Here is a 131617-nt window from a genome sequence, read left to right as displayed (position 1 = left end):
TCATGTGAATAGCATTATAATAGACACAGAATACTATAATATGTCATTGGTGCCTTTGTGAGGTCAGGTTTGTTGAGATAATGTTAAAGAAAATCTAATTTTGTATTAAAAATAAGTTTATTGGGTAGCCTTCTGGTTTCATCATATCATAAACTGTCCTTTGAATAGCTTACTGTCCTGTCTGAGTTGTATTACTGGTCTCACTCCAATGTGATCAATGCAAAACCTTTCAGTTTTCAACTGCCTGGTTGTCTTGTCTTATTTATAGTCATGTTGAGTCAATAAAAATGTCCTTTGTCAGGCAGATGGTAGGGTGAGGGATTGAAGACTTAAGAGAGGAATGAAATAGAGCAGGTTCTCAAATCATATCCATTTGCATATACATTTGGTCACTTTACTGGCTCAGCGTACTGGTACTCTGTATTTGATTTATTTCATAAACCAATAGTGCTCTTTCAGCACAGCATTCCAATAAATCTGTAAAGTGACATTTGAAATGGATTACTCCATAAAACCTTTTAAGGATTTTGTTGCATGGAGTGATATGGGTTGTATGGGCTGTGATACTGAGGAAAATGAATATGATTTTTCTACAACTGTGAGTCAGCACAAACACATCCTGCAAAGTATATATGAAAGACCGACATAAAGCGTCTCCAAATCAATCTAAATGTTCAGCATTCTGATATCAGCAGACAGCCTGTCAATACCGCACCACCTCCGTTTCTCTGTCTGGGTTTGCTTCAAGTCCACCACTTTGAACACAAACAATATAAGATATTCAGCTGTTGTCTGGTATGCAGTGGGAATAACAACACTGACCTTGATTTAAAGTCTGTTATAAAATATATTATATTTCATCCTGTCATAAGATTAAGGACAAAACAATAAATTGACGTGTAAAATGCACAATCACTCAAGCTGAGCCAGGTGGATTTTTCAACAGCACCTACTTGGCAGACTCCAAAACAACACTTTTAGAGTGATCAGTTTGTATGCATCAAAGTCAAGAGCATGTATTGGGTAGCAACAAATGTTTGCAATCAGGGGTATGGGATGTGGGGGGCGGGGGTAACTGTTGGGGAGTAATTGTTTGCAGAGTTATTCTAAACAAGAAAGTAATCTCAAGTTTGTCGTATAAATTCTAAGATTTGTTGTAGGATAGTGGCTTGTTAATGGGAACTCTATACAAATTAGCTCATCAGCTCAGAGCAGTGCATGGTGGAGAAGCAGCTGTTTAATGTGGAGGGAATTTCCCAATTGATTAACCTAATTTGGGAAAATGAAATTGAGTCAAAAGATTGAAATAGAAATGAAACGATCTTAATGCAACCAGAGGAACTTTCATGGCTGACCTAGAGAACAGACACTTTATTTCATTGTATCATCGTCCTAGCTGTTGACAATTAAAATGGTCAAGGAGATACAGCAGTAAGCATCTTACATGTCAGCTGTACCTGTGTGACATAACCCTGGCTACAGCCAAGGGCTGCTGTAGGGATTAAAGATGTGGATTAGTAGTGTCCTCATTAAAAGACTTGCTGTCTCTTTTAATGTGTGTAAACATTAAAAGATGTTTGGAATCACATGCTTTGCGATTTAAAATGGAGCAAAAAAGGCTGTCCAGATGAGATTAACTTGATGTGTGTTTTTGAAGTCAGTGACAGTATATTGCAGGGATTCTTCTTATTCTCTGTGCATCTTGTGGCAACTTGAACTAACTAAATAAATAACTTAAGGCATTGTAGCTAAGGACAGGTCATTTTGTTGCCTACCAGTAGACCATGTACCAGCTCAACATTCTTAAACCCCATGTTTGAATCATGTTTAGAACCTGTTTGAATCCCAAAACACTCATAGACTAAAGAACTGCTTGAGGGGGCTGAACTTGGCTAAATTAATGAGATTCATGGATCTGTTTTCCAAGAGAGGAGAGAAATGCCAGTAACACAAAGCATCAAGTGAATATCCAGCACTGTCTACTGCAATTTCACATTTTCTCTGCTCAGTCTCCATTGTCTATCCAATTGTACTCCAGGAAGCAATAGGCATTAATTTCTTCAACTGTAGCCTTTAGACCACATCTGATTTCATGAGGCCATGGCTCTAAAGCAGACTTGGATTCAAAAACCAGCAATAACAAATGCAGTACATCTTTTCTGTAACTTTTTTTCGTCTTTATTTATCGCCCAAACCACATACTGTAGCGAAAGTGAGTGTCACGATCGTCATTATGAATGGACCAAGGTGCAGCATTGTAGGCGTACATTTTCCTTTATTAAATGAACACTGAACAAAAACAACAAAATACCAAATGAAACGTGAAGCTAATAATAGTGCTGACATGCAACTATCCATAGACAAGATCCCACAAAGCACAAAGGGGAAATGGCTGCCTAAATATGATCCCCAATCAGAGACAACAATAAACAGCTGCCTCTGATTGGGAACCATAGCAGGCCAACATCGACATATAAAACGCCTAGATGAACCACCCTAAATCACACACACACACACACACACACACACACACACACACACACACACACACACACACACACACACACACACACACACACACACACACACACACACACACACACACACACACACACTGTTTTAAAAAATAGTCAATTTCTCAGAGACCATATTATTCTACAGTGTTGGATGTCCTCAGTGTTGGTTGTCCATTGTAATCCTTGATTGCATCCTTGATTGCACACAGTTATTTACTGTGGTACAAAGCCAATGGTTTACACCTGAGGGAAAAAGCAAGATATCTGTCAGCAGGACAAAAGAGCTATTCCTTCCTGTCGATTCTTACATGAAAGCACTTTATCTTCACCCAAAGCAAATGTGTGTGTGTAGAACCAATGACAAATTACTGAATCCAATGCTTTACAGATCCAGTGGTAACAGTGTTGTGTTCAACACTTATCTGTGTATTGCAGTCTGACTATAACTCTAATTTCATATGGGTCTGGTCTTGTTTGTCGTTGATAGGGATGACAGGAATTGATGATAGTGACAGTTTGCGCTATAAATATAATTAGAGTTTGTACTCCAGGGAGCAACAATTCCACAGATGATGCAATCTCTATTGCACTCTACACTGCCCCATCCCACCTATGTAAGAATGCTATTCATTGACTACAGCTCAGCGTTCAACACCATAGTGCCCTCAAAGCTCATCACTAAGCTAAGGACCCTGGGACTGAACACCTCCCTCTGCAACTGGATCCTGGACATCCTGACGGGCCGCCCCCAGGTGGTAAGGGTAATAACTCTACCTACATGTACATATTACCTCAATTACCTCGACATATTGACTCTGTACCGGTACCCCCGTATATAGCCCTGCTATTGTTATTTTACTGCTGCTCTTTAATTATTTGTTATTCTTATCTCTTTTTAGGTATTTGCTTAGAACTGCATTGTTGGTTAAGGGCTTGTCGTGTCTTGAACGATAATTCATGTGAAGACTGTTATATTATCAAATCAATTCTCTATGTGTAATTATTACGTGATTAAACTAATCATGTAAACATGAATTAACTAGGAAGTTAGGGCACCACGGGAAAATGTTGTTTAAAGAGTTACGATTTCCCGAATTTAACTCCCGTCAGATATTTTCATATCTTATCGATTACAGTCACTTATTAATATATTACCTCATCAGTCATATTCTGAATGTCGCAAACTCTTGGATGTCTGCACGAACCCTAGCATAAATTATGAATCAACAGCATACTAATTGGCTTAATTATTTATTTACTAACTAACTAAATAATCACACAGAAGTACATAAACACACAGAGGATAGGCTATGCATTGGTTACTATCATGATACAATAAAAAGTCCCTAGTGGACTAAACCGATATAACAGCTTGTTATATCAAATGAAAAGGGAGGGGCAGGTAAGAAAGAGCGGGAGAAAATACAAAGGACTCCACTATCGTACACACAGCTGATAACTAGGTTCATGGAAATGCTAATACTTTGCACATGAACAGCTGCTCATTTGAAAAGAAATAGCAAATCATATTTATTGGTCACATACACATGGTTAGCAGATGTTAATGTGAGTGTAACGTAGTGCTTCTAGTTCCAACAGTGCAGTAATATCTAACAAATAATATAACAATTCCCAACAACTACCTAATACACACACATCTAACAAGTAACCTAACAATCTATGCTACCTATGCTGTTTCCTCAAGTCCACAATCATCTCCTTTGTTTTGTTGATGTTGAGTGAGAGGTTGTTTTCCTGACACAGTAATCTATACAATATATACATGTGATATGAGTGATGTAAGATATGTAGACATTATTAAAGTGGCATTATTTAAAGTGGCATTGTTTAAAGTGACTAGTGATCCATTTATTAAAGTGTCCAGTGATCGGGACTCAATGTGGGCAGCAGCCTCTCTGAGTTAGTGATTGCTGTTTAGCAGTCTGATGGCCTTGAGATAGAAGCTGTTTCTCATTCTCTCGGTCCCAGCTTTGTTGCACCTGTACTGACCTCGCCTTCTGGAAGATAGCGGTGTGAACAGCTGGTGGCTCGGGTGGTTGTTGTCCTTGATGATCTTTGTGACCTTCCTGTTACATCAGGTGCTGTAGGTGTCATGGAGGGCAGGTAGTTTGCCCCCGGTGATGCGTTGTGCAGACCGCACCACCCTCTGGAGAGCCTTGAAGTTAAGGGCGGTGCAGTTGCTGTGCCATGCTGTGATACAGCCCGACAGGATTCTCTCGATTGTGCATCTGTAAAAGTTTGTCAGGGTTTTGGGTGACAAGCCAAATTTCTTCAGCCTCCTGAGGTTGAAGAGGCGCTGTTGCACCTTCTTCACCACACTGTCTGTGTGGGTGGACCATTTCAGTCTGTCTGTGATGTGTACGCCCAGGAACTTAAGACTTTCCACCTTCTCCACTGCTGACCCTTCGATGTGGATAGTGGGGTGCTCCCTCTGCTGTTTCCTCAAGTCCACGATCATCTCCTTTGTTTTGTTGATGTTGAGTGAGAGGTTGTTTTCCTGACACCACACTCCAAATGCCCTCACCTCCTCCCTGTAGGCTGTCTCAATGTTGTTGGTGATCAAGCCCACTACTGTTGTGTTGTCCGCAAACTTGATGATTGAGTATGAGGTGTGCATGGCCATGCATTCATGGGTGAACAGGGAGTACAGGAGAGGGCTAAGCACACACCCTTGTGGGGCCCCAGGGTTGAGGGTCAGTGAAGTGGAGATGTTGTCTCCTAGCTTCACCACCTGAGGGCAGCCTGTCAGGAACCAATTGCACAGGGAGGGGTTGAGACCCAGAGCATCCAGCTTGATGATGAGCTTGGAGGGTACTATGGTGTTGAATGCTGAGCTGTAGTCAATGAACAACATTCTTACATAGGTATTCTTTTTGTCCAGATGGGATAGGGCAGTGAGCAGTGCAATGGCGATTGCGTCATATGTGGATCTTTTGGGGCGATATGCAAACTGAAGTGGGTCTAGGGTGGCCGGTAAGGTGGCGGTGATATGCTCCTTGACTAGCCTCTCAAAACACTTCATGATGACAGAAATGAATGCTACGGGGCGGTAGTCATTTAGTTCAGTTATCTTTGCCTCCTTCGGTACAGGAACAATGGTAGCCATCTTGAAACTTCTGGGGACAACAGACTGGGATGGGGAGCGATTAAATATGTCCGTAAACACACCAGCCAGCTGGTCTGTGCATGCTCTGAGGATGCGGCTAGGGATGCCGTCTGGGCCAGCAGCCTTGCGAGTGTTAACATGTTTAAATGATTTACTCACATCAGCCACTGAGAAGGAAAGGGGGCGCAGACTTTGTTAGCAAGCCGCGACGGTGGCACTGTATTATCCTCAAAGCGGGCATAGAAGGTGTTTAGTTTGTCTGGAAGCGTGACGTCAGTATCTGTGATGTGGCTGTTTTGTTTTTGTAGTCTGTGATTTCCTGTAGACCCTGCCACATACGTCTCGTGTCTGAGCTGTTGAATTGCGATACCACCTTGTCACTGTACCGGCATTTCGCTTGCCTTGCGGAGGGAATAACTACACTGTTTATATTCAGCCATATCACCAGACCTCTTTCCATAGTTAAATGCAGTGGATCGCGCTTTCAGTTTTTCGCGAATGCCGCCATCCATCCACGGTTGCTGGTTAGGGTAGGTTTTAATAGTCACAGTGGTTACGACATCTCCAATGCACTTATTTATAAATACACTCACCGAGTCAGCGCATAGATCAATGTCGTTCTCTGAGGCAGTCCGCCTGATAAAAACAATCTTGGAGCGTGGCTTCTGTTTGGTCAGTCCAGCGTTGAATGTTTCTCGTCACTATTACATCCTGTTTGAGTTTCTGCCTATGAGCCGGGACGATCAAGATGGCGTCGTGGTCGGATTTGCCGAAGAGAGGGCGCGGGAGGGCTTTGTATGCATCGCGGAGGTTAGAGTAGCAGTGGTCGAGAGTATTATCCCTATGTGTCTTGCAATCAATATGCTGTTAAAATTTAGGTAACATTGATCTCAAATTTGCTTTGTTAAAATCCCCAGCTACAATAAATACAGCCTCCGGGTATTTTTTTTAACATTTTACGTCATTTAGCAGACGCTCTTATCCAGAGCGACTTACAAATTGGAAAGTTCATACATATTCATCCTGGTCCCCCCGTGGGAATTGAACCCTGGTCCCCCCGTGGGAATTGAACCCACAACCCTGGCGTTGCAAGCGCCATGCTCCACCAACTGAGCCACACGGGACCATAGTTTCCAGTTTACATAGAGTCGAGTGAAGTTCCTTGAGGGCCGTCTTGGTGTTTGTTTGAGGGGGGGGGGGGATACACAGCTGTGACTATAATTGATGAGAATTCTCTTGGTAGGTAGAATGGCCGGCATTTGATTGTAAGGAATTCTAGGTCAGGTGAGCAGAAGGACTTGAGTTCCCGTGTTGTTATGATTACACCATGAGTTGTTAATCATAAAGCATACACCCCCGCCCTTCCTCTTCCCAGAGAGGTGTTTATCTCTGTCAGCGTGATGCATGGAGAAGCCTGGTAGCTGAATCGATTCCAACAACATATCCCGAGAGAGCCATGTTTCTGTGAAACAGAGAATGTTACAATCTCTAATGTCTCTCTGGAAGGCAAACCTTGCTCGAATTTCTTCTACCTTGTTGTCAAGAGACTGGACATTGGTGAGTAGTATACTCGGGAGTGGTGTGCTCGTTTACGAAGCTTGACCAGAAGACCGCTCCGTCTGCCCCTTCTTCTGCTGTTGTTTTCAGTCAACTGCTGGGATTAGATCCATTGTCCTGGGTGGTGGTTCGAAGAGAGGATCTGTTTCGGGAAAGTCGTATTCCTGGTCGTAATGTTGGTAAGTTGACGTTGCTCTTATATCCAATAGTTCTTCCCGGCTGTATGTAATAAAAATTAAGATTTCCTGGGGTAAAAATGTAAGAAATAATACATAAAAAAAAAATATTGCATAGTTTCCTAAGAACCCCGAAGCGAGGCGACCATCTCTGTCGGCGCCATCTTAATTTAAATAGGCCTGTCTGTAAACTAGTTGTAGCTTGTTCCCTTGTTCCCTTTGTTCTGCAAGTGTCTGTTATAATAGATATGCCAGAGGTACCAATTATCGTTTGATAGGGAAATGTTCTCCAGAATGGATCTTTCAAAGTACCACCCGTTGGTTCTCCTTCGTATTTACCAGACTAATTTACTTAAACAGCTGCAGAGACTGAATGTTCCTGTGTAGTCTTTAGTTTTGTAGAGATTTTCTTTTTCTCTGTTGAAAGTTTCAGAGTTCTAGCAATTATGTCCCTCTCAGCTCACGCTGTTGGTCTCGTTGGCCTAATGTAAATTTTGTCGGGAGTGGGTTTTATACACTTCTGGGAAAAGGGGGTTCCATGACGCCAATGTGGGCATGGCCACTGACTTGGTTAAGACTTCATATGAAAACCAATTATTTCATTTAGAAGGCTAACATCACATTACATTTTCTCACAAATAGTTTCATATTTAAACATATACATTCCCCCACATTTTGATGTGACCCTGAAAACTGGGAAATATATACATTCAGAGATACAGTTATGTTGTTAGACTGTCTTTAGTTACATCACAAATTATTAACAAATTCGACAGGATTGTTCTTTAAATACCCACAGACAATTCCAAATGTTTGGAATACAGAAATACTGTTTAATTATTCAACCTTTAGATGTTACCGGGCTCTGGCTGGGCCACTCAAGGACATTCAGAGACTTGTCCCGTTGTCACTCCTGCGTTGTCTTGGCTGTGTGCTGTCGTGACGTTGTATTAGTTAATGTGACGACTGTTGCTCATCGAATGATTAAATGTTTCTAATTGCGTGATTAAATGAATCAAGCAATTATTAACTCATTAACCTGGGGCACCATGGGAAAATTAGTTTTATTGAGTTTCTATTTCCCAAATTAACTCAAAGAATATCAGAATATCGATTTTACAACAGTCACTAATTAATCAGTTTCCTCTACAATCTCATTCTGAACGCAGCATAATCAGGGAATCTGCACGGACCCAGGTCTCACCAATGAGTTCGTACCACACCAATCTTAGTTGAGTATTTATTTACTAGAAAGCTAAAATGATGATAAAAGATACACATACACAAAAACACATTCTAGGCTATTGATTAGAACTTAGTATAACGGGCCAACACACTATGGCACGTGTTACCCAAAATGGGGATTTAAAAGAGAGAGAAAAAGAGAAAGTACACGAGAGAAATATACATTTGGGTGCATTTGTCAGCTATGCTTATTTTAACCCTAGCCTTGCCCCGAACTGCCGCTCTTATCTGTCAGAATATAATGATGTAATTACGTATTGGAGGTCTCAGATGGGAAGCTCCGCGTGGGTCGTTTAGGCTTCTCAATGACGCACTTCTCCTGCGCAACTCTGGTCGTCCTCACGATGTCAGTGTCCTTTTGGTCTGATTCCTCACCCTTGCTCTGGGATGGGTCTTCTGAGGACAGATAGCTCTGTAGCTCAGGGCTCACAGCGTAGGAATGAAACAGTGTATGTGCCGCGATTCGATGGAGAGTGGAGGTTAGGTACTCCGGCTTGAATTCACCCGCTTAGACACAGCTACTCACCAGTAGCATGGGTAGAAAAATATTTATTTGTCTTCAACCTTGGGTTGAGTTTTGGGTTCGTTGACTTTTTAGACCTTGGCTGCAACTTGGGTCACTTAGTCTGATCTGTTCATTCTTAACTCACAGGTCTTATACCCTCGGGTCAGAAGTGGGCGTAACCGCCTGTAGGGCAATTCTCTGGGCGTACCAAGTTAAGAGGCAAGGTCTAGATTTGACTCAAATCAGATTTTAGACAACTAACTTCACATTTCATCTTTACCAAAACATTCTCTTTGATTTGGACATTTTCCACACAATGTATAAACATAAAACATATACTGGGAAAACTCTTAAAGTTACAATGTTTTCGTAATAACGTCATCTATTAACCTTTAATAACAAAACAAAAATGACATACATTTTCATATTCCATCTATCGTCATGACCACCATTGTGGCTGACGGAAACCATTGTTCCAAAGTCCCTTTATTGCATGTTTAATGTTCTGAGGCTGGTTCTCCATAGTGAGAGGACAAAGGAATGTTGTCTGTGGCCTAAGATTTACCATGGGCGTGAGGGGTCATAAAACCCCCACATCTTCAGACCCCTAGATCTCTCCTCAACGGTTGGGGGTGAGAGATAATCTGTAGGGTTGTGGTCTCCTGTAACCTAACCTGATCAGGACAGTCATGACAGTGCTTAGGGTCGTTGTCCTGTTGGAAGGTAAACCTTCTCCCCAGTCTGAGATCCTGAGCGCTCTGGAGCAGATTTTCATCAAGGATGTCTCTGTACTTTGCTCCGTCCATCTTTCCTCTCGATCCTGACTAGTCTCCCAGTCCCTTCCGCAGAAAAACATCCCCACAGCATGATGCTGCCACCACCCTGCTTCACCGTAGGGATGGTGCCAGGTTTCCTCCAGATGTGGCGCTTGGCATTCAGGCCAAAGAGTTCAATCTTGGTTTCATCAGAACAGAGAATCTTGTTTCCCATGTTCTGAGAGTCCTTTAGATGCTGTCATGTGCCTTTTACTGAGGAGTGGCTTCCTTCTAGAGTGACCATCGGCTTCTTGGTCACCTCCCTGACCAAGGCCCTTCTCACCAGATTGCTCAGTTTGTCTTGGTGTTTCCAAATGTCTTCCATTTAAGAATGATGGAAGCCACTGTGTTCTTGGGGACCTTTAATGCTTCAGAATTGTTTTGGTACCCTTCCCCAGGTCGGTGCCTCGACACAATCCTGTCTCTGTACTCGACGGACAATTCCTTCGACCTCATGGCATGGTTTTTGCTCTGACATGCACTGTCTAATGTGGTACCTTATATAGACAGGTGTATGTCTTTCCAAATAATGTCCAATCAATTAAATTTACCACAGGTGGACTCCAATCAAGTTGTAGAAACCTCTCAAGTTGATCAATGGAAATAGGATGCACCTGATCTCAATTTCGTTTCTCATTGCACAGAGTCTGAATACTTATTACTGTTTTTTATTTTTAATACAGTTGCAAAAATGTCTAAAAACCTGTTTTCTCTTTGTCATTATGGGGTATTGTGTGTAGATTGCTGAGGATGTTTTATTTATTTAATCCATTAAGGCTGTAACACAGAATAAGGCTGTAACACTTCAAAATGTGGAAAAAGTGCTTTCAGATTTGCAATTTACAGATTAATCTAAAAATGCATTAGGGCTGCAATAAATATTTGATTCTAAGGAGAAAGACAGGAAACAGAGGGAAAGCATAATACATCCTTGATAAATCACCAATAATTGAATGCCAGTCTCAAGATGCTGCAAAATCAAACCAGGCAAATAATTTAGCTTTGTTTATCTGTACATTATATGTGTTTGTGTGTGTATGTGTGTGTGTGTGAAAGCATCATCAAACACATCCCATAATGTTACAATCTTTGCAATGTTCTACGACTTCTTTAAGGGCTATCAAAGAAGAACTATTAACATGCACACACTGAAATTGTGAGGCCATATTGTTGCACAATGTTTTTCTGCTTTCAAGATGAGGCACAATACTGCACACACGGGACACATGGAAAACCTCCAGCTTAAACATAGCGGGATGTGAAGACTATTTTTCCTGTTTCCTCCAGCCAGAGAAGTGGAGAGGCATGTGGGCTGATAGATCCTGTCTGTGTCTGTCCTACTGTTTTGCCAAACGCTCTGATGGCTACAACTAAACTAATATGCTATCTAGAACACAGAAGACTGCTGAGGGGAGGGTTCATAATAACGTCTGGAATGGAGTGGATGGAATGGGATCAAACACATGGGAAACATGTTTGGTGAGTTCGACACCATTCTATTCATAGCGTTCCAGCCATTACTATGAGCCCGTCCTCCCTAATTAAGGTGCCACTAACCTCGTGTGATCTAGAATCTAAAAGGGTTCTTTGGCTGTCCCCATAGGAGAACCCTTTGAAGAAGCATTTTTGGTTCCAGGTAGAACCCTTTTGGGTTTAACGTAGGGTTCTACGTCGAACCAAAAAGGGTTCTCCTATGGGGACAGCCAAAGAAACCTTTTGGAGTGTGTAGAGTGTGTAGAGTAGAGTGATGATTAGCTCTAAGCCTCCTGCCTTGCATTCTCTTCCCCTCCACCACTGTTAACTCAGTTAATCTGCAATGGCTCAAAAGAGAATCTAAGCCATATCAATAATAACTCTAATCTACTTACCAAGCTGACCAGATGAAAGTACTGTGTAGTTGTCCATTCACATTTTCAAAAGACACTCAGCATACATCAAGTACAAAGTACCAATAGGTCATACATATGCTCTGGGAAGCTATTCAAATGTATTCTGACAAACTGAAATCAATCACTACACCTGTATTTTAATCATTTTAGGACCTGGACATCAGAATAAAGAGGGCTGATTGCTGAGTGCTTTAGACACATATTAAATACACAGATCATTCATTTCTCTGCCTATGCATACAGTGCATGTCAGTACATACATTTTCTCCGTAAAGAAATAAAGTGAAAATGGCACCATGTCTGGTTTATTTTCTGAAAAATATTTTATTTCCAGAGTAAAATAAATGATATATTGCCATACAAAAAAGTGTAAGAAAAGGGACAATGCCAAAACTTTAACTCTAGAGAAAATGGAAAATAAGAAATTAGATGTGCCATCAAGCCTTGAGGGTTTTCAAATAAATATGTCAAGGGATAACAAAATAAGAACGCCTATTACCTTGTAGGATTATCAGCCATTGCATGTAAATTACTCCAAGTACCTTTTGTAACACTTCACATGTAGATTCTGCATGCCTAAAGCAACAAGCAGTGTTACTCTGCTTTATGAAAAGGCCTGTTTTAGTTTGCTTTGCTCTTGTTCATTGTTTGTTTCTTATTCCTTTCTTGTTATGACATGGCTCACATCTGATATGTGATGCAACTAAAAATGTTTTAATAATTAAATATCAAATTATTATATTATCATCTCAGTTTAGTTAACTCTAATAAAACATTCTGAACCTCACAAGTACAAATATATAAACTTTAATATTCATGGTTTAGCTTGAAGAGATATGGTATGTCATTATAACACACAAAAATACTTGTTGATTTTCCAATCTTTGCTTTTCCACTATGGTCCAAAAGCCCCCCCCCCCCCCCCCCCCCAAAAAAAACAGAAATAATATTCTTATCTAGTAATCCCTCATATTAAAAAATATTAGGGTTTAATAAACTAGGCAAATAAAAAGCAAAGAAATGTTTACAACTTGAAGACCCTTCAGAAATTAGTCTGCAAAAAGACAGATATACAGTATCTCTTTCACAATGATAGAAATGGATATGAATAATATAAGATAACCCATAGAAAGACAAACTGTATTCTATGTTCATAGTCAAAAACAGTGTTTCTGTTCCAGCAAGAGTACTGTTTTTGTACAATGTATGCTGACATTAACACCATTTCAGCTACCTCCACTGAACTGCATTCTGACACTGAAAGCATATAGTAACTTCAGACTATCATCCTAGATAAGCGTTCTACTTCCTCTACTATATAGAGTATATGAGAAAGTGCTCTGTTCGTTTCATCAAAATAAAACGTCAATTACACAACACCGAATCATTTACACTTATATATTAGTTCCCTGGCGGAACAAGATGTAACACATAGTAATACTGACCGAACAGGACCTGTCATTTTCACTGACTGGATCCATGTTATACTCAAGAGTAGTATAATATTGACCATCTAATCACCTATGAGCAGGACAGAACCAGACAGTAGTTGTCTTCTACTAACAATCACAACAGAGTTCACTGGCACTGGACGACATCCTCGCTGATAACACCTCTACAAACAAAATGGCCTCTATCAAAAGTTACCAATTTGGAGAAGAGAGCAGCAACAGTCTTCCAGGGCCTGAATAGGACTTCAGATAAAAAACGTTCTATCATTTAATAAATAAAGAAAGACAGAAAGACGATAATCCTTCAAGAGAATTATGAAGGTAGCAGATAGTCCTCTTGATGGTTCAGAAACTATAAAACCGACTCCATATTTTCGCACCACTCATGGTCCTCTAGGTTGTATATAAACTTTGTCCTGTTTGGGTTCTGACTCCCATCCTTCATGTTGTCCATTGTGAGACTGGAGGGGAACAGTTCGGTTGGTGTCGTATAGCCCTCGTGATTTTTGATGTATTTCTTATAGTTCTTGCGTAAACAGTACCAGGTAGTGGTGTACAGAATGAAGGCGGTGACCTTAAGACCAATGGCCAGGCTCACATACAGATGTCTGTAGGCGATATTGTCGTACAGCAGGCAGGCTCCCTTATCCCCACACTCTGTACTCCAGAAAAGGCAAGTTGAGTCAATCCCAGCACCAAAGATCAGAGGAGGGGGGATGAATCCTACAGAACAGGTGTGGAGAGGATTACAGCTGGAGAAATCAATACTACAGCATCTGAAACCTCAGTATGTTTGATTTATAAACAAAGTAATGTAATAGTGCAACCTGACTGGTTTAGATGCAAGTCTAACAGTACTGTAACTTACCAAGTAGTCGCAGCAAGAGAAACAAAACTCCAAGAGCATATGATTTCAGCTCAGGGCTCACAGTCCTAGGAAGAGGAGACAACAGTATTTGTTACACACAGAAAAGAGAGAGCTGTCTCTGAGTAATGTAAACTCTCTCTACATGTCTAGCCCATCCATAGCCCATCTATAATTTAGCCCAAACAACTATCTCTTTACCTACTGTATTTATTTATTTTGCTCCTTTGCACCCCATTATTTCTATCTCTACTTTGCACCTTCTTCCACTGCAAACCAACCATTCCAGTGTTATTTTTTTTTACTTGCTATATTGTATTTACTTCGCCACCATGGCCTTTTTATATATATATATATATATATATTTTTTTTTTATATATATATTTTGTTTGCCTTCACCTCCCTTATCTCACCTCACTTGCTCATATTGTATATAGACTTATTTTCACTGTATTATTGACTGTATGTTTGTTTTACTCCATGTGTAACTATGTGTTGTTGTATGTGTCGAACTGCTTTGCTTTATCTTGGCCAGGTCGCAATTGTAAATGAGAACGTGTTCTCAATTTGCCTACCTGGTTAAATAAAGGTGAAATAAAAAAAAATAAAAAAATGTTGACTGGGTTCTTCTGCGAAAGTTATAGCATGGTGGAAGGTGAGTGCCAGTGGGGTTACCTGATGAGGATGATGACGGAGGGTGTTTGAGCCATGGAGCCGATCATGCAGCAGGCACAGATGACACAGAGGAAGGTGAGGAAGGCCTCCTGGCAGCCTGGACTGGGACACTTCCCTGGGACAGCTGTGGCCATCTCGCTGTCACTGGATATACATGTACACCCTGTCAGATTCTGAAGACAGGAGAATAGATGCATCTGAGTTAGTATTACTGTCTTACATTATGTTTTTTACATCATCCAAGATGGCGTAGCAGTCGGACGTGTGTTTGTCGTGTCCGGCGTAAATAGTCCTCGTATTTTTCGTATACATTTCGTATATATTTTAATTTCACTTTCCATCTAGGAACTGAATATACATTCCTGCAACCCGCCTCACCCAATGTGGTACGGATCTGCTATTTTTTATACTTTAGAACCGTAATCCCAATCAGAAGCTAGCCAGATAACTAGCTACTAGCTAGTAGTCAGTTAGCCACTGCTGCGGTCTTCACCCTTAACTCGGACACCAGCCAGCTTCAGCTCGGGCCAATACCTGCCAGTCTGCAGGCGCGATATCAACCCAGAGCATATAGGACTGCTTTTTCTCTACCACATCACCGGATTCCTGACGCAAGCTCTGGACAATTACACCGGATCATCGTAGCTAGCTAGCTGCAACCGAGTGGCTACTACTGGCTAACACCTCTGTCCCGAAACAAGCACCAGTTAGCCTCGAGCTAGCCTCGAGCTAGGCCCATCTGCCGGCTAGCCGGAGAGGTCTACCAGCGAATTCTTGGGCTACAATACCTCTTTTGCCAATTGGACTGGACCCTTTATTGCCGACACGGAGCCCCGCCGATCCATCACGACTGGTCTGCCGACGTAATTGTCCGAGGTGGTTTCAACAGGCTTTTCCATTGCGACGTTTCTGAATACCCATCTGCTAATTATTAGCTGTCTTATCGGCTGCTATCTAAATAAGTATACCGGACAATTTTTTTCTTTTTTTTTCTTGGGTCACTATATCTATTTTGCCAATTGGATCGATCCCCTCTACCACACGAAACCCCACTAATCTACCGACGGAAATGCACGAGGTGACAAAAAAATAAATAAAAATAGACCTCCATCCTATGTTATCTTGCTACCGATAGCCAGCTACCCGGCCAGCTGTCTGGATCGCCGTGACCCCAACCAACCTCTACTCACTGGACCCTTATGATCACTCGATTAAGCATGCCTCTCCTTAATGTAAATATGCCTTGTCCATTGCTGTTCTGGTTAGTGTTTATTGGCTTATTTCACTGTAGAGCCTCTAGCCCTGCTCACTACATATCCAACCTTTCAGTTCCACCACCCACATATGCGATGACATCACCTGGTTTCAATGATGTTTCTAGAGACAATATCTCTCTCATCATCACTCATTACCTAGGTTTACCTCCACTGTATTCACATCCTACCATACCTTTGTCTGTACATTATTCCTTGAAGCTATTTTATCGCCCCCAGAAACTTCCTTTTACTCTCTGTTCTAGACGTTCTAGACGACCAATTCTCACAGCTTTTAGCCGTACCCTTATCCTACTCCTCCTCAGTTCCTCTGGTGATGTAGAGGTGAATCCAGGCCCTGCAGTACCTAGCTCCACTCCTATTCCCCAGGCGCTCTCTTTTGATGACTTCTGTAACCGTAATAGCCTTGGTTTCATGCATGTTAACATTAGAAGCCTCCTCCCTAAGTTTGTTTTGTTCACTGCTTTAGCACACTCTGCCAACCCAGATGTTTTAGCCTTGTCTGAATCCTGGCTTAGGAAGACCACCAAAAATTCTGACATTTTCATCCCTAACTACAAGATTTTCAGACAAGATAGAACGGCCAAAGGGGGCGGTGTTGCAATCTACTGCAAGGATTGCCTGCAGAGTTCTGTTTTACTATCCAGGTCTGTTCCCAAACAATTTGAACTTCTACTTTTAAAAATCCACCTCTCTAAAAACAAGTCTCTCACTGTTGCCGCCTGCTATAGACCACCCTCTGCCCCCAGCTGTGCTCTGGACACCATATGTGAACTGATTGCCCCCCAACTATCTTCAGAGCTTGTGCTGCTAGGCGACCTAAATTGGAACATGCTTAACACCCCAGCCATCCTACAATCTAAGCTTGATGCCCTCAATCTCACACAAATTATCAATGAACCTACCAGGTACCACCCCAATTCCGTAAACACGGGTACCCTCATAGATATCATCCTAACCAACTTGCCCTCCAAATACACCTCTGCTGTTTTTAACCAAGATCTCAGCGATCACTGCCTCATTGCCTGTATCCGTAATGGGTCAGCGATCAAACGACCTCCCCTCATCACTGTCAAACGCTCCCTGAAACACTTCAGCGAGCAGGCCTTTCTAATCGACCTGGCCGAGGTATCCTGGAAGGATATTGATCTCATCCCGTCAGTAGAGGATGCCTGGATATTTTTTTTAAATGCCTTCCTCACCATCTTGAATAAGCATGCCCCATTCAAGAAATGTAGAACCAGGAACAGATATAGCCCTTGGTTCTCTCCTAACCTGACTGCCCTTAACCAACAGAAAAACATCCTATGGCGTTCTGCATTAGCATCGAACAGCCCCCGTGATATGCAACTTTCAGGGAAGCTAGAAACCAGTATACACAGGCAGTTAGAAAAGCCAAGGCTAGCTTTTTCAAGCAGAAATTTGCTTCCTGCAACACAAACTCAAAAAAGTTCTGGGACACTGTAAAGTCCATGGAGAATAAGAACACCTCCACCCAGCTTCCAACTGCACTGAAGATAGGAAACACTGTCACCACCGACAAATCCACTATAATTGAGAATTTCAACAAGCATTTTTCTACGGCTGGCCATGCTTTCCACCTGGCTACCCCTACCCCGGTCAACAGCACTGCCCTCCCCTCTGCTACTCGCCCACGCCTTCCCCATTTCTCTTTCTCCCAAATACAGTCAGCTGATGTTCTGAAAGAGCTGCAAAATCTGGACACTTACAAATCAGCCGGGCTAGATAATCTGGACCCTTTCTTTCTTAAACTATCTGCTGAAATTGTTGCCACCCCTATTACCAGCCTTTCAACCTCTCTTTCGTGTTGTCTGAGATTCCCAAAGATTGGAAAGCAGCTGCGGTTATCCCCCTCTTCAAAGGGGGGGACACTCTTGACCCAAACAGCTACAGACCTATATCTATCCTACCCTGCCTTTCTAAGGTCTTCGAAAGCCAAGTCAACAAACAGATTACCGACCATTTCGAATCCCACCATACCTTCTCCGCTATGCAATCTGGTTTCAGAGCTGGTCATGGGTGCACCTCAGCCACGCTCAAAGTCATAAACGATATCTTAACCGCTATCGATCCAAGATGGCGTAGCAGTCAGATGTCCTTTGTCCTCGTCTTGTCCCGTGTATATATATTTTATATATTTTTCTTCGCATATCTTTTTATATATATATTTTTTTCTTCTTAAAAACTCAACTTCAAAACACTCTCCTGCAACCCACCTCACCAAATGTGGTGCGGATCTGTTTTTTTTCTTCCTCAAAAGTATTATTCACCTCGTATCCGAAATCTACAACAGAAGCTAGCCAGAAGTTAGCCAGCTCACAAGCTAACGTTAGTAGTTCAGCTAACCACAGCTAGCGCTCATCAGCTATCCTTTAGCTCGGAAAACTATTGCCAGTTTTGTACAACGCGACTCAGACCAGAGCATACCAGACCTATTTTCTCTCCATATCCCCGGATTTTTACCGCAAGCTCTGGACATTTACACCTGGATCTTGCAGCTAACTAGCTGCTATCCGAGTGACTATTGGCTAACATCAATTCCGGAGCAAACACCAATTATCCCGGAGCTAGCCAGCTGAAGAGTTCCATCAGCCACTCCTGGGCTACAATCACCTATCCGGACCCGTTTTACTGCCGATGCGGAGCCCCACCCAGCCTTCACGACTGGGATACCGACGTTATCTGCCCGAGGGAGTATTTCAACTGGCCCCTCCATCGCGACGTAACCTGAACGTCCATACGCTAACTGCGGCCCGCTAATCGTTAGCTGTCTTGAGCATATCGGCTGCTATCTGAACAGGTCTTTCGAACAATCTTCTTAGGCCACTATAACTATTTTGACAATTGGATTGGTCCCCTCTACCACACGGAACCCCACTAATCTACCGACGGAATTGCACGGCACGGCTAAAAACAGAGCTCCATCTTCTGCTAGCTTGCTACCCATGACTAGCTGTCTGAATCACGAAGCTAGCACCAGTTAGCAAACACAATTCTACAATTCACAACCTCTCTTTCGCCACCGCCATCCGGCTTGGATTCTCTGTCGACACGACCACGTCTGGTCTGCAGACGAATACCCCATCCGCTGAGCCCTCAACCGGCCTCCGTCTGAGCAGACCCCCTCCGTCTGAGCAGACCACCCCCCGGGCTACTAACTTTAAACGCCGCGGGCTAGCTTAGTGGAGGCCTCACTGCTCCATCTACGGCTGCCCCCTGGACACTATGATCACTCGGCTACATAGCTGATGCCTGCTTGACTGTCCATTAATTCACGGTACTCCATTCCGTTTATTTGTGTTTTATCTGTCGGCTCTGTGCTTTAACTCAGGATCTGTGTGTAGTTAATCCGACCCTCTCTGCCTGGTCGTCGCCATTTTTACCTGCTGTTGCTGTGTTAGCTGACTAGCTGCTGTTATCTCACCTGTTGTTTTAGCTAGCTCTCCCAATCAAGACCTGCAATCACTTTATGCCTTATTGTATGTCTCTCTCAAATATCAATATGCCTTGCATACTGTTGTTCAGGCTAGTTATCATTGTTTTGGTTTGCAATGGACCCCGTAGTTCCACTCTCCGTACCTCTGATACCTCCTTTGTCCCACCCCCCACACATGCGGTGACCTCACCCATTGAGACCAGCATGTCCAGAGATACAACCTCTCTTATCATCACCCAGTGCCTGGGCTTGCCTCCGCTGTACCCGTGCCCCACCATACCCTGGTCTGCACATTATGCCCAGAATCTATTCTACCACGCCCATAAATCTGCTCCTTTTATTCCTTGTCCCCAACGCTCTAGGCGACCAGTTTTGATAGCCTTTAGCCGCACCCTCATCCTACTACTCCTGTGTTCCTCGGGTGATGTGGAGGTAAACCCAGGCCCTGCATGTCCCCAGTCACCCTCATTTGTTGACTTCTGTGTTCGAAAAAGCCTTGGCCTTATGCATGTCAACATCAGAAGCCTCCTCCCTAAGTTTGCCTTACTCACCGCTTTAGCACACTCTGCCAACCCTGATGTCCTTGCCGTTTCCGAATCCTGGCTTAGGAAGGCCACCAAAAATTCTGAGATTTCCATACCCAACTATAACACTTTCCGTCAAGATAGAACTGCCAAAGGGGGAGGAGTTGCAATCTACTGCAGAGATAGCCTGCAAAGTTCTGTCATACTTTCCAGGTCTATGCCCAAACAGTTCGAACTTCTAATTTTAAAAATGAATCTCTCCAGAAATAAGTCTCTCACTGTTGCCACCTGCTACCGACCCCCCTCAGCTCCCAGCTGTGCCCTGGACACCATCTGTGAATTGATCGCTCCCCATCTAGCTTCAGAGTTTGTTCTGTTAGGTGACCTAAACTGGGATATGCTTAACACCCCGGCAGTCCTACAATCTAAGCTTGATGCCCTCAATCTCACTCAAATCATCAAGGAACCCACCAGGTACAACCCTAAATCCGTAAACATGGGCACCCTAATAGACATTATCCTGACCAACTTGCCCTCCAAATACACCTCTGCTGTCTTCAATCAAGATCTCAGCGATCACTGCCTCATTGCCTGTATCCGCCACGGGTCCGCGGCCAAACGACCACCCCTCATCACTGTCAAACGCTCCCTAAAACACTTCTGCGAGCAGGCCTTTCTAATCGACCTGGCCCGGGTACCCTGGAAGGATATTGACCTCATCCCGTCAGTTGAGGATGCCTGGTCATTCTTTAAAAGTTACTTCCTTACCATATTAGACAAGCATGCTCCGTTCAAAAAATGCAGAACCAAGAACAGATATAGCCCTTGGTTCACTCCAGACCTGACTGCCCTCGACCAGCACAAAAACATCCTGTGGCGAACTGCAATAGCATCGAAGAGCCCCCGCGATATGCAACTGTTCAGGGAAGTCAGGAACCAATACACGCAGTCAGTCAGGAAAGCAAAGGCCAGCTTTTTCAAGCAGAAATTTGCATCCTGTAGCTCTAACTCCAAAAAGTTCTGGGATACTGTAAAGTCCATGGAAAACAAGAGCACCTCCTCCCAGCTGCCCACTTCACTGAGGCTAGGTAACACGGTCACCACTGATAAGTCCGTGATAATCGAAAACTTCAACAAACATTTCTCAATGGCTGGCCATGCCTTCCTCCTGGCGACTCCAACCTTGGCCAACAGCCCCACCCCCCCCGCTGCTACTCGCCCAAGCCTTCCCAGCTTCTCCTTTACCCATATCCAGATAGCAGATGTTCTGAAAGAGCTGGAAAACCTGGACCCATACAAATCAGCTGGGCTTGACAATCTGGACCCCCTATTTCTGAAACTGTCCGCCGCCATTGTCGCACCCCCTATTACCAGCCTGTTCAACCCCCCCTTCGTATCATCTGAGATCCCCAAGGATTGGAAAGCTGCCGCGGTCATCCCCCTCTTCAAAGGGGGAGACACCCTGGACCCAAACTGTTACAGACCTATATCCATCCTGCCCTGCCTATCTAAGGTCTTCGAAAGCCAAGTCAACAAACAGATCACTGACCATCTCGAATCCCACCGTACCTTCTCCGCTGTGCAATCCGGTTTCCGAGCCGGTCACGGGTGCACCTCAGCCACGCTCAAGGTACTAAACGATGTCATAACCACCATCGATAAAAGACATTACTGTGCAGCCGTCTTCATCGACCTGGCCAAGGCTTTCGACTCTGTCAATCACCATATTCTTATCGGCAGACTCAGTAGCCTCGGTTTTTCTAATGACTGCCTTGCCTGGTTCACCAACTACTTTGCAGACAGAGTTCAGTGTGTCAAATCGGAAGGCATGTTGTCCGGTCCTCTGGCAGTCTCTATGGGGGTACCACAGGGTTCAATTCTCGGGCCGACTCTTTTCTCTGTATACATCAATGATGTTGCTCTTGCTGCGGGCGATTCCCTGATCCACCTCTATGCAGACGACACCATTCTGTATACTTCCGGCCCTTCCTTGGACACTGTGCTATCTAACCTCCAAACGAGCTTCAATGCCATACAACACTCCTTCCGTGGCCTCCAACTGCTCTTAAACGCTAGTAAAACCAAATGCATGCTTTTCAACCGTTCGCTGCCTGCACCCGCACGACCGACTAGCATCACCACCCTGGACGGTTCCGACCTAGAATATGTGGACATCTATAAGTACCTAGGTGTCTGGCTAGATTGCAAACTCTCCTTCCAGACTCATATCAAACATCTCCAATCCAAAATCAAATCTAGAGTCGGCTTTCTATTCCGCAACAAAGCCTCCTTCACTCACGCCGCCAAACTTACCCTAGTAAAACTGACTATCCTACCGATCCTCGACTTCGGCGATGTCATCTACAAAATAGCTTCCAATACTCTACTCAGCAAACTGGATGTAGTTTATCACAGTGCCATCCGTTTTGTTACTAAAGCACCTTATACGACCCACCACTGCGACCTGTATGCCCTAGTCGGCTGGCCCTCGCTACATGTTCATCGTCAGACCCACTGGCTCCAGGTCATCTACAAGGCTATGCTAGGTAAAGTGCCGCCTTATCTCAGTTCACTGGTCACGATGGCTACACCCACCCGTAGCACGCGCTCCAGCAGGTGTATCTCACTGATCATCCCTAAAGCCAAAACCAAATTTGGACGCCTTTCCTTCCAGTTCTCTGCTGCCTGCGACTGGAACGAATTGCAAAAATCTCTGAAGTTGGAGACTTTTATCTCCCTCAACAACTTTAAAAATCTGCTATCCGAGCAGCTAACCGATCGCTGCAGCTGTACATAGACCATCTGTAAACTACCCACCCAATTTACCTACCTCACCCCCCATACTGCTTTTATTTATTTACTTTTCTGCTCTTTTGCACACCAGTATCTCTTCTTGCACATGATCATCTGATGATTTATCACTCCAGTGTTAATCTGCTAAATTGTAATTACTCGATTTATTGCCTACCTCATGCCTTTTGCACACATTGTATATAGATTCTCTTTTTTTTCTACCATGTTATTGACTTGTTTATTGTTTACTCCATGTGTAACTCTGTGTTGTCTGTTCACACTGCTATGCTTTATCTTGGCCAGGTCGCAGTTGCAAATGAGAACTTGTTCTCAACTAGCCTACCTGGTTAAATAAAGGTGAAATAAAAAAATTAAAAAAATCGATAGGAAACAGTACTGTGCAGCCGTATTCATTGACCTGGCCAAGGCTTTTGACTCTGTCAATCACCACATCCTCATCGGCAGACTCGACAGCCTTGGTTTCTCTAATGATTGCCTCGCCTGGTTCACCAACTACTTCTCTGATCGAGTTCAGTGTGTCAAATCGGAGGGTCTGTTGTCCGGACCTCTGGCAGTCTCTATGGGGGTGCCACAGGGTTCAATTCTTGGACCGACTCTCTTCTCTGTATACATCAATGATGTCGCTCTTGCTGCTGGTGAGTCTCTGATCCACCTCTACGCAGACAACACTATTCTGTATACTTCTGGCCCTTCTTTTGACACTGTGTTAACAACCCTCCAGGCGAGCTTCAATGCCACACAACTCTCCTTCTGTGGCCTCCAATTGCTCTTAAATACAAGTAAAACTAAATGCATGCTCTTCAACCGATCGCTGCCTGCACCTGCCCGCCTGTCCAACATCACTACTCTGGACGGCTCTGACTTAGAATATGTGGACAACTACAAATACCTAGGTGTCTGGTTAGACTGTAAACTCTCCTTCCAGACTCACATCAAACATCTCCAATCCAAAGTTAAATCTAGAATTGGCTTCCTATTCCGCAACAAAGCATCCTTCACTCATGCTGCCAAACATACCCTTGTAAAACTGACCATCCTACCAATCCTCAACTTCGGTGATGTCGTTTACAAAATAGCCTCCAAAACCCTACTCAATAAATTGGATGCAGTCTATTACAGTGCCATCCGTTTTGTCACCAAAGCCCCATATACTACCCACCACTGCGACCTGTACGCTCTCGTTGGCTGGCCCTCGCTTCACACTCGTCGCCAAACCCACTGGTTCCAGGTCATCTACAAAACCCTGCTAGGTAAAGTCCCCCCTTATCTCAGCTCGCTGGTCACCATAGCAGCACCTACCTGTAGCACGCGCTCCAGCAGGTATATCTCTCTGGTCACCCCCAAAACCAATTCTTCCTTTGGCCGCCTCTCCTTCCAGTTCTCTGCTGCCAATGACTGGAACGAACTACAAAAATCTCTGAAACTGGAAACACTTATCTCCCTCACTAGCTTTAAGCACCAGCTGTCAGAGCAGCTCATAGATTACTGCACCTGTACATAGCCCATCTATAATTTAGCCCAAACAACTACCTCTTTACCTACTGTATTGATTTATTTTGCTCCTTTGCACCCCATTATTTCTATCTCTACTTTGCACCTTCTTCCAATGCAAACCAACCATTCCAGTGTTGTTTTACTTGCTATATTGTATTTACTTTGCCACCATGGCCTTTTTTATATTTTTATTTATTAATATATTTTATTTGCCTTCACCTCCCTTCTCACCTCACTTGCTCACATTGTATATAGACTTATTTTTCACTGTATTATTGACTGTATGTTTGTTATACTCCATGTGTAACTATGTGTTGTTGTATGTGTCGAACTGCTTTGCTTTATCTTGGCCAGGTCGCAATTGTAAATGAGAACGTGTTCTCAATTTGCCTACCTGGTTAAATAAAGGTGAAAAAAAATAAAAATAAATAAATGTGACAATAAGCCAGATTAAGACAGAGACAACAAAACAGTCTCCCATCTCTCTATAGGTAGGTTTTTTTGGGGCTTCGGTTCACTGCAAAGGGATAAGCATCTGACTACAGAGCAAGGTGTAACAATGAAGACCATATAGCCCAGGGATGGGCCACTTTGATAGGGGTGGGGACCACAAAAGATCTGAACTGATAAGGGACCGCAGTGGCTCGCAGGTCTGTGTACCCACATCCTTCCCCACACATGCAGTCAACTGATTGTGCAACCAATCTACAGTACCAGTCAAAAGTTTGGACACACCTACTCATTCAAGGTTAAAAACATATTTTTTTTTAACATTCTACATTGTGGAATAATAGTGAAGAGATCAAAACAATGAAATAACCAACAAAGTGTTAAACAAATCAAAATATATTATATATTTGAGATTCTTCAAAGTAGCCACCCTTTCCCTTGATGACAGCTTTGCACACTCTTGTCATTCTCCCAACCAGCTTCATGAGGTAGTCACCTGGAATGCATTTCAATTAACAAGTGTGCCTTGATGAAGTTTATTTGTGGAATTTTTTCCTTCTTGCATTTGAGCCAATCAGTTGTGTTGTGACAAGGTAAGGGTGGTGTACAGAAGATAGCCCTATTTGGTAAAAGACCAAGTCCATATCATGGAAATAACAGTTCAAATAAGCAAAGAGAAATGACAGTCCATCATTACTTTGAGACATGAAGGTCAGTCAATTCTGAAAATGTCAAGAACTTTGAAAGTTTCTTCAAGTGCAGTCGCAAAAAAGATCAAGCGCTATGATGAAACTGGTTCTCATGAGGACCGCCACAGTAAAGGAAGACCCAGAGTTACCTCTGCTGCAGAGGACAAGTTCATTAGAGTTAACTGCACCTCAGATTGCAGCCCAAATAAATGCTTCACAGAGTTGAAGTAACAGACACATCTCCACATCAACTGTTCAGAGGAGACTGTGTGAATAAGGCCTTCATGGTCAAATTGCTGCAAAGAAACCACTACTAAAGGACACCAATAGTAAGAATAATAAGAGACGTGCTTGGGCCAAGAAACACGAGCAATGGACATTAGACTGGTGGAAATCTATCCTTTGGTCTGATGAGTCCAAATTTTAGAACCACTGTGTCTTTGTGTGATGCAGAGTAGGTGAACGGATTATCTCTGCATGTGTGGTTCCCACCGTGAAGCATGGAGGAGGATGTGTGATGGTGTGGGGTGCTTTGCTGGTGACACTGTCTGTGATTTTATTTACATTTCAAGGCACACTTAACCAGCATGGCTACAACAGCATTCTGCAGTAATATGCCATTCCATCTGGTTTGCGCTTAGTGGGACTATCATTTGTTTTTCAACAGGACAATGACCAACACACCTCCAGGCTGTGTAAGGGCTATTTGACCAAGAAGGAGAATGATGGAGTGCTCCATCAGAAGACCTGGCATCCACAATCACCCGACCTCAACCCAATTGAGATGGTTTGGGATGAGTTGGACTGCAGAGTGAAGGAAAAGCAGACAATTTTTGTTTTGTTGAACACTTTTTTGGATCCAGTCATATGATTTCATATGTGTTATTTCATAGTTTTGATGTCTTCACTATTATTCTACAATGTAGAAAATAGTAAAATAAAGAAAAAACAATGAATGAGTAGGTGTGTCTAAACTTTTGACTGGTACTGTATTTGTGCAGATAAACTACTTAACTCTCTTACCTAAATGCATTATACCAGTAGCCAGGGTTGGCCATAGCCTTTTGGGTGCCCTAAGCAAGATTTGAATGGCCAATTATTTTGTGTTTGTAAGTACATTTCCTGCAATTTTGCCATGAGGCATAGAAAAATGTTGCAGTTGTATGCATTTTGGCATGGAGTGGAGAGAAATTGGGAAATTTTACACAAAAATCTCATGCAATTCTACTGATTTTGCCATGGGGCAGAGATCATTTTCCTTCAGCTTTGTAGCTAATTTCCTACAATTGTATCCATTTTACCATGAAGTGGAGACGTTTGAAGTTATAAAGCTAATTTCCTGCAATTCTACACATTTTGCCATGACTTATGCCATGTTAATATGATATCTGAGTGAGAGTGACTAACAAAATCAATAGGGCCCGGTAGGTATTCGGCCATAATGACTACAGGTTTAGATAGCTGGCAGGACTAACTTACCAATCTAAAAATTGTTAGCTCACATGGCTAATTGAGTGACTGTCAGTGACTGACATAACAAGAGAAAAACTACTGATGCACAACCACATTTCCAAATCGCACCTTGTGTATTCTATTATTCAAACGCTCAAAAGTAATTTAAAACCCTGACTAAACTAAAAAAAACATAAAAAATGGAGATGAGGGTGGAAGCTTTCCAGGGTAGATGCCTGTACTTACTGTTGTAGTGCAGCCTGCGAAGCAGGAGGACAGGTAGGTGACTCCGTTGGAGCCGCAAACTGGGCTGACTGATGAGGTGTAGCAGTTACAGTTACTCATGCAGGGGACCTCTGGCTTCTCGCCCACCCGCAGTGTCCTGGAGAGCGCGAGAGCGAAAGAGATAGAGAAAGCTGTTTAGACTATGCTGTGTACATATCAGAAAGGAATAAAAAGCACATAAATGTTTCTGAAAGTTTCTGTAGCTACGATGTATCTAATTGAGCATGTTTTAAATGGTGGAAATCACATTTCTGTGGAACTAGACAGTATAAGCTACTATCTCAGCTATTATCTCAGAAATCAGTGAAAGCGCTTTTTCCAAACAGATTTTAAGTAACTTGTATATTGACTAATGTTTCTGTAGTCAGTGTGTGGCTGACCTTGTTCCCACTTTCATCAAACCCCCTTCCCCCAACAGAAGTTCTGCTATTACATATGCTAAACCAGTGGTGTAGGTACAGGCTGTTCTTACTCGTTGCCATAGGCGACGGTCACCCCAGCGACAGGCCCTGTGTCACAGCCAAGGAAGAGGAAGGAGACGTAGCAGGCGGTGGAGATCAGGTTGACCAGCATGGCCATGCGAATGGCCCCCAGCGCTGAGAGGTTCAGCTTTTTGACCAGAAGCCCCCCCAGGAATATCCCCAGACAAGCACAGGGGATGGCCGTCATTCCTGAAGAGAGTTAATACCGCCATATGTTAACCTTATCACCTTCTCATATACTGTACTGATGCTTCTCACTGTACTGCTCCCTGTGTACTGTGTTGCACCAGAGGGTCTGGGGCTGTGTCTATGTGTGTGTGTCATGCATGTGCTTGCCGCTGGCCCTAACCTAGTAGTTGATTAGCTGAGGAGGTGGTGAGGTTAAACTGCTGCTCCAAGTACTTCCCCAGGAAGGCAGCGAAGCCAGCCACCACACCGATCTCCATACAGGCCGCCAGCGTGATGCAAGTGAACACCGGGTTTGAGAGAAGGTGCTTGGTAACCTTAGGGATCACTGAGAAGAGAAGATGAAGAGATCCTTAATTTCAAAGTGGCACATGGACCTTAATTTCAAAGTGGCACATGGACACAGACAACTGCTAATAAGTCTAACTATCGCTTACTATTTCGGATATATTTTAGAAAAAAATATTCTGCCAGTTATAATTTAACTGTTGTAAGGGTAATATCAAAATCTGAAAACATTTTGTAATCTCATGTGGAATGTACATGTCTCTTTCTTCATATTTAGTAACACGAAAAATAGTATCTGTGGAAGCAGAGGATTTAATTCCCTTAATTTTCTCATAACAGACAGCGTAAATCATACACTACTACCTCCAACCCTGTTCCCAGAGAGCTACCCTCCTGTGGATTTTCGCTCCAACCCCAGTTGTAACTAACCTGATTCAGCTTGTCAACTAGCTAATTATTAGAATCATGTGGGCTAGATTAGGGTTGGAGTGAAAACCGACAGGACGGTAGCTCCCCAGGAACAGGGTTGGAGAGCCCTGGTCTACACTTTACAAAACAGCATCTGAAACTAGGTTTAAAAAAATCTTTATTGCGGTTTTGAGAAAAAACATACATGCGGTAAAGAGGCCAATGAAACGCAGACCATGGGGGAAAGAGCAAGGACACCATCATTGGCAGGCATTCAAAAAAATCGACATTAGTAAAATCCGTAATGATTTATGTGTTCTAACAAGCCCACACTGTGGTTATTAAAATCCGATTTTAATATGTATTGCTTTTTTTGCTGCACAATATTTACAAGTTGTCCTTTTCAGGATGATAAAAAAGACTGCTAAATGCTAACTCCCGTTCCTTTAAGCTGGTAGACAGGCTAGCCATATAGAATCGGAGGTGCTAGTTGAAGCTGTGTTACGTGTAATGCAGTTGATTGGTGACATCCATACAAGCATATACTCAAATTTGTACCCCAACATTGATGGGGTAAATGTTCCCATTTAGTGTCTACTCTCTTGCACGGGTGTTAAATTAATACATAGTTTGTGGGGACTACATTATGTTTATTTGGTCTTATACTGAATGCTCCACCATTGACATGAGTATTGTATAGAACTATGTGTGGGCACATAATAGCCAAACAAATCATGGTGGGATAGAGATGGAGAATAAGTGATGTGATACGGTATACACAATAGCATAACAAGTGTTAATTTAACTGCACAAATACTACATGTACTATAAAGGGACAGAAAACAATTCTCACCTCTGAGCTGCTGAAAGCAGGTGGGACCATTGATGGGCTCATGATTGTTGCGTCCCACCCCGTTGCTGGACTTGGGCATCTCATTATAGTCCAGGGGCAGAGAGGAAGAGGGGAGCATGGCCTGCTCACTCTCCCCTCCACCGTCCCTGTCCTTCTCTCGGTCTGACAGGGTTTGGGGAAAGCCAAACATGAAGAGGGATGAGAAGAAGAGTAAGGCACCACACAGGAGGAAGCCCCCCCACCAGGCTCCGATCCACCGAGGGTCATCAGAGGTAATGTCCAGCTTACCTGTGGAGGGACAGAAAAAAACACATACAAGCATTGTTAACATCAAACACACATTTCAGTGATTTCCCCATAATCAATTTACAGATTAATGTTATTTTGGTTAACCTTGAATAGCACACAACTTAGCTCTAATTATTTGGTATTTTATTAGGATCCCCATTAGCTGTTGCAAAAGCAGCAGCTACTCTTCCTGGGGTCCACACAAAACATGAAACATAATACAGAACGACAATAGACAAGAACAGCTCAAGGACAGAACTACATTAAAACATTTTTTTAAAGGCACACGTAGTCTATATATCAATGCATACACACAAACTATCTAGGTCAAATAGGGGAGAGGCGTTGTGCTGTGAGGTGTTGCTTTATCTGTTTTTTGAAACCAGGTTTGATGTTTATTTGAGAAATATGAGATGGAAGGAAGTTCCATGCATTGATAGTTCATTTAACTTCTTAATGAATGCAGTTTTGTATAGTCTGTGCTCTGTTTGTGTTTTTTCCACATTATTGGTGTGAGGTGAGGTAGGTTGTATTTCCCAGTGACTTACTAGTGTCGATGAAGACAAAGTCCACATAGAACTTGGTGCAGAGGGACCCCAGGAGGAAACCACAGGCAGGTCCAAACACCAGAGTAGAAAAGACGATCCCTGGGATGACATGGAGAGATTAGTTCAGTAGACAACACAGGTATGAACAAGTTATCACCAGTTCCTGGGTGAAATATAACAATTCTTAATTTAACCACAAGGTGTCGCACCTTGTTCACTAATCCACAGCCTTTTCCAGAGGGCAGCATGAGGCAAGCTCAGAGCGGATTTTTTTATGCATGCTATGTAAATAATTATGCAAAACAAATGTATCAGCTTTAAGGAAGCTGAATTGAACTACACTTGAATATGTGTATCACCTCTGATCCTAACTAACCAGATCTTGACAATCATCAACCCACTGATGATGCCATACAATAAGGAGAGAAATATATACTTGCGCTAGCTACATACATCATGAAAAAGATACAGTTGACCTACTAAAATAAACCTATTCCAAAAAAGCCTGAGTCTAACAGTGTGGCCAGCTGGAGCAACACTGTGTGACCACAAATCCTCATTAAAGTGCTGATTGTCAGAGGGTGAGAGCCTGGCACAGGGAGTCAGACAGACAGGGGAAGACAAAGGGCCAGAGCTCATGAGGACCTGGGAGGCTCTATTTGGCCTCCAAATATCCTCTTTCACCTTTCAACACACCTCATTTAGTGTAAATTGATTCATTCAAAGTGGAACATAAAAACACATTTGAATGTGTTAGTGAGCCAGTGCTATACAGGGCATTGGATAATATGGATAACTTGGGTACGAGCAGAAGGATGCTCCTGGACCAACTGACACTCTCCAGAGCCTCCTGCTGATCCCCCTCAGTCCTGCTCTGGCTTAGGCTCAGGCAGAGGCCAGTCGGGTCTTGTGCGGGGAGGCTCAAAGCCCATGGTCATGTCATTCCTGAAATAAAATCCTGCTTAGCATAATACTGAGCTTTGGCAGACGCTGTTTGAAATGCCTGACGGACAGACAGACAGTGGGAGGTGGGTAGACAGGCAGCACTTCAACTAACACAAGTCGATTCACAGCCAAAAAACCATAGATACTGTAAATGTCAGAAGATAGAAGTGTGGTTCTTTCATTTTCATCAGGTCTGTACAAGATACATTATGTTTGCAGAGTGTGTTTCACCTTTCCCACTAACGCATGCTAGTAGTCACATTAAAAACTTTTATTGTTACAAATAATAAAATAAAATGTTTACTAATAATAAGTTACAGATAGTAAGAAGTCTTTTAATCCCAAAATGTTTAATATGCATTATGGGTTTAAGCCCTAAAATGTTTCAATCGAGCAATGTGTTTACTGGAATTAAATTAGAAAATGTGCAAACAAAGAACAAATGTTCTTGATTATCACAAAACAATGCTCTCTAGCAAGTACTGAAAACACTTAAGCAGCGGGTGTGGCATTAGGCACTAGCTAGTTGACTAATTAGGATGATTCAGAGATACTCAAAAGCAGTAGCACTCCTTGCTATCCCAGCTCCCTTTGCAGTTGTGCTCCATTAAAGTGAGGTGGTGGAGGTAGGGAGCGGGAGCCCCATTAAGTTGAACAGCCACCTGACATGAGCCCGTGCTGGCTCCGGGTCGGCCTTAGCACTGCTGCCGATAGGAACCACAGCTACAGTCAGCATGACAGATGTTACGCATACACCTCAAGCAGCCAATGAATGAGTCAGTTTCATCATTCACTTAATTACATTGGCTCAGATCAAAGCTGTATATAATGTACATCCCTGTGAACACTGACAATGAGTCCCTGCTTCCTGACCACACCACCATCCTGCCCACCTATTCATTATATCCCACAGGCTATATGTTTCACTTTGCTGCTTATAAGGTTATCCTCTCAATAAATGACTATGTTAATCTAACGCAAGGCAATGCACAGCAATAAAGTACTGCACACTGTTCTTGTCATATCACAGGACAAATCAGGTAACTTTTTCTGGATAAAGAGAGGGGAGTCTGGAGTGTTCGCTTTACGGTTGTCAAGCTGGAAACAAAAATATATTGCTTCTTCCTGAGACCTAAGGCAAACCCTGGTTGTCTGGAAGGTTAGCCGTAAGGCCAACGTGGTCTGTTGGTTAAAGGCAAATACAGATACAGCACACTTGGCTGTGTCTGTGTGATGACTTTGAATCAACATGGAAAACTGATTGGATTTGCAAAAAGTCATCAACATATGGGAATTTCGTGTTTTTTTCACCCAACTTTTAACCTAAATCAAATGACATGGTGACATTTTTTTGTTGAGTTCACGTTGAATTCACGCTAGTTGACGACTCAACCAAATGTAAATGAAAACTAGACATTGAACTGATGTCTGTGCATAGTGAGAGCTACTGTATGTACGTATCCCTAAAGCACTATTGTACAGCAGGATCATTTTCTTGTTCCAGAGTGACTATATTACTAAGTCAATCGTACAACATGTATCACATATAGGCCTCCTAGATTACTTTACGATCAATCACTTTGGCTCTAGTCTAGTACAGTATGTTGTCTATTTCTCCAACCAGCTGTAACAACAACTGCTGATCTGAAGCCATCTCTTACTGGGATTGGATAGCCTACAAGTAAATTCCAGTGAAACAGTAACTTATGCACCAAATCATCACTGGTAGCTTCACCATGGTGTTCTACAGTAAGTAGACGTCTTCAAAAATACTACATGGAACAAACTATGCTCAAAATAGTACCTGAGTTGTACATTTTTTATAAAAACAGGAGAGTTAGCAAAGTAAGCAGATATACCAATGAAGTTGTTTATGCAGTCTGGCAGCCTTTTTTAGGAGAAACTGTAGCATCTTGTGTATACATGCTAACTGGCCTGTTGTGCATCAAATGAATTCTGTGCAGGCACTGTTTCAAGCATGTCCTTAAAAACAGCGAGTGTTGTCTCCTCATAGCAACAACACCATCATTGCTCTCACCACAGAAAACCTCATAGAGCAAACTCAGTTAGTGAAATCATCTTCCAGGGGATGACGGTTAGACCACAACCGCTCACAGGTTAAAAGTTTCCACCAAACTCTCCGCCTCTGAGTGCTTACAGAAACACAGTACAGTCTCCTTGGTAATCACACTCAACTATCCTACATCTGGTGTGCAGTACATGTCATGAACCTAACATATTTCAACCTTTCAAGGACCACGCGTTCTGTGCATCTGACAGTTTTAATACACTGTATTGAGAAAATGTTATTGTCATCCTGCTGGTTTAACCGTTCCAGATGAGGGAAATAGCAGTGAACAGAAGATCTTCGTAGTACTGTATCTGGGACTCCAAGGCAGTCTTATCTGGAAGACATGAGATGGCCAGATATTCAGGTCTTGGAGAGTTTTTTTTTTTTTTTGAGCTGTCAGAAAAGAATCTCACTCTGAGAATGAGCAAAAACACAGCCGGTTCCTCTCTCCATGCAGGAAGGTGCACTACCCCTCTGCAACAAGCAGAGCAGGCAGACCCCATCTACTTCTCTTTCTCAGGGCTTTATTCAAAGGGCTTTATTGGCATGGGAAACATATGGTTTACATTGCCAAAGCAAGTGAAATAGATAATAAACAAAAGTTAAATAAACAATCAAAAATAAACATGAAACATTACGCTCACAAACGTTACAACGGAATAGAGAGATTTCAAATGTAATATTATGGCTATATACAGGTTTAAGAGAGGTGGAAACTTTTAGCCTGTGAGTAGTTGTGGACTCACCCTAACCGTCATCTCCTGGAAGGTGATTTCACTAACTGAGTTTCCTCTATGAGGTTTCCTGTGGTGAGAGCAATGATGGTGTTGTTGCTATGAGGAGACAACACTCACTGTTTTTAAGGAAACGCTTGAAACAGTGCCTGCACAGTATTCATTTGATGCACAACAGGCCAGTTAGCATGTATACACAAGATGCTACAGTTTCTCCAAAAAAAAGGCAGTCAGACTGCATAAACAACTTCATTGGTATATCTGCTTACTTTGCTAACTCTCCTGTTTTTATAAAAATGTTACAACTCAGGTACTATTTTGAGCATAGTTTGTTCCATGTAGTATTTTTGAAGACGTCTACTTACTGTAGAACACCATGGTGAAGCTACCAGTGATGATTTGGTGCATAAGTTACTGTTTCACTGGAATTTACTTGTAGGCTATCCAATCCCAGTAAGAGATGGCTTCAGATCAGCAGTTGTTGTTACAGCTGGTTGGAGAAATAGACAACATACTGTACTAGACTAGAGCCAAAGTGATTGATCGTAGAGTAATCTAGGAGACCTATATGTGATACATGTTGTACGATTGACTTAGTGATATAGTCTCTTTCTTTTTATTTATTTATTTTTTATTTAACCTTTATTTAACCAGGTAGGCAAATTGAGAACACGTTCTCATTTACAATTGCGACCTGGCCAAGATAAAGCAAAGCAGTTCGACACATACAACAACACATAGTTACACATGGAGTAAAACAAACATATAGTCAATAATACAGTGAAAAAAATAAGTCTATGTACAATGTGAGCAAGTGAGGTGAGATAAGGGAGGTGAAGGCAAACAGATATATGTATAAATAAATAAAAATATAAAAAGGCCATGGAGGCGAAGTGAGTACAACACAGCAAGTAAAATAAAAACTAAAAAAAACACTGGAATGGTTGGTTTGCATTGGAAGAAAGTGCAAAGTAGAGACAGAAATAATGGGGTGCAAAGGAGCAAAATAAATTAATAAATAAATACAGTAGGTAAAGAGGTAGTTGTTTGGGCTAAATTGTAGATGGGTTATGTACAGGTGCAGTAATCTATGAGCTGCTCTGACAGCTGGTGCTTAAAGCTAGTGAGGGAGATAGGTGTTTCCAGTTTCAGAGATTTTTGTAGTTCGTTCCAGTCATTGGCAGCAGAGAACTGGAAGGAGAGGCGTCCAAAGGAAGAATTGGTTTTGGGGGTGACTAGAGAGATATACCTGCTGGAGCGCGTGCTACAGGTAGGTGCTGCTATGGTGACCAGCGAGCTGAGATAAGGGGGGACTTTACCTAGCAGGGTCTTGTAGATGACCTGGAACCAGTGGGTTTGGCGACGAGTATGAAGCGAGGGCCAGCCAACGAGAGTGTACAGGTCGCAGTGGTGGGTAGTATATGGGGCTTTGGTGACAAAACGGATGGCACTGTGATAGACTGCATCCAATTTATTGAGTAGGGTATTGGAGGCTATTTTGTAAATGACATCACCGAAGTCGAGGATTGGTAGGATGGTCAGTTTTACAAGGGTATGTTTGGCAGCATGAGTAAAGGATGCTTTGTTGCGGAATAGGAAGCCAATTCTAGATTTGACTTTGGATTGGAGATGTTTGATGTGGGTCTGGAAGGAGAGTTTACAGTCTAACCAGACACCTAAGTATTTGTAGTTGTCCACATATTCTAAGTCAGAGCCGTCCAAAGTAGTGATGTTGGACAGGCGGGCAGGAGCAGGCAGCGATCGGTTGAAGAGCATGCATTTGGTTTTACTTGTATTTAAGAGCAGTTGGAGGCTACGGAAGGAGAGTTGTATGGCATTGATGCTCGCCTGGAGGGTTGTTAACACAGTGTCAAAAGAAGGGCCAGAAGTATACAGAATAGTGTCGTCTGCGTAGAGGTGGATCAGAGAATCACCAGCAGCAAGAGCGACATCATTGATGTAAACAGAGAAGAGAGTCGGTCCAAGAATTGAACCCTGTGGCACCCCCATAGAGACTGCCAGAGGCCCGGACAACAGACCCTCCGATTTGACACACTGAACTCGATCAGAGAAGTAGTTGGTGAACCAGGCGAGGCAATCATTAGAGAAACCAAGGCTGTCGAGTCTGCCAATGAGGATGTGGTGATTGACAGAGTCAAAAGCCTTGGCCAGGTCAATGAATACGGCTGCACAGTATTGTTTCCTATCGATGGCGGTTACGATATCGTTTATGACCTTGAGCGTGGCTGAGGTGCACCCATGACCAGCTCTGAAACCAGATTGCATAGCGGAGAAGGTGTGGAGTGATTCGAAATGGTCGGTAATCTGTTTGTTGACTTGGCTTTCGAAGACCTTAGAAAGGCAGGGTAGGATAGATATAGGTCTGTAGCAGTTAGGGTCAAGGGTGTCCCCCCCTTTGAAGAGGGGGATAACCGCAGCTGCTTTCCAATCTTTGGGGATCTCAGACGACACGAAAGAGAGGTTGAAGAGGCTAGTAATAGGGGTGGCAACAATTTCAGCAGATAGTTTTAGAAAGAAATGGTCCAGATTATCTAGCCCGGCTGATTTGTAAGGGTCCAGATTTTGCAGCTCATTAAGAACATCAGCTGACTGTATTTGGGAGAAAGAGAAATGGGGAAGGCTTGGGCGAGTAGCAGAGGGGAGGGCAGTGCTGTTGTCCGGGGTAGGGGTGATCAAGTGATCCTTTCCCCCGTTCCTGACGTCAAGTGGATAGGCCTCATTTCTACCTATTACATTTCTCTATCTCTCGCTCTCTTTGTCTTTCTCGCTTTTGCTCAGAGTTCTAAGGTCTACCGGTTGAACTCTGTGGGATGATGAATGTGGTGTGGCCATATGGAGAGGTGTGATTTTACATGATTTATTTAGGAGATTCCCCACACGCCCTGACCAAACTAAAATAAAGACATAAAAAAGGAACTAAGGTCAGAACGTGACATTCATGTCTGTACGCTACTCGTGTTTCTTGTTTTGTTCCATGTTCGTTTATTTATTAAATTCACTCCCTGTACTTAATTCACTCCCTGTAATTCACTCCCTGAACTGTTTCGGCTGGGAAGCATGCGGATGCCTTTACATTTAGCATGGCCTCTGGTTATTCTCCACCCATCTTGTGGGTGATGCAGCTCAAATGTTTCCAAACCTCAAGTCTTTCCACTAGATCTGAGCATTGCTAGATGAATGTGATAGCACGCATTTTACTCTGCATGGGGAGGTTACAGTACAAGCAATTGAGAATGAAAATCAGACACACCTTAAACTAGAAAAATAATTCCATTGATTTCATGAAAGCAGTTAAGACAAAACTGCTATATAATACTATGCTAGGGAATTAATGGGCATTTTTGTTTAATGAAATAGATCTTAATTAAGGCCATGATCAGAGCCAAATGGGCTTGTTTGTAAACGTCCATAGTATTTCCCTTAATTGCGTCTGAAATCTCCTTTTCTTCCAGCAGTTCTGTTATGGAACAAGTACAAAACAAACACATTTCTTCTTGTTGCATTTTGTTCAAGAATGTATGTATCCCGTGAATTACTCTCGGTAGAGCAGGGGTAGGCAACTAGATTTTTGTCAGAGCGGATGGTCGGGGGGCCCGGAACATAATTATAATAATTTGTACACTGCAAATTGACCACAACTAAGCCCATAAAGTATTTGAAAATAACAATCATTTTATACCTTGATTACATTGAGACATGATCACAGATGTCTCTTTTTTTATTTGTGGGAATATTGGGAACAGATTTCCTAAACAACCTTTTTTTTTTTACAGTTGTTTACAGATGAAACTGATATTGTTGCATCGGCTAGAGTCTCCCGTTTCATATGCGCTATTGCAGCTACGAGATTCACAGGCACAGGAAATCGTTCTTTTTGTCTGGATAGGACAGAAAATGTGACGTGTCGCTCACTATTCAAATAGACGATTCACTGTGTTTGTGAACCTCACAGCGGTGCTTGCAAGAATAGTGCATATGAGTCGGGACAACCAGCGCTTTTAGGGAATCTAAAGCAATTGATGTTGGGACGTTCACAGAGGGCGCTGTACACAGAAATATCCATTGGAACCGGTCCAGAACCACTCAAAGTCTCCTATATAGGGAACTTAACATCTATACTTAACCATAATGCAGGCCACAAAAAGAGACAGTGAGCAGCCTTGCACTGTTCCTGGCATCATCACTCCAGAGCACAGGAGACTGCTGAGGGGAGAACGGCTCATAATAATGTCTGGAATTTAGTGAATGGAATGGTATCAAACACCTGGAAACCATGTGTTTGATGTGTTCAATACCATTCCATTAATTCTGTTCCAGCCATTACTATTAGCCCATCCTCACCAATTAAGGTGCCGCCAACTGTGCTCCAGAGCCAACTGAAACCTCTTGAGACAAACGTTTCAAAGCTATGCAACCATAAAACACATAAGCCTACACACTAGAGTTCTTCACAGGTGATCCGGAAAGGACCTGTGGCTTTCCCACCCGAATCAATATGCATAATTTATTTTTGTTTTTAAAGAGACACATTCTGAATAGACCCAAGGACAGTAGGACCCGTTCCAAAAAGGCCCATGGAAAACAGAACCAAACAGTCCCGTGCTGGTTCGGATCCGAGAAACCCGTTCATATCCGAGAGTAGAAAGAGAGAGAAAAAGAAACCTCAGACTGGGCGCTGCCAGCACGATCAATAAACAAGTGATATTGGCCAAATGATCCACAGTTATGCGTCCTTAAAAACGGACTGAAGCAAATTACAAAAAAACAATGAATTATGTTCCGATGTGTAGCAAATTCAAAACTGTATAGCCTATTGTTTTGTAGCCTATTTTTTTCAAAACAATAATTGTCCACCTCACGGTTCAGCTGTCAGACATTTGAGCGCTAAATGCATCAGGGCATTGCATGCATATAGGCCTAGGCATCCACTGTATGATATGAATATTTAACAAATGAATATAAAGGAAGAGAAGCTTAGGCCTAGCCCTAGAGAGACCGAGAGAAAGATAGAGATATGCCGGCTCCATGTTCCCGACACCGACATGCATTTCTTTATACTTATCTGCTGCACAGACATACAGTTGAAGTCGGAAGTTTACATACACCTTAGCCAAATACATTTAAACTCTGTTTATCACAATTCCTGACATTTAATCCTAGTAAAAATTCCCTGTCTTAGGTCAGTTAGGATCACCACTTTATTTTAAGAATGTGAAATGTCAGAATAATAGTAGAGAGAATTATTTATTTCAGCTTTTATTGCTTTCATCACATTCCCAGTGGGTCAGAAGTTTACATACACTCAATTAGTATTTGGTAGCATTGCCTTTACATTGTTTAACTTTGGTCAAACGTTTCGGGTAGCCGTAAACAAGCTACCCACAATAATTTGGGTGAATTTTGGCCCATTCCTCATGACAGAGCTGGTGTAACTGAGTCAGGTTTGTAGGCCTACATGGTCCTACACGCTTTTTCAGTTCAGCCCACACATTTTCTATGGGATTGAGGTCAGGGCTTTGTGATGGCCATTCCAATACCTTGACTTTGTTGTCCTTAAGCATTTTGCCACAACTTTGGAAGTATGCTTGGGGCCATTGTCCATTTGGAAGACCAATTGTGACCGAGCTTTAACTTCCTGACTGATGTCTAGAGATGTTGCTTCAATATATCCACATAATTTTCCTCCCTCATGATGCCATCTATTTTGTGAAGTGCACCAGTCCCTCCTGCAGCAAAGCACCCCCACAACATGATGCTGCCACCCTCGTGGTTCACGGTTGGGATGGTGTTCTTCAGCTTGCAAGCATCCCCCTTTTTTCTCCAAACATAATGATGGTCATTATGACCAAACAGTTCTATTTTTGTTTCAGCAGACCAGAGGACATTTCTCCAAAAAGTACGATCTTTGTCCCCATGTGCAGTTGCAAAACGTTGTCTGGCTTTTTTATGGCGGTTTTGGAGCGGTGGCTTCTTCCTTGCTGAGCTGCCTTTCAGGTTATGTCGGTATAGGACTCATTTTACTGTGGATATAGATAGTTTTGTACCTGTTTCCTCCAGCGTCTTCACAAGGTCCTTTGCTCTTGTTGTGGGATTGATTTGCACTTTTCGCACCAAAGTACGTTCATCTCTAGGAGACAGAAGGCGTCTCCTTCCTGAGCGGTATGATGGCTGCGTGGTGCTATGGTGTTCATACTTGCATACTATTGTTTGTACAGATGAACGTGGTACCTTCAGGCGTTTGGAAATTGCTCCCAAGGATGAACCAGACTCTTGGAGGTCTACAATTTTTTTTCTGTTTTTCTGAGGTCTTGGCTGATTCCCTTTGATTTTCCCATGATGTCAAGCGAAGAGGCACTGAGTTTAAAGGTAGGCTTTGAAATACATCCACAGGTACACCTCCAATTGACTCAAATTATGTTGAATAGCCTATCAGAAGCTTCTAAAGCCATGACATAATTTTCAGGAATTCTCCAAGCTGTTTAAAGGCACAGTCAACTTAGTGCATGTAAACTTCTGACCCACTGGAATTGTGATACAGTGAATTATAAGTTAAATAATCTGTCTGTAAACAATTGTAGGAAAAAATACTTGTGTCATGCACAAAGTAGATGTCCTAACCGACTTGCCAAAACTATAGTTTGTTAACAAGAAGTTTGTGGAGTGGTTGAAAAACGAGTTTTAATGACTCCAACCTAAGTGTATGTTAACTTCCGACTTCAACTGTATGTGTACAGAACGAGGCTAATTTGTTAATTTTCGATCAGAATATTTTTTTATAAACATATTAATTATATTGCAAGATTAAAGGAGTAACTCTGGCATGCCTAAAACATTCTTATTCACCTCAAGTTCAACTGTCAGAGTCAGTTGGAGCCCTGGTGTGCACGGCCTTCCTATAGTATGCCTACTGGTAATTCTATTACATTGTGGCAAACACAACATTACAGACGGAACTTAATTTGGACAATGAAAATGGCTCAACAGAATTAAACAAAACACGTGTTGCATATTTAAGAACTGGTTTAAATCATCACAAAAGTTTTGAACAGGCTCTTTTTGAATCAATTACCAACAAAGGCAAGTGCTTACCGTAGGCCTACCCAACAAATTACAACAATAGGCTAATGCCATTATTTTACAACAGGCCTACTTGTAACCTGTCTTGAGCTAAATACGGAGCAAATCATGTAAAAGACAGTTCAAACTTAAATTAGCCAACGAAAATATCTCAACACAATAAAACAAAACACTTTTTGCATATTTAAAGACATGTTTTAAATTCTTAAACAGCCCTATAATATTAAAAATAATGATACACAATAATAGTAATGATAAAACAAATAATAAAAATACAAAAATAACAAAATTTAAAGTTAGAAAATTTTATCAAACCAGAATAGCGTGTTGCACACATGCAGTCCAGCTTTGTCCACTACAATATTAAAACTTGTTCCCGTGGACATTCCCCTTGTCAGCTTCTTTTGACTATACTCTTTCTCCTCTAACTTTACCTATACTTCAATGAAAAAGGCCTCCATCTTTGTAATCAACAGTAGCCTAGGCCAAGGTTCCTTCACTCGCTGTCTCTCTCTCTCCACAGCAGCAGGAGCAAGTGAGGTTAGCAGCCAGAACCAGTTTCAGGTGGACATACAGTGGCTTGCAAAAGTATTCACCCCCCTTGGCATTTTTCCTATTTTGTTGCCTTACAACCTGGAATTAAAATAGATTTTTTAATTAATTTGATTTACACAACATGCCTAAAACTTTGACGATGCAAAATATTTTTTATTGTGAAACAAACAACAAATAAGACAAAAAATAGAAAACTTGAGCGTGCATAACTATTCACCCCCCCAAAGTCAATACTTTGTAGAGCCACCTTTCGCAGCAATTACAGCTGCAAGTCTCTTGGGGTATGGCTCTATAAGCTTGGCACATCTAGCCTCTGGGATTTTTGCCCATTCTTCAAGGCACACAAGTAGCCTAGTGGTTAGCTTTGGGCCAGTAACTAAAAGGTCGCTAGATTGAATCCCTGAGCTGACATGGTAAAAATCTGTTGTTCTGCCCCTGAACAAGGCAGTTAACCCACTGCTCCTAGGCTGTCATTGTAAATAAGAATTTGTTCTTAACTGAATTGCCTAGTTAAATCAAAGTTAAATAAAAAAAAACTGCTCCAGCTCCTTCAAGTTGGATGGGTTCTGCTGGTGTACAGTAATCTTTATGTCATACCACAGATTCTCAATTAGATTGAGGTCTGGGCTTTGACTAGGCCATTCCAAGACATTTAAAATGTTTCCTCTTAAACCACTCGAGTGTTGCATTAGCAGTATGCTTAGGGTCATTGTCCTGCTGGAAGGTGAACCTCCGTCCCAGTCTCAAATCTCTGAAAGACTGAAACAGATTTCTCTGTATTTAGCGCTATCCATCAATCCTTCAATTCTGACCATTTTCCCAGTCCCAGCCGATGAAAAACATCCCCACAGCATGATGCCACCACCACCATGCTTCACTGTGGGGATGGTATTCTCGGGGTGATGTTGGGTTTGCGCCAGACATAGCGTTTTCCTTGATGGCCAAAAAGCTCCATTTTAGTCTCAGAGTACCTTCTTCCATATGTTTGGGGAGTCTCCCACATGCCGTTTGCTTATTTTTTTCTTTAAGCAATGACTTTTTTTCTGTCCACTCTTCTGTAAAGCCCAGCTCTGTGGAGTGTACGGCTTAAAGTCGTCCTATGGACAGATACTCCAATCTCTGCTGTGGAGCTCCTTCATGGTAATCTTTGTTCTCTTTAATGCCCTCCTTGCCTGGTCCGTGAGTTTTGGTGGGTGGCCCTCTCTTGGCAGGTTTGTTGTGGTGCCATATTCTTTCCAATTTTTAATAATGGATTTAATGGTGCTCCGTGGGATGTTTAAAGTTTCTCAATTTGTTTTTATAACCCAACCCTGATCTGTACCTCTCCACAACTTTGTCCCTGACCTATTTGGAGAGCTCATTGGTTTTCATGGTGCCGCTTGCTTGGTTGTGCCCCTTGCTTAGTGGTGTTGCAGACTCTGTGGCCTTTCAGAACAGGTGTAGATATACTGAGATCATGTAACACTTAGATTGCACACAGGTGGACTTTATATAACTAATTATGTGACTTCTGAAGGTAATTGGTTGCACCATATCTTATTTAGGGACTTCATAGCAAAGGGGGTGAATACATATGCACACACCACTTTTCCGTTTTTTATTTTGTATAATTTTTTGAAACAGGTAATTTTTTTCTTTTCACTTCACCAATTGGGACTATGTTTTGTATGTCCATTACATGAAATCCAAATAAAAATCGATTTAAAGTACAGGTTGTAATGCAACAAAATAGGAAGAATGCCAAGGGGGATGAATACTTTTGCAAGGCACTGTAAACTATACGTTTTATTGAGTTGCAATTGGCTGACACATATAGCAAGCTCGCGCAGTTCTCATCACCTCAGACAAATTAAATTAACAGAGGACGGGTCCAATCGGGTCCAGGAAGTAAATCAATTGTAATTGCACATACTAAAGACCTGTGGCAATTATATCAGACCCAACCCAGATCTGAGACAAAAGTCGGAGGTCCCGGGTCGGATCTCTGAATTTCGGGTCTGTTGGACCCATGAAGACCTCTGCTACACACAAGCACTCACCATGCCACAGGTGTACTGTATCACAATCCAGTAGCATGTAAACCAGTACTATGTTCTGTGCACTGGATAATATGTACAGTATGCTAGTGACATACAGTGCATTCGTAAAAGTATTCAGACCCCTTGATTTTTCCCAAAGATTTTACGTTACAGCCTTATTCTAAAATGGATAAGATAAAACATTTTCCTCATCAATCTACACCCCATCACGACAAAGCAAAAACAGTTAGAACATTTATTGGGGCACATTTATTACAAATAAAAACAGAAATAACTTATTTACATAAGTATTCAGACCCTTTGCTATGAGACTTGAAATTGAGCTCAGGAACATCCTGTTTCCAGTGATCATCCTTGAGATGTTTCTACAACTTGATTGGAGTCCACCTGTGGTAAATTCAATTGAATGGACATGATTTGGAAAGCCACACACCTATGAGGTGTGTAAGGTGTGTAAGGTCCCACAGTTCACACCTGTGAGGTATGTAAAGGTCCCACAGTTCACCGCGCATGTCAGAGCAAAAACTAAGCCATGAGGTTGAAGGAATTGTCCAAAGAGCTCCGAGACAAGATTGTGTTGAGGCACAGATCTGGGGAAGAGGACGAAGAAAATTCTGCAGCATTGAAGGTCCCTAAGAACACAGTGGCCTCCATCATTCTTAAATGGAAGACGTTAGGAACCACCAAGACTCTTCTTAGAGCTAGTCACCCGGACAAACTGAGCAATCGGGGGAGAAGGTGCCTTGGTGAGGGAGGTGACCAAGAAGCTGATGGTCACTCTGACAGAGATCCAGAGTTCCTCTGTGGAGTTGGGAGGACCTTCCAGAAGGACAACCAGCTCCACCAAGCAGGTCTTCATAGTAGAGTGGCCAGACGGAAGCCACTACTCAGTAAAAGGTACATGACAGCCCGTTAAAGGACTCTCACACCATGAGAAACAAGATTCTCTGGTCTGATGAAACCAAGATTGAACTCTTTGGCCTGAATGCCAAGCGTCAAGTCTGGAGAAAACCTTGCACCATCCCTACGGTTCAGCATGGTGGTGGCAGCATCATGCTTTGGGGATGTTTTCAGCGGCAGGGAGTGGGAGACTAGTCAGGATCAAGGGAAAGATGAATGGAGCAAAGTACAGAGAGATCCTTGATGAAAACCTGCTCCAGAGTGCTCAGGACCTCAGACTGGGGCGAAGGTTTACCTTCCAACAGGACAACGACCCTAAGCACACAACCAAGACAATGCAGGAGTGGCTTCGGGACAAGTCTCTGAATGTCCTTGAGTGGCCCAGCCAGAGCTCGGACTTGAACCCGTTCTAACATCTCTGGAGAGACCTGAAAATTGCTTTGCAGCGACGCTCCCCATCCAACCTGACAGAGCTTGAGAGGATCTGCAGAGAAGAATGGGAGAAACTCCCCAAATACAGGTGTGCCAAGCTTGTAGTGTCATACCCAAGAAGACTCTATGCTGTAATCGTTGCCAAAGGTGCTTCAACAACGTACTGAGTAAAGGGTCTGGAATACTTATGTAAATGTGATATTTCCATTTCCCATTTGTAGTAAATTTGCACAAATTTCTGAAAACCTTTTTTTGCTTTGTCATTATGGGGTATTATGTACAGATTGATGAGGAAGAAAAACAATTTAATCCATTTTAGAATAAGGCTGTAACGTAACAAAATGTGGAAAAAGTCAAGCGGTCTGAATACTTTCCGAATGCACTATATGACATGAAATATTCCGCAGTGAAATAGAGTTGTGTACCCACCCAAAAATATACTGAACAAAAATATAAATGCAACATGTAAAGTGTTGGTACCATGTTTTATGAGCTGAAATAAAATATCCCAGAAATGTTCCATCCGCACAAAAAGCGTATTTCTCTCATATTTTTTCACTAATTTGTTATTATTCCTGTCAGTAAACATTTCTACTTTGCCAAGATAATCCATCCACCTGACAGGTTGTGGCATATCAAGAAGCTGATTAAACAGCATGATCATTACACTGTTGCACCTTGTGCTGGGGACAATAAAAGGCCACAAAAATGTGCAGTTTTGTCACACAATAATACCACAGATGTGTCAAGTTTTGAGGGAGCGTGCAGTCGGCATGCTGACTGTAGGAATGTCCACCAGAGCTGTTACCAGAGCATTGAATGTTAATTTCTCTGCCATAAGCCGCATCAAACATCGTTTAAGAGAATTTGTCAGTACGTCCAAACGGCCTCACAACCGCAGACCACATGTAACCATGCTAGCCCAGGACCTCTACATCTGGCTTCTTCACCTGTGGGAACATCTGAGACCAGCCACCCGGTCAGCTGATGAAACTGAGGCGTATTTATGTCTGTAATAAAGCCCTTTTGTGAGGAAAAACGAATTCTGATTGGTTGGGCCTGGCTCCCCAATGGGTGGGCCTGGCTCCCAAATGGGTGGGCCCACTGTATGACCTCCTAGGCCCAACCATGGCCCAACCAACCATCCGTATATGGTTTGTAACTAAATTGTTACATATTGTGTTTATATTTTTGTTCATTATATATGAGTAATTTATATTCTAAATAAAGGCTAGCAATCATTAGCTTACACGTTGGGGGAAAATATAAGTAAGTGTGAACATAATAAAGGCTGCTGAAGCTAATAGCCTGTAGAGCTTATGCCGTTAGCCTTAGTTCATTTCTTTGCCTTGCTCTCTCTGCAGAGGGCAATCCTTGTTCCCTCCATTAATCCTGCTCAAGTTTACTAAGCATCCAGGAGAGTAATCCTCCTGAGCTCAGTTAGAGCTTGGGGACGCAGTGCAACGTGGGAGGCCAAGCAACATCCTGCCCAGCCCAGCACAATTTCACATGGGACCAGATTGAGAGGCAGAGACAGAGATCATCCTTAAGCTAGTGCCAACTGCCAGTGTTTCAGAGTCTGAGACCTTTCTGAATTAGGGTATACACCGAACGGATAGCACAAAAAACAACACAATATATAGGCGAGGAAGGGCAGGGGGGCATTTGTACAACTGCCCGGACTGGACACAAAACACATGTTAGTTTACTGTAACATTGTTTGCTTCAGTAATATCACTTTCTATTGACCTTCAGATAAAGCCATGGGTGTTAAGTACAGTGAACTCCTGCTGCCTGGAGGTGTTAAAGGGATACTTCGGGATCTAGGCAATGAATTTATCTACTTCCTCAAAATGTATTTTTTAACCTTTATTTAACTAGGCACGTCAATTAAGAACAAGTTCTTATTTACAATGACTGCCTACCCTGGCCAAACCCTAACGACGCTGGGCCAATTGTGTGTCACCCTATAAGACTTCCAACCACGGGAGGTTGTGATACAGCCTGGAATCGAACCAGGGTCCTAGTGATGCCTCAAGCACTGAGATGGAGTGCCTTAGACCACTGCGCCACTCGGGAGTCCTAAAATCAGCCCCCAAAAATAAGATGAACTCATGGATAACATTTTTATGTCTGCATAAAGTATGAAGTAAGTTAGAAGTAGTTTCGCAAGCCAATGCTAACTAGCGTTAGTGTAATGATGAAGTCTTTGGTATCTACTAGCATGCTATCATTTACCACAGACTTCTAGTCATTGCGCTAACACTAGTTAGCAATTGCGATAACGCTATTTAGCAACTTCCTTCAAACTGTACGCAGAGACATAAAAATGGTATCCACAACTTCACCGGACTTCTGGGGAATGCTGAGCTATGTGAAGCGAGAAAGCGCCATATTTTCTAGAGATGTCACATATAGTTTACACAATGTGCTCCCTGGTCTCGCCCAACTCGTTTCCTCTTCCCTCTCTCTTCACTGAGCTAAATGTGCACTGAAATTGCACCTTATTGTTCTGTCAAGGCATTTTGTTAAGGGTAGTCTAGGATGGGGGAAATGTAACTGAATACATTATGAGTCTTTGCTTTTCTAACAAGGAAAGGCAAAGCAATTGGGAAATGGACAGTTGCCAAACTTCTGTATTCAACTGCTGCTGATGTTAGCTCTCCAACAATGCCCTACCTATGAAGTTATCTGTTGTCAAACAAAACATTTCCACCAATGCTATTCAAATTCTAACATTCTAAGAGAAAATAGATATGAAATATAGTATATTAAAATAAAATGAAGACTCCTTCATTAAGTTATTGAATAATTGTCTTCAATCCCTCCATTTCTCTCTGATATACGCTATGTCCTGCTACAAAAATACAGAGCAAAATTGCAGTGCAATAACATTACAACATTTTAGGTGTTGCGTATTGCCAAGAAGGATAAAGCTAGTAACATAAATGTTGTTGTAGCCTACAGTTCTTTTCAACCTGGATTATTAAGGAGATGGGGTGTTTTCACAGTTGCTTGAGTCTGTCCCATTCAGACTGGTGATTAAGTCAGCATCAGACCTAGTGAAACATGGGTGTGTTTTCAGAGCTCACCACTGTATTAAGAGATGTAAGTCACACTGACTTTGATTTCCTGTCAGATGGAGAGTATACTGTATGCCTTTGAGTGGAAAAATATAATCACACACTATTGAGCTGGTTAGAAAATGGACTGTGCGCTAATTGAATACCCCAAACAGCCTTAAAAGATAGTTGCCTAAAAACAGTGTAGCTGATATTAGAAGCCTACAGCCAGAACAATACCCTGCTAATTATATTATTTATGCACTTTTGTTGTACATGAGGAAATTATTACGATAAATTATTATGGTAAATATAGTATTATACTGTATCAAATTAAATGTTCTAATTTTCTATGTAGGATTCCCATGGGAATATTAGAAATAGGTTAAAATCACTCATGAGAATATATCAGAGGCAAATAAATACTGGAGTGTATAACAATTCACCCAGAAACCCTAATCCAGCATTCCTTAGAGAGCAACTTTCACTTTCACTTCTGACCCTGGGTTGATGCCATTTGGGTCTCTGAGCTGACTTCCTTGACCGTCAACACATAAGGCATCAAAAAGTCCAAACATCTCTACATCAACTTCACATTACATAATATACAAGCTGCTGCTAGCACCCTGGTTTTATTAGAACATTTATTTATATTTTTGGTGGTCTTAGTAGCTCCACATTCAATAATTTCTGAATGTGTCATTCATTAATAAGAAGGTGGAAGATGGTGTGATGCCATAACCTCTGGTTATCAAATGGTAGCCCTGTGAGGATCGACGCTGGAGACCGAAAGCAGGTACAGGGAGAACATTTAATGAACAATGGACATGTAACAGGACAAGAACAGCTCGCCTGGACAGGGGAAAAATAACGACATCAGTGCAGACACCGGGAACAAACGGGGGAGCAGACAGTTATAGACGGGGCAATCAACAAAGGGAAGGAGTCCAGGTGAGTCCAATCAGCGCTGCGCGTAATGATGGTGACAGGTGTGCGTAATGAAGGGCAGCCCTCGAGCGCCAAAGGGGGAGAGCGGGAGCAGGTGTGACAAGCCCCTAGAATAGTGTGATAATATCAGTGCCGTTTCTAGACATAAGCAACATAAGCGACCACTTTTGGGGTCTCAACTAACTGTTAGTTAGAATAGTAGAATACACAACATGCAACGTCCAATCAAATCTCGTTTAGGGTACCCAAAAAAGCTAGAAACAGCCCTGGATAATATCCATATTAGTTGGGACTTCAAATAGATTACTACATTTGTGCCGTTGAGTCATACTGTACTGTAACATTTTGAAAGGAAACATACTATATGTCTTACCTGAAATACATTTGTCTACACAATGAGGGAGCAGGCTGCACCATCCCAGTGTCACAGAGGGGTAATCAGAAATTAATGAAAGCATTTTACTGCTGTTTGATATGAGAGCAAAGCAAACTGTCTTGAATCTTCATATGGGAAGGAGTGTGAGAATGTGCTGCCACTGGTGAGGTGATTCAGCAGCAACAACACTGTTTGGTAGACATTCATTTTTGATTGGGCTCTGTCTTTCTGCAGCAGCTTCCAGCTGTCTCATTGATATTAGGAGATTCCCTGTAACTCGTTAGCTATGCAAGGTCCCCTGACCAACCCCAAAGGATAACTGAGGTAATTATAACAGGAATAGAGATGCTCTTCTCAGGCCCTGCTCAAGGACATAGGTCTTCAGAGTTGCCACACTGTCTCTCACAGTCGCTAAAATGGCTTCTCTCCTTTCTGTAACCTACTTGACCAATTCAAACATACAACCAACCTGTCCAACAGAGTACAGACTGTGGGAGTGTCATTCAGTAGTTTGGTAAAAAGCAAAGCAGTACATTTAGCTGTATTATCCCTTACAAAAAAAGAGTTGACTGTGGTATTTTGGACACACTATTTGCAGAATAACTGTAGTGTACTGCAGTTATACTGCACTGTAACTGCAGATACACTGCCAAATTACCACAGTAAATTGTTGTTTTATTTTGGATGCCGTATTTGCAGCATACTGCCGTTTTACTGCATTCTAACTGCAGTTATACGGCACTCTGACTGCAATATTTTTTCATAAGGGATGTCAACAGTGACAGCTCAGACCAAGCAAACAGGACAAATAACGGACGAACCGCTGAGTAAACTTAGGTGAGGACGTCTATTTTCATCGAGTACACCGTATAAGAGGGGATTAGGGCTAGCCCAACCTGCATCCTGTCTACCATCTTTGTCTATTCCATTTGCACAACAGCATGTGAAATTTATTGTCAATCAGTGTTGCTTCCTAAGTGGACAGTTTGATTTCACAGAAGTGTGATTGACTTGGAGTTACATTGTGTTGTTTAAGTGTTCCCTTTATTTTTTTGAGCAGTGTACTATGCTAGAGCTGGGACGATAAACCCAAAATAATCGACACCGACCACACAGACCACTTATCGCAAGCGGTTTTGCTTATATCGTTCATTACAATAAGTAGCCTATACTAAATGTGAAGTATGAAATGCAATAAGTCTGCTAATATGGGTGATTGTTAATGAGGCAATTGATGGCTACAAAAATCAAACTAGTAGTAGTAGTTTAAAGGGTAATTTAAAAAAAACTGTGGTGCACATTAATGTTATAAACTTATCATTCCATTTATCCTTATTATCCATGTCCCCAACTCCATACTGTGTCCGACTAAAACAGCACACTCCAACATGCCTTTCCCTTGTAGGGCTATGAGCCTAAATATGCGAGTGCCTTTGAGTGTCATAGTTCTCTACAACTTGTACCAGTTTGTGCCTTCTAAACAGAAGGAGCACTTTTGTGCATTAGCCTGAGGACACAGGTCTGGTTCAGGAATTTCGGGTGGAGTTTTCAAGTGTTGGGCCAAACTAACCAGTCTCATGCAGGCCCCTGCAGTCCAGTGTTTGTGTCTGTGTGCATCAACAGTAAACCTCAAAGAGATCACAACCCTGAATGGGAGTTCGGTGTCAGGGCTTGCTGATGGGTTGAAAGCATCACATCAAGTGGACAACATCAGCTATTTTAAGCCCAAATGCAGCACAGAGCAGCAAATGCTATGCTGATACTTGTGACTGTGCCCCTGGGCCATCATCATGCACAGAGTAAATTAACAGGACATTAAACAAATAACTGTTGTAGACAACTAAATCTCTAAAGCTATATGCAATATAGCCAGTTAAATAAAACGATATACCCTTCCGTAAACAGCTCTTTGAAAAGGCAAATATTTTCAGCCACTTGAACCAATGTCCAGTTTGGGTTAACCTAAGGAGAGGGAACATTTAGTGTGGCCTATATTTGTCAAAATAGCCCCTCAACTGATCAGGTCTCCAATCACATCTATAGCCATGAAATTCTTTGAAAGGCTGATCATGGCTCACATCATCCCAGACACCCCAGACCCACTCCAATTCACATACCGCTCTTAACAGATCCACAAATGACGCAATCTCTATTGCACTCCACACTGCCCTCCCCCACCTGGACAAAAGTAATACCTATGTAAGAATGTGGTTCATGGACTACAGCTCAGCATTCAACGCCATAGTCCCCTCCAAGCTCATCACCAAGCTCAGGACCCTGGGACTGAACACCTTCCTCTGCAACTAGATCCTGGACTTCCTGACGGGCCGTCCCCCAGGTGATGAGGGTAGGCAACAACACATCCACCACGCTGACCATCAACACGGGGGCACTTCAGGGTTGTGTGGTTAGTCCCCTCCTGTACTCCTGTACTCACCCACGACTGCACGGCGGTGCACAACTCCAGTACCATCATCAAGTTTGCTGATTACACAACAATGGTAGGACTGATCACCGACGACGATGAGGCAGCCTATAGGGAAGAGGTCAGAGACCTGGCAGTGTGGTGCCAGGACAACAACCTCTCCCTCAACGTCAGCAAGACAAACGAGTTGATCGTGGACTACAGGAAACGGAGGGGATAGCACGCCCCCATCCACATCAATGGGGCTGTAGTGGAGCAGGTCGAGAGCTTCAAGTTCCTTGGGCTCCACATCACTAAGGAATTAACATGGTCCACACACACACATACACACAGTTGTGAAGAGGGCACGACAGTTCCTCTTCCCCTCAGGAGGCTGAAAGGATGGCTACCACAGCATTCTGCAGCAATACGCAATCCCAACAGGTTTGCGCTTAGTGGGACTATCATTTGTTTTTCAACAGGCTGTGTTAGGACCATTTGACCAAGAAGGAGAGTGATGGAGTGCTGCATCAGATGACCTGGCCTCCACAATCACCTGACCTCAACCCAATTGAGATGGTTTGGGATGAGTTAGACCGCAGAGTGAAGGAAAAGCAGCCAACAAGTGCTCAGCATATGTGGGAACTCCTTCAAGACTGTTGGAAAAGCATTCCAAGAGAAGCTGGTTGAGAGAATGCCAAGAGTGTGCAAAGCTTTCATCAAGGCAAAGGGTGGCTACTTTGAAGAATCTCAAATATAAAATATATTTTTATTTGTTGAACACTTTTTTGGTTATATGATTCCATATGTGTTATTTCATAGTTTGTTGTCTTCACTATTATTTTACAATGTTGATGTAACGCTCGCCGTCGTAAGGAATAGTGGACCAAAGTGCAGCGTGGTAAGTGTTCATGATTTTATTTAATATCAAAAACACTCGAACAAAGTAACAAAACGAAAGCGGACAGTTCTGTCAGGTAAACAGATACTAAACAGAAAATAACTACCCTAAAATGAAAGAGGGAAAAAGGACTGCATAAGTATGATTCCCAATCAGAGTCAACGATAGACAGCTGCCTCTGATTGGGAACCACACTCGGCCAAAAACAAAGAAATGGAAAACAGAGAAATAAAGAAACTAGAATGCCCACCCTAGCCACACCCTGGCCTAACCAAAATAGAGAATAAAAACCTCTCTATGGCCAGGGCGTGACAGTACCCCCCCCAAAGGTGCGGACTCCGGCCGCAAAACCTGACTCTAAAGGGGAGGGTCCGGGTGGGCATCCCTTACGGCGGTGGCTCCGGTGCGGGACGTAGACCACCCTCCGCCCTGCAGATCCCTCCGCTTTGGTGGCGGCCCTGGTGCATGGACCTTCACTGGAGGAATCGGGCCGCAGATCATCGCCAGAGGAACCAGACCAGCGATCATCGCCGGAGGCTCCGGACTGGGGACCGTCGTTGCAGGCCCCGGACTGGGGACCGTCGCTGCAGGCCCCGGACTGAGGACCGTCGCTGCAGGCTCCGGACTGGGGACCGTCGTTGGAGGCTCCGGACTGGGGACTGTCTCAGGAGGTTCCGGACTGTAGACCGTCGTTGGAGGCTCCGGACTGGGGACCGTCTCAGGAGGTTCCGGACTGTAGACCGTCGTTGGAGGTTCCGGACTGTGGCCCGCCGTTGGAGGTTCCGGACTGTGGCCCGCCGTTGGAGGTTCCGGACTGTGGCCCGCCGTTGGAGGTTCCGGACTGTGGCCCGTCGTTGGAGGTTCCGGACTGTGGCCCGTCGTTGGAGGTTCTGGACTGTGACCCGTTGTTGGAGGTTCCGGACTGTGGCCCGTCGTTGGAGGTTCCGGACTGTGAAACGTCGCCGGAAGCTCTGGACTGGGAACTGTCGCCGGAAGCTCTGGACTGTGGAGCCGCACTGGAGGCTTGATGCGTGGGACCGGTACCGGTGGCATCGGGCTGATGACACGGACCTCAGGGCGAGTGCGGGGAAGAGGCACAGGACGTACTGGACTGTGGATGCGCACTGGATGCCTGATGCGTGGCACCGGGCTGATGACACGCATCTCAGGGCGAGTGCGGAGAGGAGGCACAGGGCGTACTGGACTGTGGAGGCGCACTGGATACCTGATGCGTGGGACCGGTACATGTGGCACCGGGCTGATGACACGCACTTCAGGGCAAGTGCGGAGAGGAGGCACAGGACATACTGGACTGTGGAGGCGTACTGGAGGTCTCTGACGCAGAGATGGCACCACTCGTCCTGGCTGGATACCCCCCTTACCCCGGCAAGTGCGAGGAGCTGGAACAGGCCGCACTGAGATTTGCTGGCGAACCGGAGACACCGTGCGTAGAGCTGGCGCAGGATAACCTGGGCCGAAGAGACGCACCGGAGACCAAGAACGCTGAGCCGGCACAATCCGTCCTGGCTGAATGCCCACTCTAGCACGGCCACTACGGGGAGCTTGCACAGAGCGCACCGGGCTGTAGATGCGCACTGAAACTAGAATGCCCACCCTAGTCACAACCTGGCCTAACCAAAATAGAGAATAAAAACCTCTCTATGGCCAGGGCGTGACAGTAAAAAATAGTCAAAATAAAGAAAAACCCTTGAATGAGTAGGTGTGTCCAAACCTTTGACTGGTACTGTATTTGTAAATAGCTACCTCAATTACCTCGTACCCCTGCACATCGTCTCGGCACTGGTACTCCCTGTAAATAGCCATTTCATTTTACTCGTTATTGCTATTCGTTATTAACTGTTTATTTATTCCTTGTGTCACTATTTGTATTTGTATTTTATATTTTTGTATCTTTAACTCTGTATCTTAAACTCTGAAAAGGACCACCTTTTCACAACTGTTGTTTATGAAGCATGTGACAAATAAAATGTTATTTGAATCAGTCCTATGTCATTGTTTTGGGGATGCAACACCATAGCTTGTGACCATCTTGTGACAGTGTGGATGTCAATAAAGAATAAAATCCCTTAAGTAAGACACTACAGGCTGCTGTAGGCTGAAAACAGCAATTTATTGAATGGACACATGACACACTCCAGACATTGTCATGGCAATAAATGCTCTTTGGATCTGTAAAAGAACATGTCCACTGAAGTCATTCAGAGACAACGTGCGGCTATTGCATTAGGATGTATGATATTGATGTGCTTTGTGTGGGGCTTCCTTTAAAGGAGAATAATAATATGTAACAGAGACAGAAGGATTATGTAGCACATCCAGAGCAAGACAGAAACAGAGTAGCAGGCACTTTTTGTCTACATCAAGTCTTTGCTATGATTAGAAATCACCTTCGGGTTAACAATCTAAACGTGGATTGTCATTAACATTTAACAATCCAGTTTGGGTGAAGACAGAGTTTGACACCAGCAACATGACCCTGTATAAACCAGAGAGACCATTTAAGGACAATAGCTTGCAGTCCTAAGCCTTCCCTCTCCCCTCATTGACGATACCCAGCTAAGAAATTGGTTCCCAGAATGTTTCTGTTTGTTTGGTTCGGGATAATGTTCTGTGAGCCACAGTCTCATCCACACACCCGGCTGAAGAACTGGGGGGACGCTTCAGTCACACTGGCTCCGGAGATGAAAATGAGTTACTGAAGTGTCATCCTGTGTGTTAATCTGGGAGAGTATATACTAAACCACATAGTTCCTAACTTGGTATTTCAAAAAGGAGTCATACATTCATATGTCATGTTTCATGCTTTTAGCATCAATCAAATATTTGTTTGTCTATGTGTGCGGACATACTGTATGTGTGAGTACATACTGTATGTGTGTGTTTGTCCGTGTCCGTACATACTGTATATGTGTGTACATACTGTATGTGTGTGTATGTCTATGTGTGCGCACATAGTGTATGTGTATTTGTCTATGTGTGTGTATGTCTGTGTGTGCATACATACCTTATGTGTGTGTATGTCTATGTGTGCGTACATACTGTCTGTGTGTATGTCTATGTGTGCGTACATACTGTCTGTGTGTGTATGTTTATGTGTGCGTACATACTATCTGTGTGTGTATGTCTATGTGTACGTACATACTGTATGTGTGTATGTCTATATGTGCGTACATACTGTATGTGTGTATGTCTATGTGTGTGTACATACTGTCTGTGTTTGTCTGTGTGCATACATACTATCTGTGTGTGTATGTCTATGTGTACGTACATACTGTCTGTGTGTGTATGCCTATGTGTGCGTACATACTGTCTGTGTGTGTATGTCTATGTGTGCTTACATACTGTCTGTATGTGAATGTCTATGTGTGCGCACATACTGTCTGTGTGTGTATGTCTATGTGTGCGTACACACTGTCTGTGTGTGTATGCCTATGTGTGCGTACATACTGTCTGTATGTGAATGTCTATGTGTGCGTACATACTATCTGTGTGTGTATGTCTATGTGTACGTACATACTGTACGTGTGTGTATGCCTATGTGTGCGTACATACTGTCTGTGTGTGTATGTCTATGTGTGCGTACATACTGTCTGTATGTGAATGTCTATGTGTGCGCACATACTGTCTGTATGTGAATGTCTATGTGTGCGTACATACTGTCTGTATGTGAATGTCTATGTGTGCGCACATACTGTCTGTGTGTGTATGTCTATGTGTGCGTACATACTGTCTGTATGTGAATGTCTATGTGTGCGTACATACTGTCTGTATGTGAATGTCTATGTGTGCGCACATACTGTCTATATGTGAATGTCTAAGTGTGCGCACATACTGTCTGTATGTGTATGCCTATGTGTGCGTACATACTGTCTGTATGTGAATGTCTATGTGTGCGTACATACTGTCTGTGTGTGTATGTCTATGTGTGCGTACATACTGTCTGTATGTGAATGTCTATGTGTGCGTACATACTGTCTGTATGTGAATGTCTATGTGTGCATACATACTGTCTGTATGTGAATGTCTATGTGTGCGTACATACTGTCTGTATGTGAATGTCTATGTGTGCGTACATACTGTCTGTATGTGTGTTCCTGTTTTGTTTGTTGTCTGCCTACATACGAGTGAAGAGTTCGATCTTCTAAACACTGTAAGTCGACATCATAAACTTGTGTCACCACACTCAGGGTTTCCCATACTCAGTCCTGCCCCCCCCCCGTGCATATTTTGGTTACTGCCCTAGCACTAGACAGCTGATACAAATAATCAAAGCTCGATGATGAGTTGGTTATTTCAATCAGCTGTGTAGTGCTAGGGCAAAAAACTAAACGTGCACGTTCCTGCTGAGAAATAAAAAAATAGATATTCTCTTGTTTACAGCCTGTGATTTGCAATTATTTCAATAATGCTAGGTTAGAGCCCTTTCACAATGATAATTATAGTCATTCTGTGCTGTAAGACTGCATAAACAGATTCAGCATGTTTGCAAACAGGGCATTGATGTGGAACTGGAACATTGGTGGACTGTCAGACTGCCACCTCTGTGTCAGCACCAGGTCAGGGAGGGAGGGAGGGGAGGGAGAGAAGGAAAGAGAGAGAGACGCCGTAGGCAGACATGGCTCTCAAGAGAAGACAGGCTATGTGCAAATTGCCCACAAAATGAGGTGGAAACTGAGCTGCACTTCCTAACCTCCTGCCAAAGGTATGACCATATTAGACACACATATTTCCCTCAGATTACACAGATACACAAAGAATTTGAAAACAAACCCAATTTATATAAACTCCCATATCTATTGTGTGAAATACCACAGTGTGTCATCACAGCAGCAATATGTATGACACGTTGCTTTCCATTTACTTTCCTCTTTGTACTTTAACTGTTTGCACTTAATATGACATTTGTAATATCTTTATTATTTTGGAACTTTTGTGAGTGTAATGTTTACTGTTAATTTTTATTGTTTATTTAACCTTTGTTTATTATCTAGTTCATTTGCTTTGGCAATGTTAACATATGTTTCCATAAAGCCCTTACATTTAATTGAAATGTAAAAATTTAGAGAGAGAGAGAGAGAGAGAGAGAGAGAGAGAGAGAGAGAGAGAGAGAGAGAGAGAGAGAGAGAGAGAGAGAGAGAGAGAGAGAGAGAGAGAGAGAGAGAGAGAGAGAGAGAGAGAGAGAGAGAGAGAGAGAGAGAGAGAGAGTATAGGAGGAGGATATAGAAGGAGGAGGGCACAGTTTAACATCCATAGCAACCCTGTGCTGGGCCATTGTTGCGATTTGTATGATCTGTTTGTTATGCTGACTCAGATGTTTTCCTGAGGCCTGGAGTGTGACACACACAGTGCCCATTGTGCTTATGGGTGGAGGCAGGCAGGGCAGAACATCAGGCGGTCTATGGGAGGCTAAGGCGGGGTGCAGTGCTCTGCTCTCTTCTACTGGAGTGCCCCCAGCTGCCACATAGAAGGAGAGGAGGAGCCAGTGCAGGGTAAAGGGATCAGTGACTGACTGCAGCTGGTAGCAGCTCCTTCAGCAGGTGGCTTGGCCTAATTACCAGGCTAAAGATGCCAACAGCACGGCTCCTCCTTCCTCAACCAGGAAAATATAATGAAGCTGCTTGGACAAGAGAATATCAGCCACAAATTACAATTAAGTAGTCATTTTTCTGCATCCTGAGGAAGAGGGTAAATTGATGGGGTTTGCCAAATGTGAGGTTGGCAGTGATCTGTAATGTGGAGAGCGTTCAGCGCTATTGACTATCCACAGTGAGCTCATTTTTGAAAGTGAAATATGGAAGTGATATTGTAATGTGGTGAGGCCAGAATATTTTCGCTCAAGGCATTATTGAATGGAAAATAGATAGGCCTACAGTTCATCAGGTTTTGTATCACGTATTATTTTTCTCAGATATAGGGATTACACATAGTAAACTCCTGTGAATTCATTGAAAACCAACAGAATACAGAAGGACCAGCGAGAGGGATCTCCTGACCCTGGCTACTTAATAAAAGTTGATTCAATCAAACATCTGATTGTTTGTAATAATTACTGCCCACCCTATTGATTCAAGTCCATTTAATTAGGCAATGTCATCCTGCGCTCCACGTCAGCATTGATACAGGGATGAAGTGCTGAACATGCTACTGGGTAATCCTTGGAGCCTGCAGAGCCACTACTTACAGACCACTCAATCAATGAGGTTGGGGATTTGTGTTAATGCCAGGAGAGGACAGTGAATCTGCACACTTTGACCACCAACCACAAGGTCAACCTAACCTCGGAAAATGAACAGCTACTGTGCATCCAAGAACTGATCTAACCAGAGGCCTGCGTGGATATTGCGTTCTTCTAAAGCAGAAGGGCCAGTTCCTGGGCTGTGATTTGTGAACACTTCTCTGTGTCACTGGGTTGTGAGCAGAGGCTCGCTTCTCAGATCAGCCTGAGCCCTCTGACAGCTGCATCCTTCCCAGCAGGCATATGGCCAGAGCCGACAGCCGTGCCAGGGAAAGGCTGAGCATCTCAATCCAATAGTCAAAACCAGCTAGACAAACAGGCATTTCCATGGCAATGGCTTGCTGATGTTGTTGTGTTTATGATCTGCCTCTGCCCCCTTTTATCCCTTTGACCCCCCAGACTGAAAACAATGTCCCCTTTTTAATCAGCGGAAGGTGCACACAGCTAGAGAGGATGAGGCGAAGTGAGAGGTTTCACTTTCCCCCAGGTGACACAAGCTTGTCAACTGCCTTCCCACCTTTGGAACAACGACTCCCATTTTTAGGTCGGCGACATGAGCATCTCATCATTATATGCAGGCCTCTGACACAGCACAGAAAGAGTGAAGGAGACGAGACCAAAAAGACAATATGAGAACAAGCGGACATAAACACAAAAAAAATAATTTAAGAATATAAAAATTGATTCATGCGATACAGGCATCTGGAATAAAAAATACATGCAAATTAATCAAATTCATTTGATATATCGGCCAGCCCTACGACAGGGCCTGACCCAGATTGCCTTGAAAAGGCTGCATGGTGACAGGTTTACTGATGGGACTGGAGATAGAGAGGGAGATGAGGACGTTATGACGACCATCCCTCTGCCTAGCCCAACACACATCCACTCTACCTTCCCTAAGTCTTCAGACACAGAGCTGGCCCAGGCCTTACAGTAACAGGGTGATACAGTGATACAGTAGGGGCCAAAGATAGGGTGCGGTGGTTTGGGGTGGGTGGGAAGTGTGCGGGCAGTGGACCAGGCCACTGGCCCTACTCTCCGGTGCTGCAAATGGCGGCCTATACTGTACAGTGAGTGATATGCTGAGAGGCAGGCCATGGGTGGCAGGCAGCACACTGCTCTGGTGTTAACGTGTTAAGGCCTCCCTCTGGTGCTCTGGGCCACATCTGTTATCCAACACTGACCCACTTCATTCAAAGGTCTGACCTATTTTGAGGCTTCAAACTCAACCTCCACATCCCTCTCTGGTGAGACCAGTTGGAATTCAAGGGACGGATGCATGGTGCTCATCTGGCTTGCCCAGCACCCGTGAGCCACACTGCAGCTTTTAGGCTCTGAGTAAAGTGCTCCAAGTCTCCAAAGCAGAGATATACCAGGGCATCTGGACAGCAGCATGACTGGTGCAGCCCTTTCCTTTGCTCTGATGAAACTGCCCTGCCAAAGCACATACATGGGTCAGTGCTCAGTGCTCTGGGTCTGGTGAGGGCAGGGGAGCAGGGCATGGTCAAGGCTGCAGACAACCTTTTAACACCAGTGCAACATGCTCTGGTCAGTCATCTGTAACTCTTCATGGTTGACTAGACTCTAACTCAAATGATAGAAGCACTAGCAAGAGCTACAAGGGCGATGACAGTATTGGCACACAGACAACCTTTTAAAGCATAATTCTAAGGCATGTTGAAAGACATCTTTTAGATACATAGCTATAAACATTGGCAATAAAGGTGCTGTGTTATATTGGCATCAATAAAGATATAGTAGCATAAATGAATAAAGAAACTATTCAGCTCTTATCCCTCACCTTCATCTATATGTACACAGAGCACTGAGACATCATTGCTTGGGTGACAAGTTAATGCCCACATTTGTCATATATTCATGGCCACTCAGAAAGTATAGCCTTCACACGATGGTATCACATAAGGGACAACAACAGAAAGCAGGTTCATACAGCAGATACAGGCCTTACTGCTGCAGCTACCCTTACATCAGTAGAACACACGTGTGAACAAATCACCTGAAACGTTTTACATGTGAAATAGCTGTTTTCACATGTTGAGCTTACATTTCACACGTGAAACCATGTTTCACATATATTAAATGTTAACACCACCTTTTCACATGTTTATTTTTTTTATTTTTTATTATTTATTTCACCTTTATTTAACCAGGTAAGCTAGTTGAGAACAAGTTCTCATTTACAACTGCGACCTGGCCAAGATAAAGCAAAGCAGTGTGACACAGACAACAACACAGAGTTACACATGGAGTAAACAATAAACAAGCCAATAAGAAAGTCTATATACAGTGTGTGCAAAAGGCATGAGGAGGTAGGCAATAAATACGCCATAGGAGCGAATAGTTACAATTTAGCAGATTAACACTGGAGTGACAAATGAGCAGATGATGATGTGCAAGTAGAGATACTGGTGTGCAAAAGAGCAGAAAAGTAAATAAAATAAAAACAGTATGGGGATGAGGTAGGTTGATTGGGTGGGCAATTTACAGATGGACTTGTACAGTACAGCTGCAGCGATCGGTTAGCTGCTCAGATAGCTGATGTTTAAAGTTGGTGAGGAAAATAAAAGTCTCCAACTTCAGCGATTTTTGCAATTCGTTCCAGTCACTGGCAGCAAAGAACTGGAAGGAAAGGCGGCCAAATGAGGTGTTGGCTTTGGGGATGATCAGCGCTGGAACATGTGCTACGGGTGGGTGTTGTTATCGTGACCAGTGAACTGAGATAAGTACCAGTGAACTGAGATAAGGCGGAGCTTTACCTAGCATAGACTTAAAGATAACCTGGAGCCAGTGGGTCTGGCGACGAATATGTAGCGAGGGCCAGCCGACTAGAGCATACAGATCGCAGTGGTGGGTGGTATAAGGTGATTTGGTAACAAAACAGATGGCACTGTGATAGACTGCATCCAGTTTGCTGAGTAGAGTATTGGAAGCTATTTTGCAGATGACGTCGCCGAAGTCGAGGATCGGTAGGATAGTCAGTTTTACTAGGGTAAGTTTGGCGGCGTGAGTGAAGGAGGCTTTGTTGCGAAATAGAAAGACGATTCTAGATTTGATTTTGGATTGGAGATGTTTAATATGAGTCTGGAAGGAGAGTTTATAGTCTGACCAGACACCTAGGTATGTATAGTTGTATTTATTTATGTGACATTTTTCATGTGATTTGTTCACACGTGTGTTCTACTGATGGGGGAAAAAATTGATACAGTTACATAACGCAATATTATTTTGCAACGATATTATAGCGATATCTTACTCAAGTATTGATTCATAAAAATAAAAAAATATTTGTATTTGTATTTTTTTGCTACTGTAGGTAGCATTAGCTAGCGCTAGTTGGCAGTACTTGCTCTGGTATTTTTCATCCTATAGATTGTTCTCCGTCTTCTTTTTAAATAGTGAGTCAACATGTTTTCAGCACTTTCATTTCCCTGATCAAAACAAGCTCTCATGCTCTCTCTTGCCTCTCTGTAGCAAACATACAGTACAGTGATCAAAATGTTTGGAACTTGAAATCACAATAAAAACGCAGTATCGAATCGCAATACATATAAAATTATAAGAATCACAATACATATTGCATCGGCACCAAAGTATTGTGATAACATTGTATCGTGAGGTCCATGGCAATTCCCAGCCCTGGTGTGTTCCCGAAAACCACCTGTTTTTTCACATCATTTTTTTCATGTGTTTTTTTTGTAAGGGTTCATCTCATACAGAATCTAAAGATGAACAAGTATGCAGCAATTCTGTGTCCAGACACCCTAACAGCACACAAAGGAATTTAGTGACACCATCTAACATTTAACTAAGCAGCCAAACCAGACACACAACAACAAAGTTGTGCCATGGGCAGTTGTAATGATTCCTGTAGAAACGATGGGCTTGTATAATCAGTGTTGGATAACTTAAGGATAACATGAGGAATGCCCAAATGGCAGCTGCTACACATGATATATTATAGCCTATTCCTGCTTCATTGATACAGGGCACAGGAGGTGACTCACTTGCACTGCATGGCATTTGTTTTGCTTCATCAGCAGACAGCATTGATAAATGCTATCATTATGTTTAAGTAATGACAGCAGTCAACTAATGATAATGATGTTATACGCCCGCCCTATTTTAATGACGACTGTTAATAATGGCTATCACTTATCAATCACTGTAGTACAGTTTGTCATTACCAGCATGTGTGCTCTTTTGGGTACAAGGTATCCTGCTTCTTATTGTCTCCAACACAGCATTATGTGATTGCTTCCCATGATTTCATTTTTCAACGTATGTGTAGCTGTAATTTCTAGGCGCTCTCCTGACATGCTATCATGTTGCTGTGCAGTTAGATCCAATTGACATGGCTCAGTAAGGCCACTGTGCTCTGGCAACTGGTGTGTAGTTACTATAGCGGTGCCTCTGAAGCATTCAGGGAATTATGCAGCCAAGCAGGTGATGACAAGCCTGCCATCAGGCTAGTGGAAGTGCAGGTCCACGCAGAACAGAATGATGAAGAGAACTTCTCTGCTGCCTGTTGATGAATCCATGCTGTTTATTGCCTTAGAATAAAACAAACTGGTGTTGCTAGGGCACTTTCAACATGGAGCTTATCACAGAGATGGAAAAACCCATTTAGAATCTAATCCTTCAAGATGACATAACAGAGCTGAGTTTAAGTAGCTTTTAAACATGCCCCGCGGAAGCCACTGATTGGATTCAGAACATTTTAGCAGAATGTTGACGTGTCTTTCTAGGATCCCTCCGAGGTTTATGTCACTGCAACAGAACCAAAGCTGAAGTGACATTTGTAACAGAGCTAACATGAACCTACGTTGTGTCGCAAAATGTGGTGGATGTTGATACTGTAAATACAGTACTATACTACATAGATATGGTACAATATAAGAGCGAAATTGTCTTGTGAAGTGACTTGATATCTCAGGAGAGTACAGTGCATTTGGAAAGTATTCAGACCCCTTGACCTTTTCCACATTTTGTTACGTTACAGCCTTATTCTAAAATGTATTAAATTGTTTGCTTTCCTCATCAATCTACACACAATACCCCATAATGACAAAGCAAAAACAGGTTTTTAGAATTCTGACCCTTTACTCAGTACTTTGTTGAAGCACCTTGGCAGCGATTACAGCCTCGAGTCCTCTTGGGTATGACGCTACAAGCTTGGCACACCTGTATTTGAGGAGTTTCTCCCATTCTTCTCAAGCTCTGTCAGGTTGGATGGGGATCGTTGCTGCACAGCTATTTTCAGGTCTCTGCCAAGAGGTTCAAATCCGGACTCTGGCTGGGCCACTCAAGGACATTCAGAGACTTGTCCCGAAGCCACTCCTATATTGTCTTGGCTGTGTGCTAGGGCTGTTGTCCTGTTGGAAGGTGAACCTTTCCCCATCGGGTTCTTGGTCACCTCCATGACCAAGGCCCTTCTCCCCCAATTGCTCAGTTTGGCTGGGCAGCAAGCTCTAGGAAGAGTCTTGGTGGTTCCAAACTTCTTTCATTTAAGAATGATGGAGGCCACTATGTTCTTGGGGACCTTCAATGCTGCAGATATTTTTTGGTACCCTTCCCCAGATCTGTGCCTCGACACAAACCTGTCTCAGAGCTCTAGGTACAATTCCTTTATCCTCAATGCTTGGTTTTGCTCTGACATGCACTGTCAACTGTGGGACCTTATATAGACAGGTGTGTGCCTTTCCAAATCATGTCCAATCAATTGAATTTACCACAGGTGGACTCCAATCAAGTTGTAGAAACATCTCAAGGATGATCAATGGAAACAGGATGCACCTGAGCTCAATTTCATAGCAAATGGTCTGAATACTTACAAAAAATAAGGTATCTGTTTACATTTTTTATAAACGTACAAACATTTCAAAAAGCCTGTTTTCACTTTGTCTTTATAAGGTATTGTATGTATTTATGTATTTAATACATTTTAGAATACGGCTGTATTGTAACAAAATGTGGAAAAAGTCAAGGAGCTGAATACTTTCCGAATGCGCTGTATATGTTTTTAAATAAGACCGTTTTAAATTAAACAAAAACCTGTCTTGTCATTCGCATATTGTTCATCATATGTAAACATCTCCTTCTTCCTCTTTAGGCATGTATTGAAGTGATTCATCTCCTAATGATTTTGTTGCGACTTGACTTTAATATCAATCTGAAGATTTAATTATCTAATGAACTAAATATGTTTAATTGTTACTCGATTAATTTAATAATTTAACAATCTCCCGAATTAAACTCTAAACGGTCTTTACCTATCACATCTATAGGTAAAGAGTGAGTGGCCTAGTTACATTTTTGACTTAATCCGGCTTGAAAATCTATGACAAGGCGTGAGAATGGCTGTCTAGCAATGATCAACAACCAACTTGACAGAGCTTGAAGAATTTAAAAAAGAATGTGCAAATGTCCATTTTGAAATCAGGCTGTAACACAACAAAATGTGGAATAAGTCAAGGGGTATGAATACTTCTGAAGGCACTGTAGCTTGGTAAAAAGCTGAAGAATATGGAAGCCTGATGAAGCGTTTTCCTTTTTATTTTACTCAAGCTTGGTTAAACATGGTTGGCAAATAGGCAAAATTTTGTACAGTCTGCATTTTGTCTATATCGATGCTGTTACAATTACCAAACGTTTGGTTAAACAAATAATTTATGAAACCATGATGTGATGTTTGACAAGATTGGATGTTGCAATCAATTTCAATTGCATTTGAATTTCTTCGTGTATCAGCAAAGTTGCTTGAGATGATGTCAATTGCAACTAGCATCTGCAACAGAAATAGCATCCAAATTGCATTCGTGTAACATAGGCTTAAGAGTGCCGATTTGACACACAATGGAATTGCATTTCAAAAGGCCACATTTCACGACACCTCTCTTATAGAGACTTTTGTTTGAACCTTATCTTTATCAATGAAAATGCATGAAGCATTAATTGAAAAAGACAAGATCGAAAAGATCCAAGCTTGAGAGTTCATCCTATTATGCCCCCCCCCCCACATCTAGGAGAATGTCTCTGAAACCTGTGAAGTTAATATGATCTTCAGTTACAAGATGGACAGCAGTGATAACACTTTTCCAATCATCAAACAACTATGTTATAGACCCCATATCATAGAAACACAGCCTTTTAAAAAGCACATATCCAATTTATACATTGACACTGAATAAACTAATGTGATCCTTTCAGTCTTTATCTAGGTCCTCTCGTGTTACAGGAGATTACCCAGGATGGAAAAAGCCTCAAAAGCTGTGAGAGGTGGATGGGTGGGGTTAACTTCTCTGTGGTAAGGGGCAGCATTCGGAATTTTGGATGAAATGCATGCCCAAATTAAACTGCCTGCTTCTCGGGCCCAGAAGATATGATATGCATATAACTGGTAGATATGGATAGAAAACACTCTAAAGTTTACAAAACTGTTAAAATTGTGTCTGTGAGTATAACAGAACTGATTTGGCAGGCGAAAATCTGAGAAAGATCCATTCAGGAAGTAGTTTTTATTTTTATTTTGTAGTTTTCTATTCAATGCCATTACAGTATCCATTGACTTAGGGCTCAAATTGCAGTTTCTATGCTTTCCACTAGATGTCAACAGTCTTTAGAAATTGTTTCAGGCTTGTATTCTGAAAAATTAGGAAGTAAGAGCAGTCTGAATGAGTGGACCCTAAAGTGTCACAGAGCTTTTTCATGCGCGAGACTGAGAGAGTGCGTTTCTTGTTTACCTTTTAAATTGACGACGTTATTGTCCAGGTTGAAATATTATCGATTATTTAGGCTAAAAGCAACCTGAGGATTGAATATAAACATTGTTTCTATGAACATTTTTCCATGAACATAGGATTTTTTTGTCTTCCTGTTTTGACTGTGTTTGAGCCTGTGGATTACTGAAGAAAACGTGTGAACAAAACAGAGGTTTTTGGATATAAAGAGACTTTATCGAACAAAAGGAACATTTATTGAGTAAATGAGTGAGTGCAACCATATGAAGATCATCAAAGGTAAAGGATTAATTGTATCTCTATTTCTGACTTGTGTAACTGTTCTACTTGGCTGGTTATTGTTTGTAATGATTTGTCTAGTGGGCTATGTTCTCAAATAATCGTATGGTATGCTTTCACCATAAAGCATTTTTAAATCTGACACCGTGGTTGGATTCACAAGAAGTTAATCTTTAAACCTATGTAAAATATGTTATGTTTTCTGAATTTTTATAATGAGTATTTCTGTATTTGAATTTGGCGCCCAGCAGTTTCACTGGCTGTTGAAGAGGTGGGACGCTAACGTCTCACGTACCCAAGAGAGGTTAAGTTAATGCTTTATGGAGGGAGCATCATTGCTAAGCTACAGTCAGTTCATACATGTATGTATGTTTTTGGAACCTGAGGCCCTGTGGGAAGAGCCATAGTTAGAATGAGATGGTGAAGGATCATAGAGCAGTGGGAACGGACGGATATCCTGTTGACACTAACTTTCTAATCATATTTGTTTCCTTTGGCCCAAACGACATGGAAAACAAGATCAACTCGTAAAACACAGTCTTTATCCGCAGCACCACTTTCAACATCAAGTCGTGATGGTAGCCATTTCACTCCTTCCTAGACAAATCCTTTCAACCCTCAAAATTACATTTGAGCAAAAATAATACAATGTTCAGTGATCAACATGACTGGACTTGCAAATTCAACAGGGACCGATCACAAAACTGAAAGTAAAAAGAATATAGAAACATAGTTTGCTAACATAGTTTGAATCCGTTTTATCTGCTGTTAAAGCACTATAATTCCTGCCTAGTCGACAGGCCAGCCCAACTCTGCCGCTGAGTTAGTAGGAGTTGTTTTTCACAGAGCTATGTGGTATGTATGTGCAGTCGGGCTGCTCAGACCCACCTCATGGCTGGCTGGTTGGCATTCCTGCCTCACTCTGTAATTATGGCTCCACTCCTACAAACCACTGCTCTCTCTGCTCTCTCTTCCCCATAGCACACTCTCACACTTACACGGGCCTTCCACTGATGTCATCCTGCCATTAAATCAACAGTTTATCCCAGTGGCTATTTACAATAGGCTATGCCTGTGGCTATAGGTGGTGTCATTGCCATCGTCACCATCCTCAGTTTGTGATGATGATCATTTAGAAATGAACATATCACAGCAGAACATACATCTGAGCAGAGACTTCTACCAATGGTGTGATAGTGGTAGTATATTATTCTAATCACCATAGTTTCATCTCACACAGTGGGTCCCACTGCACTACGAGGAGACAAGGCAATGTGTTACTGTGAGCTGCAGATTAATATTCATGTCTCCTGACACATTGATGTACAGTATGAACCTGGTTGTGTCAGACTAAGAACAGACTCAAGACAGTGATAAATCTTGCAAGCAGCTTTCTTTGAGATGTTCAAATAGTACATACGACTTTCTCGCCCTTTACAAGGATCACACTGCATAGTTCTGCAGGAGTACCATCCTCTCTCACTGCTCTCTGACTGACTATCCTACTACCATCTCTTCCTCCTTTGTCAACTGTTTCTATGCCCTTTAACCCTTTAAATGCACCGCACTGCTCCATCCATTTTATGGACAGTATGTGAGGCTGTTCATTCAGGTTATCCTTACAGTATTAATGCATAGTAGTGAAATATAAAGAGTCAAATCTGCCATAGCGAGCATGTAACAGAATTGTTCAGGCTGGACAGATGGACAGACATACAGACTGCGGGAGTTGGGAGACTAGGGGGCTAAAGGGTAATCACTATGCTGACTGTCTGTTTTAGTCATTTAACAATTAGGCTACCATACACCAGCTATTAAACTTCATATTGTGGGCCTTTGGGATGTATTAAGCCCATATAAAACAACATATTCAGCCTTCCCCCGTGCAGGTGCTGTATGTTGAGTTTTTTGTTGTTGTTGTAACGTCTATGAGTGTGTTTGGTCTATATTCGTCAACAATAATATACTTCTGTAGGGCCTCCCGAGTGGGGCAATGGTCTAAGGCACTACATCGCAGTGATAGCTATGCCACTAGAGATTATAGGTTCGAGTCCAGGCTCTGTCGCAGCTGGCCATGACCGGGTGACCCATTGGGCGTGCACAATTTTCCCAGCGTCATCTGGGTTAGGGGAGGATTTGGCCGGCAGGGATGTCCTTGTGCACTAACAACTCCTGTGGTGGGCCGGGTGTAGTGCACACTGACACGGTGTTTCCTCTGACACATTGGTGCGGCTGACTTCTGGGTTAAGTGGGCATTGTGTCAAGAAGCAGTGCGGCTTGGTTGGTTGTGTTTCGGAGGACGCACAGCTCTTGACCTTTGCCTCTCCTGAGTCCATACGGGAATTGCAGCGATGAGACAAGACTGTAACTACCATGAAATTGGGGTACTTTTTTAAAATATATATATATTTCTGTATGTGGAAATATAGAAGCATCTACAGTATTTCAGTTTTTCGAGGCAGTGAAATTCAATGCTGTCATGCTGAATTCGGAGTGTCTTGCAAAAATATTTAGCAAAGGAAAAATACGACAAATTACAACCAAAGTAAACGTTTTCTGATTACCTTAACAATGTGTATGTTCCCTGAGTACAATGATGTGTACATTAATGAACAATCATTGACTACATTATCAGCATGTGAAAAGAAATCTTAGAGAGATTCAGACAATCTCGTCCATTCATGCTGCTACAAGCACATGACATGCCCACAGCATGGGGATTAGAACGATCAGCTGAGCACATGCTCCCAACTCAATAACACATTGTTCTCCAACGCTCACCACTTGTTTTCCTCCAACTCTCCGTGCAGCTTATCTGAGGAGAACAGCACCAAATCTCCCTCTGTGCCTGCCAAACTTTAATCAATGAGAGTCCACTTCCTACTGTACAGTGTTAACAAGGCGCTGCAGTTGTGCATTACGTCAAAGCTGTTTTGTTCTGTGCTTGTTTGTTTCTGTCACTTCTAGAAAAAACATAATTCGCTGTGAAAAATAGCTAGGACTTGAAACAAAGTGCATATGAGTAAGAATGAAAGTTAGGGAGGTCTACGCTGCTGGCATAAGATCACACAAGACACTGAAGGCCTTTATCCTTGAGTTTGACCATCACATCCTAGTTACACTAACAAATGTCATCCCCATTACTAATATTGTGAGTGTTTCCGGAAGTTGTCTCCCATTCAGCCGTACTTTCAGTCTGTTGTACTGCTGAGATATCAAACATGGCCACGTATGCAGCCAGCAGCTGATTCACAAAGCCACGTCGTCTCTATCCCACCAAAGGCTACTAATGTGCATGCACGGACAACACGTTATGGCCATGCCTCTATCAAAATAGGAAACATCCCTGCTTTGATGAGAATTGGGTACTGTATATACCAGGTTAACAATGCTCTCTCTCTCTCTCTCTCTCTCTCTCTCTCTCTCTCTCTCTCTCTCTCTCTCTCTCTCTCTCTCTCTCTCTCACTATCAACAAAAAATATAGAAGAAAGAGCACATGTTGGGCCTCCCGAGTGGCGCAGCGGTCTAAGAGACTGTGGCGCTTGAAGCATCACTACCAATCCGGATTCGATCCTGGGCTGTGTCGCAGCCGGCCGCAACCGGGAGACCATGAGGCGATGCGTAATTGGCCCAGCGTCGTCTGGGTTAGGGGAGGGTTTTTCCCATCGTGCTCTAGTGACTCCTGTGGTGGGCCGGGCGCATGCACGCTGACACGGTCGCCAGTTGTACGGTGTTTCCTCCGACACATTGGTGTGGATGGCTTCCGGGTTAAGTGAGCAGTGTGACAAGAAGCAGTGTGGTTTGGCATGGTCGTGTTTTGGAGGACGCACGGCTCTCGACTTTCGCCTCTCCCGAGTCCGTACGGGAGTTGCAGCGATGGGACAAGACTGTAACTACCAATTGGATATCACGAAATTGGGGAGAAAAAGGCGTGTAATTTAAAAATATATATATTAATTATAAATTATAATAATTATAATAAAAAAGAAAGAGCACATGTTGCAGGGAAATGTCTAATAATACCTTAAAGATTTGTCACCTTGACAACTGTAGGTCTTCAAAGCGAGCTGCAGTCAGAGAAATGAGTTGTGCTTCATCTGACTGTGAATTATCTCTGTAGGTGGTCTTCCTCTTGCAGCAGGTTTGAGCCAGCAGCCTGCATCTAGCCTAATGGCTGTGCTGTAACATGCCCTGTGTACGCCCTTCAGCCAATCAGAATGGAGTATTAAGCCATGGTGTGTAATTGTGGTCATACAAGATGGTCTCATGTTAAGATTACACACATACTGAATGCTCAATGTACGCCAGCCAGCTTTACAGTTAGACAGAAAAACATCAGTGATCATGTGCCTTCAACAATGATGTCAAAACATGGGCCTTTACAGTATCCTTCAGGTACATTCACAAATAATGATCTGCTATTTAAGGTTCTCAGAAAGTGCTTTGAATGCACTGTAAAACCTTGAAAAGCCACGTCAGCAGTGAAATACCTGCGTGAGAGAGCAAGCCAGCTGAGCGGAGATATTTTGCACTTTAATGCTCCTTTTCCATCCCTGGCGTCTGCACTTGACTGTGACTCAAGCACAAATGTAATTGAGATTATAAACCCCTCACAGATCTGCTCACCTGGCGGTCACTTAGGTCAGATTGTGCTTGGGGACAAAAGAAAGACTGAGCACAACACAGAGAATACATTCACGCTGTATTGACTCAGAGGCAGGGATGTGTACACACTGCACCTTCCCGCAGTGAGACAAACACAACCACTGTTAGTCCTTCCACCATACAGATGTACCAATTTAAGTAGTCTTGTGAATCCCTTGGCGCTGGAACAAATTCATTTTGAAATGGTAGTGTGATAACAATGTCTTTCTAATAAATATTATTTCAATATATAATATAATATATGCCATTTAGCAGACGCTTTTTCCAAAGCGACTTACAGTCATGCGTGTTTACATTTTTTAAGTATGGGTGGTGCTGGAAATCAAACCCACTATCCTGGCATTACAAGAGCCTTGCTCTACCAATTGAGCTATAGAGGAGCACACAAAATATTTTGCCGTTTTGAAGCTACTTTCCAGCAATTCTACACAGTTTGGCATGAAGCTGAGAGACAATTTTTCAGTTTTAAAGCTAATTTCCTGCAATTCTATGCATTTTGCCATAGCTCATGCTGTGTTCCTCTTCTCAGACATTATAACAAAACCAATGGGAATGTGCCCTGAATGTCCGGTTTTGAGAATTTGTAGATTCTCCCCCAATTATTATAATTATTTTTACCTCGGCGGACCCCAGTTTGAAAACCCATGTTTTCATGCATCTACCTCACTTACCTATATACAGAGAGGAGTCTTTCCTCTTCACATGGTCGTCTATGTAGGACACACCCAGCGGCTGAACTGGGGTGGCTCCAATTCCCAGCAGCATCTGAGCCCCAATCAGCAACAGGTACATCATGTTGGTGTTGGCCTTGTTGGAACACATCTCCTCTATGTACTGCCCACCATTCCTGGTACTGTTGGCGCACCCATTCCTGCCCACCTCAGTTCTCCATGTCTGCCCTGGCTGGTACTCGTATTGTTTGGTTAGAAACTCCGGCAGTGCTGACAGAAGAGCTCCTAACGCCATGACGATACCCCCACAGCCAATCAACCTTGGCCGGTGGGCTTTGGCCCCGAAGTAGCTGACGAATAGGATGAGAGCCAGGTTGCCAATCTCAAAGCTGCTGGCGATCACACCCACGTCGGCACTTTGGAGATTGAATCGTCGCTCCAGGGTTGTCAGGACACTCACCTGAGAAAGCAACAGCGGAGGAAATATGTTACTCATAAAAGGCAATCATAACTAACTTCACAAAACTGATTAACTTTGTAAATGGCAGGGTACCATCATTATGAGGCTGAAATATGACCAGGCTTAAAGCCTATTGCGTTCACATTAGCTGAGAATTATGTCATTGAGAGGAACATGAAAACACCTAGCTTACAAATAGCAACTAAATAAATAGGTTACAGTTTTACCATGAGTAAGAAAATTATAATCACTTGAAACATTTGATGCATTTGAATGAATGGCCTTTGGTATAAGGAATCACATCACAGATGCATGCAGTATTTTACAGTTGAAATTTAAAAACAAATAACCAAGACTGTAGGCCTAAACATTGAGAAAATAAATATATTTGTATTTAGGGTATTTTTGTATTTTTGAATTCCGATTAAGTGTTATATCATTTTGGTTATTACAGAAAAACTTCATATAAGTCAAATTACATGTTTCTATATTAAACTTCTCTGAAAGAAGTGATTCTACCAAAAGTAATACAAAATAATGACATAAAGCTCTATATATTGGAATAATAAGGGTTAACGTGCCAAGGGGTTTCCAAACTTTCGGTGCATGCAAATGAGAGAAAATAGGATATTATTTGCATGGTGGAATTTTGAATCAAGTAGCACACAGACCGCAAGAGGGTTTAGAGCAGATGAGAGAAATAAAGCACAGCTATGAAAATACCATGTTATTGAGGTTGTGTCCTTTTACATAATCCCTTTCCTTTGGATATACTGACTCACAGACCTCTTCAGATGTTTCTCATTGTGGTCTGAGTAAAATCCCGTTTGCCAAGATCCATCCCTGTCTTTCATTAGCTGGGCACTGCAGCACTTACTCCCAAGGCTTTATTGAAAGTGCCTTCTCCCCTAACGCTCACTCTCTCTCTCTGAGTTAATGGTGCAGCATTTAATGCAAGTGAAAGATAAGAGCATAACACTGTCTCTAGATGGAAGCTGGGGCAGCAGGGGATTTTGTCTCCCCTCTGCCATTGTTGTAAAAATACATGGAAGTCCGACATTATGGATTGCATTTCAGTTCATAAGATAAGATCCTAACTAAATATAATGATCAAATTGACCTCCATTTCATTTAGATTTTCTTCATGTGATATGTGCTCCATCACAGACTGTCATGAAAGCAGACAGTGAATGACCAGCTTTTTTATAAGGCACTGATTTCAATGATGAACGCAACCTGAATGATAAAAAACAACTTCACACAGGCTCAGGAGGACTGTACATAGTTTGATAGCAATGACCTTGGTCAATCTGGCCAACTGAGTCTTCTGTTTTTGGTACAATAATATGGTTGAAGCCCAGCTACCTGCATTGGTTGCCTCCTAGTTGGTGATACGGAACACACCCAACTAATAGGGTAGAAAGATTCTTAAAGAACATAGCCAACCAACCACCCACACATTTGTATCAACACTGTACAGGCAACAACGATGTATAGAAAGACCAAGACAAGACTCTGAGACAGACATGTATGGAATACACATAAATGCTCTACCATGAAGAAGAGGGGCAATATCCCTTACTCTGCAGGAAGTATAATACGCTGCCCATTCTCAAATGTGTGGATCCTCCGATTTATCTAATTTTGCATGCAGCATCCTCGTCTGCCTTTACTTCAATTGGTAAGTATTGCCTGGAAGGATTTCACAACAAATAATGTGGGTTTGTAATGTCTGAGAAGCAACTGCTGAGCCATATCCCACCCATCACATTTTCACAAATTTATCGAACTATTTTCAGATGTGTCCCAAAATGCCCTTGAAAGGGCATGGTCCTGTTCCATTCCCACAGCGATGTCAAACAGGCTAATAGGCTAAGTTAAGCTCCTCTAAGGACCCATGGAGACAGGAAAATAACAGCTAACGTAGATGCCAGCAGGAAAAATGATATTTTCTCTGTGATTACAAAGTGACTTAAATGACTTTAAATGGAAGGTGTGACTGAGTAATATCTATACTAATACAACTAGCTACACTTTGATTAAATGTAAACACAACAACAGGTTGATCAATGTAGTGATGTCATCCTTTGCACAAGGCCTATTATTATAAAATGTTTAATTCTCCGAAAACTACAGCTCAGCAATAGCGATGCTATGGGTGTCCAAAATGGGCTTGCAGTCTCATCTGAGTTGCCAGAGAATGTAATGTGGCTTCCCAGCAATACTGGAAGCTTGACGAGTTGGGTTGGAAACATCACCATTTTCTCCTGTCCTCAGAGCCCATTCCAAGCCAATGCAACCTGCCCACACCACAGCTGGAGCTCTCAGCACTCAGCAGACACCAGCACAGACTACTGAACCTCCACCTCACCACCACACCACAGCTGGAGCTCTCAGCACTCAGCAGACACCAGCACAGACTACTGAACCTCCACCTCACCACCACACCACAGCTGGAGCTCTCAGCACTCAGCAGACACCAGCACAGACTACTGAACCTCCACCTCACCACCACACCACAGCTGGAGCTCTCAGCACTCAGCAGACACCAGCACAGACTACTGAACCTCCACCTCACCACCACACCACAGCTGGAGCTCTCAGCACTCAGCAGACACCAGCACAGACTACTGAACCTCCACCTCACCACCACACCACAGCTGGAGCTCTCAGCACTCAGCAGACACCAGCACAGACTACTGAACCTCCACCTCACCACCACACCACAGCTGGAGCTCTCAGCACTCAGCAGACACCAGCACAGACTACTGAACCTCCCCCTCACCACCACACCACAGCTGGAGCTCTCAGCACTCAGCAGACACCAGCACAGACTACTGAACCTCCACCTTACCACCACACCACAGCTGGAGCTCTCAGCACTCAGCAGACACCAGCACAGACTACTGAACCTCCACCTCACCACCACACCACAGCAGAGGAATGGCAGCCAGGCCAGCTAGACCATGTCATGTCATCTACTGCCCAGGCCAGACCCAGGCAGAATTTGGCCTGACAGCTTAGTGAGCCCTGAAACATGCAGTGAATTTAGAAGAGTACCTGTCCCCTAAATTCCAATGCACTCTGCCAGCGAAGCATTTTACTAAAGAGTAGGCACAGCATTCCGAGATACTCAATAATTGACAAAAATATCTTTAGTTCCAGAAAGAAGAGCAACTCTGGCTACAGTAAGCTAGTTAAAGATAGACCTGGAACCTTGAACCAAAAACTAAACAGTCAGTCACAAAAGGTTGTTTATTTATTGCAGCATGGTTACAATGCAAACTTGTCTGGCTGCATTTTCGTGGACAATGTGACCGTCACCTCAACATTACCTCAGAGGAATCAAGCCCCACACAGACATCCCTTTTTTAAACAGGAGGATGAGGCTTGTGTAAGCACAGTATGAGACGTAACAACAGCTGATTGCTACATAAAAGTGTTGAAGTGCGTCTCAGGTTCCTATTCTGTATAGAAGCCCTTTCAAAAGGACAATTCAGAGTCAGCCAGAGGCCTTTTTCTGACAAAATCTTATCTAATTCCAAAACATGAAGTTGATCCCTTGGCAATTAAATATTTCACTGACTGTATGTACTCTCTAAGCTTTACCAACCTGCAAGTTGCAAGATTGGAGACTGCATGGTAGTAACAACAAACTTTAACTAACACCTAACCTGAATGGATTAAAGTCTCGAAAAAGTTGGTGTCTAATTATCATAATCAACTATTAAGCTGTATTTGAAAATCGTATATATGAGGGGAAAATTATGAAATACATAGATAGTTCAGCCTGTTTTCCTACGAGTTAGTGGGGCACATAACAGGAAACACATTCACCACTGTCACTCATTACCACAACATAGAACATGGGACTACAAAGGCTGAAACCACATTCAGTTGAATTTCCGAGAACTGAGAACTAAAGGTAGGCCTACACACCATTTCCAGATACTTCTCAAAATGAACTAGGGAAGCTGACAGTCATATCACAACCCCATAGCGTTGAGAGTAATTGTCCATGCAGGTATGTGCACTGACTGTTTACCCAGAGACTATGTTGCCTGGAAAAGAGCCCGTCCACTGTAAGCTGCTAACGTAGAGCAAGAGCATAGGCCACGACCCCTGACTTCCAGGCTGGCTGCCTGGCAGCATAAAAACACTTTAAGTCGCCTCATCCTATCATGGACAGAAGAGTACCTCTGACAGGAGAACATCTAATGAGGTCATGACAGGGTCATCAGCTTTTCCCTGTAGCTGGAGCTGGTGCCTGGTTTCCAGCCCATGCAAATGGAGCAGGTGCCATGTGAAAGAGGCTACCTGTGCTGACGACCATAGAGCATGCAGAAGTCCTGTTTGCTTAGGCAAGTCATGCGCTTCCCTCTCAGATCCATCATTGGCAAATCCCTGCCTGAGCCCCAGAGTATACTTTACAAGCAGACATACCTGCTGAGTGACTAGCCTTCCACCAACTCATCTTTGCTTACCAATTTAAAGTACACCCTTTTAATTTCAATGTTTGTTAACCTTCTTTAGAATAACCTCCTGAAAAGTGTAGTTGAAAACATTTACATAGTCAAAGTGAAACAGGGCTTTAAATGGCAGTTCTACTGTAGGTGTCAACATTTGAGCTAAACTAAGCTATAAGTGCCTATGTATAAACAAGGACACAAAGCCATCAGTCCCGTGGAGGCACTACTGCAGATGTGCCATATTCCATTTCAACTACATTTTAATGAAATGAGACATGACTGAACCAATTATCACAGAGGAGTCCTGATAGAACCATTTCTTCCACTCTGACTGGCAAGTGTGTACATAGCAGAGACACATCACAGAAAAATGACTGCAATGTTCAATCCAAGTGAGAGAGAAAGGGTGGAGACTACTGGTTATAGGGCCTAATTTCACAAGAACTTTACTTCACATGCACGTAGTGTTATAAAGTTAGTCAAACCAAATAGATTTAAGAAACATGTTATAACAACATGTTATAAAAATAGAATAAAGAGATCGAAAAAAGAAAAAAAAAGTACCAAGTACGTGGGAAAACATTCTACTCAATAATTTGGGGTCATTAAACTCATTATCAAAAGCAGGATGTGATGGATTCTTGTTAATTGTACTTTTGGCTTAAAAATCCAAGTCCTCTCCTTACAGGGGAAATTCTGACTGTATACCAACATGCTTCATCCACGTAGGCATCACTGTTCCCATGGTCAGGAGGAGGCTTTCGGTTCAGTGCGACAGAATATATAACATGTTCCACTCCAAATAAGGCTAAAGCATTTCAGTTTACATCTTTGATTCGCCTGGGAAGTGGCACTAGCCCAGCATGTGACCTAAAATAACCTACTCATCCATCATTTGTTGTTTCATTTGATATGAGAACTGTGGTAAAAAATGTTGATCACCATAAACCCATTGAATAATTCTGCATGGATGACCTACAGGACTAAAACGATGTAAAAGCTTTAACCAAGTAGGCCTACAGAATATCAAAAGTATCAAGTTTGAACTAGAGATAAGAGTTGAATAGGCTTGCCTGCTCTTCTTAATCAAGATAGGATTGCTTTCAAGCCTGACACTGATAATACAGGTAGGGACCTAACATTTCACTCATCTACATCAATAAATGGTGTTATTGCAGTACATTACACTACTGTATATTACAGCTATAGGAGCCCTTTGCCGCATAGACTACTAACAAGTCACCTGTTCATTCTTGTCCTCTATGGAATCTGAGTGTTGTTTTGGACAATTGGATTTTTTAGGTGCGGCATTGGGAGATTAAATCATCAACAACTGTTTTGTTGACAGAGGGGAAATATGCTATGTTTGCTATTGGCAAATGGACAATGTTAAACTCTGCAACCAGACGAAAATGTGTTCCATCTCCCAGATGTGTATGGCCACTGGCTACTGCGTATAAAAAAACACCGGTGGATGTCAAACCTTCTTAAACCGGTTAGCTACACATTATCTCATTATGTCATAGCTGTTACACGTTTCATGACTTACACTTTGCTTACACGCACAGTACCGGCACGGATATAGAGTTATAGCTAAGATAAAATGGCCCAAATACTCAAATGTATATAAAACATGCGTCTGGCAAGATGTTCTCATGAGAGACATGACAGACAATGACACAGTTTAAAATGTTTCACTCACCAGGTAGGCTCCAACAGTGCCCTGTGCCAACATCAGGGCACATTCCGATATCAAGAATATCTTGATGTTTGAGAAGCATGATGACTTTTTACGGATGCCCTCTCCAGGGCTCCTGTCCGAACCCATTTCTTTTTTCACCTGCATCCTTTTGGGAAGCTATTTTGTATCACAGCGAGAAACGAAAGCCAGAGGGTAACCGACCAGCCCGGAGATAAACATAGAAGACACCGACTATGTTTCCCTGTAGGCTACATTCAGTGGGTGTCTGACGCACGGTTTCTGTCTATTTTCTCTTTCAACCTATGCTTTACATCTTACAAACTATGACTGTAAATATACAGCCAGACTCCAAAGGGCTTCCACTCCACAAGCTTTAAAAATTGCCACTTCGTCGAATAAGACACATGAACTCACCGACGATTTTCTCATATGCATACGAGAATAAGAGACGCCGGGTTTTCTCTCAAATAACATGTTTTCCGAATCTTGACGCTCGTTTACGAATGTTAAGCGTAACAATGCATAGATTCTAAAAATAATCGATGAGAACCTTGCCACGGCGTCGCTGCTCCAGCTATACTTGGCATGGTCCTTGTAGCCTGCTGTACAGTATGCGAGCATACACTCACTCCCTCCACCACTTGTGTAGCCTACTAGTATGTTCTGAATCCGCGCCTCTTCCAACCACTAAGAGCCGTGGCCTATAGTGGCGATGTGTAGCATGCACCATATTCTAAACTAACTTGCGTTCGAATAGACTCTCTCTCTATAAAACATACACGTTGATATAGGGAATTTGTTCATTCTAATTTATAGGCCTATTTAAAATAATAATGATTTCACATATTGAGCTCAAAGCAAAGTGGCCATTTCAAGATATTAGCAACACACTGTGTCTTGCTATGGATTACTCAATGTTGAACAGAAAATGTGAACAACATGATTAAATAAATGGCCCACATGATGCCAACCATTACTGTAACAAATCCTTCCTGTATGATACACATGCACACATTACATCATCCATCCTATTATTCTGTTTGCCCACATAACTGAGGTCTGAGATGATTATATTAGTTTTAGCTTAGTCAATGGTCTTTAAGCAAGAAGAAGTAGACAGGACTGAGGACCATGACCTTTTGCCTCGACATGATATCACAGCTGGTCGGCCTTCTATGAGCAAAAAAATACCCTCTTATCTGACACTCCAGCAACCTCTAACCTCTACGTTTTTACACTGTCATTATGTGTACCCGAGCCCCCAAGCAGTGGACATCCGTGTGTCCAACAGAGAGCCATGTGACAGGGGATAATCTACAAAGGGAAAATATATAGTAGTTTAGTGTTGGTGGTTCCATAAACCTGGTCAGTATAACTAGTGCTTGTTAAAGGGATAGTTCACCCAAATTGCAAAATTATACATTAGTTTCCTTACCCTGAAAGCAGTCTATGGACAACGTATGACAGCAATGAATGCTTTGGTTTAATTTCCCTGCCTTTGTTTCCACATGCTAACGTTTTAGCATTTATAGTACAGATCCCATTCAAGTCATGGGACCGATATTAGCATTTTTTTCCATCATGTCTAAATCATCTGAAAGTATCTCAAATTGATTGTGAAGCAAAAAAGCCAATATCGCTCTTATGACGTTTTTTCCACATAATTTTTTCATGTTGTTTTGGTAAGGAATGTGATAAGCAGGGCCTTCAACAGTAGCATTTCATGGTGAGAGAAGTATACAAATGCTGATTATCATTCTACAACAGTTTATATCTATTGCTTTCCTGTGTGCCTGTTCCTAAATAATCATGCTTTGACCCTTTGACAGCACTCAAGGAGATGATAGAGATACGAATGGAATGTATGCAATTTAATTTACAATTCTATAGGTGAGATTTTGTAAATTAAAACAGTGTGTCACAGTCCAACTGAAATGCTGTTCCACTGTTATGCCTGCCTATGTGTGATTTCACAGTGCGAAGTAATTTATTTTAATCTGTGTACACTTCTTTCAGTGAAACACATTGAAGCAAATGTTGCAAATAATGAAATCCATGCTGTAATTTAAAACACATGGACGTCCTCCTTCCCTCTACCCTTTTTTCTACATGAGTAACAATATCACTGAGGTGACAACATCACTGAGGTGAATAGAGGAAGGTCATTTGTTTCTGCCAGCGATTAATAATTGCCTGCACACCAGAAGATCATATTCTGTTGGATGCCCATTAATTCAAATGATGTTATGGTGTAGAGGGCCTGGAGAGAGAGGAGAACTCAGGCAATGCTATATCGTTTAAAACAAAACACAGGTGGAAGATTTACCTTCTTTAATAAACATTTCATGAACTCTGCCCAATTATTGGCACATTGCCAATTACTTGTGTATTTAAATCACTTACTCTGGGTCAACGTTTGGGGAAATTTATCAAGTGGGACTTATATCAATATTCAACAGAACTATTCTGCATGTAGTTTTTCATTAATGTAGAGTCCTCACAAGTGCCGTTCGATGACTAGCTTCTGACAGTAATTTCACTTGTCAGGATCAACATTACTCAACTACAGTTAATCAATAAGAAGACACCAATAGATCATTTGGTGTGTCAATAATCAATCTATGATTCACTGATTTTGGGTTAGACTTTCAGCTTGTTTGCTGCTTGTTTTAGTGGTTAGATGTATATATGTAATAGATAAGATAATAAATGAATTCATGAATGAGTGAGAGTATGTAAAAGCTTATAGAAAGTCTGTGTCTGTTTGCATATGGGTGTGGTATGCCTGCCTATTTGCCTGTGTGTGTGTTGTGTTCAAGACTCCTGCACCACTTTCCCAACAGTCTTCTCAGTACATGAGTCAGGTTAGAGGTGCAGAAGTGAGTGGGTGGACTTGACTGGTACTGCCAGGAATGTATGAATGGAAAATGGTGCTGCTCTTTGGAATAGCTGTTATTTATAGGATTTGGTAAAGGGCGGACCGCCAAAGAACAGCCCAGCCCTTCTGTCCGGGTCCCATCAGGGAAAGCAGGAAAGGGAGGAACAATGACTAAATAAATACTCAAAGTACTCTGAAAACACAATGATTTTACATACAATTGTAAGCTTAGAATTAATTCATCGACTAATGAATACATCCACCTACATCCTAATGAATAACATTATTTGTTATTTAAAAAAGCATAATAAATAGAACCAGAATTCCTAAACACGGTTGTTATTAACTTGTGTAGAGTTGTTTGGCAGCATGGTTATTAATCCAAAAAGCAAGATAGGTTGCACATTGATTCTGTGAATGACAATCACTGCTCTTATGTTATTGCTATGAGGGCTGTGGTGAATGTGCCCCATGGGCTCTATATTTCAGCTAGAGTGTGAATGGGGAAAGAGCCCTGAAATTGAATTATACTTTAATGATCTATGACAATATGGGCCAAAGTAAGGTGCTCTTTATTGTATCACAGTTACCACACAGATTATGTGCTTCATTCAAATGATGAATTTAACATAATGTAAATCATTGCTACACACTAAGAAAATAGGGTTCAAGGGTTATTTGGGAAGGGTGATTGTTCTATGAGGAACCATAATGACTTAAATACATTTTTGAGCCCTTCAATGGTTCTTTGCGGTTAACAAAAGAGTTCTTTGCTCTTTTTGTGATAATTAAAATGTAGGGATGGTGGCTCATTAGAATATTTGCTTGTTTGGTTTGCTCATGGCTCTTTTTGTGCAACCGTGAGTGAGAGTGTCATTCCAGTTCATCTAATCTGTTGTGTTATGCTATTACCTCTCATATATGACTATGACCAGTGAAGGTGTCTTGTGAAATACTCATGTATGGCCTTGTGTCAGTTAAGAATGGTAGACTAAGTCAGTGGTTCTCTATTCTCTCCTCAGCAACCCCCAGCTGTTCCAGAGCTAACACATCTGATGCAACTTGTCAATTAAAACAATAATAACACTTATGGAATATTAACAATATAATATGGATAACCAGAAAAAAATACAATATGGCTCTTCAAAAGGATCTACAAAGAACCTTTGTGTCACGATCGTCAATGGGAGAGAGAGAGGACCAAGGCGCAGCGCATGAAAAATACATCTTCTTTTTATTATAAGAAGGAAAAACGAAACAAACCAACAAAACAGACGACCGTGAAGCTATACAAACATAAGTGCTGACACTAAACACTCTGACATAGACAATTCCCCACAAAACAGCTAAAGCCTATGGTTGCCTTAAATATGGCTACCAATCAGAGACAAGAATAACGAGCTGTCTCTAATTGAGACCCAATTCAGGCAACCATAGACTTTCCTAGATACCTACACTGAACACTAAACCATCTACTCTACTAAACCCCCTAAAACATACAAGACCCTAGACAATACAAAAACACACAAACTTCCCCATGTCACACCCTGACCTAACTAAAATAATAATGAAAACAAAGATAACTAAGGCCAGGGTGTGAGACTTTGAGGCTGAGAAATGTTCTTTATAGAACCATTCTCCATAAAGGTTCTATAATTCTTGTCAATACGGGGGCGCTGTTTTCACTTTGGAAAAAATCATGCCCAAATGAAACGGCCTCGTACTCTTTTCTAGATCATACAATATGCATATTATTATTACTATTGGATAGAAAACACTCAGAAGTTTCTAAAACTGTTTGAATTATATCTGTGAGTAAAACAGAACTCATTTTGCAGCAAACTTCCATACAGGATGTGAAACATCTGAAAACGAGGCTCTGTTTCAGGGCCTGCCTATTCAACTGGCTTTTATTTATCGATATGCATGCACTTCATACGCCTTCCACTAGATGTCAACAGGCAGTGGAAGGTGGAATGGGGTGTCTAGCTTGATCTGAGGTTGAATGAGAGCTTTTGGAGTGACAGGTCCGGAATTTTCTTTGTCTTCTCAGGTGTGCGGCGGAGCTCGACATTGTGTTCTGAAAAGCGTTCGGTATACACGGCGAATATCTCCGGCTCTGATTTTATTTGATACATATGATAATAACATCATAAAGTAGGTTTTTTCAACCGAGTTTTATCAGTTTATTCAACGTTTACTGGGACTTTTGGAGTTTTCCGTTCTTTGCGTCAAGAGAGGATGGGAATGTTAGCAACCTTGGCTAGCATTGTGGCGCGAATTCGACAGAAGAAATGGACATTCTAAAACCAAACAACGATTTATTCTGGACCAAGGACTCCTTGTACAACATTCTGATGGAAGAACATCAAAAGTAAGAAAACATTTATGATGTTATTTCATATTTCTGTGTAAAATGTTGAGTCCTATTCTCCGCCGTTTTGGTGAGCGCTGTCTCGCAATAACGCAAGCTGTATGTTATGGTAAAGTTATTTTTAAAAATCTAACACAGCGGTTGCATTAAGAACCAGTGCATCTTTCATTTGCCATATAACAATTACTTTTATGTAAAGTTTATGATGAGTTCTTTGGTCAGATTAGGTGAGTGTCCAAAATATCTCCGGAGATTCTGGTGAATCGATGCTACGTATTCATAATGTATAATCAGGATTTGTAGCTCTAAATATGCACATTTTCGAACAAAACATAATTGTATTGTATAACATGATGTTATAAGACTGTCATCTGATGAATTTGTTCAAGGTTAGTGATTAATTTTATCTCTATCTTGTCGGTTTTGTGCAAGCTATTTTTTGCGGGGAGTAAATTGCGTTGTGTGTTTGGCTACTGTAGTGAGCTAATAGAAATATATATTGTGTTTTCCCTGTAAAACACTTAAAAAATCGGAAATATTGGCTGGATTCACAAGATGCTTATCTTTCATTTGCTGTACACCATGTATTTTTCATAAATGTTTTATGATGAGTATTTATATATTTCACGTTGCTCTCTGTAATTATTCTGGCTGCTTTGGTGCTATTTGTGATTGTGGCTGCAATGTAAAACTATGATTTATACCTCAAATATGCACATTTTCGAACAAAACATAAATGTATTGTATAACATATTATAAGACTGTCATCTGATGAAGTTGTTTCTTGGTTAGTGACTAATTTTATCTCTATTTTGTCGGTTTTGTGAAAGCTACCTATGTGGTGGAAACATGGTGAAAATATGCGGTTGTGTGTTTGGCTATTGTGGTTAGCTAATAGAAATACATATTGTGTTTTCGCTGTAAAACATTTTAAAAATCGGAAATGATGGCTGGATTCACAAGATGTTTATCTTTCATTTGCTGTATTGGACTTGTGATTTCATGAAAATTATATTATCTTCTTGCAACTATAGGGGGTGCTGTTTCGCATTAGCATAATTTGCTTTACAGATTTAACTGCCTAGTACTCAATTCTTGCTCGTACAATATGCATTTTATTATTATTATTGGATAGAAAACACTCTCTAGTTTCTATAGCCGTTGGAATTTTGTCTCTGAGTGAAACAGAACTCAATCTACAGCACTTTTCATGATAGGGAGTCAGATTTCAAACATTTTGGCCACTGATCTGGAGTCAGTTTAAAGGTCACTGTAAACGCTATGGAGAAACAGACACTGCTTACGTCTTTCCCTGGGTGTCAGTGCGTGATGACGCTTTGAATGGAGTCGATTGCGCAATCAGTGCCTCCATAAATCACAAAATACCGGAAGTAGCGTCCTTTTGGACTCTGGGCTCAACGCAAGAAGGATATCTGACTGGCCTTTTTCCAAGCCTTGGTTTAGCCAGTAATATAGCGTCGGTCATGTTTTTACTCGTTATAGGTGTTAGAAACATCATAAGGTAGTTCATTTAAACCGTTTTATAGCAATTTATATCCGTTTAGTGCGATTTTGAGGCATTGCTTTTTAATACACTTTGAAGCTCCGGGCACGTTTCGGGGTCCCGGTCGTACGTTAGTGGGCATTTCGACGGACAAGTGGACATCTTTCGACCAAAAGAAGATTAGACCCAAGAAAGGATTCATTGCCCAAGATTCTGATGGGAGAACAGCTCATAGTAAGAACAATTTATGATGATAAATCGTGTTTCTGTCGAAAAATGTTAAACGCTTATTCCGCCATTTTGTTTGCTATAGCTTCGCTTGGCGCAACCTGTATTGAAAAGTAAGGATAATTTAAAAAATGTAATTCCGCGATTGTATTAAGAATTAAATTGTCTATCAATCGCTGTCCACCCTGTATTTTTTAGTCAAGTTTATGAGTATTTATGTATAAGACTAGATCACTGTCTAATATGGTGCACGACATTTTCTGACCAGCTGAGCTACTTTTGTCATTGTCTAACCATGATTTTGGTGGCTAAATATGCACATTTTCGAACAAACTCTATATGTATGTTGTAATATGATGTTACAGGAGTGTCATCTGAAGAATTCTGAGAAGGTTAGTGAAAAAATGTATATATTTTGGCGATGATAACGATATCGCTCTCTTTGGCTTGAATCAGTGCTCGGGTAAAGTTGGCATATGTGGTATGCTAATATAACGATTTATTGTGTTTTCGACGTAAAACACTTAGAAAATCTGAAATGTTGTCTGAATTCACAAGATCTGTGTCTTTCCATTGCTATGTGCTGTGTATTTTTAAGAAATGTTTTATGATGAGTAAATTGGTAATACAAGTTGCTCTCTGTAGTAATTCTAGTCGCTTTGGTGAGATTTGTGATGGTGGCTGCAATGGCAAACTATGATTTATACCTGAAATATGCACATTTTTCTAACAAAACCTATCCTATACCATAAATATGTTATCAGACTGTCATCTGATGAGGTTTTTTCTTGGTTAGTGGCTATCAATATCTTAGTTTAGCCGAATTGGTGATAGCTACTGGTGTTGAGAGAAAATGGTGGACAAAGAAAAATTGTGTTTTTTGCTAACGTGTTTAGCTAATAGATTTACATATTGTGTCTTCCCTGTAAAACATTTTAAAAATCTGAAATGGTGGCTTTATTCACAGGATCTGTATCTTTCATTAGGTGTCTTGGACTTGTGATTTAATGATATTTAGATGCTACTATTTAATTGTGACGCTATGCTAGCGATGCTAATCAGTGTGGGGGGGGGGGGGGGGAGGGGGGGGGGGTGCTCCCGGACCCGGGGTAGAGGCTCGTGAAAGGTTAAATGATATCCCTGTCCCGTTAGGCTAGGCTATGCTAGTCAGCTTTTTTGATGAGGAAGATCCCGGATCCGGGATGGGTATTAAGTAAAGGATAAAGAACCCCCCAAAAATATTCTAAATAGCCCCAAAAAGAGTTGTAACCATAGCGTAACCCTGTTTTGGTGCTATATAGAACCTTTTTTATGATTATTTATAGAACTCTAGGAAAGGGTTCTTTATAGCACCATACAGGTTTCATTTAGAACCTTATGCGCATGGTTCTTTATAGAACCTTCCATTTCTTTTTAAATTTAAAGCACCAAAAAGGGTTCCGCTATGGTTACAAGTCAAATAACTCTTATTTGGTACTATATAGAACCATTTATTTTTAGTGTTCATCTCTTTTTGATGGAAGTTTGTGTTAAACATTGAAAGGTAAAAGGACATTTTAATAACTATGCCATAAAGTCAGTAGGTAAGTAAGGCATTATGATTCCCCGACTGCTCTCAGGTGGCGCCAGGTGAATTACTGTCGTCATTATCTGCACCTCTCAGACTGGTGCTGAAGAGAAGGCAATTTAACACAGTGCCTTTTGGGGTATTTTACAGGATCAGCATGACCCTGGAGATATGACATTATAGAAGTGAATGCGTTCACAAAACATACTCTGCTTCTCAAGGTGTTTCTTACTCACACACAGTCCGGTGGGCTGTAATAGTGCCTTGAAAAGCATTTATCCACTGTTCATGTCATCAGTTGTTGTGGTCTATGTGCAAACCTAAACCACTACCATACCTGTAAGATGAGGCATAACATGTCCTTACAATATTAATCAAATCAACATAACAAAGAGAGTAAATTAAAGTACATGCTTTACATTCAATTGCACAAGATGAACAATAGATGGAAGTCAGGGATTGACATGCTACGGAATGAACTGTAACAGCCACTATTCTGAGAGAACCCAATGTGGGGTCTAGTCTATGCATGCATACAATATCTTAGTATATCACTTTAGAATATTCACTCCTCTGTATGAGAATACAAGAGTCAGAGAGTAAAGAGGAGACATTCTAACAATAACATCATTAACCTTTTGATGATGCTCCATATGGCACACGTATGTTTTGTGTGAGTTAGAAAAGGATGTGACAAAGAGTTGTCAAAGAGATAGCAAATAGCTTTCTGTCTCTGGGGTCCAAGTACTCCACTCCTGTGTCCACACACATCAAGATTTTTTACCTTCTATTTCCAATGGAGATGGTGTGTCATACACAGTATTGACTCAACTCACATATCATTACGCTTGACTGACAGGACTCATGATGTATATGCATTCATATTGCTCCATCAATTAATATCACCTGGAATCTATTGACATTATTTCTGTGATTGTCATTCAAATTCACAGATGAGTAAGATACTAATGCAAAGTGTATAATTGTACCAACTAGCTCTCACAGTCTCACATCCGTATTAAACGTTCATCCATGTTTTTCAAACGTCAAAGTTTGAAGTTGTTCCAATCATCAAAGTAAAGTTCAGGCATTAACTCAGAGTTTTTAAGGTTAGGGTTAAGTTAAGGCATTAACACAAAATTCTTAAGGTTAGGCACTAACTCTGAATGGTTAAGGTAAGGGTTAAGGTTTGGGATGGGCTTAAATCAAAAATACATTTCTCTCGCTGGATTTGAACATGCAACATTTGAAATCCGAGGCAGTTGCTTATGACTGTCCGCCGTCTCCATCCACAACACCAAAGCCCACTTGAAGGTAACAGCACTCACGGTTGCTCCAGTGGCCGGTTTCCACGTCATCTCTCGACGTCCTCAGACATGGATGGACATTGAATACTGACTTGTATCATAGGCGGCCTGGCTGATTGTACAGTCTCCGCAAATATGCATAACACTTTCAATGAAGCAAAAAGGGCATAATTCATACAGTGTTACTATAAACCTCAACATTCTGTTTCCAATTGAATATGTCAGCAGTGTCCACAAGAGAAGCCTAAAGTCCCTGCATACTATACCACTGCCCATCCCCTCCTAGAGCCATCTCCATGGCAACTGCTGTGGCATTAGAGCGAGCGGGGCTGAAGATTTTCAGGGGTATGCTGGGATCCTGTGACAGATGAGATGAGGTTTATGGAACATCTATTTGGTTGTTAAATATCTGAGAGGCAAAAATACATACAGGCCGCAATATGGCTTGGAAATTACAGCTTGGGCTGTAAAATTCCCCTAACTGACCATCCGAGCGTAATGCTGCCAAAGTTAGAGACAAATTACTGTGCATTTAAAATATTTGATTTGACAAAATAGCTGATTACAAAATTCTTGCCAACAGGATGTTATATATGAGGCAAACAAACATTTGCTGCAAAAAGACAAACGTTAGATCATTTATTCTAAAACCTTGGAAGTCAATCTATTCGATATTGACACTGAAAAATCAAGCGATTTAGTATTGGAATATTGAAATAGCACAGAGAAAAACAAATTGGTACAATTTAAGGCCAAGTGGCAAACAATAATGCAGGCACTAGGGATGGGGGTGTGATCATGTGGGTCTGGGCAGATGAGATGTAATCATTGTTTGTGTGTGTCTGTAAGTTGTTGTTCATATGTATAAGTTAAAATAATATATGTATATATTATATATATATATATATATATATATATATATATATGTATATATATGTATATATGTTTATTCTGGTATTACCCACCATGTAGCTTGTATATGGAAATTGGAAATCAAAACAGGGTGTTCTACGCAGATACAATAGATTATGAAAAGTAATTGGCACCTGCTCGTCGAACATCTCATTCAAAAATCATGGGCATTAATATGGAGTTGGTCCCCCCTTTGCTGCTATAACAGCCTCCACTCTTCTGGGAAGGCTTTCCACTAGATGTTGGGACATTGCTGTGGGGACTTGTTTCCATTCAGCCACAAGAGCATTAGCGACATCGGGCACTGATGTTGGGCGATTAGGCCTGGCTTGCAGTCAGCGTTCCAATTCATCCCAAAGGTGTTCGATGGGGTTGAGTTGAGGGCTCATTGCCTGACCCGTAACAAATAGCCCCAGACCAATGTTCCTCCTCCACCAAACTTTACAGTTGGCACTATGCATTCAGGCAGGTAGTGTTCATCTGGCATCCGTCAAACCCAGATTCGTCCATCGGACTGTCAGATGGTGAAGTGTGATTCATCACTCCAGAGAACATGTTTTCACTGCTCCAGAGTCCAATGGCGGCGAGCTTTACACCACTCCAGCCGACGCTTGGCATTGTGCATGGTGATCTTAGGCTTGTGTGCAGCTGCTCAGCCATGGAAACCCATTTCATGAAGCTCCCGAGAAAAACAGTTTTTGTGCTGACGTTGCTTCCAGAGGTAGTTTGGAACTCGGTAGTGAGTGTTGCAACCGAGGACAGACAATTTTTTACGGGGTTCAGCACTCTGCGGTCCCATTCTGTGAGATTATGTGGCCTACCACTTCTAGGCTGTGCCATTGTTGCTCCTAAAGATTTTGACTTCACAATAACAGCACTTACAGTTGACCGGGGCAGCTTTAGCAGGGCAGAAATTTGACAAACTGACTTATTGGAAAGGTGGCATCCTATGACGGTGCCACGTTGAAAGTCACTGAGCTCTTCAGTAAGGCCATTCTATTGCCAATGTTTGTCTATGGAGATTGCATGGCTGTGTGCTCGATTGTATACACCGGCCAGCAACGGGTGTGGCTGAAATAGCCAAATCCACTAATTTGAAGGGGTGTCCACTTACTTTTGTATACATAATGAATGTGGGATGGGATGAGAGTAGCTGAGGGATGGGATTAAAGGATAGTGATGTGTAATCGGTGTGACGGAAAACACTATATATAATGTATGCTGGAAATGTCTGAGTACTCCCTATCCCTAGATGTAATGTACATTAAAAAAACGATCTTTGTTTGGTAACTACTGTGCAAAAACAGTACCATGTATGAAAAATGTGTGTACAATGTATATGCAACAAAGAAAATGTAAAAGCAAACATGTCAAACAAAGTTACTTTTGTCCTCTGAAGTGCTGATTTCTCAAATGCTGATTTCTCAACACTGGCATAATAAAGTGTATGCAAGTGCTGCACAGCCAGACATTAGGCCTACAGCAGACTATGTCAAATAGATCCAACTGCTGAACCAAGATGAACCAAAAACCAGCCACTGGTGTGCCTTTTTCCTCAACAATTTCCAGTATAAAGTTGGCAGTAAAAGTCTCAGCCGTCCAGGTGTTTTCCATGTGCATGCCGCAATGTTTTTGTTTGTTTGTTTGTGTGAGTTTCCTGGTTACCATGGTGGCAGAGGCAAACACCGGGAGGACAGCTGAGTAGAGAGGGATAAGGGGAGGAGAGGCTGACTGCTCTGTCCCGCAAGGCTCTTTAGGAGGAGACATCTTACAAACTCCCAGCCTCCCTCTGAGAACTTTGTAATGCAGTGAACCATGCAGGACCTAAGGCACTGTGGGTTCTATATGTGCAAATGGTTCCTGGGGGCGTTTTCCATCAGTGTTGATGGCCTGACTGTTTAAGCACATACTGTAGAGCTAAGAAGACATGCAGTGACTCATACCTTGTGTGTTCATATCTTAGAATTGGGAGGGTCAGTAAAGTTCCCTTCACCTCTTTGTGAATGTGAAAAGGTAATCACACCCTGCTATTGTTTGACAATGTCATAAAACAGGAAGTGTAGTGTTATGATCAACACGGATAAACCTGTACAAAATGAATAACTTCTTAGGGCTAGGCCTCTTTTTTCTCCATTTCCTGCCTGAATGACGTTCCCAAAGTAAACTGCCTGTAGCTCAGGCCCTGAAGCCAGGATATGCATATAATTGGTACCATTGGAAAGAAAACACGTTGAAGTTTGTAGAAATGTTAAAATAATGTAGGGGAATATAACACAATAGATATGGTAGGAGAAAATCCAAAGAAAAACCAAACAGATATTTGTTTTTGAGGCATTTTGAAAATTAGCACCCTGCATGCAATTACTATGGCTTCCACAGGGTGTCGGTAGTCTATGTTCAAGGTTTCAGGCTTGTAACTTCAAAAACGAATAAGAAATAACAGTTTTAGTAGAAGGACACAGTCTTGGAAATTCTTGTTTGTGCGCGCCATGAAGACGTGCACCTGCTAAAATCAGTTTCCAATTGAACATACTTCTTTCCGAAAGAAATATTATAGTTTAATTACACTATCGGGAATCTGAGGAGTAAATAGAAACATATTTTGTACTTGTTGAAATAAAGCTTAGAGGTAGATTTTCGGATTCTTTCTCTGCAAGTTGAACGAGTGGATTACTCAAATCGATGGCGCCAACTAAACAGACTTTTTGGGATATACAGAAGAATTTTATCTAACAAAATGATAATACATGTTGTAGCTGGGACTCTTTGGATGACAAATCAGAGGAAGATTTTCAAAAAGTAAGTTAACATTTAATCTTTATATTTGAATGTATGAAACCTTTGCCGGTGGAAAAATATTTTGATGTGGGGCGCCGTCCTCAAACAATCGCATGGCATGTTTTCGCTGTAATATCTACTGTAGATCGGACAGGGCAGTTAGATAAAAAATAATTTAAGCTTTCAGCAGATATAAGACACTTATATGTACAGTTGAAGTCGGAAGTTTACATACACTTAGGTTGGAGTCATTAAAACTCGTTTTTCAACCACTCCACAAATTTCTTGTTAACAAACTATAGTTTTGACAAGTCGGTTAGTACATTTACTTTGTGTATGACACAAGTCATTTTTCCAACTATTATTTACAGACAGATTATTTCACTTATAATTCACTGTATCACAATTCCAGTGGGTCACTAAGTTCACTGTGCCTTTATACAGTTTGGAAAATTCCAGAAAATTATGTCATCGCTTTAGAAGCTTCTGATAGGCTAATTGACATCATTTGAGTCAATTGGAGGTGCACCTGAGGATGTATTTCAAGGCCTACCTTCAAACTCACTGCCTCTTTGCTTGACATCAGGGGAAAATCAAAAGAAATGAGCCAAGACCTCAGAAAACAAATTGTAGACCGCCACAAGTCTGGTTCATCCTTGGGAGCCATTTCCAAACGCATGAAGGTACCACATTTATCTGTACAAACAATAGTATGCAAGTATAAACACCATGGGACTTCGCAGTCGTCATACCGCTCAGGAAAGCGACGCGTTCTGTCTCCTAGAGATGAACATACTTTGGTGCGAAAAGTGCAAATCAATCCCAGAACAAGGGCAAAAGACCTTGTAAAGATGCTGGAGGAAACAGGTATAAAAGTATCTATATCCACAGTGAAACGAGTCCTATAGCGACATAACCTGATATGCCGCTCAGCAAGGAAGAAGCCACTGCTCCAAAACCTCAATAAAAAAGCCAGACAACGGTTTTCAACACATGGGGACAAAGATCATACTTTTTGGAGAAATGTCCTCTGGTCTGATGAAACAAAAATAGAACTGTTTGGCCATAATGACCATCGTTATGTTTGGAGGAAAAAGGGGGAGGCTTGCAAGCCGAAGAACACCATATATTGTGGGGGTGCTTTGCTGCAGGAGGGACTAGTGCACTTCACAAAATAGATGGCATCATGAGGAAGGAAAATTATGCTGATATATTGAAGCAACATCTCAAGACATGAGTCAGGAAGTTAAAGCTTGGTCGCAAATGGGTCTTCCAAATGGACAATGACTCCAAGCATACTTCCAAAGTTGTGTCAACATGGCTTAAAACTTCTTAGGGATAGGGGGCAGTATTTGGAAGTTTGGATGACTGAGGTGCCCAAAGTAAACTGCCTGTTACTCAGGCCCAGAAGCTAGGATATACATATGCAGGGCAGTATTGGATAGAAAACACTCTAACGTTTCTAAAACTGTTAAAATAATGTCTGTGAGTATAACAGAACTGATTTGGCAGGCAAAACTCAGAGGACAATCCATCCAAGGAATTTTTGTTGTTGAGGTCATTGCCAATACTTTTCTATGGGGAAGCCAAATTATTAGGACCCAGATTATAGGTCCTATGGCTTCCACTAGATGTCAACAGTATTTAGAAATTGTTCAATGTTTTGTTTTTTGAAAAATGAAGAAGTAGTTGTATTCTTTATAAGTGTCACTCAGGTGGACTCAAGGCTTTTGGTGTGTGTGAATGAAAGCGCGCTCTGTGTTGTTTTTCTCTGCTATTGGAAACAGTTTACTCCGTCTTAAATTTTATCGATTATTTACATTTTAGGGTACCTGAGGTTGGATTAGAAACGTTGTTTGAAATGTTTGCACCAAGTTTACAGGTAACTTATTAGATATTTTGTAGGCATGTTGGGCGAGTTGGAACCGGTGTATATCTGAATCAAACGTGCCAAATAAACTGACATTTTTGGGATATAAAGAAGGACTTTATTGAACAAAACGACAGTTCATTGTGTAACTGAGTCCTTTGGGATTGCAAAAAGATGAAGATCTTCGAAGGTAAGCGATTTATTTTGTCACTATTTCTGACTTTTGTGATGCATCTGTTTTGTTGGAAAATGTTTTTCATGCTTTTGTATGCGGGGCGCTGTCCTCAGATAATCGCATGGTATGCTTTCGCCGTAATGCCTTTTTGAAATCTGACAAAGTGGCTGGATTAACAAGAAGTTAATGGGCCTCCCGGGTGGGGCAGGGGTCTAGGGCACTGCATCGCAGTGCTAACTGCGCCACCAGAGTCTCTGGGTTCGCGCCCAGGCTCTGTCGCAGCCGGCCGCGACCGGGAGGTCCGTGGGGCGACGCACAATTGGCATAGCGTCGTCCAGGGTAGGGAGGGTTTGGCCGGTAGGGATATCCTTGTCTCATCGCGCTCCAGCGACTCCTGTGGCGGGCCGGGCGCAGTGCGCGCCAGCCAAGGGGGCCAGGTACACGGTGTTTCCTCCGACACATTGGTGCGGCTGGCTTCCGGGTTGGAGGCGCGCTGTGTTAAGAAGCAGTACGGCTGGTTGGGTTGTGCTTCGGAGGACGCATGGCTTTCGACCTTCGTCTCTCCCGAGCCCGTACGGAAGTTGTAGCGATGAGACAAGGTAGTAATTACTAGCGATTGGAAACCACGAAAATTGGGGAGAAAATGGGAAAAAAAAATAAAAAAAATAAAAAAATAAAAAAACAAGAAGTTAATCTTTAAGCCGATGTATAACACTTGTATTTATTATGAATGTTTATTATGACTATTTCTGTATTTTGAATTTGGCGCTCTGCAATTTCACCGGATGTTGTTGAGGTGGGTCGCTAGCGAAACGCCTGCGCCAGACAGGTTAAGGACAACAAAGTCAAGGTAGTGGAGTGGCCATCACAAAGCCCTGACCTCAATCTTATAGAAAAAATGTGGGCAGAACTGAAAAAGCTATTGCGAGCAAGGAGGCCTACAAAACTGACTAAGTTACACCAGCACTGTCATGAGGAATGGGCCAAAATTCACCCAACTCATTGTGGGAAGCTTGTGGAAGGCTACCCGAAACGTTTGACCCCCGTTAAACAATTTAAAGGCAATGCTACTAAATACTAATTGAGTGTATGTAAAAGTCTGACCTACTGGGAATGTGATGAAATAAATAAAAGCTGAAATAAATCATTCTCTCTACTATTATTCTGACATTTCACATTCTTAAAATAAATTGGTGATCCTAACTGACCTAAGACAGGGAATTTTTACTAGGATTAAGTGTCAGGAATTGTGAAAAACTGAGTTTAAATGTATTTGGCTAAGGTGTGTGTAAACTTCCGATTTCAACTGTACCTAAATGTTTAAAATCCATAATATTTATGATTATTTATTTGAATTGCGCACCCTCCAGTTTCAGCGGAAGTTGTCCCACTATAAACTCCCAGCCTCTTACAAACTCCCAGCTTTCCTCTGAAAACTTTGTAGTGCAGTGAACCATGCAGGACCTAAGGCATTGTGGGTTCTCTATGTGCGAATGGTTCCTGGGCTTTTTCCATCAGTGTTGATAGCCTGACTGTTCAAGCACATACTGTAGAGCTAAGAAGACAAGCAGTGACTCATACCTTGTGTGTTCACGTCTTAGAATTGGGAGGGTCAGTAAAGTTCCCTTCACTTCTTTGTGAATGTGAAAAGGTAATGACACACTGCTAATGCTTGACAATGTCATAAAACAGGAAGTGAAGTGTTATGATCCCTCCGATGTCAACAACTACAGACCAGTATCCCTTCTTTCTTTTCTCTCCAAAACTCTTGAACGTGCCGTCCTTGGCCAGCTCTCCTGCTATCTCTCTCAGAATGACCTTCTTGATCCAAATCAGTCAGGTTTCAAGACTAGTCATTCAACTGAGACTGCTCTTCTCTATGTCACGGAGGCGCTCCGCACTGCTAAAGCTAACTCTCTCTCCTCTGCTCTCATCCTTCTAGACCTATCGGCTGCCTTTGATACTGTGAACCATCAGATCCTCCTCTCCACCCTCTCCGAGCTGGGCATCTCCGGCGCGGCCCACGCTTGGATTGCGTCCTACCTGACAGGTCGCTCCTACCAGGTGGCGTGGCGAGAATCTGTCTCCGCACCACGTGCTCTCACCACTGGTGTCCCCCAGGGCTCTGTTCTAGGCCCTCTCCTATTCTCGCTATACACCAAGTCACTTGGCTCTGTCATATCCTCACATGGTCTCTCCTATCATTGCTATGCAGACGACACACAATAAATCTTCTCCTTTCCCCCCTCTGATAACCAGGTGGTGAATCGCATCTCTGCATGTCTGGCAGACATATCAGTGTGGATGACGGATCACCACCTCAAGCTGAACCTCGGCAAGACGGAGCTGCTCTTCCTCCCGGGGAAGGACTGCCCGTTCCATGATCTCGCCATCACGGTTGACAACTCCATTGTGTCCTCCTCCCAGAGTGCTAAGAACCTTGGCGTGATCCTGGACAACACCCTGTCGTTCTCAACTAACATCAAGGCGGTGACCCGTTCCTGTAGGTTCATGCTCTACAACATTCGCAGAGTACGACCCTGCCTCACGCAGGAAGCGGCGCAGGTCCTAATCCAGGCACTTGTCATCTCCCGTCTGGATTACTGCAACTCGCTGTTGGCTGGGCTCCCTGCCTGTGCCATTAAACCCCTACAACTCATCCAGAACGCCGCAGCCCGTCTGGTGTTCAACTTTCCCAAGTTCTCTCACGTCACCCCGCTCCTCCGCTCTCTCCACTGGCTTCCAGTTGAAGCTCGCATCCGCTACAAGACCATGGTGCTTGCCTACGGAGCTGTGAGGGGAACGGCACCTCCGTACCTTCAGGCTCTGATCAGGCCCTACACCCAAACAAGGGCACTGCGTTCATCCACCTCTGGCCTGCTCGCCTCCCTACCTCTGAGGAAGTACAGTTCCCGCTCAGCCCAGTCAAAACTGTTCGCTGCTCTGGCACCCCAATGGTGGAACAAACTCCCTCACGACGCCAGGTCAGCGGAGTCAATCACCACCTTCCGGAGACACCTGAAACCCCACCTCTTTAAGGAATACCTAGGATAGGATAAAGTAATCCTTCTAACCCCCCCCCCTTAAAAGAGTTAGATGCACTATTGTAAAGTGGTTGTTCCACTGGATATCATAAGGTGAATGCACCAATTTGTAAGTCGCTCTGGATAAGAGCGTCTGCTAAATGACTTAAATGTAAATGTAAATGTTATGAACAACACTGATAAACCTGTACAAAATTAAGTGTTTATTTATTTTTCTCAACTGAGAAACTTCAAGGTCTTGACCCTACTATACATTTGGATTAGCCCATCTGACAGTCAACAGAGATCATTAACGTAAACATTGGGCATTCACAAGCACTGGCTTCACTAATGACAATCCAGATATCTGGATCTACTGTACCATTACACTAACGTGTTCCATGGAGCAAACACAAGGATGCTATTACCAGCTACATATGATATTCTCAGACCCAAATGGAGCCACTGTACAACAAGGCCTCGTAAACAAAAATCTACAAACACTTCATCAAAGATTCAATCCGCTGTCACTGATCACAAAACCTGAAATATTTCTTAATTCCGTAGAAAGAATGTGAGCAGTAATAGAAGATGCATTTCATATTTATGATAAGTTAGTCACATGCCTGCAGTTTATTTATTGATCGTTAAGGTTTAAGATGCTGTGGCTTTTTATAATGTTTTTATTTTGTCATTGAAATAGACTATTGCATGTTCATACGCAGACTATGACAGCTCCCCTTCTCTGCCGTTGCACAGAGATACTGGGCCAATCTGGACTCAGGCACTACATAATCAAGCGCTCCACAGCAGAGCTGGAATTTCACCTGGAGGGAGGAGTGAGCCAGGCCCAGGCCCCATTGTCCCCATGGATAACCAGCACAAAGCTTTTAGTAGGAAACTCACAGCATCAATCCTACCTGCCTCCAACTCCCCACAATTCCTTCTCCCTAACATCATTTAACTACACTCATACCCATGCATATAAATGTTCCTGACTTGCATTGGCCACGGTATATTATTGCACATTCAACTATGATCTGTTTTTGCCTGCAGCAAATCGTTGCTTAGACAAACTCAAGATTTTTATAAACATCACTCTGCTGTATTGCTTTACAAACCAAACAGTTAAGGCACCATCTGTATTGTGTAAGTATAAAGACTACTGTGTAGCAGGTCATGGCAGTAGTGCAGTATTTCAACTACTGGAATGAGTTCTAGTGGCCTCCCGGGTGGGGCAGTGGTCTAGGGCACTGCATCACAGTGCTAGCTGCGCCACCAGAGTCTCTGGGTTCGCGCCCAGGCTGGGCTGGGTTCGCGCCCAGGCTCTGTCGCAGCCGGCCGCAACCGGGAGGTCCGTGGGGCGACGCACAATAGGGTTATGCTAAGGGATCCTTGTCTCAGTATGTAAAAATGTAATAAAATGTATGCACTCTACTGTGAGTCGCTCTGGATAAGAGCGTCTGCTAAATGACTAAAATGTAAATGTAGTGGCGGTGGACTGCAGCTTACAATTAAAAGATCACTGAGTGCATGGTGTACAGTGTGCATGCCCTTTGCCACAGCACTCATGACAGTGAGAGAACACCTCAATTCGGTGGGGCATGGACTCTACAAGGTGTTGAAGGTGTTCCACGGGGATGCTGGCTCATGTTGACTCCACAGTTGGGTCAAGTTGGCTGGATGTTCTTTGAATGGTGGAACATTCTTGATACACATGGGAAGCTGTTGAGCGTTAAAAATCCAGCAGTGTTGCAGTTCTTGACACAAACCGGTGTGCCTGGCACCTACTACCTTACCCATTCACCCTCTGAAGTGCACACATACACAATCCATGTCTCATTTGTCTCAAGGCTTGAAAATACTTCTTTAACCTGTCTCCTCCCCTTCATCTACACTGATTGAAGTGGACTGAACAATTGACATCAATAAGGGATCATAGCTTTCCCCTCGATTTACCTGGTCAATCTGCCATGGAAAGAGCAGATGTTCATAATGTTTGTACACTCCCTTTGTACCCAATTGTATAATATACTGTACTGACCAAAAGTGCAATTAAATGTGGAGTTCAGCTTTTTTCTTTCAGAAATCAGAGAGTTCTGCGAGGCACATAAATACTCAATGATTATAAAGACAGTAAAATGCTATTTGCAGCTTAGCTTCAGGAGTTACTTAAAACATTTTAGGAGGCTTAGTGATTGTGGCCTGTCTTAAAATAGTGTGTCAGTGTCTGTTCTATGTTCAAACCATGTCACGCTGAGGCTTTTCTGTCTATTTTTAGACTAGTATCAGTAAAAGGCGCAGCGTGTGGTTTTCAACTTCTATCGCCTGCACTGCTGAGGTGAGTGTTTAAAACATGGCACATACCCTGTAGCTCAAATGAACTAGCAACCTGCTCTGATTTCTTCCCCAAGGTAGGTTAAGCCATGGGATTCAGTGCTTATTTCCAGATGCAGGTCCGCTCCACAGAGATGGGGCGGCCTGCTGTTTACTCATCCCATCTCCCAGTGATCTGGCTGGGCTACTGTACCCTGACTAAGTCCTCTCAGGCTACACTCACAAACACCTCGTTCTTGTACTTACTCTACAACGGTTGTGGTGTACTATAAGCCCAGCTGAAATAGTCAAAAAATGCTTGTGTTTGTTTGTTTTGGCTCATAGCCAAACGCTCGTGGGCATTCTAGCTCAGCACCTGCCTGTTCTAGACATGGCATAGAGAAATGACCATGGTATTATGAAGCAGGTAAAAGAGAAGATGAAATGCAAAGCCACTGGACTAGAAGGACAAGTTGAACTGCATATGTAAGGAGTCAAAGTGAACTGCTAAGCTAAGAGGAAAGTCCAGGACCTAGATTATAAACCTGTTGGTATGGTATCTTGAATAACCAGAGGGCCTCAGTGAAAACAATAGCAAAAAGGGCTGCTTTGGAAGAGCTATTGCTGTAACCTCATTCACAAATAGGGACATTGGTTGCAGATCTGTCATATATTATTGTCTCACTGAGAATTATACAAACAGACACTACTCTGGTCCAGTGATGGTAAAAAAAGACTGATGCATGAACAAGGCCCTCAAAGCTCTCTTAACGTGGCTGTTCCACTTGATTCAGGTTGCAATACATCCATATTACTGGACTGAAGTCTATAAATCAGTTGTATTTCTTAGAACATTTAGAGGCAATTAATAAGAAACAAATGTGTGTAAATTACTATCTAGTGTTTGTTTATTAAAAGGTAAGTGTTCCTTGGAGAAAAGCCGCATGCTTTGTGACTTAACTACCGTGGATCATCTCTTTTGAAGTGCACTAATTGCTGCAGAATGAGAGGGGGAAATTATGTCCCTGTCAACTCTGCTCTTCTCTGCTTTTGTGTACATTTGGCTGCAGTAATGAGACATCAGAATGGTATATCAGAGCTCTGGATAAAAATGATTAAGAGGGATATTAGGCATTTACTGCAGGAACGACACTTCCTCAACGTGGAGTTTGGACATATTCCCAAATTTTAATTTCAACGAACCAGTAATCTCTTTAATTAAACCCTCCCCACCCGGCACAGTGAGCACAGTTAAAACTGGCAAATGAGGAGAAACAGACTTATACATCAACTGTCTCCTCAGCCATCCAAGGGATTCAGAGGGGAACTTAGAGCTAAGCTTTTTGTGAGACTGAAGGCATTATCCACCAAGTGGGTGGGATTTCACAGTCTCTCTGGGAAGAAGTGTCAAACTATCACTGCCACGTGCGATATAGTGTTAGATCATAAGAGGGTATAAAATAATTGTGAAGTTGTCGAATTTTGAAAGGTTAATAATCTCCTTGGTAACAGAAGATTCCATGTCCTGAGTATGGTCTATAAGTCATCGACTGACAGCCAGTATGCATTTGGTGTGTGACATGAGTGGTGATAATTAATGTCGAAAAGACGTTTAAGAGGACACCAGATCCAAAAAGCCCACTGTCACAGTAGACACAAAACTCTGCAAGCTGTCCCGTGCGTTGCTTAATGTTTCATGAGGTTTACTGACTAATTTTGCTCAGCTGCAGTCCATTAGAATAACTGGAAATGTATGATTTATGTTAACTAGCTATGCTATTCCTGGACTTCACTGTGTAAATAATTTTTGCGTTGCGTTACTATGATGTCAAACTTGGCTATATAGGAGTTGTACTGTAGATACATTGCCACAGTAACAGCAAGCCTGTAACATATTTTCACTTAATGTTTGGAAATAGACCTTGATCCCTCCATGTGGACACAAGATGAGTTTCAGTACAATGTACAATAGGCCTACATTCTAACACAAAGTGACTAATGTAATTGTAGATTTGTAATGGGGCATTATGAAGTGTTTAATCAACTTTTGTTTCGCAAAGAAATACTACAAATTCCCACAGACTAAACTTCCAGTTGGTACGATTGCGGCTAGCATTCAACATGGAGACTAGACTAAAAGAGGGAACTAGAGGCAAACATGCTTAATGATTCAGGGGGGTCTCACTCCAGAAAATCTGCTATAAATTTACAAGGACTTTTCAAAGCTGCTGACTGTGCTCCCTTTGCCTCTAGCTCCATGACTACAGTGCAGAGAGGATTGTCCAGGGGTGGAAAAAGTATCCAATTGTCATACTTCAGTAAAAGTAAAGATAACTTAATAGAAAATGACTCAAGTAAAAGTAACCCAGTAAAATACAAAAAAGTATTTAGTTTTAAATATACTTAAGTATCAAAAGTAAATGTAATTGCTAAAATATACTTAAGTATCCAAAGTAAAAGTAGAAATAATTTCACATTCCTTATATTAAGCAAACCAGACGGCACAATTTTCTTGTTATTTTTTTTTACATTTATGAATAGCCAGGGGCACTCTCCAACAATCAGACATCTTTTACAAACTAAGCATTTGTGTTTAGGGAGTTCGCCAGATCAGAGGCAGTAGGGATGACCAGCGATATTCTCTTGATAAGTCTGTGAATTGGGCCATTTTCCTGTCCTGATAAGTGTAATCAAAATGTAACGAGTAATTTTGGGTGTCAGGGTAAATGTGTGGAGTAAAAATTACATTATTTTCTTTAGGGATGTAGTGAAGTAAAAGTAAACATTGTCAAAAATATAAATAGTGAAAATAAAGATACCCCCAAAAAACTACTTAAGTAGTACTTTAACATATTTTTACTTATGTACTTTACACCACTGGGATTGTCAACCCAGTCCATTCCAAACCACTTAAGTAAAATTGTCTAGATAAACGGGAAGGCATGGAAAGAGAGCAAGGAGCCTCCATTGTTTACAATGTGACAAGAGCCAGGCTGCCTTCTATCCACAATCACTCCTTTGCTCTGTTTTAATAGCAGGCTCATTGATGCTTGACTGGGAAGACAACATGGAACATATCATTACTCCCACCATGACTTACTATAATCTAGTGAGTGCTAGTTAACTGAGACTCTTTCTTTTATTCACCATGTCATAAATCTCTCTATGCTGGACACGGAAGGAACACACGTAGGGAAAAAGGCAGCATTAGCTATCTTTAGTTTCTCGACTGTGTTGAGTCTCCTCCTGATTACCTTTTAAACATCTATACATGTTTCAGTGATAACGTTTAGGTTTCACCACTGAGAATGTGGTGTTGGTGAAGCTACTTTGAAAATATAGTTTAACAAACTACCAGTTACTTCACACTAAAATATGTTTTAAGCTACACTAAAGCTACCCTTAACAAAAATTAAGTTTACTTAACCAAAGTTACTTTGAAAAAGAAGTTCACTACATCCAAACTTCTTTGTGAAAAATTATCATATCTAAATCTGAAATGTCATAGGCTACAAATTGCAAGAACAGATCACTCTGGAGACAGCTGTTAACAGAATGTATAATTTAGCTTATTACACACAAAACCTATGTTCCAAGTGTGAATTAGGCAGTTCTGATCTTTAAAAAAAGAAAGGAAATTCTTGCCTACTACACCCATATTTTCTGTTTTTTTTGTAGCACAAAAAATTGTGTGTAGTTCCAGTAGTTAGCTACACTGCTACATGGCAAAAAAGTAATTAACAACCGAAAACACTACCTAAATTAGAATTTAGTTCAACTACCACCAAGCTACTACAAAATGTAGTTAAATTACTAGTTGAACTACATGTAGTTCATTACTCCCCAATACTGGCAGAATGTCAAACAGTACGAGTTTAGAGTGACTGAAAATAAAACTGGTGTTGTTGCAGTAAGTCAATCACACAGCCTATCTGATGGAATGCAACCTGAGAGGGAATGTGGGGGAGGGTATTATGGGTCATTTTAGGGACCGTTTAGGGACCATTATGAAACACTTACCATATTTATGGCATAAAACATTCATTGGCTGCTTTTCCCTGAGTAACAACCATTTCAGAGGTCAAGTGCAACTGAACTAAAAGCAACAAGTGAAGTCAGCCAGGGAGAGGTTGACAGCCTGGCACGAGGATTTCATTGAGGCAATTTAAGACTACATCAGTAACAAAGCAGTGTTCAACAGTCTTCATGCATTCTGACTTCATATTATCATAATTCATTGCTGAAATTACTCATCGTAAGTATGTTATACGGCATTTTTACAATAGCTTTACCATCACCATCCTAATTCTATCAAGTAGATGGTTCTGAGATCACCCAATACCCTACCCACAACCAGAATCACTCAGCTATTATATTATGTGGACTCATCTGTGTGAGTTTTGCAGAAATAATAAAAGACTCATCGCCACATGAACAGCATATTTACACACTGAAGATACGGAGTCTCCTCCCCCCTCTTGGAGCAGAAGTTTATTTTCAGCTGCATATGAAAAGACAGGGTGGTCCAGTCCTTTCTGCTCAGCCTGTAATCCTGAAGTTGCCAGTTGGGAGAGCTTCCTTCCTGATGGGGAAATGACATGCAAATAGCCTCCTCTTCCCTCCCTTACATCCAACCCTGCATGTACTGCAGCTGTCTAATGAAGGCATCAGCTGCCTCTGATGAATTATGTCTTTAAAGCTGCAATCAGCAGTAGAAACAATTAGAAAGCGTTCTCCCTGACCCTTGTTTTGGTAAAAAGCTGAGGGATGGGCCTGGAGAAATGGAACCATTCTCAAATTCATAGACAGAACTATGGATGCAAGAACTGACCATCCATGAGATCAACAATATAGTTTTAACCACGTTTTGATGCTATAAAGTGTTTGTTTACATTTACATTATTTACACACGTTGGAGTAAAACAAGCTTATGTTTGGGGTTCTGATGAGGTATGACAGGTGAGCTAAGCTCAAGAGGAATGTATAAGTTATATTCTTCAATAGTCTATGGGTAAATATAATTAATTTATAAGTCCAAAAATGAATGTAGCAACTGGTCCGAAGAACTGTTCTTTGGTTTAAGTCTGTGAAGAGGCACTACAACATAACGCTTTACTGCATAATTAAGTCCAACAATTTTAGCATCTTTATCAGGAAATAATACAATTACAAAGATACATATTTGGCTTCAAGCGCACTCTGATTTTGTTGTATCACCAAACAAACAGCAAAAATGACATTTTGCATGAAGGTTTTACAGCAAGTCTGTTGGCTAGACTCCAATACAGCCGGGGAAGGAAGCCTGTAGCTAGAATCAGATAGGAATCAGATGTAAGCCTACAGTATATGAGATTCAAATGCCTAATAAATTATCCTAAAGACCTAAATCAAGAGGGAAGCTTGTGACTTATGAATGGATGAAGGCCAGTCACCAGAGTATCTCTTAGCCAAGGTCCCTTCAGTGGCCTGGGAGGATCTGTGGGGCTGTCATTCACTCAGCCTGTCTGAAGCTCCACCTCTCAGGAGGACAAATGACACTAGCCAGGGCTGCAGTGATAAAGAACTCCCTCTAGTTTATGGCTCTGCCTGTGTACAGTGCAGTCAGGGACCGAGCAGATGTGTGATGTATAGCAGGGGGCCACACTCAGTTGTCCTGGCTAGTCGTGAAATAGTGCATGTCCAATAATTCAGCATAATGCACCATCCATTATGGCAGCTGTTTGATCAGTTTGTAAAGACGGGCAAACACATTGCTTTCCCTAGCCACATATTTATCTTAAAGGCACAGGCATTGCGATATTTCAGAGAAATGAATGGTTTCTGCAATTCAGCTGGCAAGGAAGCCCTGCTGAAAACGTCAATGAAAATATACAATCTAATCTATGGCAACAGAGAAAGCCACAGAGCACACTATTCCGGACTCTGACAGATTCTAGATTTTTACAGATTCTTGCATATCTAACCTTTGTCGTCAAAAGTATCACTTGCAAGACAGAACATAACTATACTACTAAAATACTGTTCTCAGTGAAATGTCTGTGTAAATGTAAGATGTCCTGCAGGTGTCTCTGCACTAGTGTCCTTACAGGATGAGTTGGACACAGCCAGTCAGGTGAGTAGCCTACAATGGCAGTTAAATGTGGGATATCTGAATAAGCATTGCCTGGTTTCAAAAGAACATTAGGACTGTGAAATAGTTTTGTTGAAGCCAAGGCTTTACCAATAACAAATGAATATGGCATCATATCACAACTGCAGTTGGCTCAGTTTTAGTCTCTTTAATTTGCAGCAGGATTTTTCCGAGAGAATTACAAATCCAATGTAAATTTCATACAGGCTTGCTTGCCACTATAGGCCTTTCATTTCCTTTTCATTCTATGTTTCTTAACACACCCTTGTATCAGGGGTAAATGGAATTATCAAACATGTAAAGTAAGTGTGAGCTAAGCCCATAAGAAGATTTATTTGCATAAGAACACACACAGCGGAGTGAGCTTCCGGTCAACGGGCTTTACATTAAAAACATATTTTCAATGGAGAGTAGGAAGTAGGCTATGTGCTCACTGTTGACAGTTGCATACTGTATGTGACAACATTTCTTAAAACTCTGAAAAAAAAAACATTACCATACTGATTTTAATATTTACCATATAAATAAATGTATTATTAAGCCGTACGTCTGTACATTGGTTCAGAAATCTAAAATAGCAGCAGCAGCAGTTTCCCATGGACAGAGAGCCAACCACAATCAGTAGGTCTACTGAATATGTCATTAAAGCAACCAATCTTCTGTTTAGGAGACAACCAACCTCTTCTCTCAGCTTTTAGCTGAAAGCAGTCACCTCAGAAATAATGAGAAGTAGAGAAAAATACTGTACTACTTCCTTAATAACCTCTACAGGATCGGTTTCCCCCCGCGTGATGGTTGAACTAACGTAGGCTAATGTGATTAGCATGAGGTTGTAAGTAACAAGTACATTTCTCTAACGACTCCCACCGAAGGTGGCTCCCCTTCCTGTTCGGGTGGCGCTTGGCGGTCATCGTCACCGGCCTACTAGCTGCTACTGACTTTTCCTCCCCCTCCCTTTTTGTTGATTATTGACACCTGTTTGTGATTAGGGTGATTTGTGGGGCTTTATTACCCAGTAGTCCGGCCTGCTGGGTGTGCAGGATTGTTGTGTGTACAGTCTGTACCTTCTTGTGTGTCAGGGTACGTGTTCGTTGGTTTGTGTTTATTCGTGTTTCTCACTTTGTTTGTGGTGAAGCATTTGTTTTAGAGTACATTTACATTTACATTTAAGTCATTTAGCAGACGCTCTTATCCAGAGCGACTTACAAATTGGTGCATTCACCTTATGACATCCAGTGGAACAGCCACTTTACAATAGTGCATCTAGATCTTTTAAGGGGGGGGGGGGGGGCAGAAGGATTGCTTTATCCTATCCTAGGTAGCGTCATGTTTTCACCCGTGTGGGGAATTAAATTTGGAACGCTACTCTGAACTCTCTGTCTCCTGCGTTTGACTCCTTTCATCCACGACACCCCGGGCATTACAATTTCCCAGGACATAGACATATCTTATATGGACAGAAAGCTTAAATTCTTGTTAATCTAACTGTCCAATTTACAGTAGCTATTACAGTGAAATAATAACATGTTATTGTTTGAGGAGAGTGCACAGTTATGAACTTGAAAATGTATCAATAAACCAATTAGACACATTTGGGCAGACTTGATACAACATTTTGAACAGAAATACAATGGTTTATTGGATCAGTCTAAAACCTTGCACATTCACTGCTGCCATCTAGTGGCCAAAATAGAAATTGCGCCTAACCTGGAATAATACATGGTTACCTTGCTCTTGCATTTCAAAGATGAGGAAAAAAAAATAAATAAATGTGCATGTTTTTTTCTTTGTATTATCTTTTACGAGATCTAATATGTTATATTCTCCTACATTAATTTCACATTTCCACAAACTTGAAAGTGTTTCCTTTCAAATGGTATCAAGAATATGCATATCCTTGCTTCAGGTCCTGAGCTACAGGCAGTTAGATTTGGGCATGTCATTTTAGGCAAAAAAATGAAAAAAAGGGTCCGTTCCTTAAGAGGTTTTAATCTCTGCCCAAAGTAATGGTAATTATAAGGGACCATTAGCACTTACAGCAATGAATGAATTATTAGCTCATGCTTACAACGTGCAGTTTCCCTATGATAAATTACCATGTTGCCATAGGTTGTCTTTTACATTCCAAATACAACCTGTCTAAAAGGAATACAATAGTAAGAAACGCATGGTCGAAACCCCTTTTAGCATTCTTAATGTGTTGTTAACGTAAGGGGAGGAATTTTGAGAGTGGATTTACCATCTGAAATTAAATGCATGTCTTTATTGCAACATAGCTTTCTCAAATGGGTCATACAACATTTAATGACCAAGGGTCTGTTTTTCCTTTGTTATTTCTGGGCCTGTGTTATCTACAGTTAACTGCAGTTGTTATTAACAATTTTAGCACCACAGACTGTAGGCCTACTTTAACATTTAGAGACAGTGTCAGTTCGTACAACAATAACACTGCTACCCAGGTCAGAGAATATACTGTAAACCCACTGTCCATACAGCAGATGAATCGAGTTCCCTCTACACTTTTCCCTCACCCTCAGTTTGCTGTCTACACAGATTCCAATCATTGCACATCATCCAACACATTTGGCTGTGCCTAATGACTGTCGCACTAATGAATAATCAGCGTTATGCCATTTAAGTGCTTCAGTTGACTTCAAGAGACAAACCTGACAAAAATAGACTAAGACTCCCAGGGTACATAGTTAAATGGACTGTGGCATGCAAAATTATGGAAATCTATTTCAGGAAACATCCATAAAATAATGGGTTTGTTATTATAAAGTCATTACACAATCATAGTGACTTTCTATATTTTTTATTTGCACAATACCCACTGACTACAGAAGTCCACTGACTACAGAATATTCAGCACTGACAATGAGAGGCCAATAATGTTGTCTGACTCTAATCTATATCTATGACGTTAAAATGCCTATTTACTCTGTTCCATCTGACTGCACAACCCACTGTCTCATCAGCCCAGCCAGGATATTTCTAAACTTGATCTCCACTATAAAAAGCATCTAATCATTATCTCACATTTCTTTTAGACAAACCTTTCATTTTTAACAGCGGAGATTTGCATAAACCTTTACAACATTGTTTCAATATTCAAATTTGATCTCCAGCTGTCCCATATGTCTGGAGTCGTGACGAGACAGACAGGCAGGCAATATTTCTACATACTTTTGTACGGATAACTACAAAAGAATGTCAATTGAAAAAGGTAAAATGAAACAAAGTGCATCTAGTTTGCAGTCTTTCCAGCTTCAGTTAAGTGATTGTGTTAGCTGTGTTGTTGGCTAGCTTCTCTGTCTGAACAACAGTGTCCTGACAAGTGAGCACATTTTCTATGCCAGGCAAAATTGTGCCTCATTAGCTCAATGTTATGGATGTATCCAAATAAATGTCACTAGAAAACAGCTTAAACAAATGCAAATGCAGCTACTTTGCTGTTATTCTGGCTTTTTGACAAGGCAAAGTTAGCCGTAGCTGGCTAGTTAGCAAGCAAGGGATAAGAACGTTTCCAGCCAGTATGGCAATGGAACATTTAGAACGAACGACTGAGTCGCGTCCATAGATACAGAACAAAAAGACAGAGCAACCGAACCGATAGAAAGAATGACCAGTCGGCTAGTGTAACAATCCTAGATGTGTCAGGACTATATCTTGTGGAAGGATGAAATAGTATGAATAAATTCATAAAAATAAAGTTTTTATTGAAAATATGTCAATCATTATTTTAATATGTTGGTAACCGGTTGTATAAAAGTGATAATGCCCTCGAAGCCGGTGTTTGGAGGATATATTGGCATGGTTTGCTGGCCCTTGACTTCATCTCGGGCCTAACAACACCCGTGCCAATATATTCTCCAAACACTGGCTTCTTGGGCATTATCGCTTAAATACGACCCTTTTTCATCTGAGAAAGAATGTATCACTTCACTGACAGGGAAACAAATGTGCCTCTGACACCCGTGTTGAATTTCACACACAGGTGCAATAATAATAACTATGTTTGGCTTCTGACAGCATGAGAAATTAAATAATTGTTTTCAGGAGGAAGACAGTGACAACTGAATTCTCAATGGTAATCGTCAGCATTTACAGTAAGGTCCAATAAACCAAATTACTCGTTCATAAAATACCCGAGAGTTGTGTAAGTATAATATACATTTTTTGGATCCTATTTTTGGTGTCCATTTGTACTCGTTGCCTTTTTTTATAATACATTTTACCCCCTTTTCTCCCCAATTTCATGGTATCCAATTGTTAGTAATTACTATCTTGTCTCATCGCTACAACTCCTGTACGAAACACAACCCAACCAAGCCGCACTGCTTCTTAACACAGAGCGCCTCCAACCCGGAAGCCAGCCGCACCAATGTGTCAGAGGAAACACCGTGCACCTGGCTACCTTGGTTAGCGCGCACTGCGCCCGGCCCGCCACAGGAGCCGCTGGTGCGCGTTTTTATTTTATTTATTTTACCGTTATTTTACCAGGTAAGTTGACTGAGAACACGTTCTCATTTGCAGCAACGACCTGGGGAATAGTTACAGGGGAGAGGAGGGGGATGAATGAGCCAATTGTAAACTGGGGATTATTAGGTGACCATGATGGTTTTTAGGGCCAGATTGGGAATTTAGCCAGGACACCGGGGTTAACACCCCTACTCTTACGATAAGTGCCATGGGATCTTTAATGACCTCAGAGAGTCAGGACACCCGTTTAACGTCCCATCCGAAAGACGGCACCCTACACAGGGCAGTGTCCCCAATCACTGCCCTGGGGCATTGGGATATTTTTTAGACCAGAGGAAAGAGTGCCTCCTACTGGCCCTCCAACACCACTTCCAGCAGCATCTGGTCTCCCATCCAGGGACTAACCAGGACCAACCCTGCTTAGCTTCAGAAGCAAGCCAGCAGTGGTATGCAGGGTATGCTGCTGGCTTAAGTGAAAACTGGCGATGAGACAAGGATATCCCTACTGGCCAAACCCTCCCTAACCCGGACGATGCTAGGCCAATTGTGAGTCGCCCCACGGACCTCCCGGTGTCCTAGACCACTGCGCCACCCGGGAGGCTTGTACTTGTTGCCTTTTTAAGTGCACAGAGTAGGATCAGATTTTTTATTGAGTTAATATTTTAAAGTATTCTGATTTATTGTGTGGCAGTATGCAGGGTGACTGGTGGCTATCATCTAACTTCCAACATCTTTTTTCAAACTAAATACATTTGATCCAGACCATAACATGTTGCTCTTAATTACCTGAAATAAATTATTCATAATGACATGCTCTGTGTTGATTGACTGTTGGCCTAATTTCTAAATAACTATCAAAACTATACCAAGACAAGAGCTGTGGATTACTTTTACTTTCTGAAGAAAGTAAAATTCTGCAACTGTATATTTCATATTATGTTTGACTATTTAATACATCTAGCCTATGTCCTTTTCAAACAAGCTTCCAATTCCTATCAAAGTACAAGGCAGTTGTATTATGGGGCCTATTTTCAGCAAGGTTCCCTTTCATGTCACAATTTGCAGAGCTTTTATTTCATAAGCAGTATGTCATGCGAAGGTGCTGTATCTCAAGGGATCCACAATGATTTCTTTGCATGGACAAACATGGTGCATTTATTTCAAACATGTTGAAAGGATCATATGAATTTGTTTATCTGCTTTATAAAATGTTGGCATATTATCAAAGACAACACTTTTTTCTAAATGTACATGTATAATACAGATGTTTTCACTATGTCAGAGCATCTATCTTATCTGTAATATTGGCATTCTACATTACACTAATAAAAGGAAGGGACATATGCCATACTACACTGGCTTCCTGTTAAGGCAAGGGCTGATTTCAAGGTTTTACTGCTAACCTACAAAGCATTACATGGGCTTGCTCCTACCTATCTTTCCGATTTGGTCCTGCCGTACATACCTACACGTACGCTACGGTCGCAAGACGCAGGCCTCCTAATTGTCCCTAGATTGTCTAAGCAAACAGCTGGAGGCAGGGTTTTCTCCTATTGAGCTCCATTTTTATGGAATGGTCTGCCTACTCATGCGAGAGATACAGACTCGGTCTCAACCTTTAAGTCTTTACTGAAGACTCATCTCTTCAGTAGGTCATATGATTGAGTGTAGTCTGGCCCAGGAGTGTGAAGGTGAACGGAAAGGCTCTGGAGCAACAAACCGCCCTTGCTGTCTCTGCCTGGCCGGTTCCCCTCTCTCCACTGGGATTCTCTGCCTCGAACCCTATTACAGGGGCTGAGTCACTGGCTTACTGGTGCTCTTCCATGCCGTCCCTAGGAGGGGTGCATCACTTGAGTGGGTTGAGTCATTGACGTGGTCTTCCTGTCTGGGTTGGCGCCCCCCCCTTGGGTTGTGCCGTGGCGGAGATCTTTGTAGGCTATACTCGGCCTTGTCTCAGGATGGTAAGTTGGTGGTTGAAGTTATCCCTCTAGTGGTGTGGGGGCTGTGCTTTGGCAAAGTGGGTGGGGTTATATCCTGCCTGTTTGGCCCTGTCCGGGGGTATCATCGGATGGGGCCACAGTGTCTTCTGACCCCTCCTTTATCAGCCTCTAGTATTTATGCTGCAGTAGTTTATGTGTCGGGGGGCTAGGGCTAGTCTGTTATATCTGGAGTATTTCTCCTGTCTTATCCGGTGTCCTGTGTGCATTTCAGTATGCTCTCTCTAATTCTCTCTTTCTTTCTCTCTCTCTCGGAGGACCTGAGCCCTAGGACCATGCCTCAGGACTACCTGGCAGGATGACTCCTTGCTGTTCCCAGGCCACCTGGCCGTGCTGCTGCTCCAGTTTCAACTGTTCTGCCTGCGGCTATGGAACCCTGACCTGTTCACCGGACGTGCTACCTGTCCCAGACCTGCTGTTTTCAACTCTCTAGAGACAGCAGGAGCGGTAGAGATACTCTCAATGATCGGCTATGAAAAGCCCACTGACTTGTTGCACCCTCGACAACTACTGTGATTATTATTATTTGACCATGCTAGTCATTTATGAACATTTGAACATCTTGGCCCTGTTCTGCTATAATCTCCACCCGGCACAGCCAGAAGAGGACTGGCCGCCCCTCATAGCCTGGTTCCTCTCTAGGTTTCTTCCTAGGTTTTGGCCTTTCTAGGGAGTTTTTCCTAGCCACCGTGCTTCTACACCTGCATTGCTTGCTGTTTGGGGTTTAGGCTGGGTTTCTCTACAGCACTTTGATATATCAGCTGATGTAAGAAGGGCTAAATAAATACATTTGATTTGAATTTGATTTGAAATAAATGATTCCGAGCACAATTCTACTTGCAGAGAAAAAATAACTGCTATGTACAAAAAGCCAAATACAATATACACAAAAGTATGTGAACACTGCTTCAAATGAGTGGATTCGGCTATTTCAGCCACACCCATTGCTGACAGGTGTATAAAAAAGAGCACAGTACCATGCAATCTCCATAGACAAACATTGGCAGTAGAATGGCCATAATGAAGAGCTCAGTTACTTTCAACGTGGCACCGTCATAGGATGCCACCTTTTCAACAAGTCAGTTCGTCAAACTTCTGCCCTGCTTGAGCTGCCCCGATCAACTGTAAGTCCTGTTGTTGTGAAGTGGAAACGTCTAGGAGCAACAACGGTTCACAGAACGGGGACGCCGAGTGCTAAAGCGCCTAACGCGTAAAAATAGTCTGTCCTCTGTTGCAACACTCACTACCGAGTTCCAAACTGCCTCTGGAAGAAACATCAGCGCAATAACTGTTCGTCGGGAGCTTCATGAAATGGGTTTCCATGGCCGAGCAGTCACACACAAGCCTAAGATTAACATGTGCAATGCCAAGCGTCGGCTGGAGTAGTGTAAAGCTCACCGCCATTAGATTCTGGAGCCATGGAAACAAGTTCTCTGGTAATGTAATGTATCACGCTTCACCATCTGGCAGTCCGACTGACGAATCTGGGTTTGGCAGACGCCAGGAGAATGCCACCTGCCCCAATGCATAGTGCCAACTATAAAGTTTGGTGGAGGAGGAATAATGGTCTGGAGCTGTTTTTCCTTGTTCAGGATAGGTCCCTTAACGCTACAGAATACAATGATATTGTAGACGATTCTGTGCTTCCAAACTTGGCAATAGTTTGGGGAAGGCCCTTTCCTGTTTCAGCATGACAATGCCTCCGTGCACAAAGCGAGGTCCATACAGAAATGGTTTGTCAAGATCGGTGTGGAAGAACTTGACTGCACAGAGCCCTGAACCCCATCGAACACCATTGGCAGAATTGGAACGCCGACTGCGAGCCAGGCCTAATCGCCCGACCTCACTAATGCTCTTGTGGCTGAATGGAAGAAAATCCCCACAACAATGTTCCAACATCTAGTGTTAAGCCTTCAGAGAAGATTGGAGGCTGTTATAGCAGCGAAGGGAGGACCAACTCCATATTAATGCCCATGATTTTGGAATGAGATGTTTGACGAGAAGGTGTCCACATACTTTTGGTAATGTAGTGTATCTTAATATCATATTAACCAGCTTTCTGATAATGGAATTAATGTATATACAGCCAGCCTGCAGTAACTATCAGTGTGCCTTGTGATTTGAGCTAACAAAGATCTCAACCTCATCTAAACCTCTCTTACAACCTGACATTTCAACATTCTTTCCTTATGTTATAAAGCAGTCAGTGAGGAGGAGCCCTGTTATTATTCTAAGAAAAAATCATGCCCTTTTCAAGTGAAACCAAAATATATTTAAAGTATATTAAAACACACTTGTAGCTATATCTTCCAATTACAAAGCAGCAACACAACTGAAATTGTGGTTACTTCTGAACTATTTTCGATCATTCACTTCTGCTAAATTAGGATGGCAAATAATTCACCTCAACTTTTCATTTAGAAAAGGGAAAAAAAGTCAGTCATAGTAATGTCTCTAGGTTATCTTTGAAAGGTGTGTTTCCAGCAAACCAAACTTGGTTCTGTGAAAGTTCCCAGAACATTCGTTAGGTCGCGGCAAAATCTAGTGGGCTACAGTCATACCTGTTGATGCCAAAATTATCAAATGTTCTGCTACCATCTAGTGGTTGGTTGTAATATCACAGCACACGTTTGGTTACATAGTACTGTCGCTTTTACAAACGACTCAAAAGTTTCATTGTGTTGTTTGCTGCTAGTTACATATAAACAAAAAATCGTTTCGCAATTATTTACATTTAGATAATCATATTCAGATAGTAAGTGTACAGTATCCATAAAATGAAATATTGTAGGCTTACTGTATAAGTTACGCACACTTGCAAAATATTAGTTTCCACTCCCCCTTTGCATGCAAACACGTTTATACGTTGTTCTTAAAAAACTAATTATTATCTTTGGTAGCAAAGTAATCAGGCCTTATCTTACACCACTCAATAGTAAAGCACAACAACAGTTTCCCCAATACTGTATGCAAATCCTCAACAGACATTATCCTCATGCGTATGCGTAATTGCCATTTGGAAGATACAATGATTATATCCACAAACTTTAAAAATAATGTGAGGTATATTTTGTAAATACGTGTGCTGCAAACGTGTTGGTTATTCAAAAGTCGGGTTAGGTTTAGATATTCTTTACGCTAAGACAATAGTTTTCTTCGGTCTTTAGGCTATGCTAAATAAAATCCAGAATGGAATGGTATAGTATATTTCCACGCCCCCTTAACAAGTGTGCGCACCACTCCCCTCTCTGCTACTCAACATCTCAGATGGTCTTGAGCCAGTCAGACAAATAAACAGAAGAAAGAATAATGACAGGCCTCAACGCTTTAAAAATGGATGCTAATGTAGTAGTTATTGGGAAAGACAGGGTTGGTAAATCTGGTGAAACCAAATCTCTCATTATTTATCGTTTGTGCAATGTATTCAAGTCTACAGTGCAATGGTCAGTGGACCATTCTGGCACTTCTAACTGGATCCATTCCTTTCCTCAACATACTTAGTAGGATGATGATGATGATTGTTTCACAGCGCTGACAGTCCACGTTTTAAGAAGAAGATTCATTGGAGAATATGGGAACATTGGTAAGTTTTGTTTGTCTATCATCACCAGATATTGTAATATCAAGCTAACATTTTACTATTGTAGGCCTATGCAGTACAACTAAATTAATATTTGTCTGTTAATTGCTTTCAGAATCAATCTACAGCCACAATGTTGTCATGAATGGAAGGGACATCACTTTTAACATCTGGGATTCACCATGTTGTCAGGTATTACGAAATGTTAATATTCAATCTGTTATAATGCAGGTTAATGTTTTTCATCATTAATCTTGTTATAGAGGCTGCTCTGCAGAGTGGTCACTGCCACAAAGTCATAAAATCTGAATTTAAACCTAACCTTAACCCTAACCTTAACCACACTACTAACCCTAATGCCTTACCCTAACCTTAAATGAAGGTCAAAAAGCTAACTAAGTTTCATGCATTTTTACAATAGAGCCAAATTTGACTTTCCAGCTGACTTATCTAAGAGAAAATCGCTCAGTTCTGCCTCATGTCAAGACACGCCAACCTGCTGTTATAATATGCCATCATCATGATGTCTGAAACTGTATTCAGTCCTTTGAAATGACTGCAAGAATTCAGTATATTTGGCATCTTATACAGAGCACTTCAGTTAATCATAGGCTTCTTTATCAGTGCCTTTATGGTGGACACAGATTTATAATGCTGCCATTTTCCCATACTGCAGTGAAGCGCCTGGTTATCTTTGGCATGAATGAGTCCACTTTTACTAGCACCATGCACGACCACAATGACTGGACACAATCGGCCCAGAGAAATAGGGCTTACATGGACTGACTAACTTATCCCAAGATTCTTCCTTTCCCAATACATAACCTTTCACACTTTGCTCCAAGTAAGCCTATACAAATTGTATATCTTGTAACCTTTTCCAGGATCTGTCCATGGAGACCTCCCCATATGAGAAGAAAGTCCAGCGGGCGAACGGTTTTGTCCTGGTCTACAGCATCTGTGAAAGGGCCAGCTTCAACTCTGTCACCAAGCTGATCCAGTCCATGAAGGACTTCCAGGGCATGGTCAAGGTGCCCATGGTGATCGTAGACAACAAGAGGGACCTGAATCACAGACGGACAGTCCTCAGTGAGGAGAGCAGAATCCTAACCCTGACAATAGACTGCCAGTTCTATGAGGTTTCAGCTGCTGAGAACTACCACAGTGTCTTCATGGTGTTTCACAAACTAATAGACAGGATATGGGAGTCCAAGTCTGCCATCAAGAAGCAAGCTGGAATTAAGGGCGTTGTGAAAAGCATGTCTGCAGTTTTTGCCAGGAGACGGATGGATTCGCTGTGAGACTATGGCACAGGGAGGAAGACATTGTATACTGTAATCAATGTATGCATAGGTCTGACATGAGTTGTTGTATGATGTCTGTGCTCTGGCATCAGGACAGGACTTGGTATGTGACAAAGGGATCCAGAGACTGCCTTATGGCTAAGACACGACAATGAAGGGCAGAAACAGGGGAAGATGGCATTGTAGGTGTGGAAATAAATGTCAGTGATCGAAAAAGTGCCCAATTGTCATACTTGAGTAAAAGTGAAGATACCTCAATAGAAAATGACTGAAGTAAAAGTGAAAGTAACCCAGTAAAATACTACTTGAATAAAAGTCTAAAACTATTTAGTTTTAAATATACTTAAGTATCAAAAGTAAATGTACATTCCTTATATATTAATTTACATTCCTTATATTTAGCAAACCAGCCGGCACAATTTTTATATATTTTTCTTATGGATAGCCAGGGGCACACTCCAACACTCAGACATCATTTACAAACGAAGCATTTGTGTTTAGGGAGTCCGCCAGATCAGAGGTAGTAGGGATGACCAGGGATCTTCTCTTGATAAGTGTGTGAATTGGGCCATTTTCCTGTCCTGATAAGCATTCAAAATGTAACGCGTAATTTTGGATGTCAGGAAAAATGTATGGAGTAAAAATTACATTCTTTTCTTTAGGAATGTAGTGAAGTAAAAGTAAACATTGTCAAAAATATAAATAGTAAAAGTACAGATACCCCAAAAAACGACGTAAGTAGTACTTTAACATATTTTTACTAAATAAGTACTTAACACCACTGGGAAATGGAGACTAGTACCCAAAGTTATTGCTGTAGTTGTGGCTGACTGCTGCAGGACAGGATTGACTTGGAGAGAGCACACTTTCCACAGAGATTGTAGATCTTGTATATTATTTACAATTAAACAACTCATTTAATTAACTGTCTAATAGCTGCTCTTTACACTGAATACTTTTGCAAAGAAATGCATATGAATATCATGGCCAGTGACCAGTCCAGTGACATTCTGTGGCCGTCTGGTAAAAGGTGCCAAAGTTAGCTCATAAAGAGCTAAATTATAGTTGATCAAATTACTATTATCCTTAACCCATTATCAACTATTGCAGGGCAAACACTTAATAATTACTTTCATACACAAACATAACTTTTTTAAACCAACGTGAGCCCTTTTCATATCAATATTGTTTGTCACCAAGATGAGTGACTAGGCTCCTGGAAATTAATACAATATTGTGATGTAGCTCAAGTGATAAACACTTGAGATAAGTATATGCATACATTTATGTTTATATTCCTATAATGAAATAAATAAATAAAATAAAAATGTATTGCTATGAGCTGAATAAAACCCCTATACCTTCATCTTATTGACATCTTATTAAATGTATGTATGGGAATACTGGAATAAATATTGACTATGCAGTATAGTTTGAAAATTACTCTTCTTGTAACGACAGCAACCAATACAGTAGCAGCTTTAGCTACAATCTAAATCACCGGTCAACAAGAAACGACATCCTCTGAATATAAGGACATGTAGGAATATTTGACCCTGTTGATGAGAAAATTCCAGTCTACCCCAGACAGAATAATGAGCAGAACATGGCAGATGGAACAAATATAACTGTTCCGTTAATCATCCCACCAGTTCAAGGCAAGTAAGGATTTAAAGTGAAGCGAGGATATGTAAACATAGACACATGCAATTAAGAAACAGTAATGAAAGTGTTATATTTCATTTCATGCATGTCTCTCATCGTGAAAAATGTGGGTTATTTCTTCAAGACAGTCTTTTGTTCAACATTTTCCCATGGTAGGTAGTAAGAAGCAAAGATGGATCCCCAGAGTCAGAGTTTCTTCTCAAATCCAATTTATGAATCCCTCTAATGACAGAGAGACACAGAGCTCACTCTGGACAGGATCAAGGCGTCACTTCATGGATCTGTCTGTTCTTAATGATTCAGCTATGTTATAGGCAAAGCTAATGAGCACAGTCACATTATTTCAGACATGCTTTTATGTCTTCTATTGGGTATTTGACAACAGAATAGGAGGCATTATTTCAAGCAAAGCCTTGGCCCTCGTCTTATTATGTTTGCCATATCACAAAGACACACGCATTATATACAGTACCAACCAGTTAAAAGTTGGGACACACCAACTCATTCAAAGGTTTTGGTAAATGTTTTACTATTTTCTACATTGTAGAATAATAGTGAAGACATCAAACTATGAAATAACACATATGGAATCATGTAGTAACCAAAAAAGTGTTAACCTGTTGGGGATGGGGGCGCTGTTTAGACTATTTATGCTAATTTGGCTAATTTTTTAAACGGCTTCCCACAAAATCCTTGATCGTACAATATGCATATTATTATTATTATTGGATAGAAAACAGTCTATAGTTTCTATAGGAGTTGAAATTTTGTCTCTAAGTGGAACAGAGCCCATTCTACAGCAATTTCCCTGACATGGATTCAGATTTCAGAAATGTTGGCCACTCTTCTGAAGTCATTTAAAAGGGCACTGTCGTTGCTATGACTATACGGACACTTCTTACGTCTTCCCCTGGATGCCTTTACGTGATGACGATTCCAATGGGGTCGATTGCGCGTTCACAGGCCCTACAAATGAAAAAACCCTGAAGCTAGTCATTCTTTCCTTGGTGCGTAACGCGCGTGCTGGTCACCGACCCGCTCCTGTTCCAAGCGTTAGTTTAGCCTGTTATATTTCTCCGGTCATCTTTTCACTCGTTGTAGGAGTTAAAAACATCATAAGGTAGTTAATTTAAAGCGTTTTATAGCAATTTATATCCGTTTAGTGCGATTTTGGGACATTTATTTTTGCAACGATGTGAAAAGTTGGGCACGCTTTTCAGTTCATCCCGAACGCAGTTGACATTTCCACATGGCAAGAGGACAGCTTTCCACCAAAAGACGATTTCTCCCAAGAAAGGATCCTTTGCCCAAGATACTGATGGAAGAACAGCTCAAGGTAGGACATTTTTATTATGATAAATCGTGTTTCTGTCGAAACATTTTAGTGGCTTAGAACGCCATGTTTTATGACGTAGCTTCGCTAGGCGCAAACTGTATTGAAAAGTAAGGATAAATTAAAAAATGTAATAACGCAATTGTATTAAGAATTAAATTGTCTATCAATCCCTGTCCACCCTATATTTTTTAGTCACGTTTATGAGTATTTATGTATAAGAGTAGATCACTGTCTAAGTGGCGCAAGGACATTTTCTTTACCAGCTTGTCTACATTTCACATTGTCTAACCATGATTTTGGTGGCTAAATATAAACATTTGCGATCAAACTCTATATGGAATGTGTAATATGATGTTACAGGAGTGTCATCGGAAGAATTCTGAGAAGGTTAGTGAAAAAATTAATATCTTTTGGCGATGTTGACTTTTATCGCTCACTTTGGCTAGAATCAATGCTGGGCTGCTAATTGCTATGTGCTAAGCTAATATAACGATTTATTGTGTTTTCGCTGTAAGACACTTAGAAAATCTGAAATATTGTCTGTATTCACAGGATCTGTGTCTTTCGATTCGTGTATGCTGTGTATTTTTACGAAATGTTTGATGATTAGTAAGTAGGTAAACACGTTGCTCTAAGTAGTTTTTCTATTCCATTTGTGACGGTGGGTGCAATTGTAAACTATGATATCTACCTGAAATATGCACTTTTTTCTAACAAAACCTATCCCATACCATAAATATGTTATCAGACTGTCATCTGATGAGTTTTTTTGTTGGTTAGGGGCTATAAATATCTTAGTTTAGCCGAATTGGTGATGGCTACTGGTGTTGGTGGACAAATAAAAGATGGTGGATTATGCTAATGTGTTTTTAGGTAATAGATGTACATCTTTACATATTGTGTCTTCCCTGTAAAACATTTTAAAAATCGGAAATGTTGACTGGATTCACAAGATCTGTGTCTTTCATTAGCTGTATTGGACTTTAATGTGTGAAAGTTAAATATTTTAAAAAAATATTTTTTTTGAATTTCGCGGCACTGGTTTTTCAGTGGGGGGGGGGGGGGGGGGTGCCGCTAGCGCCACGCTGATCCTAGACAGGTTAAACAAAAGAAAATATATTTTATATTTGAGACTCTTCAAAGTAGCCACCCTTTGCCTTGATGACAGCTTTGCACACTCTTGGCATTCTCTCAACCAGCTTTGTGAGGTAGTCATCTGGAATGCATTTCAATTAACTTTCAATCTCTCTTATGGCTGAGATCGGCTAAGATTCCATTAACTGGATCGATTTGACAACAGCCAGTGAAAGTGCAGGGCGCAAAATTCAAACAACAGAAATCTCATAATTAAAAATCCTCAAACATACAAGTATTTCACACCATTTTAAAGATACATTTGTTGTTAATCCCACCACAGTGTCCGATTTCAAAAAGGCTTTACGACGAAAGCACACCAAACGATTATGTTAGGTCAGTACCTAGTCACAGAAAAACACAGCCATTTTTCCAGCCAAAGAGAGGAGTCACAAAAAGCAGAAATAGAGATAAAATTAATCACTAACCTTTGATGATCTTCATCAGATGACACTCATAGGACTTCATGTTACACAATACATGTATGTTTTGTTTGATAAAGTGCATATGTATATCCAAAAATCTCAGTTTATATTGGCGCGTTACGTTCAGTAATGTTTTGCTTCCAAAACATCTGGTGATTTTGCAGAGAGCCACATCAATTTGCAGAAATAGTCAACATAAACTTTAATATAAGATACAAGTGTTATGCACAGAGTTAGAGATATACTTCTCCTTAATGCAACTGCTGTGTCAGATTTTTTTTTAAATTATGGAAAAAGCAAACCATGCAATAATCTGAGTACAGCGCTCAGACAACAAACCACGTTGGAGTCAACAGAAGTCAGAAATAACGTTATATAAATATTCACTTACCTTTGATGATCTTCATCAGAATGCACTCCCAGGAATCCCAGTTCCACAATAAATGTTTGATTTGTTCGATAAAGTACATCATTTATGTCCAAATACCTCCTTTTTGTTCACGCGTTTAGCCCAGTAATCCAAATTCATGAGGCGCGAGCAGACGAAAAGTTCAAATGTTCCGTTACAGTCCGTAGAAACATGTGAAACGATGCATAGAATACATTTTTAGGATGTTTTTATCATACATCTTCAATAATTATTCAACTGGAGAATTCCTTTGTCTTCAGAAATGCAATGGAACGCAAGCTAACTCTCACGTGAACGCGCCTGGTCAGCTCTGCCAGACCCCTGGTCGCACTCTGCCAGACCCCTGACTCAAAGAGCCTTCATTCCCTCTCCTTCACAGTAGAAGCATCAAACACGGTTCTAGAGACTGTTGACATCTAGTGGAAGCCTTAGGAAGTGCAATATGACCATTATCCTGTATCACTGTATATTCGATAGGTGATGAGTTGATAAACTACAAACCTCAGATTTCCAACTTCCTTGTTGGATTCTTTCTCGTTTTTTTGCCTGCCATATGAGTTCTGTTATACTCACAGACATCATTCAAACAGTTTTAGAAACTTCAGAGTGTCTTCCATCCAAATATACTAATACTATGCATATCTTAGCTTCTGGGACTGAGTAGCAGGCAGTTTACTCTGGGCACCTTATTCATCCAAGCTACTCAATACTGCCCCCAGCCATAAGAAGTTTAACAGGTGTGCCTTGTTAAAAGTTAATTTGTGGAATTTCTTTCCTTCTTAATACGTTAGAGAAAATCAGTTGTGTTGTGGCAAGGTAGGGGTGGTATACAGAGTTAATTTTATATTATGGCAAGAACAACTCAAATAAGCAAAGAGAAACAGAAGTCCATCATTACTTTAAGACATGAAGGTCAGTCAATGCTGAAAATGTCAAGAACTTTGAACGTTTCTTCAAGTGCAGTCGCAAAAACCATCAAGCGCTATGATGAAACTGTCTCTCATGAGGACCGCCACAGGAAAGGAAGACCCTGCAGAGGATAAGTTCATTAGAGTTAACTGCACCTCAGATTTCAGCCCAAATAAATGCTTCACAGAGTTTAATTAACAGACACATCTCAACATCAACTGTTCAGAGGAGACTGCTTGAATCAGGTGTTCATGGTTGAATTGCTGCAAAGAAACCACTATTAAAGGACACCAATAAGAAAAAGAGACTTGCTTGGGCCAAGAAACATGGGCAATGGACATTAGACTGGAGGAAATCTATCCTTTGGGCTGGTGAGTTCAAATTGGAGATTTTTGGTTCGAACCGCCATGTCTTTGTGAGACGCAGAGTAGGTAAATGGATGATCTCCACATGTGTGGTTCCCACCGTGAAGCATGGACGTGTGATGGTGTGGGGGTGCTTTGCTGGTGACACTTTCTGTGATGTATTTACAATTCAAGGCACACTTAACCAGCATGGCTACCACAGCACTCTGCAGCGATACACCATCCTATCTGCTTTGTGCTTAGTGGGACTATCATTAGTTTTTCAACAGAACGGTGACACAACACACCTCCAGGCTGGGTAAGGGCTATTTGACCACAAAGGAGAGTGATGGAGTGCTGCATCAGATGACCCGGCCTCCACAATCACCCGACCTCAACCCAATTGAGATCGTTTGGGATGAGTTGGACCACAGAGTGAAGGAAAAGCAGCCAACAACAACTTAGCATATGCGGGAACTCCTTCGAGACTGTTGGAAAAGTATTCCAGGTGAAGCTGGTTTAGAGAATGCCAAGAGTGTGCAAAACTGTCATCAAGGCAAAGGGTGGCTACTTTGAAGAATCTCACATATAAAATATATTTTGATTTGTTTAACACTTTTTTGGTTACTACATGATTCCATATGTGTTATTTCATAGTTTTGATGTCTTCACTATTATTATACAATGTAGAAAATAGTAAAAAATAAAGAAAATCCTTGAATGAGTAGGTGTGTCCAAACCTTTGACTGGCACAGCAAGTCTTACTCAAGGGCCTTCAACACACCTGATTACAATTTTTGAATAAAGCTCTACAAATACTGTTGCAATGGTTGAATCACAGCATTGTTGTAAGCTTATTACATTGCTTCTAGTTGACACTGCTAGTCATGCATTCGTCATGCATTTGAGTTGTATCCTTCTGATTGGGCTCCACAGTGACAACGTATTTAGTGGTGGGGCTGTAGTGGCTGGTATGCACAGAGCATAAGGAGTTGTGGGACCTCATAGTGATCTCTCCTCTCCTTGGGATGTGCTGGGGGTTGACAGAGTTGTAGGACTGGCCCAGTATCATCCTCTGCTGTTGGGGGATCTGCCACAGGACACTCTGCTTGAGGAGCAGGGCCTCATCAGAGATCTTGGGCTCCCCGTCCTCCTCATCCCCAGCACTGCAGCCAGGCTCGGAACCCTTGTAGGAGGATAACCCTGGAATCGGTGTCCAAATAAAACAATACCATGATACAACATTGGAGACTTATTTATGGTTTTGAGGATTGTTCTGTATGCATGTCAGACTATACAACTAGTATATGTTAGTTACTAGCATTTCAAAAACATGTATTAACCATTGTAACTAAAACAGTGTTATTCCCACAGATGTGTTTGGCCTTATACAAACAGACCTGTTCCAACCAGGATGCTGTTCTCCCCTGGAATTCCTCCAGTTCACTACTGTTGTGTGCAGTGTTCTACTGAACTTGGTCTGACCCTCCAGACAAGCAAGCTTCCCTCACACCTCAGCCCAGAGGACTCCCAGGGGACCGGCCCATGTGCAGACAGACAGAAAGACACCAGCCTGGGAGGCTGCACGGCAGGTAAACTGGTGCCAGACCCCTTGGTATCCCCTATCTGTCTGGATGTGTAAGGATACCAAACAGGAACATGCCAGGGGTTAATGAAGCAGACCTGGATCTGTCTGTGGCCCCAACAGCTCACTGTCACATTCCCTGACCCCCTGAAGACCATGCCTCAGCAGGACTCTGGTGTTATTCACTGCTTTATGCACCAGCCTGGATATGTAGTACTGTACGAGGGAAATTGCTACCAAAAAGACGAACAGGCAATGTATTTTTTTATTTAAAAAATGTAACTACTACATTTGAGAGAGATATGTGAGTATGTGACTATGAACATCAATCCCAAAAACAAGTTAGTGTGCATGAGCAGTTGGCTTTCAGTTTGTTTACCACCACACACTGTAGATGCCATAGATGTCCTTGTTCCACATGGCTAGCTCTCTGGAGATCTGTTCTTAGTAAGGACGTGCACATGCAGGCTTTTCCAAGAAACTGCACACCCTAATCTCTCCTCACTTTACAGATACACTTTCATTCCTGGAAACAAAAACATTGGAAGTCTAAACAACATGATCAGCACTCATGAGACAATACTAAGTTCAGTTCAAAAATGTGACTCAGCTTGAATTTGTCACACACCACAGACTAAACCAGTAGAAGTCAAAATACCTTGTTTCAAGCAACCAGACATGGTCAAAAACAAGTAAAAAAAATGTATATCATGCCCTGACTGACACATTGTTGTAAACATCTGACAGATTTCAGCAATTTATCCAAGTAATTACAACTATATCTAATCCCTTTCATCTGAATCATTACTTTTTTGCTTATTGTCTACTTAAAGGATTATTTAATAGATAGTTTGAATTCATGACAAGATCTGTGTGTGTTAGGTGGAGCAGCACAGGGGAACCCAAGAGCAGACTCAGACCAGGAAACAAGGATGAATGAACCCAGGTATTTATTGTAACACAGGGAGAGATGGAGTGCAGATCTAGGGAAACTCGGATGAGTTGTAAGAAACCAGATGTGGAGGCTGAGGTTGGAGTGAGCTGGGTTGGGACAGGGTAAACAGGTCCGGAGGGGAATCCAAGGGAGTGGTGGTGAGCTGAATCCAAAACAGGGTAGCAGGGTGGTGAGATGTGGAACAGGAGACAGGAACCAGAGTCAGAGTGGCAAAATGAACAGAGATTACGATCTGGCAGAGTGGCAGTGGCAGGACTGAGTATTTGTAGAGGTATTGATTATGGAACGGGTAGCAGCTGGTGGGGATCAGCTCTGACTCCAGCACACCTGTCTCCAACTACACACACACACACACACACACACACACACACACACACACACACACACACACACACACACACACACACACACACACACACACACACACACACACACACACACACACACACACACACACACACACACACACACACACACACACACACACACACACAGAGAGGGAGAGGGAGAAGGAGAGGGAAAGGGAGTGTACTGGGGGAATGGCTGCAGGTCAAGGAGACACTGGATGTCCACTAGGGGGTGTGGCAGGAGCAGATGTGACAGTGTGTTTCCCCCACTGGCTTCCTCACAGTCTCCTAGGTAATTGTATACAAATACTTCCTCAAAATAACCTGATATTACGCATTTGAGACATGTGAGTCGATCCATGTCATTTCAGCAAGCCATGACCACCATCCCAGATTGTTATGAAATTGTTTCTGTAGTTAGAAACAGGTAAGATTGGCATTCCTGAAACATTATTTTGTAGAAACGTAACTATGTAACCTATTTGATTGCACCCAAATTGGCCATTTTAATTCATAGGATTCAGATAATATTAATTAAATATAGTACCCAACATCTGATGTGGACCAAAATAATTTATACTAATATGTAAGACATGAGGAATAAAAAACATTGTCAAAAGCCAGCCACAAACCCCCCACAACTCATGCCAATCCAATCCCACCCCAACAACCAGTATACAGTATCAGTTCTCTATGTTTGACAAGTAGTGTGAAGCTGCGGCGTGGGTGGCTTTTGACAATTTTTTGTGGATTCCTCATATGTTACTCATTGGTAGTGTTGGGTTCTTATTTTTCTGAGTAAATAACTCACGGACAATAGAGAAGCTTTAACCAAGTTTAATTATTCCCAGAGGTTCTGTACAGCTGTAATTCAGACAACCCAACATTTCTCCCATCACAGATATATATATCTGGTACTACAGGAAAGAGTAACAGGATACTAAATCCTTATTACTCCCTTCAGGGGATCTGACCTCACCTTCTGACCTCAACCCCTCCACCTAATCCACAGATGTCCATCTGTCTCCCCTATATCAACACATTGCTCTCCTCCCATCCACCCAACACATTCCAAAGCCATCTGTTTTTCTACAGAGATCCATTAACTTCTGACATGAAACCCAGTCTCTTTCACTCCTAATATTCTATGCTTCTTCTCTATCATTTATTTAATATCTCAATGTTCAAAATGTCGAATCCAACAGTCCCTCCTCTTGAACAATAGCATCTTAATGTTCAATTCATCTAAACTTGGAAATTACAAACAAATTGATAAACAATGATAATAAAACATGAATTAAAAAAATGAACAAATGATTATAAAACATGAATTGAACAAACAAACAAATGAACAAACAATGAACGAACAGTCACCGTGAGGTTTACAAGTTCAGAGACTTATAGCCTCTGTACTATGATCACACAGCAAAATGCCATTCCAGCTGAATCTGGTGTCTCGTTCTATGGCATGGACCTCTCGTTCTATGGCATGGAGCAAATTTTAGTTTCTCCACTTTCCCCTTCGGGTTCACAAGAGAGTAATAGCACAAGACTTTGAAAGCAACAAAAATACACAAAATATAACAGTTTTAACGATGTGATAAGCTGTGCATAATTATATATGCATGATAACCAAAGTCTGAGACCATGACAATCCCCACTCTCTCTTCACCTGACTCTATGCCTCCAGGATACTTTCCTGCTAGACTCTACAAAAATGAAAGCTCTACAAAGCTTCTTCGTGTTTTCGCCCAGTCTTCCCTTTTCGGCCCCAGGTTCCGAGAGGTGTTCCCAAGTCATGTCATTTTCACTTTGTTCCCCATCTCCTCCATTTCACCTGGTAGGCACGTTACCTGATATGCAAGTGTGTATCCCTCATCAACATTACTTCCTCTTGAGGTAACTCAGCACTGTATATGCTTTCACATCAATGCCTTCAACATTTTGTTCAGAGTAAAATTACCCCTCTATCATATGATGCATTAACCAATAAAGCAGCAAACCCAACCCAACTATGATGTTAAAAGTAGCACCCAGATCCAACCCATCTGTATGTCTTACAGTGGAATCTACTCTCTCTCTCTCTCTCTCTCTCTCTCTCTCTCTCTCTCCTCTCGCTCTCCTCTCTCTCTCTCTCATCTCATCTCTCCTCTCTCACTCTCTCTCTCTCTCTCTCTCTCTCTCTCCTCTCTCTCTCTCTCTCTCTCTCTCCTCTCCTCCCCTCTCTCCTCTCCTCCCCTCTCTCTCCTCTCTCTCTCTCTCTCTCTCTCCCTCTCTCTCTCTCTCTCTCTCTCTCTCTCTCCTCTCTCTCTCCTCTCTCTCTCTCTCTCTCTCTTCTCTCTCTCTCTCTCCTCTCTCTCTCTCTCTCTCTCTCTCTCTCTCTCTCTCTCTCTCTCTCTCTCTCTCTGTCATGGTGTCTTCACTCACCCATTATGCAGCTGTTCCTCACTTCACATGAGAACTATGCATCCCCCAAGGAGAGACATGATGATTTTTATCACTGCAGGTTCTGTACGGAGTAGTGTGTGTCTCAAACCAATGCTGTTCCAACACCCCCGCCTGGTGTCTCGATGTACACTCAATCTCCAGAATTCAGCCCGTGACCTTGGTTATATCTCTGCTTTCACCTGAGGATATACACACTGCAACACATGGGTCATTTCCTGACAACATCATTTGTGATATTTGAACAACCGCATTCCCTGTCCTCCCATCGGTCCCCCAGTTACCAGTTACCAATCCATGTGACATGAGTCGTCATAAACTGATATCCCAACAATGCTACAAAAGTAACCATTGCTACTTCCAACATGGCCCATGATTATAGTCTCACAATACCCCTCATTTGCGCAGTAGTCAAATTCCATGCTGTCAATATAGTATCCTACGCTACTAGTACTGCTCCTTCAGTTACTGTCCCTACAGCTCCTTCAGTTACTGTCCCTACAGCTCCTTCAGTTACTGTCCCTACTGCTCCTTCAGTTACTGTCCCTACAGCTCCTTCAGTTACTGTCCCTACAGCTCCTTCAGTTACTGTCCCTACTGCTCCTTCAGTTACTGTCCCTACTGCTCCTTCAGTTACTGTCCCTACAGCGACTGCCGTGAGAATACCTCCTGCATGCAATCTGTCAATCTGTCGGCTGTCGGCTGTTAGAAATTGGAGAAAAACAAAATGAGTTGGGAATAATATCCAACCTAACAAAACTCTGAGTCACAGGTGTCCTGAAAGTTTACCATAGTGTCTGCCATGCCGCTGGTATCTCTTCTACTCTCACCATGATCTAGGTATGTGTAATGTTCAACTAAATACCCATTTTGTGTACAGTTAGCGGTCGTCCCTCTTCTATGAGCTATCTCTTGTAACAATATACAGTCTCTAGGAATGATACTCCTCTATCATTACATCTAACCCATAACACACTATACTCCTAATGCATTTTCTACAGTTATAAACATACTAACACATTCTCAAATCAGTTAGTCAATATACATCATTCCCTTCTCTGGAACAATGAACACCCTCATGTTCCACGAAACCTAAAAACATATTGACTTGAAAAGAGAAATAAAGTACATGTTTAATAACTTAGCACCACTCATTGATGTGACGTAACCTAACAATTCTGAATACAGGGTAAAACAAAAAAGAACAAAAACTTTCATGGTCATCCCAAGCTATCATCCAGTCATTCCCCCAAACAAACCACCTCCCATCAGGATGACACTTAGAGATACTTTCTGGAGACTCTCTCCAAATAAATGTTATCAGCGCGCCCACCCTTCATCGTGCTTTAGCAATTCTCTCTCACTGTATCCCAATCACAGCTAAAACATTTTAGAAATGATCCAACCCAAATTTAGAATGACTGACCTCACTGCTTACTTTGAGTCCCGATTTTAATATCCAAGTAGATATTTCCATTCCTCCCATGTACACGAGTCTCTCACCTGAGCTTGTTCTCTCTCCACAATCACTCCACACGAGCTCTCAGCACCCCGGCCCCGGTTTAAGGCTGGGACTCAGATAGGAGTGGTAAAAGTTGCTGTCTCTCATTGCACACCTTTGTCGCTCTTTCTTCAGCCGGGTAGGGAGGGCTTTGAGGTTTACACACACTGTCTATGGTCAAATTATTCCTACCATGCATTAATACACGATCTGACATCACCTTCCATGATAACCTCAAAAAAGCACAGATCATACAACAGTTAAGTTGATTACATTTCTGTTTCAGGAAACCAGACAAACATTGACTATATGGCGAACTATGACATTAACCTTTTCTTAATAAATCTCTAAAACAAATGTCGAAAAGCATAACATACTGTTACTGCTAAAACCATTATCTAAATTAGCCCATACTCTCTTATTCTACTGGCGACCTCTCGGAAGAGTTACCAGATTATGAAGTTAGCACCCTAACCCCTCGCAGAATTCCCACTCTAGGATCCCAATCTGGTGAAATTTATATCAAAACAAAAACACAACATGAAATCAGCAGTACCTATATCACAATCCATTTGAAGTAACTGTCATCGCTTATTAACATATATTTTCATTCCTATATATACACTGAATACAATACCACTGTATAAGTACCCCAAAGACCAGGACATCGGGGAACTGTTAATTTTCCGCTTTTAAACACGTGATTTAAAAAAAAACATGTTAAATCAAAAATAAACAAATTCGAATAACTAATCAATTTAGAATTACAACTCTATAATTCCCTACGGAAATAATAATAATCTCCTAAAGTAATGGTACAATTTGGATAGAGAATGGTGTTTCTCATGAATTAACATTGGTAAACTCTTGGATAGCGGCATTTCCTGCTAATGCACTAGGTTCCAGTATCACCTTACATTCATTCTTCCAATGCCCGATAGTCCCACATCTAAAACAGGGAGCTATCCCCTTACGCTTTGATGTGTTTTCGCTACGTTTCTTAGTTTTATCCTGGCCATTGAAACGATAGTTAGTGATTTTCTCTATGGCCCTATTAACCCCTCGCACGTCTTTGAGGTGCGCGGAGTTGTACTCCA

At 41.9% G+C, this 131617-nt stretch overlaps 2 protein-coding genes across 2 annotated transcripts; one reads left to right on the top strand and one right to left on the bottom strand.

The window, feature by feature from the left end:
• Positions 1-12752: 12752 nt before the first annotated feature.
• Positions 12753-79712, bottom strand: slco3a1a (solute carrier organic anion transporter family member 3A1a). The gene is made up of 10 exons (XM_055940203.1): positions 79041-79712; positions 72410-72869; positions 30314-30412; positions 29478-29765; positions 28092-28256; positions 27733-27931; positions 27222-27357; positions 14822-14994; positions 14150-14214; positions 12753-14004 (listed from the first exon to the last, which is right to left on the bottom strand). Exons 1-10 carry the CDS (start codon positions 79182-79184, stop codon positions 13634-13636), a joined length of 2100 nt encoding a protein of 699 aa, XP_055796178.1. The 5' UTR covers positions 79185-79712; the 3' UTR covers positions 12753-13633.
• Positions 79713-116152: 36440 nt separating this feature from the next.
• Positions 116153-117971, top strand: LOC129866530 (ras-related and estrogen-regulated growth inhibitor-like protein). Its single transcript, XM_055939305.1, has 2 exons — positions 116153-116164; positions 117046-117971. Exons 1-2 carry the CDS (start codon positions 116153-116155, stop codon positions 117460-117462), a joined length of 429 nt encoding a protein of 142 aa, XP_055795280.1. The 3' UTR covers positions 117463-117971.
• The last annotated feature ends 13646 nt before the right edge of the window (positions 117972-131617 follow it).

The sequence above is a fragment of the Salvelinus fontinalis genome, chromosome 12 (assembly GCF_029448725.1).
Source record: "Salvelinus fontinalis isolate EN_2023a chromosome 12, ASM2944872v1, whole genome shotgun sequence".
Lineage (NCBI taxonomy): Eukaryota > Metazoa > Chordata > Actinopteri > Salmoniformes > Salmonidae > Salvelinus > Salvelinus fontinalis.
The sequence above is the reverse complement of the archived record's forward strand: the minus strand, read 5'-3'. Positions and strand labels throughout refer to the sequence as shown.

Bases quoted from the DNA above. Each gene is read 5' to 3' on its own strand.
- slco3a1a (XM_055940203.1), bottom strand. From the start codon at position 79,184: ATGCAGGTGAAAAAAGAAATGGGTTCGGACAGGAGCCCTGGAGAGGGC. The intron at 27,932-28,091 runs GTTAGGGCCAGC...AACTCTCTTCAG, and splicing joins CTCAGCTAATCAACTACTAG to GAATGACGGCCATCCCCTGT. The intron at 14,995-27,221 runs GTAAGTACAGGC...TCCTGTCTTCAG, and splicing joins TCGCAGGCTGCACTACAACA to AATCTGACAGGGTGTACATG.